General features: G+C 38.7%; 5 protein-coding genes and 1 pseudogene across 18 annotated transcripts in view; 1 reads left to right on the forward strand and 5 right to left on the reverse strand.

The window, feature by feature from the left end:
- Positions 1-25,705: 25,705 nt before the first annotated feature.
- LOC132116484 (m7GpppN-mRNA hydrolase-like) lies at positions 25,706-35,256 on the reverse strand. The gene is made up of 11 exons (XM_059525351.1): positions 34,964-35,256; positions 33,326-33,477; positions 29,357-29,484; positions 29,152-29,250; positions 28,903-29,055; positions 28,699-28,811; positions 28,515-28,610; positions 27,347-27,470; positions 27,064-27,144; positions 26,936-26,987; positions 25,706-26,510 (listed from the first exon to the last, which is right to left on the reverse strand). The coding sequence occupies exons 1-11, from the start codon at positions 35,014-35,016 to the stop codon at positions 26,377-26,379; spliced, it is 1,185 nt and encodes a 394-aa protein (XP_059381334.1). The 5' UTR covers positions 35,017-35,256; the 3' UTR covers positions 25,706-26,376.
- Positions 35,257-35,923: 667 nt separating this feature from the next.
- Positions 35,924-47,229, forward strand: LOC132116487 (receptor expression-enhancing protein 5). Its single transcript, XM_059525356.1, has 5 exons — positions 35,924-36,156; positions 36,247-36,340; positions 45,769-45,907; positions 46,703-46,871; positions 47,094-47,229. The coding sequence occupies exons 1-5, from the start codon at positions 36,039-36,041 to the stop codon at positions 47,141-47,143; spliced, it is 570 nt and encodes a 189-aa protein (XP_059381339.1). The 5' UTR covers positions 35,924-36,038; the 3' UTR covers positions 47,144-47,229.
- Positions 47,230-48,182: 953 nt separating this feature from the next.
- LOC132116485 (chromodomain-helicase-DNA-binding protein 1-like) lies at positions 48,183-71,306 on the reverse strand. The gene is made up of 37 exons (XM_059525353.1): positions 71,039-71,306; positions 69,524-69,649; positions 68,286-68,478; positions 67,943-68,047; positions 67,776-67,828; positions 67,542-67,682; positions 66,318-66,583; positions 65,901-66,126; positions 65,721-65,821; positions 65,456-65,634; positions 65,246-65,370; positions 64,913-65,129; positions 64,738-64,827; positions 64,441-64,631; positions 63,991-64,179; positions 63,599-63,758; positions 63,177-63,329; positions 63,024-63,095; positions 61,239-61,388; positions 60,642-60,790; positions 60,241-60,337; positions 59,665-59,760; positions 59,375-59,551; positions 59,080-59,240; positions 58,775-58,816; positions 58,572-58,705; positions 57,912-58,050; positions 55,707-55,857; positions 55,471-55,593; positions 55,113-55,262; positions 53,590-53,850; positions 53,361-53,480; positions 52,181-52,359; positions 51,989-52,088; positions 51,796-51,847; positions 51,163-51,391; positions 48,183-49,698 (listed from the first exon to the last, which is right to left on the reverse strand). Exons 2-37 carry the CDS (start codon positions 69,574-69,576, stop codon positions 49,374-49,376), a joined length of 5,349 nt encoding a protein of 1,782 aa, XP_059381336.1. The 5' UTR covers positions 69,577-69,649; positions 71,039-71,306; the 3' UTR covers positions 48,183-49,373.
- Positions 71,307-102,680: 31,374 nt separating this feature from the next.
- LOC132115799 (macrophage immunometabolism regulator) lies at positions 102,681-105,671 on the reverse strand. 3 transcript variants are annotated; one of them, XM_059524202.1, is made up of 2 exons: positions 105,538-105,671; positions 102,681-103,449 (listed from the first exon to the last, which is right to left on the reverse strand). In XM_059524202.1, the coding sequence occupies exon 2, from the start codon at positions 103,444-103,446 to the stop codon at positions 102,814-102,816; it is 633 nt and encodes a 210-aa protein (XP_059380185.1). In that variant the 5' UTR covers positions 103,447-103,449; positions 105,538-105,671; the 3' UTR covers positions 102,681-102,813. The 3 variants fall into 3 exon arrangements, with proteins under 3 accessions (XP_059380185.1, XP_059380184.1, XP_059380186.1); XM_059524201.1 differs by having other exon boundaries at positions 105,517-105,671; XM_059524203.1 differs by lacking the exon at positions 105,538-105,671 and adding an exon at positions 105,372-105,475.
- A 3,109-nt stretch (positions 105,672-108,780) lies between these two features.
- On the reverse strand, positions 108,781-111,019 carry LOC132115800 (zinc finger BED domain-containing protein 4-like; annotated as a pseudogene).
- Positions 111,020-113,626: 2,607 nt separating this feature from the next.
- LOC132116488 (inositol hexakisphosphate and diphosphoinositol-pentakisphosphate kinase 2-like) overlaps positions 113,627-144,179 on the reverse strand; it is a 33,875-nt gene continuing 3,322 nt past the window's right edge. The window contains exons 4-31 of one of the 12 annotated variants that reach the window (XM_059525357.1): positions 136,936-137,021; positions 135,277-135,431; positions 134,665-134,766; positions 133,790-133,951; positions 133,554-133,675; positions 133,182-133,283; positions 132,080-132,166; positions 131,863-131,938; positions 131,641-131,750; positions 131,021-131,106; positions 130,782-130,907; positions 130,574-130,695; positions 129,656-129,838; positions 129,300-129,441; positions 128,646-128,869; positions 128,383-128,510; positions 128,030-128,144; positions 127,818-127,925; positions 127,131-127,247; positions 126,475-126,645; positions 125,170-125,211; positions 124,865-125,038; positions 122,387-122,459; positions 120,858-120,977; positions 117,968-118,030; positions 115,663-115,806; positions 115,450-115,563; positions 113,627-114,586 (exon numbers count right to left, since the gene is read on the reverse strand). In XM_059525357.1, the coding sequence (XP_059381340.1) occupies positions 114,330-114,586; positions 115,450-115,563; positions 115,663-115,806; positions 117,968-118,030; positions 120,858-120,977; positions 122,387-122,459; positions 124,865-125,038; positions 125,170-125,211; positions 126,475-126,645; positions 127,131-127,247; positions 127,818-127,925; positions 128,030-128,144; positions 128,383-128,510; positions 128,646-128,869; positions 129,300-129,441; positions 129,656-129,838; positions 130,574-130,695; positions 130,782-130,907; positions 131,021-131,106; positions 131,641-131,750; positions 131,863-131,938; positions 132,080-132,166; positions 133,182-133,283; positions 133,554-133,675; positions 133,790-133,951; positions 134,665-134,766; positions 135,277-135,431; positions 136,936-137,021 (3,511 nt within the window). In that variant the 3' untranslated portion in view covers positions 113,627-114,329. The remainder of the gene's footprint in view (positions 114,587-115,449; positions 115,564-115,662; positions 115,807-117,967; positions 118,031-120,857; positions 120,978-122,386; positions 122,460-124,864; positions 125,039-125,169; positions 125,212-126,474; positions 126,646-127,130; positions 127,248-127,817; positions 127,926-128,029; positions 128,145-128,382; positions 128,511-128,645; positions 128,870-129,299; positions 129,442-129,655; positions 129,839-130,573; positions 130,696-130,781; positions 130,908-131,020; positions 131,107-131,640; positions 131,751-131,862; positions 131,939-132,079; positions 132,167-133,181; positions 133,284-133,553; positions 133,676-133,789; positions 133,952-134,664; positions 134,767-135,276; positions 135,432-136,935; positions 137,022-144,179) is intronic. The other 11 variants (XM_059525358.1, XM_059525361.1, XM_059525360.1 and 8 more) reach the window with 11 other exon arrangements.

A 144,179-nucleotide genomic window follows, 5' to 3' on the forward strand; every position in this document is an offset into this window, starting at 1 on the left:
ATAACTTATTATGGAGCTGGGAACAAGCCCAAATAAGCAACTACACTTTAGAAACAAGCCCAAAAAAACGCGACCCGCGACTACCAATATTTGTAAGCGACTTTACAGAAAAACAAGCCCAAAGTCGCTTATAATAACCGCTTATTTGGCAACACTGCATGGTACTACTATGTTTACTTACCTGGCGGCTAGACTGGCTATCTCATGTTCAGTGTCAAGCTAAAAAGCTTTCAGAGAAACTGTTCAGAACAGGCCACTTGCACTTTAACTCTCCATTGTTAATAGCAAATTGAAATGTTGCACTTTATTTACTTTTCAAAGGCTTGTAAGCTACAGTTTACAGTTTCAATAAATGGAACTAATTTTCTCAACACATCTTTGATTAATTTTGTCCAGCATTTATTTTGCAAGCTGTCTGATGTTTTTTGAGTTTTCATTTAAATAAATTCAATCCAAGTAAATGAAAGTCACCAGATGTTACCAAAATCTCTGTCCCCTTTAAATCTATCAGAAAATGATGCAAGCGTATCAAATTATATAGAATCGTATTGAATTATATCAGATCATATCGTTGGCTGAATATCGTGACATATATCATATCGTGAGCTGAATATCGTGTATCGTATCGTGAGATTAGTGTATCACTACAGCCCTAACCGTGGTGCTGATGGGCTCTTTCACATCTTTTTGTATGTTCAAACTGTGATTTGTATTTGTTCGTTCAGGTGCAGGAGGGACTTCGAGGAGAACTTCGCAGAAGAGAGCTCGGTTCAGTGTCACTATCCGTGATACACGGCTCTCGATCTCTCTCGTACGCACCGAGCACAAGCGCGCCAGTAACCAGCTACTCTGTTAAGCTTTTCCTTGTCTTGTGTTTGGATGCTTTAATGTTTAAATCGACAAGTGGTAATTTAAAAACACATGAAAATGATAAGCTTTCATGACGACACGCAGCAGTGGCCCGTCAACTTTCCTGACCGCAGTAAAGATGGTTTGCGGTTCGATATTCAGATTTAATTTGGCTATAAATACACAGTGCGCTGTCATAGACATGCAAATAATACTGAATATCATTCTCCATGATTTGTGAATTCTGGTGAGGCTGTCATTTGGGCCGAAATCAGTTTTATTTTTTTTTTCCAACTCTTAATTTTATAATGCCTATAGCTCCGAAAGTTGGACACTTAGAGGAGTGAAACTGGTGTCATCTTCACCAGCTTGATCTGTCAATTTTTTCACAGCAAAGCTCTTTGTCCGTAAACCCCTTGGTAAGTACGCCAGTGTAAGGAATGTGAAAGAAAGGCGTTCTTAACATCTATTACCAATAAACACGCAGACTGCTGGAATAAAAGAACATTGTTTTAGATTGAGCTCGATTTGTGAAAACTTTCACAATAGCATTTTATCGCGTGGCAGTGTTTCTCTTTGCTCTGCCCCCTGTTTTTTTTGTCTAATATTGTCATATGGTTGCTGTTCCAATGAATAACGGTTTCCAATTTATAGGTAAATGAACTTACACATATATTTAATATATATATATATACGTGTACACTTTGTTTGATAATAAGGTTTTGGTTGTTGTGCCTTTGCTTGAGTAGCCTACTTGGCTTCAATATTCTGATTTGGCAAAGTTTCTCAGTTTAGCTTTCGTCAGTTTACCTTTTCTTGATCCCTTAACTATTCTGATCTAAAAAAAATTTATCAGTTGACCATCCCCTGATTAATTTACATAACTATTTTGATTCGTAAAAAACATTAACAGTGTGGCTATGGTCAGATAACGATTTCCCTGAGTCAGTAACATCACTATTCTGATCTGTGAAAACTTTCACAGTTGAGTTTTGGTCAGCTGACCCTTCCCTGTGTCACTTACATCACTTTTCGGATCTGTGAAAACTTTCACAGTTCAGTACGGGTCAGCTGACCCATCCCAGGGTCACTAACATCACTTTTCTGATCTGTGAAAACTTTCACAGTTCAGTACGGGTCAGCTGACCCATCCCAGGGTCACTTACATCACTTTTCGGATCTGTGAAAACTTTCACAGTTCAGTACGGGTCAGCTGACCCTTCCCTGGGTCACTAACATCACTTTTCGGATCTGTGAAAACTTTCACAGTTCAGTACGGGTCAGCTGACCCATCCCAGGGTCACTTACATCACTTTTCGGATCTGTGAAAACTTTCACAGTTCAGTACGGGTCAGCTGACCCATCCCAGGGTCACTTACATCACTTTTCGGATCTGTGAAAACTTTCACAGTTCAGTACGGGTCAGCTGACCCATCCCAGGGTCACTTACATCACTTTTCTGATCTGTGAAAACTTTCACAGTTGAGTTTTGGTCAGCTGACCCTTCCCTGTGTCACTTACATCACTTTTCTGATCTGTGAAAACTTTCACAGTTGAGTTTTGGTCAGCTGACCCATCCCAGGGTCACTTACATCACTTTTCTGATCTGTGAAAACTTTCACAGTTGAGTTTTGGTCAGGCGACCCTTCCCTGGGTCACTTACATTGCTATTCTGATCTGTGAAAATGTTCACAGTTAAGTATGTGTCAAGTGAGGTGCTAATATCCTGTTATGGGGGTGTTTCTCGGGACTGGAGCACTTGTCAGGAAGGAAGCGAAATGGATGGGAAAAAATACTGTCAAATTCTTGAGGAAAATCTACTGTCTTCTGCCAGAATGTTGTCTACGGGAAGAAGGTTTACCTTCTAACATGACAATGATACAAACTCACAGCAAAACTGATCACAAAGTGCTTTGAGAACTGAAATCCCATGGTCACCATGAAATTTAACTGAACTCGAGCAATTCTGCAAAGAAGAGTGGACAAATATTAAAGTAAATATAATTAAAGAGAGGAAAAAAATACCCAACAGGAGGATCCTTTTTCCAACTGTGTGATTGTTTTTTTCTGAATGTTGGTTTTATATCTTACACTTAGATGTTATAAGTTGCAGTGAATAAAAATAACAAAAACTGTCCATCTTCATTTCAGGCTGCATAGCAAAAAAAATGTGAATGTATTAAAGGGAGTGATTATTTTCGATACCCACTGTACATACATACATACATAAAAAAGGATTTTGAAGAAAGAAGAAATATAAAATGTAGTTAAGGAAATAAAAGAATATTAAATAAGCAAAAATAATAAAGATATAGGGACTGATTTAGAAACTACATTTTTGTAGATACATTGCAGGATAAAATAGAAATAATCAAGTAAAGAAAAACGGAATAAGAATATATAAAAATAACAACAGAATTTAAATAAACGACAGTATATGCATAGACTTGTATACAGATGTTTTTAAAAAATTATTATACGTATCATTATAAAGATATTGTAAGAATCATGAAATTAAATTATAATTGTTTGTATTATACAAGCTGAAAATTAATACAGGTGCTTCTCAATAAATTAAAATGTCGAGGAAAAGTTATTTTTTTTCAGTAATTTAACTCAAATTGTGAAACTCGTGTATTAAATAAATTCAATGCACACAGACTGAAGTAGTTTATGTCTTTGGTTCTCTTAATTGTTATGATTTTGGCTCACATTTAACAAAAACCCACCAATTAGAATACTTCATAAAAAAAATAAAAAGATTAAAATAACAAAGATTTAGTGAATTGTTGGCCTTCTGGAAAGTATGTTCATTTACTGTACATGAACTCAATACTTGGTAGGGGCTCCTTTTGCTTTATTTACTGCCTCAATTTGGTGTGGCATGGAGGTGATCAGTCTGTGGCACTGCTGAGGTGGTATGGAAGCTCGGGTTTCTTTGACCGTGGCCTTCAGCTCATCTGCATTGTTTGGTCTCTTGTTTCTCATCTTCCTCTTGACAATAGCCCATATATTCTCTCTAGGGTTCAGGTCTGGTGAGTTTGCTGGCCAGTCAAGCACACCAACACCATGGTCATTTAACCAACTTTTGGTGCTTTTGGCAGAGTGGGGAGGTGCCAAATCCTGCTGAAAAATGAAATCAGCATCTTCAAAATGCTGGTCAGCAGAAGGAAGCATGAAGTGCTCCAAAATTTCTTGGTAAATGGGTGCAGTGACTCTAAAATATGAAATATTCATAGTAATAACAATAGTAATAATTACATTTGCAGCAATAAATGCATATATATATATATATATATATATATATATATATACACACACATATATATACACACAGATGTATAAATCATATCATTATATGCATATAAAGGCATTATAAGATGCTTAAAATTCAATGTAATTTAAAAATTAAATTGTATTACAGAAGCTTAGAAAAATATTTACAAAACATAATGACGAATTAAAGCTGGCAAAACTTCACAGGATAGCGAATCTTTATGTCCATGATAAATCAGAAAAATTTAGAAGAAGAAGAAGATCAATTGCCAGTGCATTGAAATAATTTTGCTCAACATTTTGTGCTATGTGCAAATGTACTGCTGTAGACTGATGCACACATAAAAGTTTTAATAGTTGGTGATTTTAATATCCATGTTGATAATGAAAAAGATGCATTGGGATCAGCATTTATAGACATTCTGAACTCTATTGGGGTTAGACAACACGTTTCAGGACCTACTCATTGTCGAAATCATACTCTAGATTTAATACTGTCACATGGAATTGATGTTGATGGTGTTGAAATTATTCAGCCAAGTGATGATATCTCAGATCATTATTTAGCTTTGTGCAAACTTCATATAGCCAAAATTGTAAATTCTACTTCTTGTTACAAGTATGGAAGAACTATCACTTCTACCACAAAAGACTGCTTTTTAAGTTATCTTCCTGATGTATCCAAATTCCTTAGCATATCCAAAACCTCAGAACAACTTGATGATGTAACAGAAACTATGGACTCTCTCTTTTCTAGCACTTTAAATACAGTTGCTCCTTTACGCTTAAGGAAGGTTAAGGAAAACAGTTTGACACAATGGTATAATGAGCATACTCGCACCCTAAAGAGAGCAGCCCGAAAAATGGAGCATAGCTGGAAGAAAACAAAACTAGAGGTATTTCGTATTGCTTGGCGGGAAAGTAACTTATCCTACAGAAAAGCATTAAAAACTGCTAGATCCGATTACTTTTCTTCTCTTTTAGAAGAAAACAAACATAACCCCAGGTATTTATTCAATACAGTGGCTAAATTAACGAAAAATAAAGCCTTAACAAGTGTTGACATTTCCCAACACCACAGCAGTAATGCCTTTTTGAACTACTTTACTTCTAAAATCGATACTATTAGAGATAAAATTGCAACCATTCAGCCATCAGCTACAGTATCGCATCAGACAGTGCACTATAGACCCCCTGAGGAACAGTTCCACTCATTCTCTACCATAGGAGAGGAAGAATTGTATAAACTTGTTAAATCATCTAAACCAACAACAGGTATGTTAGACCCTATACCATCTAAACACCTAAAAGAGGTGCTTCCAGAAGTTATAGATCCTCTTCTGACTATTATTAATTCCTCATTGTCATTAGGATATGACCCCAAAACCTTCAAACTGGCTATGATTAAGCCTCTCATGAAAAAACCAACACTTGACCCCAAAGAACTAGTTAATTATAGACCAATCTCGAATCTCCCTTTTCTGTCCAAGATACTAGAAAAGGTGGTATCCTCATAATTATATTCCTTCTTAGAGAAAAATGGTATATGTGAGGATTTCCAGTCAGGATTTAGACCGTATCATAGTACTGAGACTGCTCTCCTTAGAGTTACAAATGATCTGCTCTTATCATCTGATCATGGGTGTATCTCTCTATTAGTTTTATTGGATCTTAGTACTGCGTTTGACACAATTGACCACAACATTCTTTTGCATAGACTTGAACACTTTGTTGGCATCAATGGAAGTGCATTAGCATGGTTTTAATCGTACTTATATGACCGCCATCAGTTCGTAGCAGTGAATGAAGATGTATCATATCGATCACAAGTGCAGTATGGAGTACCTCAAGGCTCAGTACTAAGGCCGCTACTCTTCACGCTTTATATGTTACCCTTGGGCGATATCATCAGGAAACATGGTGTTAGCTTTCACTGTTATGCTGATGATACTCAGCTCTATATTTCTTCACACAAACACACCAATTTGAAAATCTAATGGAATGCATAGATATAAAAAACTGGATGACGAGTAATTTCTTACTGCTAAATTCTGAAAAAACAGAGGTGTTAATTATAGGACCTAAAAACTCTGCTTGTAATAACCTAGAACACTGTCTAAGACTTGATGGTTGCTCTGTCAATTCTTCGTCATCAGTTAGGAACCTAGGTGTGCTATTTGATTGCAATCATTCCTTAGAAAGCCACGTAGAAAGCCACGTTTCTAGCATTTGTAAAACTGCATTTTTCCATCTGGTTTAGCACCACAGATCGTTTTCCTATTTGGCGCCTAAACTCTGGAATAACCTACCTAACATTGTTCGGGAGGCAGACACACTCTTGCAGTTTAAATCTAAATTAAAGACCCATCTCTTTAACCTGGCTTTCACATAACATACTAATATGCTTTTAATATCCAAATCCGTTAAAGGATTTTTAGGCTGCATTAATTAGGTAAACCGGAACAGGGAACACTTCCCATAACACCCTATGTACTTGCTACATCATTAGAAGAATGGCATCTACTACGCTAATATTTGTCTGTTTATCTCTTATTCCGAGGTCACTGTAGCCACCAGATCCAGTCTGTATCCAGATCAGAGGGTCACTGCAGTCACCCGGATCCAGTACGTATCCAGACCAGATGGTGGATCAGCACCTAGTAAGGACCTCTACATCCCTGAAAGACAGCGGAGACCAGGACAACTAGAGCCCCAGATACAGATCCCCTGTAAAGACCTTATCTCAGATGACCATCAGGACAAGACCACAGAAAACAGATGATACTTCTGCACAATCTGACTTTGTTGCAGCCTGGAATTGAACTACTGGTTTCGTCTGGTCAGAGGAGAACTGGCCCTCCAACTGAGCCTGGTTCCTCCCAAGGTTTTTTTCTCCATTCTGTCACCGATGGAGTTTCGGTTCCTTGCCGCTGTCACCTCTGGCTTGCTTAGTTGGGGTCACTTCATCTACAGCGATATCGTTTACTTGATTGCAAATAAATGCACAGAAACTATTTAACTGAACAGAGATGTCATTACTGAATTCATTGATGAACTGCCTTTAACTATCATTTTGCATTATTGACACTGTTTTCCTAATGAATGTTGTTCAGTTGCTTTGACACAATGTATTTTGTTTAAAGCGCTATATAAATAAAGGTGACTTGACTTGACTTGACATAAATCATGAAAGATTTCACAGATCAGAATAGCGATGTAAGTGACTCAGGGAAGGGTCAGCTGACCCTTACTTAACTGTGAAAGTTTTCACAGATCAGAATAGCGATGTTAGTGACCCAGGGAAGGGTCAGCTGACCCTTACTGAACTGTGAAAGTTTTCACAGATCAGAATAGCGATGTTAGTTACCCAGGGAAGGGTCAGCTGACCGGTACTGAACTGTGAAAGTTTTCACAGATCCGAAAAGCGATGTTAGTGACCCTAGGATGGGTCAGCTGACCCGTACTGAACTTTGAAAGTTTTCACAGATCAAAATAGTGATGTTAGTGACCCTAGGATGGGTCAGCTGACCCGTACTGAACTGTGAAAGTTTTCACAGATCAGAAAAGTGATGTTAGTGACCCAGGGAAGGGTCAGCTGACCTATACTGAACTGTGAAAGTTTTCACAGATCAGAATAGCGATGTAAGTGACCCAGGGAAGGGTCAGATATCCAAAACTCAACTGTGAAAGTTTTCACAGATCAGAATAGTGATGTTAGTGATCCAGGGATGGGTCAGCTGACCCGTACTGAACTGTGAAAGTTTTCACGGATCAAAATAGTGATGTTAGTGACCCTAGGATGGGTCAGCTGACCTGTACTGAACTTTGAAAGTTTTCACAGATCAGAATAATGATGTTAGTGACCCAGGGATGGGACAATTGACATGTAATGAACTGTGAAAGTTTTCACAGATCAGAAAAGTGATGTTAGTGACCCAGGGAAGGGTCAGCTGACCCGTACTGAACTGTGAAAGTTTTCACAGATCAGAATAGCGATGTAAGTGACCCAGGGAAGGGTCAGCTGACCAAGACGCAACTGTGAAAGTTTTCACAGATCAGAATAGTGATGTTAGTGACCCAGGGAAGGGTCAGCTGACCCATACTTAACTGTGAAAGTTTTCACAGATCAGAATAGCGATGTAAGTGACCCAGGGAAGGGTCAGATATCCAAAACTCAACTGTGAAAGTTTTCACAGATCAGAAAAGTGATGTTAGTGATCCAGGGATGGGTCAGCTGACCCGTACTGAACTGTGTAAGTTTTCACGGATCAAAATAGTGATGTTAGTGACCCAAGGATGGGTCAGCTGACCCGTACTGAACTTTGAAAGTTTTCACAGATCAGAAAAGTGATGTTAGTGACCCAGGGATGGGACAGTTGACATGTAATGAACTGTGAAAGTTTTCACAGATCAGAAAAGTGATGTTAGTGACCCAGGGAAGGGTCAGCTGACCTATGCTGAACTGTGAAAGTTTTCACAGATCAGAATAGCGATGTAAGTGACCCAGGGAAGGGTCAGCTGACCAAGACGCAACTGTGAACGTTTTCACAGATCAGAATAGTGATGTTAGTGACCCAGGGAAGGGTCAGCTGACCCTTACTTAACTGTGAAAGTTTTCACAGATCAGAATAGAGATGTAAGTGAACCAGGGAAGGGTCAGCTGACCAAGACGCAACTGTGAAAGTTTTCACAGATCAGAATAGTGATGTTAGTGACCCAGGGAAGGGTCAGCTGACCCTTACCTAACGGTGAAAGTTATCACAGATCAGAAGAGCGATGTAAGTGACCCAGGGAAGGGTCAGATGACCAAAACTCAACTGTGAAAGTTTTCACAGATCAGAATAGTGATGTTAGTGACCATGGGATGGGTTAGCTGACCAGTACTGAATTGTGAAAGTTTTCACAGATCAGAATAGTGATGTTAGTGACCATGGGATGGGTTAGCTGACCAGTACTGAATTGTGAAAGTTTTCACAGATCAGAATAGTGATGTTAGTGACCCAGGCAAGGGACAGTTGACATGTAATGAACTTTGAAAGTTTTCACAGATCAGAATAGTGATGTTAGTGACCCAGGGAATGGTCAGCTGACCCGTACTGAACTGTGAAAGTTTTCACAGATCAGAATAGTGATGTTAGTGACCCAGGGAAGGGACAGTTGACATGTAATGAACTGTGAAAGTTTTCACAGATCAGAAAAGTGATGTTAGTGACCCAGGGAATGGTCAGCTGACCCGTACTGAACTGTGAACGTTTTCACAGATCAGAATAGCGATGTAAGTGACCCAGGGAAGGGTCAGCTGACCAAAACGCAATTGTGAAAGTTTTCACAGATCAGAATAGAGATGTAAGTGAACCAGGGAAGGGTCAGCTGACCAAAACTCAACTGTGAAAGTTTGCACAGATCAGAATAGTGATGTTAGTGACCCTGGGATGGGTCAGCTGACCAGTACTGAATTGTGAAAGTTTTCACAGATCAGAATTGTGTGACCCAGGGAAGGGTCAGCTGACACGTACTGAACTGTGAAAGTTTTCACAGATCAGAATAGCGATGTAAGTGACCCAGGGAAGGGTCAGCTGACCAAAACGCAACTGTGAAAGTTTTCACAGATCAGAAAAGTGATGTTAGTGTCCCAGGGATGTCTCAGCTGAGCCGTACTGAACTGTGAAGGTTTTCACAGATCCGAAAAGTGATGTTAGTGACCCTGGGATGGGCAGCTGACCCTTACTGAACTGTGAAAGTTTTCACAGATCAGAAAAGTGATGTTAGTGACCCTAGGATGGGTCACCTGACCCGTACTGAACTGTGAACGTTTTCACAGATCAGAATAGTGATGTTAGTGACCCTGGGATGGGTCAGCTGACCTGTACTGAACTATGAAAGTTGTCACAGATCAGAATAGCAATGTAAGTAACCCAGGGATGGGTCAGCTGACCAAAACTCAACTGTGAAAGTTTTCACAGATCAGAAAAGCGATGTAATTTTAAAGATCAGCAGAGGTGGAAAGAGTACAAAAATATTCTACTCAAGTAAAAGTACCATTACATTAGTGAAATTTTACTTAAGTACAAGTAAAAGTACCAGTCTAAAAATCAACTCAAGTAAAAGTAAAAAGTAGCTCATTTAAACTTTACTCAGAGTAAAAATTACTTAGTTACATTTTAACAGTGGGAGGGAGTCAAAAATGGGACAGGCCAAGGGTGTCAAACTCAGTTCCTGGAGGGCCACAGTCCTGCACAGTTTAGATCTAACCCTAATTAAACACACCTGATCCAGCTAATCTAATCATTTAGGTTTATTTGAAAACTACATGATATGTGTGCTACGGCTACGGCCCTCCAGGAACTGAGTTTGACACCCCTGGGATAGGTCTATTAATCTCAAATTAGTTGTTTTTAATTAAAGGAATCAGTTATTTAGAATAATAAAACATTTGGGCTGTTACCAGGCAAATCAGTGTCAACAAACTCATCTTTTAATGCAGAGGAAATGCAGAAGATTCATTGGAAGTGGCATTTAGATGTATTAACACTGTTTAGTGCAGGACAAGAATGCATTTAACCTGCAGTTACAAATGCATGAATAATGTTTTGATATACAAGACATAAAATGTTGAATACTCATTTGAAATGATAAGAAATTAATTATTTAAAAAAAAAAATCAAAAGATACTTTAAATGTGAAATTAAAATGGCCAGTATGTGTCAGCATGTCACTGTTAATAAGTGAGTCATTGCGACTGAACCGAATCATTTAAACGGCTGATTCATTCAGGAACGAAACAATGTCACGTTGCTCAGAGACGCAAAACTGTGCTTTGGTGGCTGTGTTTGGAATTATTTTCTGTTGTAGAAATAGAGCTAAAAAAGGCAATATGGTGTCTAAAACACAAGTCTCTTAATTAACTTGTTTACTGAACTGTTATATATATGTATGTATATATTCATGATGATTTTTGGAGGAAAAGACGGCCTTCTTTGTGGGATTTTGATTTAATATATGAAATTATATAAATATGTGAATTTTCTGCCCCTATATCTTACATTTTGTGATCATTCTAAATGCACTTTAGGAGACTGAATCACACACACAGTGAAAGAACGCACTATAAATGCGCGCACATCATTAAAACAAAAAATATGATATTATCGCAGACGATATATATAGCACACTCCTCACCACTGTCTTTTTGGCTAATTTGTGCAAAACCTCTTGCTAAAATGTCAAAGCTTCATTTTAACCACCAATGCAACGATGCAATTATTTAGCTTACCTCTACATTCTTGCGAAGGGTTGATGTCTTGTCGAGATTTTATAAGCTGCTAGTTTGGTCTTCCTAGGCAAGTACAGCTTACACTGCATAATAGAGCATACATATGGCCAGGGTTCACTTCATTTCCTTCGAGTTCAACTTCAGAATATGACGGGGTTTCGTTTTCAGCGGAGTCTGCACCACTAACGCCTGTTTTGACCGTCTGCATCTTTCTTGTGATTTTAGCGCCAGTTTGCCCTCCTGCCCATTATTTACTGACGTAGTTTCCAGGGAGCGATTTATTTTTTATTTTATTTTTTTTACTCAGTAATTAATGTGTTTTAAAATGTAGCGAAGTACAATACTTTAAACAAAATATACTGAAGTAAAAGTAAAATTACAGATTTAAAAAATTACTTTAAAAAGTATTAGTACACAAAAAAGCTACTCAATTACAGTAACGCGAGTAAAAGTAATTCGTTACTTTCCACCTCTGAAGATCAGAATAGTTAAGGGATCAAGAAAGGGTAAACTGACAAAAGCTAAACTGTGAAACTTTGCCAATCAGAATATTGAAGCCAAGTACACAAGCAAAGGCACAACAACCAAAACTTTGTCAAACAAAGTGTACACGTGTGTGTGTGTGTGTGTGTATATATATATATATATATATATATATATATATATATATATATATATATATATATATATATATATATATATATATACGTGTTTATTGCTAATAAAAGTTAAGAATGCCTTTCTTTCACATTCCTTACACTGGCGGACTTACTTAGATCAAGCTGGTGAAGATGACACCGGTTTCATTCCTCTAAGTGTCCAACTTAGACTCGGAGCTATAGGCATTATAAAATTAAGAGTCGCAAAAAAAATAAAACTGATTTCGGCCCAAAGGACAGTTGACACCTTTCACAAGGAGGGTAAGCCACAAACATTAATTGTCAAAGAAGCTGGCTGTTCACAGAGTACTGTATCCAAGCATGTTAACAGAAAGTTGAGTGGAAGGAAAAATTGTGGAAAAATAATATTATGCAAATAATACCGAATACCATTCTCCATGATTTGTGAATTCTGGTGACGCTGTCCTTTGGGCCGAAATCAGTTTTATTTTTTTTGCGACTCTTAATTTTTTAATGCCTATAGCTCCGAAAGTTGGACACTTGTCCGTAAACCCCTTGGTAAAAATAACAACAGAAAATACGATGAAAATAAATATATACAATTCTCAGCCTATCATGAACCTCTTGACCTTGATATTTGCCCCTCAATCATTCAAATAAAAATCTTCCCTTAAATATAATCTCTTGTAAACTGGTTGGAAGATTTTCCAATAACAGGCCCCCACATCTCTTCAAACATGCCACTGTCTCCCCTAACCACTGCAGTTAGTCTCTCCATAGGCAATATTCTGAAGAACTCTCGATTATCTACTCTAATTTCAACAAATTTTTATTGCATATTTAATGATATGAGAACTAAAACAATAACAAATATTACTGTACAGTATATAATATACTGACATACTGTTCTTGTACATTTATGGGACAAACACATTTAGAGCAACCCATGGGAACAGGTTGGGTCATTGTGAGTGAATGAGCTGGATTCAGAAGACAGTATCTTTTCCCTATTCACACACATCAGCACACTCACACAATCCCTCATTCATCCAGCTCCATGAATGTGAGCATTATGTGCATGAGGACAGATGCTTCACTGCTCACTTACATCAGTGCTAATGCTAAAGTCACTCCATAAGCTGGCGAAGCTGCTATACATAGATAATACAAGAATTTAAAGGTCAGACTGCTGCAAGAAAAGGCCACACCAGAGGTGTCAACACTGTAAAAATGTTTTTTCAAAGTTGCAATTAAAACAAACATTATTGGAGTACGTTTTGCAAGAAAACACCATTTCAGTATTTCCAATTAAGAATTTCGTGATTAATTAAATGTGTTGCTGTTTCTTTGTAATTCAATGTCAAATTAATTAGCAATTTCTGAGTGAATATTGTTTCGACTGACACCAATTTATTTATTTTATTTTTTTTTGTTTAGTTGTGTCAATTAATACAATCATTAGTTGTGTCAATAATACAAAATGACAGTTAAAAGCAGTTCATCAATGAATTCAGTGATGTCATCATCCACCTCAGTTCAGTTTAAATAGTATCTGTGCAATCATTTGCAATCAAGTCAACGATTTCGCTGTAAATAAAGTGTCATTAGGTAGCCAGTGCAGAGTTTACAGAACCAGGCTAATATGGTCAATTCAAGTCAAGTCACCTTTATTTATATAGAGCTTAAACTAAAAAGATTGTGTCAAAGCAACTGAACGACATTAATTAGGAAAACAGTGTGTCAATAATGCAAAATGACAGTTAAAGGCAGTTCATCACTGAATTCAGTGATGTCATCATCTAAGTTCAGTTTAAATAATATCGGTGTAATCATTTGCAATCAAGGCAACGATATCGCTGTAAATGAAGTGTCCCCAAATAAGCAAGCCAGAGGTGACAGCGGCAAGAACCAAAATCCTATCGGTGACAGAATGGAGAAAAAACCTTGGGAGAAACCAGACTCAGCCGGGGGGGCAGTTCTCCTCTAATCAGATGAAACCAGCAGTTCAGTTCCAGGCTGCAACAATGTTAGGTAAATTATTCCAGAGTTTAGGCGCCAAATAGGAAAAGGATCTGCCGCCCGCAGTTGATTTTGATATTTAGGTATTATCAAATTGCCTGAGTTTTGAGAACGTAGCGGACGTAGAGGATTATAATGTAAAAGGAGCTCATTCAAATACTGAGGTGCTAAACCATTCAGGGCTTTATAAGTAATAAGCAATATTTTAAAATCTATACGATGTTTGAAAGGGAGCCAGTGCAGTCTTGACAGGACCGGGCTAATATGGTCATACTTCCTGGTTCTAGTAAGAACTCTTGCTGCTGCATTTTGGACTAGCTGTAGTTTGTTTACTAAGCGTGCAGAACAACCACCCAATAAAGCATTACAATAATCTAACCTTGAGGTCATAAATGCATGGATTAACATTTCTGCATTTGACATTGAGAGCATAGGCCGTAATTTAGATATATTTTTGAGATGGAAAAATGCAGTTTTACAAATGCTAGAAACGTGGCTTTCTAAGGGAAGATTTCAATCAAATAGCACACCTAGGTTCCTAACTGATGACGAAGAATTGACAGAGCAACCATCAAGTCTTAGACAGTGTTCTAGGTTATTACATGCAGAGTTTTTAGGTCCTATAATTAGCACCTCTGTTTTTTCAGAATTTAGCAGTAAGAAATTACTCGTCATCCAGTTTTTTATATCAACTATGCATTCCATTAGTTTTTCAAATTGGTGTGTTTCACCGGGCTGCGAAGAAATATAGAGCTGAGTATCATCAGCATAACCGTGAAAGCTAACACCATGTTTCCTGATGATATCTCCCAAGGGTAACATATAAAGCGTGAAGAGTAGCGGCCCTAGTACTGAGCCTTGAGGTACTCCATACTGCACTTGTGATCGATATGATACATCTTTATTCACTGCTACGAACTGATGGAGGTCATATAAGTACGATTTAAACCATGCTAATGCACTTCCATTAATGCCAACAAAGTGTTCAAGTCTATGCAAAAGAATGTTGTGGTCAATTGTGTCAAACGCAGTACTAAGATCCAATAAAACTAATAGAGAGATACACCCATTATCAGATGATAAGAGCAGATCATTTGTAACTCTAAGGAGAGCAGTCTTAGTACTATGATACGGTCTAAATCCTGACTTGAAATCCTCACATATACCATTTTTCTCTAAGAAGGAATATAATTGTGAGGATACCACCTTTTCTAGTATCTTGGACAGAAAAGGGAGAGTCGAGTTTGGTCTACAATTAACTAGTTCTTTGGGGTCAAGTTGTGGTTTTTTGATAAGAGGCTTAATAACAGCCAGTATGACGGTTTTGGGGACATAATGACAATGAGGAATTAAAAATAGTCAGAAGAGGATCTATGACTTTTAGGAGCTTAGATGGTATAGGGTCTAACATACATGTTGTTGGTTTAGATGATTTAACAAGTTTATACAATTCTTCCTCTCCTATAGTAGAGAATGAGTGGAACTGTTCCTCAGGGGTTCTATAGTGCACTGTTTGATGCAATACTGTAGCTGACGGCTGAATGATTAAAATTTTATCTCTAATAGTATCGATCTTAGATGTAAAGTAGTTCATGAAGTCATTACTGCTGTGATGGGAAGTGTCAACACTTGTTGAGGCTTTATTTTTGGTTAATTTAGCCACTGTATTGAATAAATACCTGGGGTTATGTTTGTTTTCTTCTAAAAGAGAAGAAAAGTAATCGGATCTAGCAGTTTTTAATGCTTTTCTGTAGGATAGGTTACTTTCCCGCCAAGCAATACGAAATACCTCTAGTTTTGTTTTCCTCCAGCTGCACTCCATTTTTCGGGCTGCTCTCTTTAGGGTGCGAGTATGCTCATTATACCATGGTGTCATACTAGTTTCCTTTACCTTCCTTAAGCGTAAAGGAGCAACCGTATTTAAAATGCTAGAAAAGAGAGAGTCCATAGTTTCTGTTACATCATCAAGTTGTTCTGAGGTTTTGGATATGCTCAGGAATTTGGATACATCAGGAAGATAACTTAAAAAGCAGTCTTTTATGGTAAAAGTGATGGTTCTTCCATACTTGTAACAAAAAGTAGAATTTACAATTTTGGTTATATGAAGTTTGCACAAAACTAAATAATGATCTGAGATATCATCACTTGGCTGAATAATTTCAACACCATCAACATTAATTCCATGTGACAGTATTAAATCTAGAGTATGACTTCGACAATGAGTAGGTCCTGAAACGTGTTGTCTAACACCAATAGAGTTCAGAATGTCTATAAATGCTGATCCCAATACATCTTTTTCATTATCAACATGTATATTAAAATCACCAACTATTAAAACTTTATCTGCAGCCAGAACTAACGCAGATGTAAAATCACCAAACTCTTTAATAAAGTCTGTGTGGTGCCCTGGTGGCCTGTATACAGTAGCCAGTACAAACATAACAGGGGATTTATCATAAACATTTGTTTCTCTGGATAATGTTATATGAAGCACCATTACTTCAAACAAGTTATACTTGAAGCCTGCCCTCTGAGAAATCCTGAAAACGTTGTTATAAATTGAAGCAACGCCTCACCCTTTTGCCTTTTAGACGGGGCTCATGTTTATAACAGTAATCTTGGGGGGTGGACTCATTTAAAATAATGTAATCATCAGGTTTTAGCCAGGTTTCTGTCAAACAGAGCAGATCTAGATTATGATCAGTGATCATATTATTTACAATTCACAAGCTAGCCCTTACGAAAAATAACCATGGTTTTATTATAGTAAAACTGTAGTAACCCATGGTTTTTTGGCGTGTTGACTACCATTTGTATAACCACAGATTTACTACAAATACCATGGTTAAACTATGGTAAATTTAGCAAAACCATGGTTAATTTGTGGTTACCATGGTTTAACTATAGGAACCATGGTTTTTTGGTTTTATTTGTAGTAAAACCATGGTTAATTTTCTTAAGGGAGGAATATCTAATAATGAAATCTTCTCTGTCAGCCTAACTATTTCCCAGCATTTATCACATGTGAATCCCTTGTCGCAGACAGAGAGAAATAAATTATACATGTAGCAATTAGTGGTGCAAATAACAAAAGCAGGATAGAGAAGAGAGGAGAAAAAAGAAAGAAAACAATGATAGGCATGAATGGAAACGCTAATGACAAGCTAACGAATGCTAACGCACTGCAGTTGAACTGCACACGTGGATTTAGAATAAAAATGAACAATAAAATTAATCAGATTAGATTGATAGATAATATCAGAAATATGATGGGAATTAAGTTATAATTTATCACTTTAAACAACAGAGAGTGATAGATAGATAGATAGATAGATAGATAGATAGATAGATAGATAGATAGATAGATAGATAGATAGATAGATAGATAGATAGATAGATTCTACAGAAAAACAAAGCTACACTTTGCGTAACTTTCTTCAAGGGAGTTCCAGCCTCTGTCAGAACTTGTCCTCTCATCTTTCTATCTGTAAACTGATCAAAACTGCTTCTGAAGGTTCAAAGTCACTCAAGGGCAGGGACTTTAGCACTTCGGAAAAGGGTACCTCTTCACCATCCAGGGGCGCTGTTGAAGCCCAGTCTCAGGATAACGCAGTTATTTGTTTTGTTTTTTGAACAGAATAAAATCTTCTAATATTAAATAGCAGTGACCAGCAATTTGCACTCTTTATTACTGTGCAATGTAAATATTAACTGACTGTCATATATCTGGGAAAGATGGCCACTGACGTCACTGCCATAGGCTGAGTTGCCTCATGTATGTAATCCAAGTAGGTCGTTAAGCTTTTTCCAATGGTAAGTAATACAAACCCTCTCATCTCCCAATAATAATACAACGGCCCTCTAAGAGCAGGATTGGACACCCCTGGTTTAAAGTATACCATAGATTGATCTTGTGGAAAATTAAAAACACCAATAAGTTTGTTGTGGCAATTTTAAGAACTGAAGTGGGTTTAGCTACAATAGTCTACAATAAACATAAAAATAAAGAATGCTGTTTCATGTGCCAAGTAATGCCACGTTCAACTACTTGGTAAACAGAGAGAAGTGACTTTAAAGTGTCCTATCATCAGACACACCCAGTTCAGGTCTTGGAGTCTGATGAGTTGAATCAGGTTTGTTTGATCAGGACTAAGATTGGAAAACACTTAAATCCTTAGGCAAATAAAGGAGTACAAAGTTGTCATGACTACAAACAGTCATGTGTCATGTTGTGTCATGACATCGTATAGATTTGAAAATATTGCTTATTACTTATAAAGCCCTGAATGATTTTGCACCTCAGTATTTGAATAAGCTCCTTTTACATTATAATCCTCTACGTCCGCTACGTTCTCAAAACTCAGGCAATTTGATAATACCTAGAATATCAAAATCAACTGCGGGCGGCAGATCCTTTTCCTATTTGGCGCCTAAACTCTCTCCCATAACACCCTATGTACTTGCTACATCATTAGAAGAATGGCATCTACGCTAATATTTGTCTGTTTCTCTCTTATTCCGAGGTCACCGTAGCCACCAGATCCAGTCTGTGTCCAGATCAGAGGGTCACTGCAGTCACCCGGATCCAGTACGTATCCAGACCAGATGGTGGATCAGCACCTAGAAAGGACCTCTACTGCCCTGAAAGACAGCGGCGACCAGGACAACTAGAGCCCCAGATACAGATCCCCTGTAAAGACCTTGTCTCAGACGACCACCAGGACAAGACCACAGGAAACAGATGATTCTTCTGCACAATCTGACTTTGCTGCATCCTGGTATTGAACTACTGGTTTCGTCTGGTCAGAGGAGAACTGGCCCCCCAACTGAGCCTGGTTTCTCCCAAGGTTTTTTTCTCCATTCTGTCACCGATGGAGTTTCGGTTCCTTGCCGCTGTCGCCTCTGGCTTGCTTAGTTGGGGACACTTCATCTACAGCGATATCGTTTACTTGATTGCAAATAAATGCACAGACACTATTAACTGAACAGAGATGACATCACTGAATTCAGTGATGAACTGCCTTTAACTATAATTTTGCATTATTGACACACTGTTTTCCTAATGAATGTTGTTCAGTTGCTTTGACGCAATGTATTTTGGTTAAAGCGCTATATAAATAAAGGTGACTCCACTTGACTTGACATGACTACACAATTGTAATGGATCAACATCCCTTACTCGGGACTCCTTTTTTTCAGCTCTAATGGTGGTGCCACATAGACTTTCAGAAACCAGCCCAGTTTGGTGACGTGAACTTGAAAGGGAAACAGATACGAAAGTGATTTCAGGGACTTTGGAGTTCACAATGTTAAGTGGATTTAAACTTTTTCCCTTTGTCCAAATACCCACACTTGCGGTCTATGCACTTGATCACTTGACTACTTATATGACGTATTTCCTTTATTTGGCCCAAGTGTTCAAGTGAGGATGAAGACCACAAGTCTGTGTATGACTTTTCATTACCTGATGGGACACACTTTTCTTTCTGGTACTTCTAATTAAATGATAAAAACCAACTGCAAATGATATTTACAAAATAAATATAGGCTACTTACCTTTGCACCAATAAAACTTGTAGTACTTTGTTTTACTACCAAATTATATGTAATATCTAATCGTTATTAATATTTAACTTACATTGGAAAGGTTTCCGTGACCTCTCGCGATCTTGTCAAAAAGATTTATTTCCACAACATTTCCATGCATTTAGTGTGCGTTAATGGCACTGTGCTTTGTCGTTTTTAAGATCTGGACAGGCTTGCACACTTACTTCCTGTCTTGCACACATGCTGTTAAGTGGCCAAGACCACAAGTGTGGGTATTTTGACAAGGCATCTCAGTACTCTTAGGGTGTATTCACACCCGTCTTGGTTGGTTCGACTAAATCGAATCCAAGTTCGGGTAACACTTTATTTCGATAGTCCACTTTAGACCTTCTACTAACAGTAAGTAACTTTGCAACTACATGTCAACTAGCACTTTACTAGCAGAGTATTAGTAGACTGTCTGCTTAATACCTTCTAACACTTTCTATTGATAGGACCTGTCCTAGGTCCTCTGCTATTTTCAATATACATGATGCCCCTTGGTAATATTATTAGAAAATACGGGATTAGTTTCCACTGTTATGTTGATGATACTCAACTATATATCTCAACATTTAACCCATCCAAAGTGCACACACACAGCAGTGAACACACACAAACCGTGAACACACACCTGGAACAGTGAGCAGCCATTTATGCTGCGGCGCCCGGGGAGCAGTTGGGGGTTCGGTGCCTTGCTCAAGGGCACCTCAGTCGTGGCATTGCTGGCCCGAGACTCAAACCCACAACCCTAGGGTTAGGAGTCAAACTCTAACCACTAGGTAACGACTTCCCCAAATGATCTTCTGAATTATCTAAGCTAACAGAGTGTGTTAAAAATGAAAAGATTGGATGACCAATAATTTTCTCCTATTAAATTCGGATAAAAATGGTAAATGGACTGCATTTATATAGCGCTTTCAACAGACCACATGGCCATCCAAAGCGCTTTACAATTTTGCCTCACATTCACCCATTCACACACACATTCACACACCGACTGCGGTGTCTGCCGTTCAAGGCGCCATCCAGCTCGTCGGGAGCAGCTGGGGTTAGGTGTCTTGCTCAAGGACACCTCGACACTTGGTCAGGTGGAGCTGGGGATTGAACCACCAACCTTCCAGTTTGTAGACAACCTACATGAACCACTGAGCCACTGCCGCCCCTAATAAGACAGAGATATTACTTATTGGACCAAAAAACAGTACACAGAATCTCGTAGACTACAGTTTGCAACTAGACGGATGTACTGTTACTTCCTCTACAGTCAAAAATGTGGGTTTATATTAGACAGCAACTTCTCTTTTGAAAACCATATTTCCCATGTTACAAAAACGCCAAGCTATGAAACATGTTACCTGTTTCTGATGCAGAAAAGCTAGTTCATGTATTCATGACCTCTAGAATGTACTATTGTAATGAACTTCTAGGTGGTTGTCCTGCATCTTCAATAAACAAGCTACAGGTAGTCCAAAATGCAGCAGCTAGAGCCCTTACCAGGTCAAGAAAATATGATCATATTACCCCAATTCTACAGTCTCTGCACTGGCTACCTATTAAGTTACGTATCAGTTACAAATTATTTTTACTTACCTATAAGGATCTAAATGGTCTAGCTCCTGCGTACCTAACTAGCCTTCTACCACGCTACAACCCATCACGCACCCTAAGGTCACAAAACGCTGGACTTTTGGTAGTTCCTAGGATAGCAAAGTTCACTAAAGGAGGTAGAGCTTTTTCACATTTGGCTCCCAAACTCTGGAATAGTCTTCCTGATAATGTTCGTGGTTCAGACACACTCTCTCTGTTTAAATCTAGATTAAAACAAATCTCTTTGCCAAGCATTTGAATAATACATCTCTTAAATTGTGACTGCAGTTGTATCTGATCAAATGCGCATTATTGGGTTAAACTAATTCATTTTACTTGGTTGTAACAGCAGCTATGCTAATGATGTCTCTATTTGTTTCTCTGTTTTGCCACAGGATTTATAGTGGCTCCAGTCTGGATCCAGAACACCAGAGAAGAGTTGATGCTGACCCCCTCAAAGGACTCCAGATGATGCTAACACTGAATCAACAAACAGAACTAACAAATATTGCTACAAGTGTGACTGCATCATATAATAATTGTTGTTAATAGTGTTCATCGTTTGGTTGACTACGTCCTGTATTAATTTTTCTGAAAATTTGAATGAATATAAACTGACAGTCACCACTGATAAGCTACTACTAAATATTGTAGAAACTTGATTTTCTGTAAAGTTGCTTTGCAATAATTTGTATCATAAAAAGTGCTATACAAATAAACTTAAATTGAATTAAACTTTCTTTGTTAACTTATTGTCAACTTATACTAACCCTAAATGTACCCCTAACACTAACCCTAAACCTACCCTAACAGTCTACTCCGAGAGTTTGTAGACACGTAGTTGCAAATTAATGAGAATTAGTTGACATGTAGTTGCCATGTAGTTACTTATAGTTAGTGGAATGTCTAAAGAGCACTATCGAAATAAACTGTAACCCAAGATCTTTTGGGCAGGTGTGAATACAGCATTCACACTCGGGTGTTGAACAAACAACTGCGAAATGCATCATGCATCAAACAACTGCACCGAGACCCAGCTGAAGAGGTGGTCTTGGTCCGCTTTCAAACGAACTCTGGTATGCTTGAGAATTTCTGTCCAATGAATGCATGACCTTAGCACAAATGTGGTTTTGTTTTTCAATTTTTGGTTCACTTTCAAAAAGGGCAGTGTGAAAGCGAACCACATCAAAAAAAGAAAAAAAAAGAAAGAAAGAAATCAACACTTTATTTGGTCCAGACCAAAGCAATTGAACTAGTGTACTTACCTGGTGTTAATACACCCTTAGCATTGATGTGACATCAATTCTCCACTACTTTTCATTTTTGAAAATCTTTAATATTATTAGATGTTCAGGATATTTAATGCAAATCTCTCTCCAAATATCAATAGGTGCAGATACAGAGTGCCACAACCAGTCATGTGAAAAGGTTTTTACCAGTGAAAAAGCTGCATTCTATTAATGGCAAGCCTCAATGTACTTCTGCCATATGAAACGCTATTTTTTCACCTGAACATTTTAATTAAACCAGTAAAGGACTCTGATAAAATAAATAAACTTTATACAGACAATGTTCTCAGGTGGTCTGAGTACAGTTAATGTTTTGGTCCTTTAAGGGGGATCTGAGATCATTAGAGGTATTCCACATACACATTAAGCCAGAGAATGCTTGTTCTAAAATGAACTAAGGGTAAAAACTTCCTTAAATGTTTGGACACCCCTGATCTAGCTAAATTGTGAACAAAGTACAAAAGTTTCAAAAGAAACTCAATATGAATACAAAATATGCAGTGGTTGGGATTCCCCAGCACATATTGAGAAATTATGCACTAGAAAATTGAGGTTGATCCAGATCAGGGATGGGTAACTCCGGTCCTGTGAGGCCAAATTGAAAATTACAGCTGTGTTCGAATAGGGGTGGCACTAAACTCTGCAGGACCCAAGCTGAATAGCCCTGATCCAAAATTACATTATTGCAGGGGTGTCTACTCCTTCTCCTGGAGATCCACTGTTCTGCTGAGTTTAGCTCCAAACCCAATTAAACACACCTGAACCAGCTAACCAGCTGGAGCCTTTAAGATCACTTCCAATATGTTTGGGACAGGCAGAGCTAAACTCTCCAGTACATTGACCCTCCAGAAGAAGGAGAACTGTAGACACCCCTGCACTACTGTCAATGCAACTTGATAATAAACATCCAGAAGGCCTTTCTGTGTGGAGTTTGCATGTTCTACGTTGCAGTGCTCCAGTTCCCCATAATCAGACATAACTGATATGAAGGATAGGTGAATTGGAGAGACTTACTTGACTCAGACAGTGAGTATGTCTGTATGAGAGTCCATCCAACCAGGGTGTTTCCTTGCCGTCGGCCCGAGATACTCGGATCGGCTCTATGTACTATCCCTGCAATGGTTTGGAAAATGGATTAATCATTATTTATTGGATGGACATTTCTGAGAACTCAATAACTGGTAGATGCTCAGTTACTGCAGTATTATCAACAGATTATCAAAATACCTATGTTCATCATCAGTAATAGGTGATATAAGTACAGAAAAAAAACTGACTTTAAGTCTTTGGTGTACAGAAAATCATTCAATGTCTTTACAGGATGGCCCATTGTCATTTGCTTGTCATTTGCCAGTAGGTGCAATATATTAAGCAAAATAATATTGTGGATAAGTGGATAAGAAACTATTGCAACGCACTGTCTTGTAATCCTGATTATATAAAATCTCTTCTGAGAGAAATTTTAATGAATTTCAATTAAAATTTAAATTACAAATGGGTTGTGCAAGGATACCAGCTGACAAAATTATCTCCAATGAGCTGGAATGTGGTGTTATAATTCACACAAGCATTAACCCAAAAGATTTGAAACTATCGTTTAATTTTCTTTAAGATGTTTAAGCATCACAGCACTGTGTCAACATTCTGGGATCATGTTCAGCCATAAACGAAACAGGAACTGACTGGAGGATTATTCCACAATCCCAGGAAATACCCATATTTCTTAATATTTATTATCTGCAGCTGCAGTTCTCCAGTAGCATTCAACATCATAAAATAACATTAAAGAGGTGTGTGAACTTGCAAGCACGATGTCAGACACTGTAATATGCTCTGGTCCCCTCCCTGCTTACCGTGGTGATGAGATGCATAGCAGATTGTCATCACTCAATGGCTGGATGTCTAAGTGGTGCCCACAGAATAACATAGGTTTCATAGACAATTGGACGAGCTTTTGGGGCAGACCTGACCTGTTTAAAAGAGATGGTCTTCATCCCTCCTGGGGTGGCGCCACTCTTCTCTCTAGAAATATGGCAAATAGTCTTAGTGTTTATACTTGACTAACTGGGGCCCAGGTCAGGAAGCAGACAGACTGGCTAAACCGACCGTCTGCTAGCTGCCTCCCGTCACAGAGGTCAGTTAATTCTCAGCACATAGAGACTCTTTCACCTAGATATCACACTATAGAGACTGTGTCTGTTTCCCGAACTAGAAAATACAAAAAACGTCCAAACCAAGTTAAGATTAACAATTTAATTGAGGTTCAACAAATAAAAAACAGAAGCAATATGGATAAACAAATGATAAAGCTTGGCTTAATGAATATCAGATCCCTTTCTACGAAAACACTTTTTGTAAATAATATGATCACTGATCATAATATAGATGTACTCTGTTTGACAGAAACCTGGCTAAAACCTGATGATTACATTATTTTAAATGAGTCCACCCCCCAAGATTACTGTTATAAACATGAGCCGCGTCCAAAAGGCAAAGGTAGAGGTGTTGCTTCAATTTATAACAACGTTTTCAGGATTTCTCAGAGGGCAGGCTACAAGTATAACTCGTTTGAAGTAATGGTGCTTCATATAACATTATCCAGAGAAACAAATGTTAATGATAAATCCCGTTATGTATGTGTTGGAGCTGTTTGGAACTAAAATCTGAAAGACATTGGCCCTCCAGGAATAGGTTTGGACACCCACGTACTATGAGATGGTAGGCAAGGTGTTGACTTGGCCTCTTAAATCCCCAGATCTCAATCCAATTATTTGGTATTTCCTTGTTTACTTGACCTCTTTATTAAGGGATTTAATGTTTTGTCAGTTTTTGGCTATATTAGGAAAGATGGCACAAGTTCTATTGCCAAAGTAATCCTTGCTTCACTTCTTGGTGAAAGAGGATGTATTTATTTAATGTGGAAAGGCAAAATAGACCACCACTCTTTAAGAAAGTGTCTTTTATTAACCAAAAAATGATGGAGAAAATAAATGACAATACAAACCCTATTAATGTGGTTAAGCAAATAATATATAATTGTTGCATTATTGTAAATCAACTTACCACAGATTTAAGTGCCGTTTCACAGAGAAAATATTAAGTTTTGTAACCTTGTGGAGGATGAAGAAACCTGGGAAGCAGTTGAAGCATGATGAAAAAATATAAAAGGAAAACAAACTGCTCGACAAAACACCAGAAAATGATTTCAGGGAAACATGGATGAAATGTCATTTATCAAACAGCATAATCCAATATGCATCAAACTGAGAAGACATTTGGTGACTGAGAACTTAAAGTATATAGCAGTTTTACTGCTGTTGGACGAGTATTGTCAAGCCTATCTGTACAGTACCAGTCAAGTGATGTTCTGAAAGCATGCTTTTGAGCAGCTTCTTATATTTGCAAGGATTTATGTTTAACAGCAACAACACAGCACACAATGAACACCAGGATGACTTCAGCCATAGAAATTCAACATACAGCTGGACCGATTATTATTGTAACATCTGAATTCACAATGAAACAAGAGCAGAATACACACTTCAGGGGCTCTGAACCAAACAACACTTATGTGTTTTAGACAAACCAATTAGTTCCTTAACAGATTACTAAGAGCAGGTTTACAAAGAAAAACTTCTCTTTAGTGACAAAACAATGCATTCATTATTCAAGTTTTTAGAATAAATATTAAGTCTAAAAAGAACTCAAGCTAACAGTACTCCAGATGTATAGGAACTGACATTGTCTTTGATTCTTGGTCCAACACACAATGCATCTCGACAAACAGGTTTACAGCGCAGAAGATCCACTTGTAGATATTCAGGAAATTTACTGCATCAGATCTTTTAAAAACCAGAGGCAGTACAGCAGATCTTCAGGACTCAAAGCAGGATTTCATGATGGCCTCTCTGTCAAATCTGAAGCTGAGAAAAGACCGTGAGGAGTGGATGTATTCCTCATAACACGAGTCTGCCTGTCCGTTACAACCGTAGAAGTCACCAGACGCATCTGCAAAAACAATTGTAGAACGACTGAAAAGTGACAACAGTTGTGGACAGCATTATAAATTTGTGCATTAAATTATTTGATGAATAAACATAAGGTGTGACCAAAGAAAAAAAGGTCCACTGTCAATAGTGTAGCAATGCATGACGCACAGCTCACACTATCAAGCAGCTTTCTATTGGTCAACACAGCAAATCCACATGACCAACTTGAACCTGTTGTGAAATCAGCATGAAGAAACCACAAATGTGAGCACATCCTTACTTTCATGCATCACAAAACATTCAAACACTCTAGTCACAAAATTCTAGTTACATAATGGATATTTGTGAGGATTTTGCTTGTGATAAAATACATTTGATTTAGCTTTAAATCACAAAGCCCCATTTCTAATCCCAGATGTATCATTTCTTAAACAGCTTATTTACCCGTGTCAAAATGATCCTGCAGTCTTCTGGGCTGAAGTTTCTTGTCATCTTTCTACAAAGTAAATATAGTGTTACATAACTATAACATCTAATGTAATGTACAGTAAATCGTGTGTGGAGCTACTTACCTGCTGCTGACTCACACCATTAGCTTTTTTTTTCAGGTTTGGAGACTCCTGGTGTTTCTTGCTGTTGCTTTTCACATGATTCTGCAGGAAAATAAACCAAACAGCACTAAACAGAATGCTCACTGTCTGTGCTGCTGGCAGCATGTCAGAGTTACTGAAAGTGAAAAAAAAACTATGAATAAGATCTCGCATACTAACATTGTCGATTTTTGGTCTTACTACTTACACCTAATCGATATAGCAGTTATATGCACACACAATATTTTGTGACGTCAACCCCTACCTTGGGTTTAAGCACATCTACAAACTCGCTCTGGGAGTTTTGTCCGAAGGGTTTCTGTTGTTTTTGCTTGGACCAGCTTTCAGGAGACGCTTCCACCAACATCTGAGACCTTCTGGGCTTAGAGCTGAGAAGAGGAAAAACAAAAAATGGTGCACGTCATCATTTCAACAGTCACCTGTTTGCTCATTCTACGGGATGCAGTAAAATACACACATAACTGTCCAGAAGATGATATACTTGAAATGTTCTAGAAACATTAACACTATGCCGGGGTCCTCCAGACTACATTTTAAAACCAACAGTAGCACTACTGTTTATGCTAATGATCTTTGGGCAATATGAACTCTAATGATTTTATCTAGAGTCAAACGTTGCTTCTCTCCCTCGGTAAATATGTAAAGCAGCTAATTTTATCTGTCTTACAATTATGACGACCGTTCCAATAAACCAGATTTGTGACAATACATTTTTTGATCTACATTTAGCATTAATAATCAGTATGTTAAGAGCATTTATTAAAAAAAAAAATGGTATGACTGAATATTGTTTGCAGATGGCAGATATAATATTGGTCTAGACTTCAAGACGAAAACCCTGAACCCCAAACCCCTTCTTTTCTCAGTCACACGGCCTTCTGCAACACACAGGTATTGAACTGTAAAAAGAATAATAGCTTGATAAAACATCTAATCTTACCTTTTAATACTCCTATCCAACTGGGCTCAACTGATGAAGAAAAAAAATATATACATTTTTTTTGTACCACTGCTTTGGTTCAATATCCTCATCTTTGATGTCTGTTTGGTCTTTTTTTACTTTTAGAAAGTATTACTGCTACTTGTATTAAAAACATTAAATATAAAAAATATAAAGGATGGACATAAAGAAACTTTAATATCTATAGATAATCATCAAAATAAATATGTGAATTAATTATAATTAGTCTGCAAGCTCTTATTTGACAATTGTGTCTCTCTTTAAATGCACAACCACTAAGATACTCAGTTATTGGAGGATTAGTCAATCAGTCCACCATCCAGGTCTATCTGTACTATAGAGCTGAAGCACTATAATCCAACTGCACGATTGGCTTTTTATGCAAAACATAACATCTTTGCACATGTGAACATGAAATGGTGAATGCCTTGTATAGCAAGAATGACCGCACCGGAATGGTTTGCATGGTGTGCTGCCATTGGACGCAAAATCCTCATCGCTGCTCGTTGACTCTCCTTTGTGTTTGGCTATCCACTCTCTGAGCTGCCTGCAGATGAGCACCTTACAGTCACACTCCAAACAATAAACAAAAACATGAACATGAATCACTCAAGAACATCATGAAAGAGATCTACCTCATAAATGGAATAGCCATAAAAAACTTGTTAGGAGCCAGTCCAAGCTTGGATTTGGGGGTCATATCGTTCCTGTGGCAAGGCAGTTTATCCATTGGGAACCATTCAATGTTCTATCAGGAATTAAAAGAGTAGAGAAAAACAATTAGAGCTTTATACAATCAAATACATGTGCTTCTACAGAGCATTGAAATCTATATATACCCTTATCTCTTTTCTGGTCTTGGGGTTGAATTTGGTGTCTTTAGGTACTCCTGGAATAATGTACAATCGAACCAACTGATCTGAAATTCTCTGCTCAATATATGATTTTTGGCAGATACGATCTCGGATGTCAAAGCCTGTCTCCTCCAAAACCTGCACATTAACAATGGGTTTTCATTATACTTACCTATATATATATATATAGATCAGACCAACATCTATATTCTGAAAGCTGAGAATATGGCATACTTCTCTCACAGCGCAGTCATGGAAAGCCTCATCCTCATTGACTTTCCCTTTAGGAAACCCCCAGCCAGACTTGGCCAGATAACCCTGGACCATCAACACCTTCAGGCCAAAACAAATCATGAATGAGAACTTCTAGACATATATGAAGGTTTCTGCAACCCTCTTCTTAATCAGTATATGAAGCTTCTAGCAGCTGTATACATACATTGTCAAGTGTTTCATCAAGAATAATGGCACCAAACGTAGGTACACCCATCTTATACTCTTTCCACTGCTCTAAAACCTTCTGAACATCTTCTCCATGGGGCAACAGGAATGGACAATGATTAAAAAGTGATCATAATGTTAAGGAGATACACAGAGAAGAAAAAAAGGTCAACAGATCATAGTTTTTGTCATTCAAAACTGTTTTTTATTTAGTTAAAGTTTCATTTTTTTGTCTGTGAAAAAATGTTGTTGATGAAAACCAGAACCCTCATGAAATTAACACTTCTGAAAGTAAAGCCGAATGTCAGAAAACCAAAGTTTTATGTTTACATGGAATAAAAATGCATGTCCCTGACTCTGCCTGTGACCAGTCATCCAGATTCATTTCAACTGATAGCTATGTTACTGCAGTATTTATGAGATTAAGAAACTCAGAGTTTCCAGGTATCTAAAAATCCAAATTAATCTCAGGTTCAATCCTGCACATTTCGGAAACATTATACTTTGCACAATCTGACAATAAAGATCATGCACTCATGCAGCAAAGTTCTCCCTTAAAGGTACAGGTTGTAGGACCTGCCACTAGAGGGCGCACTATCAAAACAATAACAATCGCGTGGTTTGATGACGCTAAGAAGGAGCGTGGAATGATGGGATTTGTTGTCTTCTGCCCAACCGCTGACGGCCATCAATCAGACGGAAAGATAAATCATGGATTTAACACGAGTTCAACGATTTGCGCGAGTAGATTACATACAAAGTCAATGCAAAGACGCGATCAGACTATGGATCAGACGCGTCCTCACGCGGGTCTAGAGACGCGATGCCCTGCGTTTGGCATGAATGCCCCATAATACTAATCTTGTTGATCGTTATAATAACATACATTTTCTGTAAAGATACGAATCAAAACAACTCTCCTGTCAAGTAAAACACAAGCGAGATCGGCATCTCTTTCTAGTTGAAGTTTGACGCCATAGACAGTAAAAGAAATGGACACAGCGACCCCATTGGATTCAACGGAGACAAGTGAAGTCAATTAGAAGCACGCACTTCCTGGGGGGTCGAGCGAACTGTGCAGACTCAAACTGAGCTTGATGACGTAGATGTCACGTAGGCAACCTGTCTGACAATTGTAAGTCTCCTAATAGCAGTGCCAAGAGAAATATTAATCACCCACCGAATCTTGCAGACTTTGTTGAACAATTTTGTCCTGTTGCTTTTATGGACTCTCTATGGGCTTCTTCCTTGACTTTATGCCTCCACGTCCCCAGTAAAAGATTGCCTAAGAGCTTCTCTTCCTGTCCATACGGTAATTTCTCTACTGTGCGACAGAGAGTCGCAAGTTATGACGCAATCTTTAGCCTATTTTTTTACAAAAACTGCTTCTACGGGGCCACAACTTAAGATACAAGGTAATGGGGCCTGTTATACATTTTCGTATTTCTTTAGGAATAATGAATGGACAAATAGGAGTCTTTAAACGCCTCAGATGTAAAGTTATTCGCTGTCAAAGTGATGCCAAAATGAATGGGAGTCAATGGAATGCTAACAGCAGGTGGGGGTCCGCTAGCCAATGGCGGCGCCCAGGGCTGCTTCAATAAAAAATGAAACCCTGCCCCCCTGTTTGACGCAAAGCTACTTCCGCATTTGTCCACGACATTGATGTCATGTGGTTTCGGTTATCTGTCACTGTTTAGAACGGGGATTTTCTCATGATTTACAAGTAGTTGAAAACATTAGAGATATTGTTAGTAATCAGCTGGTCAAAATAAATTACACTAGCCAGTGTTGGGGTAGTTACTCAAAAAATATAATTAGTTACTAGTTACTTCTGTAAATTGTAATGAGATTACTTTACTAGTTACTGCATTTGAAAAGTAACTTCACTACTTATTACTTTACTTTATTTTTTTTTTTTAATTGGGAATATTTTCCAAATTCCGTTTTAATTTTTCTGGATTCCATTTTTTTCTCAACTCCTTTTTAATGGTTAAATTTAATTGTATTAATCAAAAAGCATGTCTAATTAATTTAAATCATAACACATATACATTTTCACAGCAATTTATTCAAAGTTTTTTAAAAAATTATGTTTTTCTTCAACATGCTTTATTTTTTTAGCATGTGTAATTATTTAAATGTATAAAAACAACTTCATTTATTCAATTTTTCTTAAAATAGCCTTATGAAATGTTTTTTTTCAGAAATTATGTTGTGTATTTAAATTTTTCTGGTTATCAAATGAAGGCATAAAACATTCATTTAGATTTCTTTTAAATATTGAAAATTAAGCAAACTTTATTTTTTGGTAAACAAATGGGATTTACTATTAAAAATAAAACATGGAAGAAATGTTAAGCAAGAGATGCTTTAAAGCGCGAGAAATAGAGGTTTCCCCAATATCAGCTGGAAACAAAGCAGTGCTGAGCTCACAAACGCTGCTTTATCAGGCATATAACATGCAAGTCTTCCTTCAGAAATACAGTGATATAAAAACACCTGTGTCTCATTTTGATATTTAAACATATAAATGTAAGGAATTATTATTATTATTAAATGTGCAGTACGTGCTCATGTTTATTCAACAAAGCCTTTTGGAAAATCTTTTAGTTTTAAAATCGTGGAGAGTCTCCAAAAATAAATAAATGTATGGGAAACACATCCCACAGCACAACCACCTGAGCCCAACTTCAGTCTACTCATCACCTTGACTTTAACTGCGTTTGTAGACGGCACCGCTATACCAATATAGACAACACAGAGCTGAAGTTAACTTAGGGACAGGCGCGTGCGCCCGATAAAACCGTCTGTAAGATGACATTTCAGAACTTGACAAACGGAGAGCGACTCCTATGTAGCACAGCTATAAGATTGCTTTACATGCAATGTTGGGAAACGCGCGTCAAACAATAACGAACGATCGTAAAATTATTTGTAGAAAACACTCTTAAGCGCTAAGATCAATCGTTATCGGGAAACCTGGGCCAGAACTTAACACACAGGCAAACACGGCATGTGTAACACAGGAAAGCGCGTTCCCATAGTCTAGTAAAGTAGTGTAGTAGTGTAAAGTAGTGTAATGCGTTACTTTACTTTGTTACCCAAAAAAGTAATATAGTTACTGTAATCCATTACTTTGTAACACGTTACCCCCAACACTTACACTAGCCTAGTGGTTTTTGGATATTTTACTGCAAATATCTTACAAATTGTACCTTTAAATCTTTAGTTTGTGAACTGCTTTCGATGACATCACAAACGATAACGGTGTGACGCACATAATTTGACGGCAATTTAAAAGGCACTTTGGTCCACTGTGTCAACTGCAGGTCCTAATGTCCTAATTCCCCGTCTGACACAGTAGTGCTAAAACCACTGTATATATTTGCTTATCTCCTTGAAGACAGTGTCTGATGTCTGTGAACCGTTAGCTGGATGTTTCTGATTCATAAAGAGGAAAGGGTAAAGTTCTATGGAATGTTTATTCAAGAGGCTCCTTCTTGTTTGATTTTCTCTATATTTGCTATACATGCCAATACAACTGTTTCCTCTATTGTTTTTGTTATTTGTTTTCTGAATTGGGCAGCACTTTGGGTAAAATTGTTGCTTTTGAATGAGCTAAACATGTGTGTTGGGGTTTGTGGCTCTCCAACACAATATTCTGCTCAAAGAAAAGAAAAGCGTAATACAGCTCTGTGTTCAGTCATTTGGTACAAGGAACATTTTTCAGTGGTAGCACAGGTGATTAAATAATGAATCAGCTCCAATGATAATGTTATCAGCCCTTTTCAATGTATTCTAATGCCTGATAGATAATGATCTACCTTTATAGATCAAGAAGGCACTGAATCAGTTTAAAGACACTTCAGACTGTGCATTTAGTCTGTGTGTTAGACTCCGTACTCTCTTTGGCCGAAACTATGATTTCATATAAGAATATTATAAAAACATCTCTTTAGGATATCAGCCTTGGCAAAGTCTCTTATCCCACACTGAGGTAGTCCTGGTGAATTCTGCAGGCAGAAGTCCAGGTAAAACCAATGGGCAAGCTCGATCTGGAAGCACACTCTGATGGCATTGTCCCGCTCCTCGCTGGGGATGTGAAGAATGAAGCGACTACAAGACACAGCACAGAAAACACTGAAAACACGAAGCCGGCATCACAAGGCAAAAGCATATTTAAAAATTATTTATGTTCAACCCAATGGGAGTGAATACTTTACAGCAGAAAAAAACATGTTTACAGCCTGGTTCAAAAAGTGGTTTTGGTCTATATAGCAAATTTTGCCTTTCATTACAACTGTGAGGGGGGTGAATGTTTTTATAACTCATCCATTTAAATTATATTAAACTTTAAAGTTCTGCATTATTAAGGGCTTGGCCACTTGAGTGACAGGTGGATTGCCGCTGCTGTCACCACAGTCGAGCTAGGTGGGCGTGGTTTTGGCATCCAGCTCCCGCCTTTTTGCCCATGTTCGATTATCCTGGAGTGACATGCGGTGACAAGCTGCCAAGATGGCGACGGCCGGCTCCGCCCACTTTTGGCTTACGGGTGACGTCACGGACACTACGTCCATGTTTTTATACAGTCTATGGCTCCAACATACAAACCATGTAATTTTCAAATAAACCTGAAGGACTTGATTAGCTGGATCTAACAGATCTAAGAATTATATAACCTTAAATAGTAATAATAATCTGCAACTTCATTATCAGCTAAGGACAAAAAAAGAAAGCCTGATTATACCACAATAATAATAATAATTGCTTTTGAATGAGCTAAACATGTGTGTTAGGGTTTCTGGCTACCCACCCCACAATATTCTGCTCAAAGAAAAGAAAAGCGTAATACAGTTCTGTGTTCAGTCGTTTGGTACAAGGAACATTTTTCAGTGGTACCACAGGTGATTAAATAATGAATCAGCTCCGATGATAATTGTTATCAGCCCTTTTCAAGTTAATCTAATGCCTGGATAATGATCTACCTTTATAGATCAAGAAGACACCGAATTATTATTATTATTATAACGTAAATTAGATTTAAAAAAAAAAAAAACAGTAAATCGCATTCGGATTTGTAGCTGCGTGAATTTTTTGTTGTTGTTGTTTGTTTTTACCGGAAATGCGTGAGGCGTTCCAAATAAAGCACGGAAGTAGTTCTTCTTGTAGCCTAGTCAATTGACAATTTAGGTCAAAATTTTAGAACATATGAACAACAATACCAACTGTCATTATCTCCATCAGACGAATAACTTTAGAAATTGTTATTACTCACTTTTGGAGTCCAAATAGCCTACCTTGCAGGCGTACGAACCCGCCGCTGACTCGACACGCGCACGTGACGCACAAACATTCTCAGAACCCGCCAAAACTGTACAAACCCGCAGCAGACTCGGAAGGTGTCTACGATAACGCACAGGCGGCCTGATAGCAGTTTAGTATGTTTTACAACACAGCCTCGCTGAGTGCGTTATTAAACTGTCGTATAACAAAGACCGCTAACGTAACGAGTTATTCGACCACTCAAAGTGATTAAACGCGCATCACACGAACAGATACGTTTAAATACACGGTCAGGTGTGAACGTGTACTCTCGGTTTACCTGCAAAGGTCATCCAGCACCCCGTTAGGAATCTCCCCTCGTTTTGTCTCCATGTTAAGGGTAAAAACATCCCGAATAAGCTAGACTTGTGCGTTAAAAATGGCGCAAAGCTACTACACTCGCGTGCTTCGCATTTATAATATGTGGCTAAAGTACATGGTTCGGTATTATTCAAATGCTCAACAATAAAAGAGCAAGCAGTGCTGTGAATTTATATCGACGATGCTGATGCTAGCATGCTAACAAGCTAAAAATATAGCGCCGCAAATTCGTGAAGCGATTGTGAGTAGGCGGGACCAGAAGCGTTAGCCAATGACAGAGCGCTCTAAGAGCTCTTGACCAATCACATCGCTCTGCACATAACGGACATCACCAAGAGGCCAATCACATCGCTCTGCACATAACGGACATCACCAAGAGGCCAATCAGTGAAGTTCACAGAGGGATTTAGGCGATTAGCATGTTAGTCTGATTAATTGTTTTATAATGTCTTGCAATACATAAATGTGTTTATAATCACCTGGCTAAACTGTGAAAAATTATAACTCGGATGCATTGGACTTTTCCTACAGTCAAAGCTCAAGCTACTATGATTAGATCGATACCAGGCATATACAGTATAATTATCGATACCTATACTTTCAGCAGCAGCTTTAATCAGCTAACGTTAAATGTAAAAATATATATAATTTACATAAATTTACAATGTAAAAAAAATAAAAGCCTTTCTTGCTGATATGAAGGGTAGACATTGTTTAAACATTATAACAATATAAAAAGAGAACAAGTCAAAATTATAGGTTGTAATTTTATTTTTGTGCTTTTAAAAAGCATTTGTTGTTCTTGGTTTATTTTTTTTATTGTAAAATGTTTTTGTAGATAATGCCATGTCTCATTTCCCTGTTCTTGTGTGTATTGATAACTTCCGCAATAAAAAAAGGGTGTGGTAGAGGAAGTGGTCCCGTGACGTCACACCCTCAGTCACTCACTGAGCTGGTGAGAGTTGCGGACTTCAGCTGCTGTTTATGAACTTTATTTCATATCGTAATAAATCCATCCTCGGAACAGACGAACCATGGCGCAAGGGCTCAAAGAGCGCTTCGAGAAGTTCCTTCACGAGAAGAATCTTCTGACTGACGTGTTGGCGAAGATCGAGGCGCGGACCGGAGTGAACCGATCCTACATCGCATACGGTGAGCTGCTGGAGAGAGAGTTACTCCGTTTAACGATGTCTGCACGAGAACACAGCTGACAGATGGCTGATGTTATCTTTTGTCTTACAGTTGTCCTCGCGCTGCTCGCAGTCTATCTGGTGATCGGATACGGCGCGTCTCTGCTCTGTAATCTCATCGGATTCGTCTATCCTGCCTACATATCGTGAGTTGGAGCACTAATCGATTTTCTGGCTAGAACTAGCTGTTGACTCCAGATGGTCCTAACGGCAGAACACAATATCCAGGGGGCGTGGTTGGATCCAGACCAACTCCTCCCACCTTGCGTATACCTAAATATATCTCCACCCCCTAGATGTGGCTCAAACTACGCCCCCTGGATCTTTTGCAGTGAGGTATAAAGTACCTGAAAGTCATACTCAAGTAAAAGTGCAGATATCTTACCAGAAAATGACTTTGGTAGAAGTTGAAGTCACCGTTTAGAATATTACTTGAGTAAGAATCTTAAAGTATTTGATTATTAATTGTACTTGAGTACGAAAAGTATTTTTTAAATCTTAAATGTACTTAAGTATTGAGAGTAAAAGTACAAGTAAATGCAGATTGGAAAGAAGCAAATATATATATATATATGTATGTATGTTCATACACAGCTTGAGTAGCAAGATTGTGTTCAGTTTTAACTATTTCTTAAATTATTTTTGGATAAGAATAATAATCACTTCATATGGTACTTAATGTCTTTCATCCCAACATAAGAAAACATTTCTGGAATCTGCATCTGAAAGAGCATTTAGGACATGGATTCATTTAAACTGCAGTTACATATGCATAAATAGGCTTGATTTGTTTTTAACCTAAAACGTTGAATACTGTTAAAATAATTTAAAACATGAAAAAATAAAATAAAATACAGTATTTTCCGGACTATAAGTCGCACTTCTTTCCATAGTTTGGCTGGTCCTGCGACTTATAGTCAGGTGCGACTTATTTATCAAAATTAATTTGACATGAACCAAGAGAAAACATTACCGTCTACAACCGTATCTATGCTGCTCAATGCTCCTGTAGTCTACACTGAAAACATAGAGCGGCCTCTCGCGGCTGTAAACAGTAATGTTTTCTCTTGGTTCTAAATAAATGCGACTTATAGTCCAGTGCGACTTATATATGTTTTTTTTCCCTCGTCATGAGCTCCTCCCGGGTGACTGAGCTTCTCACCCTATCTCTAAGGGATCGCCCAGCCACCCTGCGGAGAAAGCACATTTCGGCCGCCTGTATCCGGGATCTTGTCCTTTCGGTCATGACCCAAAGGTGCAACTTATAGTCCGAAAAATACGTTAATCGAAATGTGAAAGTAAAACTGCCAGTAGGTGACAGCAAGTGAATGTTAATGAGTGAGTCATTGAGATTCAACCGATTAATTCAAACGGCCGATTCATTTGACGGTGTTAATGAGTGAATCACTGAATCATTTATTCAGCCAATTCGTTCAAAAAGCTGATTCATTCAATAAGTTAACACTGTCCATTGCTCAGAGACGCAAAACAGTGCTGTGATCTTCATTTGGAACTATTGTTAGCAAAATTGAGCAAAAACAAGCAATACTATGTCTAAAATGTAAGCCACGTATTGCTTTACTGAACTTGTATAAAATTATTTTTAAATGTGTTCATGCATCTGCAGAAAAACGGTACTCTTTGTGTGATATAGATTGTTAACTAGACCTACATTAAATTATATAAATGTAAAAAGCATACAGAAGAATTATTGCCATCTACAATTTAGAATGCCTGGAATATTGAGTTTTAATAGACTAATAAATTAATGTGCATGCACTTTGTGTATGTTTCGGTGATATAGACTACTTGATAACATCAGATTGCACATCATTACAACAACACTTACCATATCGTTGCAGACGATGCTTTATATTGCACACCCTTGACTCGACTTGAGTAGAAAAGTTAAATCATCCGCGGTTGTGCACAGCGTGCATTTGTTTGCAAATGAACAAAACTGTTTTTAGGAGTCTAACTTGCAAATGCCAGACCACTGATTTGTCAAACCTGCTTTCCTACAGTCTGTGTTCTTCTGACTGTTTTGTAACAAGTAACGAATATACTTGGGGGAAATGTATCAGAGTAAAAGTATACATTTTAATTAGGAAATGTAGAGGAAAAATTGCCTGAAATATAAAAACTCAAGTAAAGTACAGATACTCCCAAAAAATAGTATTTTTATTTCGTTACAGTACAACACTGCTCAGTAGGTTATTACGTCAGCTTCGCATGTACACCAAATTGGCGTCATCACAGCAATTAGCGCAGTGGTGCACATTGTAAAATAAATTATTATTTATTATAATATTTTTATTCAAATGGTTATTAATTGTGATTTATTTTGGACATTTTATAATTGTAATATATCATTATGCACATCTGTGCAATTTTATAATACCATCTAACATGAATAGTTTTAGAGCAGCACAACATATTTATTTAATTTGTTTTGTCTCAAACTCAAAAAAAGTTTTAACAATATTTACAAGACAACACAGTGAGCAAAAGGAGTAGCCATTGCTTATTACACCTACACTTCTCACAGTTTCTAAATGTATGTTCATTCAGTCTTTCATTAAATATTCTTTATTGTATTATAAATATTTTACTTGTCCACCCATTAAGCATCTCCTTTCAACAGCACTTAAACAACTAATAAAAAAAAATTAAGATTAATATTAAATCTGATCTGAATACAGTTTACACTGAACAAAATTATAAACACAACACTTTTGTTTTTGCCCCCAACTCAAAGATCTAACACTTGTTCTATGTAGACAAAAGGCATATTTCTCTCAAATATTGTTCACAAATCTCTCTAAATCTGTGATAATGAGCACTTCTTCTTTCTAGAGCCCTGCACGGGCCTCAAATCTAGGCCCGAGCCCGGCCCTGGCCCGAGACGCTCAGCCCTACGACCCGTGTCCGACAGCTCATCAGTATTATCAGCCCGAGTCCGACACGAGCCCGTGTTTTTATTTATTTATTTATTTTATTACACAGCAGAAGCCTGCCCTATTTGCAGCAATTAAAAAAGGGGTCAGTTTTGTGTTATGTTTGTTATGTTATGTTCATTTCTTTATCAAGTTAATTTAGAAAAATGTTTGGAGCATTTTTTTTTAAATGACGATTAACGTTAATCAGCCGAGCCGACAGCGAGTAGCCTAAAACATATTTAATCAATTAAGCCTCTCAAATTAACGCTAATAATTTACTTGGCTACAATAAAATCCATAGATATAAAACACTTCAAGCATATCACACAGACAGTTAGTTTAATATATGTTTATTTATTAAACCACAGTGAGTAAAATAAAAAAAAAATTGAAATACTGAGGCAGACTCGCAACAGCGCTCGCAAACGAAATGAGAAATAGCCTACAATCTAAACAAATTAAATTAATTAAAAACAAACGCAGGTTATCTTACCTCAAAAATGCACCACTTAACATGTCCATTCTTTTTTCCATTAGTTTCCAACAGTTAAACGAAAATAAAGTCCAGTCAAATGAAAAGTTAGAACAGTCTCTTACAGAGCATCGTGGAGAAAAAGAATAGCATCCAGAGTGGAAGGTTTTAAGCCAGTCCTCCTCTCTTCTATCACTCTTCCCGCTGCGCTGAAGACACGTTCGCTGCTGCTGGCGGGACACTAAACACAGAGCGAGCCAGTCTTGACAGTTGCGGTAGCAGGGTCTCGTGCTGTTTCCACCATAGCAGCACATCTCGTCCAGCACCTTCCATGTTGTGATTGAGGCGCATGTATTGCTGTACTTCATCGTCGTCATCCTCGTCCTGCTCCACAATGTTTTCAAACTCGGCCAGCGCTCTCTTCTTTGCTGCGTGGCCCGCAACAACAGGTGCAGACACAGAAATGCTCGCCGCTGCATGAATCATCATTTATAATTATTAGTTGGCCAACTAGGCTATGATTAATACATTAATTTAGAGGCCTATAATAGCTACTACTACAATAAGTGGATATAAGTGAAGTATAATCGTGGGTCGCGCTGACGGAAAAGCGTGCGCGCGTGAGACTGTCATGTCAGTATATCAGTGTAATTATAACAGGTTGAATTATCAGATTATGAAAGTTATGAGGTTATGAAATGTCTTTTTATGTTTATTTTTCTATCGTCGATGTCAACTTCTCATTTTTTTTTTTTATTAATGTCTAAAAATATAAATAGAAGGATAACCCAAAAAAGGCCCGAGGCCCGGCCCGCATGTGAGCTATAACGTGAAAATTGGCCCGAAGCCCGGCCCTAGGGGCATAAATAAGTCGGGGCCCGTCGGGCTCGGGCTGAAATGCAGGGCTTTGCCTCTTTCCCGAGATAATCCATCCACCTCACAGGTGTGGCATATCAAGATACTGATTAGACCGCATGATTAATGCGCTTATAATATTGTTCAGTGTAATAGTATGAATAAATGATAAATAAATTATTATTAAAGAGTAATTATTCAAATAATTATTCCAATTTACTGATCATGAATCATATACCGTATTTTTCGGACTATGTCGCACCTGAGTATAAGTCGCATCAGACCAAAAATACGTCATGATGAGGAAAAAAACATATATAAGTCGCACTGGACTATAAGTCGCATTTGTTTAGAGCCAAGAGAAAACATTACCGTCTACAGTCGCGAGAGGGCGCTCTATGTTTATTAGGGGTGTGCTAAAGGAGCAATAAGCAGCATAGAGCGCCCTCTTGCGGCTGGAGACGGTAATGTTTTCTCTTGATTCATTTCTCTCAGTTCATGTCAAATTAATTTTGATAAATAAGTCGCACCTGACTATAAGTCGCAGGACCAGCCAAACTATGAAAAAAAGTGCGACTTATAGTCCGGAAAATACGGTATATATATTTATATGGAGAAAAAGCACAAAAATCATGTTAAATTATGTTAATCATGTTAAAAATAATCTACAAATCATTTTCTTTTGCAATGTTAATGAGGTTATTTTTAATGTGATGTACAAATACCTCTTTTTATTTTATCATTGGATTAAATAAAACATTTAAAAAGTTTTTTTTTAATTAAGCATCCAATACAAGGTATTTGCATTAAAAATAATTTTTATATATTTTTTTTACCAGCTTGTATTTACAAAACCAATGTTTTCAACATCTATTTGCATGATTACTTCACACATTTGTACTGCAAGTGATTATTCGACAATCAATACTCTTATTCAATAAAACATTAATGATGATCAATTAATCAACAATTAATCATAACATTCATTGAATCTTTTACATCACTGATTAATTTAGAACAAAACCCCACTATCTCCTGGTTTCGTTTGCACCTATTTTCTTTAGCAGAGATGAAATGGACAAAGTAACTGGCAATATTGTTAACCACTTGTGTTAACTTCTGTTATATAAAACCAATACCACACTCACAGTCTCTTGTTCTGATATAATTATGGCCATCCATCTTTTGAAAGTCCAGGCAACCAACATTTTCAAGCTTCAAAAAGTTAACAACAACATTGTACAAGAAAACAATCCATGAATCCAGCAGTTTAATCCAGGTCTGCTGGAAAGACACGATCACTTTATATGATGAACAGACTGATTAAGGCTTTTTTTCACACAGAAGCATTGATCAACACTTGAAAACACGGTCAAAAGGAAGCTGAAATGTGTTTGCGTGACACGCAGGAATTGGTGGTTTGGTGTTGCGTGTCAGGCGTACACAGTTTCACTTTATCTCACGAAAAACAAAAACCTTTTCAGGGGACACTTGGAGCACTTTCAAATTTTGATGGTGTTAAACACTGCTATTAATGTGATTATGAACAGAATTATGAAAATGGGTATAACTTCACACAGTCTTGTACTGTTATCATGTGAAATGCTGATAAATAGTTCAGGGCAGTGCTTAATTTGTAAATTGCGAGGTCCCGGAACAAAGCGGGGTAACGGATCCTGCATGTGATTACAGGAGGGAGAGGTAACGGAGCATTCGCCCAATCACATTGCTGGACCAGTTTAAGTGATTTTAAGAGCGTGCATCAGTTGCATTTAGGGTCTGTAAGGTCATGAAAATGCCATGCAATTTTAAAACAACAGTTTCCAGGCCTAAAAACGTTTTGAAAAAGTAGTGGAATTTTATTTTTCAAATCTCTGTGTAATAGTTATATTTAATCAGGTCCTACATTTCTGTGGTTTTAATAATTCTCGCAGCTTTCAAGTTTATAATGAGGTAAATCCCTGGATTTATTCAACATAGCTTGTAGGTGTGAATAATAAAATAAATCCACACAAACAAGATTCAATCAGTCATTCGAAACCTTAAACTCTCTCGGAGCGCACTTCACATCAGCGCATCTTGTCTGCACTTCAGCGACATGCTGCACCCTGCGATACAAGACTCACTCGCATTTCGATTGGGACAGCTGACAGAACTGTCACTTGACTTGACTAATCGGGTAATTAATGCATTGTCACACAAATGTATAATTAGCAAACCTTTTTAAGTATTTTAAGCCATTTGGTACTCGCGCGCTCCACATGTTGTGCCCTCGCAATCACATCCAAAGCTTGCGCGTATCAAGCCGCCTCGCGAGTATTAGCCTTTATAAGAGTTATTTTTCGTAGTTTGTTGAGTTTAAGCAACCAAATACACACAATATGATGTCTGATGGTTGTTGACAAATAAAACAGTTTCATGTCACACTCTACTAAAATACGGGGGGGGGGGGGGGGTGTCAAATATTAAACAACACTGCGTTGTCAGTGTTTGTGTTGTATCAGACACGTGCAATTAACATTAGTCTATATGAAAAACAAGCTCAAATGGAGTTAACAAGGTCTTTGGCCGGCGAATGAGGAGATCTGTGTTTTGTCTGCATCTGAGGAAAGTGCAGCGCATTATATGCTATCATCACCTTTTACAGGCTATATAACGTTTATTGTTGCTATATGGGCGCTTAGTTTTTCTTGTTGTTTAGTAAACTTGGCCAATGTCTCATGATATAAACGATAAAGCGCTTATGCACAGGATATTCAAAACGTACAAAAGTATATTGGCTAGAAGGGAAAAAACGTACTTCTCCAGTCTTCAAACACACAAAGACATTAGCTTTTACAGACATAGTGTTTGAGAAAAGTAAATGCTGTACAATTCAAACAGTTATTTGTTTACCCTTGTTTTGCGAATAAGCGGAGATCTGTCTCATGCGGCAAGTGCGTCAGGTTTCGCTTAGAGCTTGAGGATCCAATGGCGAAATGAAGTTTTACTGACAAGCTCTTAAATACTTATCATTGGTTAAATATTTGTAAAACCCTCTGATTTAAAATAATAATAACGAATTATAATAGAGATATGAATTTTGGTAAATTTTTCACGGCACATATCTGTCTGCCATACTTAAACGCCACCCCTGGAGGAGGGGGATCCGCCAAAATGAGGTGCCGGATCCGGCTTGTTCCGGCACAAATTAAGCCCTGGTTCAGGGTTCAAGATGGCAAACCACAGAAGCCCGTGTGACTCCTCATACTCACTAGACATCACACGTGAAATTAACCCTATAAAGCCTGCTCTCTCATATTTGATACATGCATTTCTGAGGCCTCTAAATTATCAACATGATCAAAATTTTGCTGAAAAACCTGTGGTACTCAATCTACTGCATGCCTTTCTTACTGATTGTTCATACTTTTTTAGCAAGTAAAAAGCCTTGAAGTTTAGTTGTACAAACCTCCACCTTCAGCTCATGCATCGTGTCTTTTACTCATTTTTATAAAGTTAACGTAAGAATAACTTTCATATTATTTGTTATATTTCAAGATGATCATTCACTAGACTGAAGCAACTTTTTTTTTTTTTACTTACTTGATTTTCCATTCATCAGTTTTTTTTTTAAATCATGTTAAAATGTATTAAATACACCCCCCACCCTCGGCCATACTTTTACATAAAAAACTATCAGAATTTCATCTTAGTTTTTAATCATGTAAATAAAAATATCTGCACTAAACTGAATGTTTTTGCTCATTTTTCTTTCTTGGGTATAAGGTCCATATTCACGTCATATTATATGGTCCATAAAACCCCATATTTGTTGCATCAAATTAGGGGTATGCGATACTACGATTTCTGAAAATGGAAGATTAAAATGTCTGCATGATCTGCTTTTGAAGAAATATTATAGTATCGCACTACAGCACATTCTGTCAGTTGCAGTTCTGGCACCTCTGTCACATCATTCATACATACATTCACATCACATGTTACTCATTAACACTCACAGGACACGGCACTTAATCACAATCATAAAGGTACGTTATTTGCATGGGTTTTAAAGCCTTGTCAGTTAAACATTTCATTCTCGAGCTGTTCTGACATGCTCTTTTTCTGAGCGTGTACACCTGAAGCACATGCATTAAAAATCCTGTCAAACGGCACCTGATAAATGAACTAAGTTATCTTTCGCATCTGATTGCGCTAATACTCTCAAAAACAGTTGGTTATGTCTAAAGTAAAAGTAAACAGTTGAGAGAAGAACAGATGCATGACTGTATATTAGATGCATGAAGGTCTTAAAGTGACAGCAGAATAATACTAAACATGCTGCTGCTAGTCATTAAAGTGATTGTTCACCCAAATATTATATTCCTGTCATTACCCACACACTCACATGTTGCCAAAACAAGTATTAATTTCTCTCTTCTGCTGAACACACACAAAAATATATATTTTGAAGAATGTGTTTAACCAAATAGTTGCAGCTCCCCATTGATTGTGATAGTAGGAAAAAATATGGAAGTCACTGGGGACCAGAAACTTAAGTTCAACAGAAGAAAAAAAACGAATTCAGGTTTAAAACATCTTTAGAGTGATTAAATGATGACAGAAAAAAAAATTGGGGTGAACTATCCTTTAATGTTAATAAAACAAACAGAAAAATACACAAAAAACCATTCACTGCTCTGACTGAAGTACTTTAATAGCGTTTTGTTAATTCAATTCAAATTCTTGAATGCTGCTAAATACACCTATAAAATTAAGCATTGTTTGTTGTATTTGTATTTGTGAATCTTTATAAAAAAGATAAAATAGTGACAAAGAACCTTGTCACTATTGAAGAACCTTGGTCTTCTTTGGCCTAAATGTCTGCCATAGTTTTTTTTATATTTTGTTACAAGGCTTTGTTTTTAAAATAGGGAAATTATTTTGGCTGTACTGCTCAGACAACTTGCAAAATAGTAAAACCAACATGAATTGTGATAAAATTGTTAATGATTTTTCTGATTTTTTTTTTTTATCTAATTGCCCATCCCTATACCAAATATGATGCAAAATACATATGAAATTTTATACACACACACAAACATTATGTCTGTTTTTTATAAAAAATAAATTTAAAAAAAAGGTTCTTCTGACATTTCTTTTGCCAGACTTACAGGTTAAAACATCCTGTTCTTCTCCCACGACAAGAGAAGCAGTTATCTAAAGCTCTAAATGAACAATCTTCTGTCTGTTATCTAAACGGCATGTAGAGAACGCCGACGTCAGCCCATCATATCAGACTGTGTGACTCTTCATGTGTTTGCAGAATCAAAGCCATTGAGAGCGCAACCAAAGAGGACGACACCAAATGGCTGACCTACTGGGTGGTTTACGGCGTGTTCAGTGTCGCCGAGTTCTTTGCTGACATTTTCTTCTCCTGGTTCCCTTTCTACTTCTTGGGAAAGGTATTGTACAGTACAGAACATTGTTAGCTACAGTTAAATGCATTTTATTGTAAGAACATATCAGTCGTGTTGATTTGGACTTTTCAGTGCATTTGTAAAGTAACCGTGGCAACAATATTTCACCTGTAATTGTTATTTATTATAATTATTTAATAAAAAAAATACAATTAATTCAACTTTTTTGGTGCATGACAAGAATGGGTGAAATTTGGCATGAGATAGTTCTAATAAATAATAAAACCATTTTTAAATGCTTGATGAGCATTACAAATATAGCAATTAATAAGAATCACAGAAAATATGAGATTACCCTGAAGATACAAATAAGCGTGATGCTTCTGGACCAAAAGATTCAAAGTTAAAACTAAAAGAAAAGTGAATTTTTGAACAGGTTAGTCGTGCCAGTATCCTGTCAAGTGTGCCAAACCTTATTTTTCCTTTAACATTTTTGATATTTGATGACTTTATTGACCTATTGAAATTAGATAGGAGAGATATACAGTACATTTTGTGAAAACATCACAATGCTATCAGAAGTTATAGCAATTTAAATGTGGCGTCTTCTGATAAATAAGTTCAGGCTAGACGTGCCCACACTTCAACCTGATTTTGATAACCTTTGACTCTAATTCCAGTGATTTGAGGTCCATCAGGGAGGAGTTGCAGCCCAAACACATTTACCTTTGTGCATTTTGTGAATGAACTCCTAAAAGGACAACCGTGTGACTGGACAGTGGACACAGCATTAATATGGAAGTAGACTGTAATGGTTTTGTTTCTCTTTTGTCTCGCTAGTGTGTTTTCTTGGTTTGGTGCATGGCTCCCACTTCATCAAACGGCTCTGTTCTGATCTACACAAGAATCATCCGGCCCTTCTTCTTAAAGAATGAAGCCAGGATCGACAATGTGATGAAAGACATCAAAGATAAAGCATCAGAGGCGGCAGACAAGTTTAAAGATGAAGGTGAAAACCACATGCATTTTTTTTGAGTTTGTTTCTGATTGGAGAAATAGCAATTAAAAACACATTTGAATATAAGGGATCTTCACCGACAGATGTTTCATCGGTGATGTGTCCAAGCTCTGTACGTTTTCTTGAATGAATAGCATTTGCCATTAGTTTCCTTGCGGTCTTAAAAATCTATTATGAACTCTTGATAATCCAGTCTTTTGTTTTGTCTTGCAGCCAAGAAAGCCACTGCCAACATTATATTTGAGGAGAAAAAGACCTACTAAAACCTACAGCCATTTCAGCTTCTTTCTGTCCTACAGGATGACACTCGCCTGAATAAATGTTGCCTTTATATGCTCGTTTTCTTAAATTGACTGGAAATGGGCAGTTATTGTTACTCCTTTTGCCTGTTTTTAAACCTGTGGCAGCTGTATTAGGTTACATCAGGTTTACATCAGATTACACGGTATGATAGCTGTGTGTAAGACAGATCATGTTACAAGATATCCAGTGACGCTCATCCTGCAATGCTTCAGTCTCAGTAAACTCCCTTATCTTTCCTATAGACAGCATGAGCCTTTGCCTTGTATTAGAGAGTCCTAAAATAGTTTATTTTGCATCTTAAGGTCATTTAACATTATGCATTCAAAGATGTATTTATGTTTGTTTGTAGAAATGTCTCTTCTGGGAACATCAATGGAACTGTAAGCATATGAATCATGCATTTGAAGTCAAATATTAAACTATTGGAAGACATGGGCTTGATGGTCTCAGCACTTCTCTGTCTGTTAACAATCGAGAACAAGCTTGTCTTCGTATACTCAACTAGAGAAAGCAAGCATTAGGTTTTTCTCTCGTGAAATGGTGTAAACTGGTGTCATCAGCAATGTTTTCACTTCTGCCCATTTCTGTAACCACACAAGTCAGCTTGTGCAAGAGGACAGAAGAAATGCATTTGTGCTCGAGTCTGAAAGTAAGAGTTCTTCGTCCTTTAGAGCAGAACATCATGCAGATGGCAAAACTCTACTTTTTCTCTGGACTGTCCAGTTGTAGTTTACATGCATCAAACGGCATGCTCATTACTTTTAATGGTAAATGAGGCAATGCATTGCTTGACACAAGTGACAGACTCAAGTTTCCTGGCATCATTTTGAAATAAAGCAACACCATTAGCGGCAGTTTGTCAAGTTTACCCAAAAAGAAGCCAGTTTTGAGAAGTTTGTATTCATTGGTATAGACAAACAGCAACCCACCTCAGCATGAAAAGCTTCTGAATCATCGTAAAATGTACTTGAAAGCACACTAAATTACATTAAAGCCAGATTACAGGTGAAAACAGTGATTTGAGTTTAATGACTTTATAAACAATTATATAAAACAATTACTTTAAAAATCCATGCATTTTCAGTGTAAATTTGGATTTGAAATATAGAAGGAGATCTATATACATCAGTATGTCCTGTAACAGCATTCTGACTTACTCGGGCCAGTCATCAGAAAAACACTCGGGCTGCATAGAAAATATTACATTATTGCCAACATTTATAGAAAACAAGAGGAAAGATTATCATGGAAATGTTCTAAGGAGAGCTCATAAGTGCCTCTAGCTACGATCGAGCCTTTCATGTCCTTTTTTGTTACACAGCTTGTATTTTTTGACATGACGCTGTTATAAAGTGAGGCCAATTCACTTACAAATAGAGAGAAACCAAAAAAAGAGATCAACAAACCAAACGATCCTACAGAACGAATACACCTGGAATAATCACCCCATATCATGATTCAAAACTACTGAGATTAAGAAACGTCAAAAAAATGAAGGAAAAGAGAAAATAGCCTGAGTTGATGGGGAAATAGTTAAAAAAAATACCAGCCTGAGAAAAGCCCATTTGATTTACTCTATACAATAATTTACAGTAGTACAATGTGAAAAAGTGACATTATCTGATGCGCACTAAAAAATAGTCCAGATTATTTTACAGCCAAGACAGATTTAAATAATTCAAGCATGATGGAAAGAAAAATTACAGATAAAAATGGGCAAAATGGTCACAAAACACTGTAAACGAGGTACTTTGGAAGGTGGACCCCAGTCCTTCAGAACAGAGACCCCTCAGGTCCTCAAGCGGATCAAGACCACACACGTTTGTACCATCCTTTCACTCATCACTTCTTAAATAAGCTGCGTCGGCTGTATGTCCGGATCCAGTGTCGCACGGACAGTGAAACATGGATTCATTCATTTTTTGTTTTTAAGTAAAAAAAAAATAAACTGAACAGAAAACCAAAAAGGAAAGTAGTCAATTTATAAAAATAATAATTAAAAAAAATTACTCTGCAGCAGCTACGAAAGAATGCAGCTAACTCTTAAATACAAAAATATGTGATCTGTGTTTCCTGTAAGGTGATAGGAAAGGGTGGCACTCCCAGAGCCCCAGTGCAGCGGCCAGCAGTCCCCTAAGGCATCTCCTGTGTGTTGTGTGTCTATGGCTAATCAGAAGCGAGTGGAGAGTGTTATGTCTTGCGGCCGCTCCAGACCTGTTCGGGTGTGCTTCTGTGGTCAGACGAGTACTCGAAGGGCGAGCGGTGTCCGAGGGGCGAGCGAGAGTCGTATGGGGAGCGCTGGTCTCGGGGCGAGCGTGGCCGGTGCTCCATCTGCCAGTCTGAGTGGTAGCGGTAGTCCCGGGATGATTTGTGATGTGTGTAGTCGGAGGCAGAGCGGTGCTCCGAGTGGAAGCGGTGTTCAGAGTGCGTCCTGTCCTTGGAGTTGCTCTCTGATCGGTGCTCTCTGCTGGAGCGGTGCTCGTCCAGCCTCCGGTGCTTGCTGTCACTGTAGTATCTGCAGAATCAGCCAATCAAACACGTTACAAAAGCAAAAGGTGACGATACACTCAAGAATGACCTTTAACTCACAAAACAAACAACTTGAAATTCAAAAAGAAGGCTTAGAACGCTCTGTATGATCTCAGAGCATGATCTACGAACTTTAGTTGTTGTGTATTTAAATTGAAGAATGGTTTAGTTTGATATCAATTCATTATTTTGTTTATGATTATATTACAAATTCTCTTTTAGTGCTCAAGAAATTCAACTAGGAACTGCAGGAAAATCACTATAACATCACAGATGTAATGGTAGCCAATGATTTCCACAGTATGGAAAAAAAATACTATGGAAGTCGGTGGCTACCAGCAACTGAGTTGGTCACTAACACTCTCCAAATTATCTTCTTTCGTGTTCAACAGAGGAAAGAAATTAAGAAAGTTTGGAGCATGTGGAATGCGAGTAAATGAGGACAGAATTCACTTTTTTGGGTGTGAACTATCCCTTTAAGGAAAGACCAATAATAAAAAATATGAAACGTATAATTATCAGAAAAAACATGTTATTAGCTGGGTTTCCATCACCCTGCTTTTATGCACATTTTTAAGTATCGTATCAGAATCCAGTGATGGAAACACTGAATTTCACATAAAAATGCCTTAATCTGCAAAAGTTTTTACGCTCGCTTGAGATGGTTTTTGTCGCTAATGCATTTTGTGAATAAATTCCTCCTAACGCATCAAACAAAGTCATGTGACTTTGCGCTATGGGACGGTAGATCCTGACTAACCAGCGGACCGATCTTGTTCCACAGCATCTAAAATGTTATGGTCATTTGGAAATGTCCCAGCAAAGTCTGTCAAAGTATTTCTGTATAATTGCCCTCCAGATCTGTTAAACGACTGCGTTCCCAAACAGCAGCATCCACCTCCGAAAGCAAAAACCTCATTCATTGTGTTTCGTCTGCTTGTTCTGATGTGCAAGTAATTTATTATACATGAAAATTAATATACTTAGTAGCTTCTCCTACTTTTCTTAGTGATATATATATATCAACAAGTTAAATTCACAAATTTAGATGGAAAGCCGGCTACTGTCCAATGCCCATTTTATTTGTAAATTTAATTTTAAGCATTTATTGGCCAATGATATTGTGCATCTCTAAATGGTTCTCAACATCATTTATATACATGGTTCAAATTTTTGCTCATACAGCAGCAAACTTTTTGCAATCTAACTTTGTCCACATGCACCTTCATTTTAGGTACATTGCAAGTAAAAAAAAATCATAAATCATAGCAACGATTTAACTAAAATGAGGGAACAAATTCATTAGTAGCAATGATCTCTGGTTTTTCCCTGCATGTCATGTGCTTCATACAAATCACCCATTCACAAACTGAAACCAGCTGCATTTTTAGCAATGACTAGCCACTGCTAAGGTTAAGCACATTTTTAGAGTAAAGGTGTGTGTGATGACCTGCTGTCCTGTCGCTCTCCTCTCTCTCTGTGCTGCTCTCGCTCTCGGTGGTCTTTGCCGTTGCTGAAGGAGGAGTAGGGTCTCTTCCTGGGGTCGGAGCTCTTTCTGTACGGGTCTCCAGCGTGCCTATCTTTGCTGTGCTCATGGTAGCGAGATGAGTGATGTCTGTCCGAGCAGTAGCTGTCTCTGCTGCTGTCGTCTTGCTGCGACTCCTTTATCCGCTCAACATCTGCACAAACAACAGCATTCAGTGTTACACAGATGAGCAGAAGTGTGGCAGGATCCATACACCATTAAAGCTGCAGCAGCAACAGATCCAAGAGAAAAACATTTGGGGAAAAAAAATAGGAAAGAGACTTGGTTCATCCATCGGTTGTTGACTAGACAGAAGCAGATCTGAATGAGAGCTCAGTCTGTATGAAAAAAGCGGTTTAAGAAGATTTCATACATAAATGATTACAGCATAAGTCACCAGAGAGATGCTGTTACATCAGATCATCAAGAACACTCACAATAAAAAGAGATTAAAAAATAGGGTGATTTTTATAACTTATGAGACTTTAAGATCAAATGTGCAATACGCATGGATGTTAATCACCAATTAAATGGACACAAAACAGAGAGCAGACATACCTGCATGTTTAAAGCTTTGTGTATTTACAGAGCTAGTGTTCTGCTCCACCACCTGAAATGAAACAAACATCACACACTTATATTCCAAAGATTAAGACATAAATAACATTACTACAGCAATGGACACTAATTCAGCAAAAAAAAAAAAAAAACTAACATAACAGAGAATCTTTAAAAAACAATGTGTCCATACCTGAGCATTTTCTTGTCTTTTTTTGATGGCGTGTTTATAGAGTTTATGCAGCTTCCTTGCATCAAATTCGGTGAATTTCGAAACAAATATCCACAGATTTCTGGAATTTGGAAATAAACAAGGTATTGATAAACACAGTATTAACCTTCATTTATATCTAGTGGTTCTAAGCTTGTGATAAGATGGCCGTACTTCCTCCACTGTTTGATCAGCTCGGGGTTGGTGTACTCTCTCAGACACTCGGTGATGTGATCTCCTATCTTGATCAGGCATTGGCGTGTGTGCTCCAGCTGCTCGCGCTCAGACAGACCCTTCTCCGGACGATCCAGCTGCTTGAGTGCTGCCTTCACCGGCCGCATGCGCTCCTTACACTGACAAACACACGAAACAGACGCAATCAGCTCACACCTGGGTCAATTATAAAATGAGTAGGGATGTAACAATTATCTGCGAGCCGGATGAAAATCTATATGACTATATGTCTGAGAGGAACCTACTGTCTTTAGAAGAGCTTAGATGGTATTTTTTTCTCTTCATCTTGCCTCTGTCTAATGCATTTTAAATTGTTCGCTGTTTCTGTTTCATGCAGATATATTTTTTATATAGTTTCACAAAACTGAAGTCAAATTATTTTTTTTTGCTTCAAATTCCTAAATTAAACAGTCTGATTTAGATTAAAATCTGCTCATGTTGCATGTATGCAGCATCTGTGTTTGGATCATGGTTAAAATCCAGCGGTTGCCTCTGATTTTAAATGGAAAGAGCAGACAAAGCCTAATTTTGTTAATATGAAGAGATTTACTTTGTGTAACTTATTTGATTTGGGGCTTGTTTTAACATTTCCATTTAGTTTTGTTATATTCATTTACATTATATTTAAATTTAGTCATTAAGCAGACACTTTTATCCAGAGCGACTTACAAATGAGGACAACAGAAGCAATCAAAAACAACAAAAGAGCAATGATATGCAGGTGCTATATTAGTATATTATAGTGTTATATTTCAATTCCACAAAGAAACGTGAAGCATCTTGTCCAAGCAACAGTAGGAGGACACATTTAATTCCTAATTTGTCTGAAATCTAATTTTATTAAAAAAATTAAAAAGATTTGTGAATCGAATCATGAGTTGAGTGAATCGTTACATCCCTAGAAATGAGACATCAGCTCTGTATGAAACCAAGTTATCTGCATACTTTTCTGAGGAAAGGTTTGGATTAGAAGCAAATATGACCAAATGCTTCAGAATCCAACCCTTTAGTTTCCAGTGATATTCAGCAAAGAGGAAGTCAACAGGGTTATCATCTCACCAGAGCCACTCACAACTGATCATCTACAATCCAAACATTCAGGGAGATGCCACAAACTCACCACGCTGAAGGTCTTCTGGTCCAGTTCTTCAGACTCGTCACACAGGGGAAGTGCATCTCCTCCGGTGGGCGTGTGCACCGGGGTATCGGCTTTCTTCACCTCTGCTTTCACCTCTACAGCCTGAGAACACAGTCAACGGCTTTTGAATAACAACTCATGCAAATGTTGTATATTTGGATACAAAGACGACACTAGGATGTGAGAGCTGTGTGAATATGATCATTGTGACCTTCTCTGCAGGAGTCTCTTCTTCAGGATCTGACTTCATCTCCTCTTTTGGTTCCCTCTCTTTGCTGTCCCAACCCTCCTCTTTCTTCTCCTTCTTAATCTCTTTTTTGACCACTTTCTCCATGTCCTTCTCATCAGGCTCTTTATCCTCAGGCTCGTCCTCATCAGACTCTTCATCCTCGTCCTCGTCCTCCTCCTCCTCCTTTACCGGCCGCTCTGTCACACGTGCTCTCCTGTTGGGAAGCTTAACTGGAGGAATTTCCTGGAAAAACACAAAAATCACTTTAGCACAGGTCACCAAGGATGTCAAATTGTAAATATCAACACATGTATTTTTTAAATCTAACCGAGGAGGAATGGAGCTGGAGAAAAGGCAAGCATCATTTGAGATCTAAGCATCATTTACAACGTCCTACCACTGTTTCAAGTCAAGTTAAATTGTATAGTGCTTTGTACAGTACTGATTGTGTCAAACCAATTCTGTTCCTATAACTTCATGAAATGGCTTATGGTCAGGATGGTATCAGACCTCGATTACACCTGGTATTAAGATCAGTCTCAAGCGATGCGGTCAAATGCATCCACTCAAGCCAAAGTGCACATCTTACAGCAAAAGTCAGCGGCAGATTTACATTTAGTGTCTTGTCTTTGGTAAACCGCAGTGTAAAGGCTTTATTGCCTCTCGACACTATACCTTGTGTAAATTGGGTTCTCAGCATTTACTAGCATGAAGAACAAATAGAGACAGACTGACAAAATCTAAGTGGGAGAGGAGCGCACAAAGAAGGATGTTAAAGGCCTTGCATAAGAGGCTTTATGCCACTGTACAATACGTGAGAACCACTGAACTAAGGCATGGTTTTCACATGACAGCCTAACAAAAAGATTTCAATACCCTTCGGATAGAAAGGTTTGAACAGTGTTAAGTTTGATGACAATACAATGAATGCTCGAAGACAGCGGTTCAACCTTTTTACTCGAAGGCATTCACTCTGAACCATTGTCCAAATTCCAAAACAGTATTTCGTTAAAAAAACCTATTAAATTCTGTAGTTTCAGATTCAAGAACTGAATGTTTTTCTTCCAAGGTTCAGTAATGCATTTGTATAACTTTTCTACTTCATGGGATAAGGTTTTCAAAAGTATTTCACTCACAAATTGTATATTCATTGAGTTTTTTTAAAGATCTGACTAATGTCCATGGTCCATTTTTTTAAATTCTTAATATATCTAGACAAAGTTGTCGAGGGAGTGAATCAAACAACATTGTCCATTTTTATCTTAATAGCTGAAATAGCTTGTAAGCTGGTTTTAGCTTTAAAAAAAGCTTGTTTTGACATATAATAAATCTTAAGCCATCTCATGGCCCACTTATAAATGTGCTGAAGCCTCCGAGGTTGAGAATCACTGCTCAAGGAGTTTGACATAATAGGCTTTTCAAAAAGTTGTTAGCATAAAGCTAACAGCAGTGGCCTCAGCCTCTCCCCTGTCATGGTACACCTGCACTATTACAGCAACACAAACCTGTTCCTCTTCCTCTTTCTCATCCTCATCCTCTTCTTCAGAGCTCTTATCTGACGGCGGCGCAGAGGAAAGACTGTTCGTCACCTCATCCATCTTCGGCTTTACAGCTTTATTCTGCTTGCCCCGTGGTCTTCTCTTGCGTGAATTTGCCTGATTTTGAGCCGAAGGAACATCAGTGAATGTATTGCATGATCAATATGTTGTGTGATCACAGAACAGCAACTGAAATTGTATGAGCAGTTCACAAGACAACGTTATTGTTATAAGTTACACCGTTTGTTGCTTACGTGTGCTTTAAGTGAACCGAGTGCTGTTTTGTAATAATTAGTGATGATAGTGTTTAATCTGCGTGACTCACTGTGCCGGCCTGCTTCTGTGCTTCCTTCTTGGCGAGGTCTTTGCTCAGTAATTTGATGAGGTAGTCAGCTCGTGTCTGCAACTGTTTGGCCTGTGGCTTCTTGTCAGGATCATCAGGAAGTAGCTGCAACAAGTTTTGTAACAATTTATAATTTAAATGCCATACATAATCAGAAGAACAGATGAGTGTGATGGCATAGTAATCAAACACCACTGTTTCTCCAAGTGTTTCTGCACCTTATGTGTGAGGTTAAGGTCTGGGTCCATCTTTATCATCTCCCAGCTGCCATAACCGTACTCATAAATCCCAATAAGCAGGCTGGAGTCGTCCTCTTTACCCCACTCAATGTCAAAATGAGCTGCCTTTGAGTGGCATGGGATTATATACCTATAAATATAAAAAAAATATATAAAAAGCTTGAATTAAGTCATTTTTCTGGCCTCACAAAGTATAAAATCTGACCCTGGACCACAAACCAGTCTTAAGTGATAATTTTTCGAAATTGAGATTTATACGTCATCTGAAAGCTGATAAATAATCTTTCCATCGATGTATGGTTTGTTATGATAGGACAACATTTGGCTCAGATACAACTATTTGACAATCTGGAATCTAAGGGAGCGAAAAAATCTAAATACTGAGAAAATCACTTTTAAAAGTTGTCCAAATGAATTCTTAGCAATGCATATTACTGATCAAAAAGTTTTTATATATTTATGGTAGGAAATTTACAAAATATCTTCATGGAACATAATCTTTACTCAATATCCTAATGATTTTTGGCATAAAAGAAAAATTAATAATTTTGAGCCATACAATGTATTTTTGGCTATGGCTAAAAATATACCCCAGCGACTTAAAGACCATGTTGCAGGTTAACCACCACTGTCGATTAATGGGTACATAAATCACTCAAGATATGTACATAATTTTTAAAATGTCTCAAAAATGGTCTTAAAGACCAGTTTTCTAAGTTTTTGGTTTTAACAGGTTTTTTTTACGCAATTCGGTGATGACGTCACGTTGGAAAGAAGTGGAGGAAAGGTAGCCTCAGTCTAGTATGATGCCGTATTCCAGGCAACCCGTAACCAGTATTTTTCCAACCTTAAACCCGTGAAAGTGCACTGGAACGGCAGTCAAACCCGTGACTTCCCACCCGTGAACTCGTACTAGATCGATGTACTCCGAGTTCTGACGTCACACAGCACGCAAAACAACAATGACAGCCCCTACAGATAATAATACAGAGTGAAAAATCAAAGTTTTCTTTATATCTAGTGGCAGTGATCATGATGTTAGTTCAGATAAGTACCGGTAACCTTTGTCATAGTGTCGTAGTACTGGTAAACTTTGTCTTTGTCATCTAGAAATAGAAGGCATCATGCTAGCTATATGGGCGTTTCTAAGTGTTTATCTCTTCCTCCGGTGAAAATGTTGTTGCAAACATAGTCATGTGTCTGTCGCTGTGTTTGGCAGGTGCTTGTGTGGGCGGTGCTGTCCCATGGAAACAGCGTTGGAAAGCTTGTGCTGTAGGGAAGTGAGTGCGTTTTGGTCACTGTTGTTCGATATCTATCTATCTATCTACCGTATTTTCCGGACTATAAGTCGCACTTTTTTTCATAGTTTGGCTGGTCCTGCGACTTATAGTCAGGTGCGACTTATTTATCAAAATTAATTTGACATGAACTGAGAGAAATGAACCAAGAGAAAACATTACCGTCTACAGCCGCGAGAGGGCGCTCTATGCTGCTCACTGCTCCTGTAGTCTACACTGAAAACATAAAGCGCCCTCTCGCGGCTGGAGACGGTAATGTTTTCTCTTGGTTCTTGGTTCTAAATAAATGTGACTTATAGTCCAGTGCGACTTATATATGTTTTTTCCTCGTCATGACGTATTTTTGGACTGATGTGACTTATACTCAGGTGCGACTTATAGTCCGAAAAATATGGTATATATTTAGTCTATCTATATATATCTATGTATTTATATATTTATCTATAATCTGTGCTATCTGAATACTCTCGTCTACTACATGTCGCTCTCAAGGCGGGCTTTGCTTTGCTAAATTCTCTCCCTAAGGTGACGTAATGCAATGCATTGTGGGGGAAAGGAGACCGCTGTAAGATAGTACCTACTTTTTCGTATTATATTCCGTTTTGTGATACCCAACAACATAAAAAACAATGAATAACAGTTTAAATGTTTATTACCAACAAGCAAATTGCACAAATTCGTTGAAAAATTAACCCTGCAACACGCCCTTTAAGTCTGCTTTTGTGCTCCAGGGTCCCTAATGACAAAATGCAGGTTAAACACTTAATGCTGCTGCAGCAAAGTCAAGCAAAAGACATCAGAGACAAACACTAACAAAAGCAAAACACTGTTGAAATCAGACTAGGGTTGCATGGATTGCTCTGAACTCATGTGAATGTGAATATACCTCTTCCTCTCCTCAGGGTCAGCGGGAATAGCCTTGTGTAATGGTGCCAGCTCCTCCTCATGAGAGATCACCAGCTTAGCATTGACCTGGACCCCTGAGATCCTGAAGGTGGGTCCTTTCACCTTCCCTCGCCTGCCTCCTGATATGATCCAGCACAGAACAAAATAAATCAATTAAAATTTAAATAAATGTATGCATTTATTAGACGCTTTTATCCATAGCGACTTACATTGCATTCAGGCTAACAATTTTTTCCTATCATGTGTTTCCTGGGATCAAGTCAGGCCTCAAAATGTATTTCTTAAAAAGGGGGATTTCCAATCCCAAATGCTTTTTATTAGGACAAATTTATTCATTTTGATCGGAGTGCAAACATTTTACTATTGTCTAGCTCACACAGTTTAATGACGTCCAAAATGTTACAACTGCACCCATGCAATTAAATGTGCTTTTCATTTAGGTCAGGAACATCACAGGTGGAAAAAAAGATGACATATATAAGCTAGAGGAATGAATTGTTAGATCATGACTCCAGGATTATTGTGGAATTAGTTAAATGCACAAAACACACAATAATCCAGCCACAAATTCCTGCCCTGCAGGCCCTAGTTTACCCAGACTCCTCAGAAATGAGTCAGTGTGGTCTTGTGCTGCTCTTGCCTGAGGTTCGCTCGGGTCCACAGGGGTTCTCTCTTAGCGTCTTCAAACAGCCGTTATGTACGGTCTCAGCCAGCCGCCGCAGATCATGCTCTGATTTATCCACCAGCTCAGCGTCACGAGCGATGGCGTCAAGCCTGTAATACACAGACACTCACATCAACCAGAGGCCAAGGGCAGCCGTTACCAAATATAAAGATACCTACCGTTCTAAAGGGCCACCAAACTTCTTATAACTTTTGATAAACCTGTGTGGAAAAATAAAAAAGTTTTATATTAAACAGAATTCATTAAAAAAATTTCACATTGAAGTATCTTGAATTATTGGATTAACACATTAGAATATCTATACCTATATATATCTATATATATATATATATATATATATATAAAAATGGTGTGAAGGAAAATCAGTGAATACATTTCACAGTGAATTCTCACCAGATTATCCAATAATTAAATACATAATGCCTTTATCACTGATTTTCACTCCGTTTTGAATGTGCTTTACCTGCGTATCTCAGCATCAGTGAAACCCTTGATGTTCTCTCTTGGAATAGTTCGAGGTCTTCCTCGTTTCTTGGGCCTCTTCCTGTCGGAGCCAGAATCACTGTCTGAAGCAGAGTATCGTCTATTCCTGCTGCGTCTGCCCTCGTTTCCATTAAAGTTGGACTGTCATCACAAATTAAAAAAGGACATGAAAACAGTACAAAGAACTAGGGAGAACATTATATTGTATAAAATTAATATAGATGTAACCCAAGCATTTGACATAAGCGCTGTTAAACGCTGTATGAGTGGCTGACCTGTTTAGCACACTTCCTCATGCGGGGCAGTAAATAGATCTCTTCTAGCTCTTTTTGTCGCTCCTCTTCCTCGAGTCTCCTCCGCTGCTCCGCTGGGATAATGTCATCCCAGTTCTTATCGTCCCTCTCGGTGTCCATGTCAATCTCCTCCTCCTCCATCATGGAGAAATTGGCTACCTGCAGGACGGAGCAAGCATTGTGTAAATGATGTGACTGACCTCCTCTAGACTCTTGAGAAGGTCCAGCACACCGGTGGAAGGGGATGACTGACGTAAGGTTTAACTGAATACCTTAAACTGAGAGAGGAGCTCTTCTCCTACAGTCGATGGTCCAGGGTCGTTCTCTCTGGTCTCTGCTCTCTTCAGGATTTCATCAATGTCCATCTCCTACCAAACCAACCAAGTCAAGCAGAAGTTGCTTCATTCATTTAAATATCACACAATACAGTTGTTTTTGCTTTAAGTAAGGATTATGTTATAAGAACAAAGAAACTATAGGACAAAAAATACAATAGAACAAAGAATCAAATTAAATGAACCTACATCACGGATTGCATCAACAGGGACACTCGCAAAGAAGACATTGACACACAAGTGTGTGTTTGACCATTTAAGGCAAATAAGGTGCCAGTTGAGAGCTCAGTTCATTATACATTATACGCTGTGTGAGAAGTGGCTTTAAGTGCACACTCAAACTGTCTCCCAGACAGTCTCTGCTTATTGCACTCAAATCGTTTAAATTCACTTGCTTTTAAACCGCAGTGCTTAAAAACACATTCAAATGACAAGCTTTCATGATGCCACAAGACAGAACCGTCACATGATAGATGCAGTATATGGCCCACCCCAGTGTTAAATCCCACAGACCTGAGGTTCCTGTTCCTCTCCTTCGGGCTCTTTGAAAAGTTCTTCAGCACCAAACTTCAGGATGGCCGACAGTTCCTCCTTGTTGAATGGAGTAGAACTGCAGACGAATCAAACAATAACACATCATGCATATATCAAAAATATACACATACCAGAATTTCCAAAAAAAAAAAAAAAAAAAATTATATATATATATATATATATATATATATATATATATATATATATATATATATATATATATATATATATATATATATATATATATATATACATACATATATACACAGATAGATATATATATATACATATTTATTAAATTAACCAACCACAAATAATTTTCAACAACTGAATGTTCTTCAATAAAAACCTGTATTTGTGAGTTATATTGTCAGCTGTACCTGGAGGGAGCAGCACCCGTGTCAAGGACCGTCTTCCCCGTGGTGTCCATCCTCTGAATCACGAGGTGGTCCAACACCATTTTCTTTTTAGCTCTCTCGATAATCTCCTCCTCAACTGAGCTCTTTGTCACCAGACGGTATATATTCACCTGAATGACAAAAAATTACATAACAAACATCAAAAGTAGTGGCCTAGACTAAATTTCCAAATAATAAATGTTTAGATTAATTTGAGCAAATGAAGTCGTGATGTACTGAATAATTTTGACGTTTATGAGCACTATTCATTTATATTCACCTTTAAAATTGCCATATACAATAGTCTCCAGGCTCATGGCGTTCCAGAAAACATTTAAAAACTGATATTGCTGCTGTCCAAAACCACATTTGAGTCGTGTTGAATGAACACCAAAGGCCCTGCTTACCTACAGCGATTACAGCACAGCCTCTCTCATATCCCCTTTCCATTTTATGTGCAATCTCAATCAATATTAATGAAATGAAGCCAGCATACATAACTCCTATATATCAGCTAAATATTTGTAGAAAGTTTTGTTTTCAGTGCATGTAATGTGTGGAGTTAATGTGGAGGCGGACCTGTTTCTTCTGCCCAATCCTGTGCGCTCTGGCCTGGGCCTGCAGGTCGTTCTGAGGGTTCCAGTCAGAGTCAAAAATGACCACTGTATCTGCAGAGGCCAGGTTAATGCCCAGACCACCTGCTCGCGTGGACAACAGGAAGCAGAAATCCTGCAAGACACAATGGCAAGCCTCTTTTTAACACTTATATACATGATAATATACATGATTGTCAGTTGTTTAAACTACATTATTAAATCACAAATACATACCAGCATATTTGTTTGTTACTTTACCAAAATCATATTCATTATTAGGTCTGAAACGATTCCTCGAGTAACTCGATTACAAAAGATGATCGGGGGCAAATTCCTCTGCCTCGAAGGCTCTTAATTTATTTTAAATCTCACATCAGGTTCTTTCGCAATGATTTTTTTAATGTGACACAACGCGTTTACGTCACCCACAAAGCGGAAGGAGACACAAGCACTGCGTCCGAAATCGCATACTGCAAGGAGTCAGCAGTGTTTTGATTTGAGGCGCGTGCAAACGTAAAGAGAACGTCGTGGCGTGTGTCCACTGCAAGATAGAGCTGGCATACTACAACTAGGGCCGTTGATTTCCGTGATGCAGAAAACGAGGAGGGAATCGCGGAATCCAGTCATAAAAATTAAGAAAAGTTTAACGCAGAATGGCACGGAAATTGCAAAATTTTGAATGAATTAATCAAAAATAGGTCATTGCACTTACATCAAATCACGATATGGACTAATATCTGTAAATGTTAAGCTGGAACAGTCTATTTAAATATGAATCCAGCATGTTCTGCGTGTCTCTGTTAATGAATGGAGCAGAAGCGCTTCTTCCTTTATTAAACACACTGAAGCGCGCGTGACGCTCCGGTGATTTCAGCGTCTGCTGTCTCACTAAATAAGACGTGAACACATGAACAACATCTCCAGAACTGCTCTGAGAGTCACTTCATGAGCATTTGACCGTTTGATTTGAGTAAAACTAGCATCACATCACATACACAGAACTGTAAAGGTACGTATGTATTACTATTGTTCAGCAGAATGTACATAGCCTACTACTAAAAAACAAATAAAAATCAAACATTTTTTTTTTTAAGGTTTAATCACACAACATTTCTTCCAAGTTTTATTTTTAATAGTAAATGCCCTTTGTTTACAAAAAAGTTAAGTTAATTTTCAATAATTAAAAGATAAATTAAATTAATGTTTTATGTGTTTAATGTTTAATGTGCATCTCAGAAAATGCTTTAAAAACCCAACTGAATGGCACTTAAAAGCACTTAATTCATCTGTCAACTTTATTGTCATTGTTCACAGTACAAGTACAGACAGAGAAACAATGGGTAATAATTAAATGTTTATTTTTGATGTATGCTTTGCATTCTATGCATTTAATAAAATAAAAAAAATTAGTTGTTAATTTTAAGAGACCCAGGAGTTTTATTTTCTCTTGCATAATTAATATTGCACTTTAATTCAGCAAAAACACATTTTATCCGATTACTCGATTAATCGATGGAATTTTTGGTAGAATACTCGATTACTAAAATATTCAATAGCTACAGCCCTATTCATTATATTTTAATTTGACAGACTGTGAACCTAAAGCCTAATGTATTATTTTAATAAATTTGAATTGTGAATTTTTAAAAGAATTTAATCAGAACAAATTGTGACCCATTTTAGACTTCACAATGCATCAATGATAATGTAATCAGTACTACAATAAATATTCACAATAATAGTTAATATTCAGTGATTTCACACATACCTCAGAGCCCTCTGCATTGAAATGATCTAAAGCCTGCTTCCTCATCTCACCCTTGATGGACCCGTCCAGTCTCTGTGAACACAAACACCTCTGTAAGTCATGCCTGAGACACAAACAGTGCCTGTAACTCCAGCGAGTGAGTCCGGTCATCACCTGGAATAAGAACTGCCTGTACTTCAGGTACTCAGCCAGGATGTCCAGCATCCGAACCATCTGGGAGAAGATGAGCACACGGTGCCCTCGCTCCTTCAGCCGAACCAGCAGTTTATCCAGAAGAATCAGCTTCCCACTGCTGCGAATAAGGTGCTGCAGACAATATATCAGTTCAATCCATATGTAGTCAATGCTGACACACTGGTTTGGGTTAGCTGTGGTTATATGAAGCACAAGATTTTCCTCCAGCAAGAGCTTTTGAAAAGATCACCTTTAACTATGAAGCCCCTTAAGCAGAAGTCCAGCCTTTTTGCATCACAAAGTTCAATATTCTGTCACATAGGTGTCTTCTGCTTTGTCAGGGAATTCTAATTTAGTGTCTTCTGTAATTTAGTGCTTTCTATCTGGAGATGAGAGCCCACCTGTAGTCCTTCTTGTCTGTTGTAGAACTCCTCCTCTGGTGATTTAATGAGGTAGCAGTGGTTACAGCATTTCTTCAACTCCATCATGATGTTGAGGAAGCTTGACCGGCTTCCTTTAGTGCCTTTTCTCAGCGCTTTATAGTTTCTCGTCAATATCCACCTAAACAACAACAGAAAAATTATCTATGGGGATTTAATTGTCAGATTGGATTTACGTGGGAATTATATAGCTGGATTTTTATTCAGGAAAAATAATTTGTTAGAGTATAGAATGACAAGACTAATCGGTAATCACATGACTAAAGCAAAAAGAGATCCATTTAGATTTCATGCGGATGTCTGTGCAGTCTCTCTCTACTGTACTCATCACTTTACTCTAAATGCAGTCTTACTTGTAGTACTGTTTCTGAACCGCGCTCATCTCCACCCTGAGGATCTGCTCCACCTTGGCAGGAAGAGATTTCTCCACATCCTTCTTCACTCTGCGCAGCAGGAAGGGCTCCAGCTCCTTGTGAAGACTGGTGTAGCCAGAGTCTCTGCCTTTGCCATGTTCCTCTTCAAACAGCTCCCACGAGTGAAATCTACCAACATGCCATCTTATATCAACCCTTCATTCAGTCTCATCATTGTTTTACACCAATACAAGAATGTGGTTAACTCTTCTCTCAAAAGTACTTGGCCTTGATGGTTTAAATAAACCACAAAGCTTAACAAAAGCTACCAAAATACCACATGAAAAGATCACTTGCATATAGCAGCACTGCACTGAAAAACTATGTGGCTATACATTGAACTGAAGAAAAGAAAAACAAAAGTGGACTGATTCAACAAGAGACACCTACTTTATAGGCATAATAAAATGCAGCAGAGACCAGAGCTCTTTGAGTGAGTTCTGGAGGGGTGTGCCTGTGATCAGGAGCCTATGGTTGGACTTGAACTCAATCATAGTCTTGTAGAGGAGCGAGTCGTCGTTCTTCAGCCGATGGGCCTCGTCTACACCAATGAACGCCCAGCTCACATTTCCTAAAAATGACTGCAAGAGAAAATAAAACAATGCACTGTCTGCTCTGCTCAAACACACATTCCAGATATTAATATATATTGTTTGCCTTTAACTCCGCTTGCGACTCAAGCTGTACCTTATCTTTCAGCAGAATTTCATATGTAGTAAGCAGAACGTTGAACTTCAGTCGTTTGGTCTGTGGATGCATCCATTCATGTGTCCGGATCTGAACATCAAACAGACTGGCGTTACACTTCTTGTGTGCAAGACATCTAGGAAATGCACACTCTTAGATTTTTTTTAAATTGTACCATGTTTCTGCTGCTGATGTCTCCCAGGTACACCACAAAATTGATCTGAGGAGCCCAGAGCTGGATCTCCCTCTGCCAGGATGTGAGGGTAGACAGAGGCACCACCAGAAGGAACGGCCCGTAAAGCTGGTGCTCATTGAACAAGTAATTGAGGAAGCTGATAGTCTGGATGGTTTTGCCCAAACCCATCTCATCAGCCAGGATACAACTGTTTCCTCTGGGAAAGCAGAAGAGTATGAGTGATGAAGAAACTGATGAAATCACTCACGACTGTGGGAGAAATGATATGAATGATGTGTCATGACACTGTGCTGATGAACCAAGCGGACATACTTGCACCAAGAATGGGCCATCCAGTTCAGACCCTCCAGCTGATAGTCCCGCAGCTCCAATCCATCTGCACCAATGTAGTGAGGCTGCTTCTTCATGGGTACAAACCGTGGCCTCTGTTTTAAAACCTACAGGAAATCAAACATTTAACTGGTTGTACAGTGATTGGGGTTTGAGTCACTGGCTCAGATGACCGGCGTTGACTCCAGTTACCTTGCAGTCTCTGGAGGGAATGGTTTTGCACTGATTCCGACTCATGTACTCATCAATGCACTTTTGAAACTTTTTGGCAATGAGAGCACCATCTTCCCAGCTGCACTCAGAGTATGACAGCCCCTGCCATTTACACAGGTAATCTGGATAACCTGCGGCAGACTTCTGATTTGAATGTACTGCAAGATTAAGACAACAGTAAAGGTCAATAAACGCTCCCAACAACTGACTAAAACAAAGACAATGGGAAGCAGCGTCCTCTTACCGATGATCCTCTCCACAAGCTGATATTGTGAATGCAAGTCATCCATGAGCTCCTGCTGACAGTTTAAGTATTCAACATCCTCAGGCGAGGCAGATTTGAGCCTACGGTGACAGTGTAAAATCAAATTAGCATCTAAGCCACATTAACTATAGGAAATTAAGCTTCTATAATGATTCATACCATTTCTTTTTCTCCTGCTCTTTTTTCTTGAAGTTGTCCAGTTTCTTCATGCCCCTCGCGTTCTGTTGTTTGAGCGTCTCCTCGGTCTCCCAGGTGTTATGAATGTGGGACCAGTTCTTCCATTTCATCAAGTATTGTACCTCTCCTGGCTGTCTGTTGGGGTCAAAGTTGGCGTTTGGGTCCCCATCTGCCTCTACTGCATACACTGTGGTTACAGCCCCCGTTGCTGAACAAGAACAAGACAACACTTTATCATATAATAGGTCTTCTAAACCTTTCTCCCAAGCTGACGGTGTTGTCACATTTCACTCTGCCTCAATTTAAGCAGACCTGCCCCATGATTTATTCAAGTCACACAGACTGAACAGTCGACGAACAGTTGCCACTTATAAAAACGTTTCATTTTTTTGTTCTCACCTCCTTTCCGGCCTATCCTCATTTCCATAACTCTCTCCAGTGTCTCAAACTCGTCCTCCTCTGGCAGTGGGACGTCCTCTCCGCACACCTCCACCAGGTCATCTGAATCAGTCTTCAGTTCCTCATCTTCTTTGTAGCTCACATTGACTGTGGCCTGCCGCCGAGGTCCCGCTAAAGCTTTTTTATAATCATCCTCGTCATCTGAGGAGGTGCGGGAGGGCTTCTTCTTAGGAGCTTTGATATTTCTCCCATTCCTGGCATTGGCCCTGAGAGATTAGCAGAGATTCATTCAGTGACGGAAGACTAAATGAAATAGTCACAAGCACCAATCATTAGTGTTGAGGCACATGTGAAAAAAAAACAAGACCAAAACAACCACATTTGGAAGCATTGATCCAGTGGGAGCGGAGGATACATGTGTTTTGATGGCAGCTTGTTTGGATGCAGTGGCACAGCTTTGAGGATTTTCTTCCAGTAAAGTTCCCTCTCGGATTGACAAAGATTTGGTGTGCGTCTATAAATAATTCCACTGCCCAAGTATACTATGCTTTGTCAAAATGTGTGCAGAAAATTTGCAGATAAAAGAAAAAAAAAAGTACAGAAGACAATATTTAAGTTGGAAAAGAGAGTTTAGTGGATATTAAAATCAATTACTCATCATAGGCCAACAGCAACAACTTAATTGAGTTATACCTTTACTAAAAATTGACAAATCAAAATTATTTTGAAAACTTCATTCAGAAGCTTCATAGGTTATACACACCAAGTTTTGTTACTAACGAATTATAAGGAATGAGTATTTTTCAGATATTTCAAAAATGGAACTGCATGATGGGGATTTTTTTTTTAATTCTAAATAAAAATAAAAACCATTCTGACTAAATAAAAACATAATTGTTCACAACTGGTTTGAGAGAACACTGTATTTATCCATCAAAAAAGGACACCAGCAGCCAATCAAAATTCAGCAGTGTGTACCTAAATATCTGAATGGCCAGTCATTATGAGTTTCATTATACATGCAGGTTGTCCAAATGAGGCTATGTGCCAAATTTTGTGAGAATCAGCAAAAACGTTTTTTTGAAGAAGAAGAAAGTATTAAGAGGAAAGGTGAATTTTGATTTCATGTTGACTTTGAAAAAGCACTAAACAATGGAGAACTTCTGTGAAAAATATCTTGCATAAAATGTCAGTAGTAAACCCAGATTGATATGAAAACCATACTTGTTTGAAGGTTTTCTGCTCTTGACTTTGTGACTGGGTTCATAGTCTGACACGGACTCGTCGCTGTTCTCTTGCTCCTCTGCTGAAGAGTCAGACGAGCCACTTCCTGAACCAGAGGCCGAGTCAGAATCAGAACCAGACCTACACACAGAACACCAGAGTCAATGTTAACCAGAAGCAGAGCGAGGGTGTAATCTCACGTGATGTTTCCACACCAAACAGATGCACACTCACCCTTTACTCCTGCTCTTCGACTCATCATCCGACTCATCACTACTGGAAGAGTCCTGCAGGCAAGAGCACAACACAGACTTATAACCAGAGGGACTCGCAAATCTATGATAATTTTTCTGGAGTTAATTTTCACTTAGTGACTGTGCTGCAGTCAGAGCATGAAGTACCTCGTCTGAACCGGTGTTTGAGGAGCTCTGCTGCTGTTGAAGCTGTTGTTTCCGGAGCATGGCTGTCCTTTGCACTGTCAGGATACTGGGATTGGACTTCCAAAACTACAGCAAGGAGTTATACCAACATGGACATTTTCAAACACTTACAAACAAAGGTTCTGTTCCAAAAACCCTGTGAAGTGCCTACTTAGTGTTACCCATGAATTAGCTAGACTCTGGTGACCGCCACAGTTTCAAAAGAACCTCTTTTCAATTTGTGGCTTTGTTGTTCTTGATCATCATCATCATCAGCATGCCCCATGCATCTGACACTTTTACACAGAAGCTCTATGAAACTTACCGCTGCTCCATCGGTTTTGTTTTCTTGATCGTTCTTTTCCTTGGATTTCTCAGAGTCCGAGTCTGATTGGCTTCCAGAATCCGAGTTGCTTCCTGAGCCACTGCTCCCTGATTGGCTACTGCTAGAACTGCTGCTGCTTGAACTCGAGCCGGAGCCAGAACCCGATCCTGACCCAGACTCATCATCTGAATTACTGAGACACACACAAACATTATACATATATATATATATATAAAACATTACAAGGAATCTTTCATCATTTATTGTTTTGTGTTTTTGAACATTCAAACATGGTGACACATCAGTAATACGCAAAATTAGTAACCACCATTAATTGTTTTTTTTATGACAATGCATGCTTGCCCAGCAAAATAACGTACGTTAGGCTTTCATTTAGTTTACTGATGAATTAGGACTAGGGATGTGCAACTAGTCAACTAATCGGTTAAATATTGTTTGACACTCTTCAACTTAACATTTTGCTATAGATTTATAAAAAAAGACTATGCATAACTGTTATGTTAATGTTACTTTAAAACAATTACATTACAGCAGTTATCCATATGATTTCACGTCTTTCATGCGTCTTCCAGCTTTCACACGCTTTGCACATAAAACGAAAAGCAAAGCATGTTGTTATTCATGCTTCGTCATTCAGTTATAATTTAAGTCTCTTTCACTTTCCAGTCGTAGTACATGTTTAGCACTACAATGACCTGGAATAGCCAAAACATTGATCGCAGGTTAAAAAAAGAAACTGAAAACATGGATGTCTGACAAATTCAAGCCTTGAGAAACAGCCTGAGTTTAAGAATGTACGAGTTGCATTGTGTTACTGACAACTAAAGTTACCATTAGTCTGGCATGCAAATCAACTCCTCTCATCCCAAAAAGTACATGTATTTGGACAGTATGTGCGAACAAACAGCTTGAGCAAGTATGAAGTTAGAACGCTCTGATGTAAAAAGCCTGTTGTCAAACACTCAACACCAGATGCAAGCGGCACGTCAAACGTAAATGGATATGATTATGATCTATGAAACGGTTTTCACTGGACCTCTTTTCTGAAGCTGGACAGTTTTAATAAACATTCAGCTTTACAGCATGGAAAATAGAGCAAAGATATTCTACCTTGAAATCTTTTATCTCACAGAAGAAAATAAAATGGGTTACAACAAGATGACTATTTCTGATTTGCTAACCTTTTTTTTCATCAAAATGATAAGTATTCTGATTACCTGGACTCTCCGCTGCTGTTGCTGACACTTTCATCCTCACTGCGTCCATCCATCGCAAACAAATATTAAAGTTAAGTCGCTGATGAGATCCTTGCAGTCTGTGTGCGCCACTTCAGAGCGGCTCACCTAAAGACATGTCAAATTATTAGAACAGAAGCTCAGAGAAACTGAATGTTTAAATCAAAGTGACTTATCTTATGTTTGACAGTAAACATATAATTTCCAAGAGACTACAGTATAAAGAAGAAACAGATGAACACAAGCAAAACTGCTGAACCAATTTAATATCTGGTTTTCAGAAATGTTCCACTAAAACTATTTAAATAGAAACTTCTCTGCATTTTCTTAGCTATAGAAACCACAGTTGCAGGAATGCATTTTAGAAAATCATTTCTTTGCATATATACTTTATATTATTCGTTTATTCTTCAATATTGTAGTCCTGATATTGCTGGAGTAAACTTCTTAGAGAGGATTACTTTGCTACTTCCCCTCTGCAAAACACTACACCAATGAAAGATAAAGTCACAACACTTAAAATCACGTTGTCTCTACGTAAAATCGTTTAGAAATATTTTATGTAAAGCTAAATATTTAGCCCTGTTTAATTAATGGTGGAGATCTGTGTGATGTTGACCGCAGAGGCCTCTATCGTTTAGGCCTAAAAAGCCACGGACTTTCCTGAGCTGTGTGGCCACCTGAAGCAGCACTATGCTCGGGCACAGGCGCGCAAAACTGTCGGGTCACCATTATATCCAGGAGTGTTTACAAATTCCTGTTGTCATTAAGTTTATCGGGTCTTGAAATTATGTTTTACACCATGAAACCACATTTTGAGACTATGTTTTGATCGTTCGCCCCACTAGCAGTGCTGGATTGGCGCTACATTTAAAATCTTTCATCAGTCTCTTTCTGTTGTAGCAGAACAGGCTAACCTAGCCTAGCATGCTACAGCTAAGAGAAGCGCGTGTTAGCTGTTTGGCTACCGGTCGCTAACACAGTCACGCTATTGGAGTAAACGAAGACATAATCTACTATAGAATAATACTATAGTAATAATTTAACCATAATTTGAAAGAATATTACCAATTTAATATATTATTTGCTTGTTTTGCTAGTTATCTCGCATGCTAGGCTAAATGAGCAGCTTCAATTTGAGTTTGATTTTTATGGGACATTCTGATTTGAATTTAGCTGGCTAGTCTTAAACACTTAAAACAAACAGTAATAATGATGAACCCGTGAGTTTGGTCTTATTATCGGAGGTTCCGACTGTATTTCGGGTGTTTTAGTGTAATATTGTCTGCTCATCGCGCTGTTGTTGATCCCCGCACTGCGCTTCTGTTGATCCGCCGCTCAGTTTGTTTTCATTAGCCTTTAAAGCTGCCAAACACAGTATCGCGAACCGTATACAGACATATACCAGTGAATACCCAGCCAGGGTTGGTTTCTTAGCGAGGTCCATCTCGTTGTACACATGAGTGCAGTCGTATTGAAGGTGTTTTTATCTGTTACCTGTCTGCCCGTGCGCTCTCGGGCTCTTCTGACGATAGCCGCTGTTGCTCAAGAACTCCACAAGAACAGTCTTACACTTTAATCTGAGAAAATGGGTTTCTGAGTTTCCCCCTCCACGGTCAAGAGTGCCTTGGGTTTAAACACTAAGCAGTTTTCCGTATTCCATGAGCCGGGAAAACAGATGGGATAGCAGGCATACTTCAGCTGTAAATCCAACAGCAGCCGGTCTCCGCCATGACGCTCTCGAGCACACAGAGAGAGAAACCCCGGGCCGTGACGTCACCCGCTAAACAGCACAATCAATATTTTGATTCAGAGTGACCCATCAGTAGTGAACTGTTTTTCTCAACAAATTTATTATTTAAAGTAAACAGCGCTTTCAAGAACTGATTCCAACTAACAAACAAAGCAGAAAGATGTGTTCTGCACTTAATTTCTTCACTAGATGTTTACTGTACTCTGTCTGTATTTATTTCTTTGTATGTTTGTTTGTTTATTTAGTAATTGTACCCAGCCATATGACCGACCTTCAACGTCGAAAAACGTATTATTTATTTGCAATCAAGTCAACGATATCGCTGTAGATGAAGTGACCCCAACTAAGCAAGCCAGAGGCGACAGCGGCAAGGAACCGAAACTCCATCGGTGACAGAATGGAGAAAAAAACCTTGGGAGAAACCAGGCTCAGTTGGGGGGCCAGTTCTCCTCTGACCAGACGAAACAAGCAGTTCAATTCCAGGCTGCAGCAAAGTCAGATTGTGCAGAAGAATCATCTGTTTCCTGTGGTCTTGTCCTGGTGGTCCTCTGAGACAAGGTCTTTACAGGGGATCTGTATCCGGGTTAGGTTAGTTGTCCTGGTCTCCGCTGTCTTTCAGGGCTGTAGAGGTCCTTTCTAGGTGATGATCCACCATCTGGTCTGGATACGTACTGGTTCCGGGTGACTGCAGTAACCCTCTGATCTGGATACAGACTGGATCTGGTGGCTACGGTGACCTTGGATAAGAGAGAAACAGACTAATATTAGCGTAGATGCCATTCTTCTAATGATGTAGCATAGGGCTGCTCCGATCACGATCGGCCGATCGTTATGCGCATCTCGTCAGTAAAGCCGGTTCTCTAATCAGCGGTAAATTCTCCCAGGTGCGTGATTTCACATAGAGCAGCTGTTACTACACAGAGCCATTGTTAACTGAGAAGATGCGCAAATAATAAATGCTGAAAATGAAAATGATTTGACCCCGGCGGCGCATATCAAGGAGCTTACGAACCCTGTAAACCAGAGCTCCCTCGACACGAACGGAAGAAAGAGTAGGGCGAGGAGAACCAGACCACCTAAAACAGGACTTGACCGAAGTGAGAGCTGTCAACAGCGCAGCCACTTGGCTAAAGTTTCGTATGAAACGCCGATAAAAATGAGCAAAACCAAGGAAACGCTGAAGCGCGACGCGAGTGTCAGGGACTGGCCAATAGGTGACCGCCTGAACCTTAGTAGAGTCCATGATAATCCCCTCTGCCGAGATAACAGACCCGAGAAAAGTAACTGAGTGCGCGTGAAAGTAACACTTCTCAGCCTTAACAAAGAGTCGGTTCTCAAGAAGGTGCTGGAGGACTCAGCGTACGTGTTGTACGTGAACTTGAAGAGAGGGAGAAAATATCAGAATGTCGTCGAGATACACATAAACAAAAATATTAAGCATATCTCTAAGGACGTCGTTAATCAATACTTGAAAAACGGCCGGAGCGTTTACAAGACCGAAGGGGAGAACGCGATTTTCAAAGTGTCCTAAATCGCGTTCTCCCTTTCGGTCTTGTAAACGCTCCGGTCGTTTTCAAGCTATGGCTGTCTTCCATTCGTCTCCCTCCTTAATGCGAACTAAATGGTAAGCATTGCGGAGATCCAACTTTGTGAAGACCTTTGCTCCCTGCAAGACCTCAAAGGCCGATGACATAAGCGGCAAAGGATAGCGATTCTTAACGGTTATGTCATTCAGCCCTCGATTATCTATACAGGGATGCAAAGAACCGTCTTTCTTCTTCACAAAGAAGAATCCCGCACCGGCGGGAAAGGAGGAAGGAACAATCGTGCCGGCGTCAAGGGAGTCAGAAAGATACTTCTCTAATGCTTCACACTCAGGAAAGGACAGAGAGTATAGCCTTTCACGGGGCGGGGTTGTACCAGGAAGGAGCTCTATACTGCATCTGTAGGGACCGTGGGGAGGGAGAGAAGTGGCCCGGGAACGACTGAAAAGTCAAGTCAAGTCACCTTTATTTATATAGCGCTTTAAACAAAATACATTGCGTCAAAGCAACTGAACAACATTCATTAGGAAAACAGTGTGTCAATTATGCAAAATGATAGTTAAATCATCATTGATAGTCATTGAATTCAGTGATGTCATCTCTGTTCAGTTAAATAGTGTCTGTGCATTTATTTGCAATCAAGTCAACGATATCGCTGTAGATGAAGTGACCCCAACTAAGCAAGCCAGAGGCAACAGCGGCAAGGAACCAAAACTCCATCGGTGACAGAATGGAGAAAAAAACCTTGGGAGAAACCAGGCTCAGTTGGAGGGCCAGTTCTCCTCTGACCAGACGAAACCAGCAGTTCAATTCCAGGCTGCAGCAAAGTCAGATTGTGCAGAAGAATCATCTGTTTCCTGTGGTCTTGTCCTGGTGGTCCTCTGAGACAAGGTCTTTACAGGGGATCTGTACCCGGGGCTCTAGTTTTCCTGGTCTCCGCTGTCTTTCAGGGCAGTAGAGGTCCTTTCTAGGTGCTGATCCACCATCTGGTCTGGATACGTACTGGATCCGGGTGACTGCAGTGACCCTCTGATCTGGATACAGACTGGATCTGGTGGCTACGGTGACCTCGGAATAAGAGAGAAACAGACAAATATTAGCATAGATGCCATTCTTCTAATGATGTAGCAAGTACATAGGGTGTTATGGGAAGTGTTTCCGGTTCCGGTTTACCTAATTAATGCAGCCTAAAAATCCTTTAACGGATTTGGATATTAAAAGCATATTAGTATGTTATGTGTAAGCCAGGTTAAAGAGATGGGTCTTTAATCTAGATTTAAACTGCAAGAGTGTGTCTGCATCCCGAACAATGTTAGCTAGGTTATTCCAGAGTTTAGGCGCCAAATAGGAAAAGGATCTGCCGCCCGCAGTTGATTTTGATATTCTAGGTATTATCAAATTGCCGAGAACGTTTTGAGAACGTATCGGACGTAGAGGATTATAATGTAAAAGGAGCTCATTCAAATACTGAGGTGCTAAACCATTCAGGGCTTTATAAGTAATAAGCAATATTTTAAAATCTATACGATGTTTGATAGGGAGCCAGTGCAGTGTTGACAGGACCGGGCTAATATGGTCATACTTCCTGGTTCTAGTAAGAACTCTTGCTGCAGCATTTTGGACTAGCTGTAGTTTGTTTACTAAGCTGTCACGTACAGTGATACAGGAAACGTGGAGAGATCCAAATGCAGGTATGAGATTTTATTAAAGGGCAAATCCAAAGGGGTAAACAGTCCAGGCAGGGTCAAAACCAGAGTATCCAAACAACGAGAAACAGACAGAACACAAGGGAAGATCGAGACTACGGATAACATAAGACATTAGACAAGGACTCCGTGACACAGACTCAGACAGACCGGGTATAAATACACAGAAGGATGATGAGGGAACTGGAGACAGGTGGGGAACAATCAATTAACTCAAACAAGGAGGAAGGTGACCAAATAAGGGAACAGGAAGTGATAAGGTGAGAGACACCGTGGAAAAGGAGGACACCTAGTGGAAACACTGTGACACTAAGCGTGCAGAACAACCACCCAATAAAGCATTACAATAATCTAAACTTGAGGTCATAAATGCATTGATTAACATTTCTGCATTTGACATTGAGAGCATAGGCCGTAATTTAGATATATTTTTGAGATGGAAAAATGCAGTTTTACAAATGATAGAAACGTGGCTTTCTAAGGAAAGATTGCGATCAAATAGCACACCTAGGTTCCTAACTGATGACGAAGAATTGACAGAGCAACCATCAAGTCTTAGACAGTGTTCTAGGTTATTACAAGTGGAGTTTTTAGGTCCTATAATTAACACCTCTGTTTTTTCAGAATTTAGCAGTAAGAAATTACTCGTCATCCAGTTTTTTATATCGACAATGCATTCCATTAGTTTTTCAAATTGGTGTGTTTCACCGGCCCGCAAAGAAATATAGAGCTGAGTATCATCAGCATAACAGTGAAAGCTAACACCATGTTTCCTGATGATATCTCCCAAGGGTAACATATAAAGCGTGAAGAGTAGCGGCCCTAGTACTGAGCCTTGAGGTACTCCATACTGCACTTGTGATCGCTATGATACACATTCATTCACTGCTACGAACTGATGTCGGTCATGTAAGTACGATTTAAACCATGCTAATGCACTTCTACTGATGCCAACAAAGTGTTCAAGTCTATGCAAAAGAATGTTGTGGTCAATTGTGTCAAACGCAGCACTAAGATCCAATAAAACTAATAGAGAGATACACCCACGATCAGATGATAAGAGCAGATAATTTGTAACTCTAAGAAGAGCAGTCTCAGTACTATGATACGGTCTAAATCCTGACTGGAAATCCTCACATATACCATTTTTCTCTAAGAAGGAATATAATTGTGAGGATACCACCTTTTCTAGTATCTTGGACAGAAAAGGGAGATTCGAGATTTGTTTATAATTAACTACAACCCGAATTCCGGAAAAGTTGGGACGTTTTTTAATTTTTAATAAAATGAAAACTAAAGGAATTTCAAATCACATGAGCCAATATTTTATTCACAATAGAACATAAAAAACGTAGCAAATGTTTAAACTGAGAAATTTTACACTTTTATACACTTAATTAGCTCATTTAAAATGTAATGCCTGCTACAGGTCTCAAAAAAGTTGGCACGGGGGCAACAAATGGCTAAAAAAGCAAGCAGTTTTGAAAAGATTCAGCTGGGAGAACATCTAGTGATTAATTAAGTTAATTGATATCAGGTCTGTAACATGATTAGCTATAAAAGCTTTGTCTTAGAGAATCAGAGTCTCTCAGAAGTAAAGATGGGCAGAGGCTCTCCAATCTGTGAAAGACTGCGTAAAAAAATTGTGGAAAACCTTAAAAACAAATGTTCCTCAACGTCAAATTGCAAAGGGCTTTGCAAATCTCATCATCTACAGTGCATAACATCATCAAAAGATTGAGAGAAACTGGAGAAATCTCTGTGCGTAAGGGACAAGGCCGGAGACCTTTATTGGATGCCCGTGGTCTTCGGGGCTCTCAGACGACACTGCATCACTCATCGGCATGATTGTTTCAATGACATTACTAAATGGGCCCAGGAATACTTTCAGAAACCACTGTCGGTAAACACAATCCGCCGTGCCATCAGCAGATGCCAACTAAAGCTCTATCATGCAAAAAGGAAGCCATATGTGAACATGGTCCAGAAGCGCCGTCGTGTCCTGTGGGCCAAGACTCATTTAAAATGGACTATTTCAAAGTGGAATAGTGTTTTATGGTCAGACGAGTCCAAATTTGACATTCTTGTTGGAAATCACGGACGCCATGTCCTCCGGGCTAAAGAGGAGGGAGACCTTCCAGCATGTTATCAGCATTCAGTTCAAAAGCCAGCATCTCTGATGGTATGGGGGTGCATAAGTGCATACGGTATGGGCAGCTTGCATGTTTTGGAAGGCTCTGTGAATGCTGAAAGGTATATAAAGGTTTTAGAGCAACATATGCTTCCCTCCAAACAACGTCTATTTCAGGGAAGGCCTTGTTTATTTCAGCAGGACAATGCAAAACCACATACTGCAGCTATAACAACAGTATGGCTTCGTCGTAGAAGAGTCCGGGTGCTAACCTGGCCTGCCTGCAGTCCAGATCTTTCACCTATAGAGAACATTTGGCGCATCATTAAACGAAAAATACGTCAAAGACGACCACGAACTCTTCAGCAGCTGGAAATCTATATAAGGCAAGAATGGGACCAAATTCCAACAGCAAAACTCCAGCAACTCATAGCCTCAATGCCCAGACGTCTTCAAACTGTTTTAAAAAGAAAAGGAGATGCTACACCATGGTAAACATGCCCCGTCCCAACTATTTTGAGACCTGTAGCAGAAATCAAAATTGAAATGAGCTCATTTTGTGCATAAAATTGTAAACTTTCTCAGTTTAAACATTTGCTATGTTATCTATGTTCTATTGTGAATAAAATATTGGCTCATGTGATTTGAAAGTCTTTTAGTTTTCATTTTATTAAAATTTAAAAAACGTCCCAACTTTTCCGGAATTCGGGTTGTAGTTATTTGGGGTCAAGTTGTGGTTTTTTGATGAGAGGTTTAATAACAGCCAGTTTGAAGGTTTTGGGGACATATCCTAATGACAATGAGGAATTAATAATAGTCAGAAGAGGATCTATGACTTCTGGAAGCACCTCTTTTAGGAGCTTAGATGGTATAGGGTCTAACATACATGTTGTTGGTTTAGATGATTTAACAAGTTTATACAATTCTTCCTCTCCTATAGTAGAGAATGAGTGGAACTGTTCCTCAGGGGGTCTATAGTGCACTGTCTGATGTGATACTGTAGCTGACGGCTGAATGGTTGCAATTTTATCTCTAGTAGTATCAATTTTAGAAGTAAAGTAGTTCATAAAGTCATTACTGCTGTGGTGTTGGGAAAAGTCAACACTTGTTGAGGCTTTATTTTTCGTTAATTTAGCCACTGTATTGAATAAATACCTGGGGTTATGTTTGTTTTCTTCTAAAAAAGAAAAGTAAACGGTTCTAGCAGTCTTTAATGCTTTTCTGTAGGATAGGTTACTTTCCCGCCAAGCAATACGAAATACCTCTAGTTTGGTTTTCCTCCAGCTGCGCTCCATTTTTCGGGCTGCTCTCTTCAGGGTGCGAGTATGCTCATTATACCATGGTGTCAAACTGTTTTCCTTAACCTTCCTTAAAGGTAAAGGAGCAACTTTTTTTAAAGTGCTAAAAAAGAGAGAGTTCATAGTTTCTGTTACATCATCAATTTGTTCTGAGGTTTTGGATATGCTATGGAATTTGGATACATCAGGAAGATAACTTAAAAAGCAGTCTTTTGTGGTAGAAGTGATGGTTCTTCCATACTTGTAACAAGAAGTAAAATTTATAATTTTGGCTATATGAAGTTTGCACAGAACTACATAATGATCTGAGATATCATCACTTGGTTGAATAATTTCAACACTATCAACATCAATTCCATGTGACAGTATTAAATCTAGAGTATGATTTCGACAATGAGTAGGTCCTGAAACGTGTTGTCTAACACCAATAGAGTTCAGAATGTCTATAAATGCTGATCCCAATGCATCTTTTTCATTATCAACATGGATATTAAAATCACCAACTATTAAAACTTTATCTGCAGCCAGAACTAACTTGGATGTAAAATCACCAAACTCTTTAATAAAGTCTGTATGGTGCCCTGGTGGCCTGTATACAGTAGCCAGTACAAACATAACAGATTTATCATTAACATTTGTTTCTCTGGATAATGTTATATGAAGCACCATTACTTATACTTGAAGCCTGCCCTCTGAGAAATCCTGAAAACGTTGTTATAAATTGAAGCAACCCCTCCCTCTTTGCCTTTTAGACGCGGCTCATGTTTATAACAGTAATCTTGGGGGGGTGGACTCATTTAAAATAATGTAATCATCAGGTTTTAGCCAGGTTTCTGTCAAACAGAGTACATCTATATTATGATCAGTGATCATATTATTTACAAAAAGTGTTTTCGTAGAAAGGGATCTGATATTCAATAAGCCAAGCTTTATAATTTGTTTATTCATATTGCTTCTGTTTTTTATTTGTTGAACCTCAATTAAATTGTTAATCTTAACTTGGTTTGGACGTTTTTTGTATTTTCTAGTTCGGGGAACAGACACAGTCTCTATAGTGTGATATCTAGGTGAAAAAGTCTCTATGTGCTGAGAATTAACTGACCTCTGTGACGGGAGGCAGCTAGCAGACGGTCGGTTTAGCCAGTCTGTCTGCTTCCTGACCTGGGCCCCAGTTAGTCAAGTATAAACTCTAAGACTATTTGCCATATTTCTAGAGAGAAGAGAGGCGCCACCCCAGGAGGGATGAAGACCATCTCTTTTCAACAGGTCAGGTCTGCCCCAAAAGCTCGTCCAATTGTCTATGAAACCTATGTTATTCTGTGGGCACCACTTAGACATCCAGCCATTGAGTGATGACAATCTGCTATGCATCTCATCACCACGGTAAGCAGGGAGGGGACCAGAGCATATTACAGTGTCTGACATCATGCTTGCAAGTTCACACACCTCTTTAATGTTATTTTTAGTGATCTCCGACTGGCGAAGTCGAACATCATTAGCGCCAGCGTGAATAACAATCTTATTGTATTTACGTTTAGCATTAGCCAGCACTTTTAAATTTGCCAAGATGTCAGGCACTCTGGCTCCCGGTAATCATTTGACTATGGTGGCTGGTGTCTCTATATTCACTTTCCGTACAATAGAATCACCAATAACTAGAGCACTTTCATCAGGTTTCTCAGTGGGTGCATCACTGAGTGGGGAGAACCTGTTTAATGTTTTGATCGGAACAGAAGAGCGGTGTTTTGACCCACGACTACGCTGCCTCACCGTCACCCAGTTGCCCTGCTGCTGGGGCTCTGTTTCCGGAACCGAACAATGTACAGGAATCCCTGAGCTAGACGCATCCAAAGCCGTATCTAGAGCCCTAACATTCTTACTGTCCTCAATTAAAGTTTGGATGCGTGTCTCTAATTTTGAAATCTTCTCTGTCAGCCTAACTATTTCCCTGCATTTATCACATGTGAATCCCTCATCAGCGACAGAGATAGATAAACTGTACATGTGGCAAGAGGTGCAAATAACAATAGCAGGAGAAGCCATTACTCACCGTGCTTGATGAAATATTCTTTCTGCGGTTGTTTGATGAACTTGTGAAAAACACTTTAAAAAACAGAGAGTGATAGTAAGATAGAGATTCAAAACCGCCCACAGGTCGAGATACTCCTCCGGGACCCCAGTCAAATCAACCAGTTCCTCCTGAAAAACAGAGACAGAGGAAATAGGAGGGAATGCTGACGTTAAACAGTCGACATGACAGGACAAATTCCAAGAAAGAATAGTGCCCTTAGACCAGTTAATGTGAGGATTATGTTTTACTAGCCAAGGGTGCCCTAAAACTACAGGGGAAAAAGGAGAGTGAAAAATTAAAAAAGAAAGAATCTCGTGGTGGTTACCAGAAACAGTGAGAGATAAGGGAGCGGATTCACAGTGTACCCGAGGGAGGGCGCTACCATCCAAGGCGAAAAGGGGGGTGGCCTCCTCACATTCCTTCAAAGGAATACCTTGTTCCAGAGCCCATGCTTTATCGATGAAATTCCCCTCTGCCACCGAGTCAACCAAGGCGTTACAGGAGACAGAGAAACCGGGCCAGTGAAGCGTGATAGGAATGGTAGTGCAGGACTTGGGAGGAGAGACCAGAGAAGTTGCGCTCGCCAGTAACCCCTCCTCTACTGGCGAGTGTTGGCTTTATCGGGTATGTAGGAATGATGTGACTGGCCGAGCCACAATACATGCATAAGCGGTTGAAAATTCTGTGTTCACGTTCCTTAGCTGAGATGCGAAGACCCCCCAGCTGCATTGGTTCAGACTCAGAGCTGGCGGAGGCGGGTGCTGATGTGGCGGAAGAGACGTGAAGTAGGGCGGTCTCCATGCCTCGGGAGCGGCGGCGGAGATCAAAATGCTTCTCAATACGAATGGCTAGGTCAATATGAGGGTCAAGAAGTTTGGGTACCTCACGGGCGATAACCTCATCCTTAATGTCAGCGTTAAGTCCCTCCAGAAAGCGAGCGACCAGAGCAGGCCCGTTCCAACCGCATGCGGTGGCTAGGGTGTGAAACTCAATAGAAAAGTCCGCGGCGGCACGTCTTCCCTGACGGAGGGTAGAAAGGATGTGGGATGCTTCGTCCCCGTGAGCAGAGCGATCAAATACGCGTATCATCTCCTCCTTAAACAGATCAAACTGATTAATGCACTCTGCCTCAGCCTCCCAGGTAGCGGTACCCCACTCAAGTGCCCGTCCGGTAAGGAGCGAAATGACGTAAACAATCCGGACTTGATCCCTTGAGTAAGTGGCTGGCTGAAGAGAGAAAACCACCTTGCATTGAGTCAAAAAGGAATGACACTCTGTTGGCTCACCAGCGTAACAGGGCAGGTTGTTTATTGTTGGGCTCAGGAGTCTCCGGTGTTCTGGAATGAGTAGGTGGATCTCGACGAAGCTGAAACACTTGCATGGAAAAAACTGACATCTGGGCAGCTAGGGTCTCAACGGCATGTCTGGCTGCGGTCAGTTCGTCATCATGCTTACCAAGCATAGCTCCCTGGAGTTCGACGGCCATCTGAAGAGGGTTCTCCTTCACTGGGTCCATAGTGGCCAGATTATTCTGTTATGGATTGTGAGAAAGGACCCAAGAGCGAAATGCAAGATAATGTCTTTAATAAAGATAAAGCAACAGTCCAGTTAAACAGAAATCCTCTTCTGAGAAAAATTCCAGCAACAGCCGTCAATACGATAAGGCAAATAACAAAAATATCCTCATGAAAACAAAGAAAAAGCACAGCAGAGGGAACAGGTCTGGCGGCGTCAAGTCTCAGTCTCTCAGAAGAGGTACGGCACACAGCTGGCGTATAGGAAGCTCAGGCCGGCAGACATCAGCAGGTAAACTGGACAGAGTGCAGAGCAACCCGATAATCAGCAAACACAGAGTAGTAAATTGTACAGACCAGATCCAGACAGGACTCGGACTAGACAGGAACATGGGAAGGTGAGAAAGCCTCTGCATAGATAACTCAAGGAATAATCTGGCAATGAAGCAGGGAATTGGGAAGCTAGAAGTAGCAAACACAGTCAGAGGGAAAGGAGTACAGGTGTGAGAGAATTAACACAAATGCTGATAGCAAACTAGAAACAGCTGAGGTGAGTGAAGGTGCGTGTGGAAGAGAGTGTGTGTAATGGAGAGTGTGAGTTAGTGAGTAACCAGTAGAGGTAGACAGAGACGGCTACCAGGCCTATAACACATAAATTCATTACTGCTGTGATGTTGGGAAATTTCAACACTTGTTGAGGCTTTATTTTTCGTTAATTTAGCCACTGTATTGAATAAATACCTGGGGTTATGTTTGTTTTCTTCTAAAAGAGAAGAAAAGTAATCGGATCTAGCAGTTTTAATGCTTTTCTGTAGGATAGGTTACTTTCCCGCCAAGCAATACGAAATACCTCTAGTTTTGTTTTCCTCCAGCTGTGCTCCATTTTTCGGGCTGATCTCTTTAGGGTGCAAGTATGCTCATTATAACATGGTGTCATACTGGTTTCCTTAACCTTCCTTAAGCGTAAGGAGCAACTGTATTTAAAATGCTAGAAAAGAGAGAGCCCTGTTACATCATCAAGTTGTTCTGAGGTTTTGGATATGCTAAGGAATTTGGATACATCAGGAAGATAACTTAAAAAGTTATCATAAGTGAGTCTTTTGTGGTAGAAGTGATGGTTCTTCCATACTTGTAACAAAAAGTAGAATTTACAATTTTGGCTATATGAAGTTTGCACAAAACTAAATAATGATCTGAGATATCATCACTTGGCTGAATAATTTCAACACTATCAACATCAATTCCATGTGACAGTATTAAATCTAGAGTATGATTTCGACAATGAGTACCCTTATGAAACAAAAATATATTGCAGTATTTTGGAAAATATCATGTTATATATTAGGCATATATTCTTATATGGGATGGCATCTACGCTAATATTTGTCTGTTTCTCTCTTGTTCCGAGGTCACCGTGGCCACCAGATCCAGTCTGTGTCCAGATCAGAGGGTCACTGCAGTCACCCGGATCCAGTACGTATCCAGACCAGATGGTGGATCAGCACCTAGAAAGGACCTCTACATCCCTGAAAGACAGCGGAGACCAGGACAACTAGAGCCCCAGATACAGATCCCCTGTAAAGACCTTGTCTCAGAGGAGCACCAGGACAAGACCACAGGAAACAGATGATACTTCTGCACAATCTGACTTTGCTGCAGCCTGGTATTGAACTACTGGTTTCGTCTGGTCAGAGGAAAACTGGCCCCCCAACTGAGCCTGGTTTCTCCCAAGGTTTTTTTCTCCATTCTGTCACCGATGGAGTTTCGGTTCCTTGCCGCTGTCGCCTCTGGCTTGCTTAGTTGGGGACACTTCATCTACAGCAATATCGTTGACTTGATTGCAAATAAATGCACAGACACTATTTAACTGAACAGAGATGACATAACTGAATCCAATGATGAACTGCCTTTAACTCTCATTTTTGCATTATTGACACTGTTTTCCTAATGAATGTTGTTCAGTTGCTTTGACGCAATGTATTTTGTTTAAAGCGCTATATAAATAAAGGTGACATTGACATTGACATTGACATATATATATTTATTTTTTTCCAATATATTGCAATATATTGAAAGCGGCAATCATTTGTATATTTTGCAATATATTAAGTAATATATGTATCATCAATATATTATTAAATGTATTCAAATATATAATATATTAGAAAATAAAAAGGGAAAATAATATATTACAATATATCACAATATATTTTAAGAAATATATTGGTAAATATATTTTCCTTTCGTAAGGGTAGGACCTGAAACGTGTTGTCTAACCCCAATAGAGTTCAGAATGTCTATAAATGCTGATCCCAATTCATCTTTTTCATTATCAACATAGATATTAAAATCCCCAACTATTAAAACTTTATCTGCAGCCAGAACTAACTCGGATGTAAAATCACCAAACTCTTTAATAAAGTCTGTATGGTGCCCTGGTGGCCTGTATACAGTAGCCAGTACAAACATAACAGGGGATTTATCATTAACATTTGTTTCTCTGGATAATGTTATATGAATCACCATTACTTATACTTGAAGCCTGCCCTCTGAGAAATCCTTAAAACGTTGTTATAAATTGAAGCAACACCTCCCTGTTTGCCTTTTAGACGCGGCTTATGTTTATAACAGTACTCAACTATCTTATTTCGAGGTTGATACAACATTTAATGCTGAATGATTGAAAGTGTTAACATATTTTAACATTCTAAATGTGTGTTGTTTAAGTTACATTTTCCTGTTTAGCAATTAAAAGGAAAACAAAGGACGTGATGTGTACTTGAAATTTGTTCTCTGCATTTCACTTATCCAAGTGAACACAAACAGCAGTGAGATCAACAAACACGTGCGCTGTGAAGACACACCCGCAGCAGTGGGCAGACAATGATCTGTGCTGCATTCGACCCGATAGATCATGACATACTCAAAGATAGATCATGACATACTCAAAGATAGATCATGACATACTTAAAGATAGATAAAAAAACTATACGGGTATTCAAGGGCCAGCTTTAAGATAGTTTAGATCCTACCTGTCCAAACGTTACCACTTTGTTTATTTAAACAGAGAATAATTTCACCAGAAAAGAATGAAGTGCCACAAGGATCTGTCTTAAGCCCTATCTATTCTGCTATTTTCAATATACATGTTTGCCCCTTGGTAATATTAATAGAAAATATGGAAATAGTTTCCATTCTTAAACTGATGATACTCAATTATTTATTTCAACAAGACCAGGTGAAACTTCTAAATTATCTAAGCTAAGTTTTAAAATTTAAAAATTTTTAAAGATTGGATGTCCAATACGTTTTTCCTATTAAATTCGGATAAGACAGAGATATTACTCATTGGACCAAAAAAAAAAAAAAAACAGTACACATTATCTCTTAGATTACAATTTGCATCTAGAAGGATGTGCAGTTACTTCCCCAACGGTCCAAAAACAGTGTTATATTATAATAATCATAATTCCTTACATTTATATAGCACTTTTCTGGGCCCTCAAAGCGCCTTACATAGAAGGGGGTAATCTCCTCAACCACCACCAGCATGCAGCATCCACCTGGATGCATCTTGTCTTTTGAAAATCCTATTTCACATGTTACAAAAAAAGCAATAAGCCCCAAGAAGCCATGGTTTACAGTGAATTTAGAACAGCTAAGGGGCATTTTTATAATAGCGGAGGGGCTGTTATAAATTCACTGTAAACCACTGTTTCTTGGGAATTATTGCTATTATAAAACAATTATTCCATATGTGTAGTAAGGTAAAAACTCCTGTTTACTATGGTACTAAAGCCTGATTTGTTCAAGTTCGTGTAGCTGCACTAACCAATGGCACTTCAACCTGCCAAAAGGGGAGGAGCAGACCTATAATTCTATTCTATTTTAAATATACATGTTGCCCCTTGGTAATATTATTAGAAAATATGGGATTAGTTTCCACTGTTATGCTGATGATACTCAACTATATATCTCAATGAGACAGGATAATACTTCTAAATTATCTAAGCTAACAGAGTGTGTTAAAAATTAAATTAATTTTCCGTAAAGTTGCTTTGCAATGATTTGTATCGTAAAAAGCACTATACAAATAAACTTGAATTGAAATATAAGTTGGCTCTGAGCGCCATTTCTTCAGAATCTTTTGACTGAATCGACAGTCAACAATTCATGTGCAGTCTCATAGCACAGCAGCTTACGCAATGCTCGGTCCCTTATCTCAGGGAACCGAGGTTAAGTCAGTAACAAGAGTGTTTCACTTTCAAACAGTCTCTCCTGATGTATAAACCAAGGCTATAGCTAAAGCATCCATTATCCAGTGAATCTCTGCTTCGTAACCGGCAGCCCTTTAGAGCGGACTCCGAAGCACACAAAGTGCTGCTCTGAGTGTATAAACAGTCCAGAGTGCTCAAAATACACTCTAAGAGCCCAAACCGGGCAGAGTGAATTAGGACCATGCTCATCATTTAAACTGGGGAGTGCCAGAAGGGTGAAGACTTGTGCTCTAAACAGAGTGGAGAGCACTTTCAGCACATAGCCATGTCTCGGTTTGAGAATGATTCTACAGTTGTTAGTCCCAAACCTAAGTCAGGAATCACTGACTAACAGTGGCTGCAGGTTACCCACTTGCTTGACTGATGCTAGAGGAGGGCCCTGAGGACTATAGACAAGTCCCAAATCGGCACAGTATGAGAATGAGGTAGATTCAATATCTGAACACCTCTCAGAAATGTAACAACTATTTCGTTTCAGCCGACTGCTTGTCCAGCCACAAAATAATGATTCGATATGATGGCTGCCACATACACTTTGAACATGGAAGTGGTGCGCCCCTTATCCAGCAGTTCTTGTAGAAAGAATAACATGTGGGACACGTCACAAGAGGACGGGTCCTCTTTCCGTGGTCTACACCAGTCAGAGAAGACTGACCATTTGAAGGAATAAAGATGTCTTGTAGACAGCGCTCTAGCCTCCAAAATGGTATTAGTTATACTAAGGGGTAGCTGCAAAGACTCCCGTCGAGGGGCCAAACATGAATGTTCCACAGCTCTGGCCAATCATCCACCAAGAGTTCCACCTCTGCCCTCCCGAAGACAGACCAAATCATTTTAAGAAAGATCTTCCCCTTTGGGGATGTAGTCTCCATTATCCTGGATCTACCTTGTCCCTGGACAACATGTTTGCCCCCTGGTTCAGTCTTCCCAGCACATGAAATGCTCTCAGTGAGAGGACTTTGCCTTGTGTCCATAGAAAAAGCGTTGTCCATAGAAAAAGCCAACCTGTTTAGGGAGTGTGATCTGAGACATACTTGGTGATTGATAAAGGCTACCACAGTCATGTTTTACATTTATGCATTTAGCAGAGGCTTTTATCCAAAGCAACTTACAGTACATACAGGCTATAAAAAATTTTTACCAGTATGTGTGTTCCCTGGGAATTGAACACATGACTTTTTGTGCTGCTAACACAATGCTCTATCATTGAGCCTTAGGAGCATTTTTCCGAGCAGACCAGGACATGGTGCCCCTTTTAAGGCAGACAGGAATAATGCAGTGGTGGGTTACCTTGAGATAAAAACATCCCAGGCACCAAGTCTAGGATGGAACATGGGCTTTGAGCCAGTACTGAATGTTGTGAAGGCCCAGAAGAATTATAAAGGGAGCAGCCGAGCATTCTCTGGAAAGCCCTGAGGGGACGTGAAGCCCCTAATTTGAAAGACGCACTTGTCGCTGAATAGTCAGGGAACGTTCTGGCGTAATCTATTCCCACATTCAAGCAGAATCAATAACTGTCCCCAAACACCACTTGCTCGCTGTGAGACAAAGATCTTTTAGCTAAACTTATTCTCAAACCAAGATGCTCCAGGTGGCTAAGCAGGAGCCACCTGTGAGTGATGAGTTTCTGTTTTGACCTGGCTAAAACCAGCAAATCATCAAGCTAGTTCAAAATGTGTAGTTTCACACCTGGATATGAAAGTAAGCGTCTTTCAGATCCACTGACAGAAACCATTCCTCGGGACATACTTGCATGAGGATCTGTCTCAAAGATAACAGCTTGAACAGCCAACAGAGTGGTTCAGTTGTCTAAGATCGAGAATGTGTCTGAGCCCACAATCTGTCTTGGTAATGGGGAAGTAGCGGCTGTAAAACGCTGACTCGCTGTTTGCTAGAGGAACCGTTTCCACGTCTCCTTTTGCAAGCTGTGTTTGTAGTTTGGACTGAAGAACATCAGCATCATTGTCCTGTTCAGAAGTATGAATAACACCTGGCTGCTAGTGAACTGAAGCGAGTAACCTTGTTCTGTTTTTAGAACCCAACTTGGCACATCCAGGATAGCTTTCCAAGCCTGAAGCCAGATGGCAAGTGATTCTAGTTTTTTGAATGGAAGTTAACTGCACTGGGGCAGGGAACTGACATTTGTGGTAATGAGGTGAGAAGAAATGCTTGGTATGTGGGTCCGTTATCACAGTGGTAGCTTAGGCATGCAAAGTGAAAAGGATGGGCCCAGCTTGAGTGGAGTTTCCATCACTCAGTAATAAGTGAAGGGATGGATAGCCTCAGCAAGAACTGACCCTCTCCTCTTCCTCTCTGCGTACGGATCAGGATGGCCTCTGAGGCTCAGGGTCTAGTGTCACTCTGAGGCAGGGACCTTGGCGCTTCAGAAACGGTCAGCGTTCCAACATCCAGGGACGCTGCTGAAACCCAGGTTTAGACTGGGGCTGAAGCAGCACCAGCTTTGGCAGACTGCTCAGAGGATGGAGCCTTCTGGCAACTTGAGTCAGGTGCTGTACTGGAGCATTTCTACAGGAAGTGAAACATTGCCTACGATGACTTCTGTGCCACTGTAAACTACTAGGTAAACCCATTCACAGCAGGGGCCAAACAGTCCCTTAGGAGAGACTGGCTAGTCTTGGAAGGCGACCATTGTCAGCATCCCTGATTTCCATCAAATTCAGCCAAAGGTGGCGCTCCAGTCCTCCAAACTGGCCATGGCCTTAGTAGCGCTCAGATCCAGGTCAGTTGCTGTGAACAGCTTTTTAAAGGCATCAGAACTCTGGCCGGACTCATCCATGTTGCAGAGAAATTTGATATAGAGGTCAGCTCCTCCACCTTTTGGTGGATTGAAGCATTGTTGGTTCATGCAGCTGCATGAACATGAACAAATCAGGCTTCAGTACCAGAGTTAACAGGTGTTTCCCCCATAAGTGTGTCAACGCAACGTTTCAAAAGGGAACTCTGGACTTTTGGTAGTACCTAGGATAGCAAAGTCTACTAAAGGCTTTTTCAAATTTGGCTCCCAAACTCTGGAATAGCCTTTCTGATTATGTTTGGGGTTCAGACACTCACTCTCTGTTTAAATCTTGATTAAAGACATCTCTTTATCCAAGTATTCACATAATGTATCACATAACTCAGTTACATCTGATCAATAGAACTTTATCATTCTTTGCTTGGTTTGAACAGCAGCTATGCAAATATTTCTGTATTTGCTTTTCTGTTTCTGCCACGGGATGGGACTACCAAGGTAACTAGAAATGACACAATCTTCAGTTTGGATCCAGCTCTTATGAAGCCAACCCCTCCAAGGACCTCAAATGATGACAACTCTGAACCAACAAGCAAAACAACTTAATTTTCCTGTTTCCTTAATTTAAGTTTGATCGTAACAATCATTGCTATTAAAAGTGTTCACAGTTTGTTTGAATACATGTCATTAACTAACAGGATGATTTATTTTTAAGTGAGTGAAGTGAGTGAGTGAAGTGACATTCAGCCAAGTATGGTGACCCATACTCAGAATTTGTGCTCTGCATTTAACCCATCCGAAATGCACACACACAGAGCAGTGAACACACACACACACACTGTGAGCACACACCCGGAGCAGTGGGCAGCCATTTATGCTGCGGCGCCCGGGGAGCAGTTGGGGGTTCGATGCCTTGCTCAAGGGCACCTAAGTCATGGTATTGAAGGTGGAGAGAGAACTGTACATGCACTCCCCCCACCCACAATTCCTGCCGGCCCGGGACTCGAACTCACAACCTTTCGATTGGGAGTCCGACTCTCTAACCATTAGGCCACGACTTCCCTTTTTTTGTATATATGTGCCATATGGACATCACCTAGTCACCACTGATATACTGCTCCTAAATGTAATGTACAAACTTTCATTTTCTGTGAAGCTGCTTTGCAAAGATTTGTACTGTGAAAGCGCTATACAATTAAACGTGAATTGAATTGAATTGATTTTTGCAAATAAAAAGTATGATTATAATTTAAATCTACATAATGCTCAACACAAGAATACATACACTTATTATAACTATACAGTTATTGTATAGTTATAGTTTTTTTTATAGTTTTTTTCTATCAGTTTTGAAAACAAGGGTGTTTGTGTATATTTTGTGTTATTCACTTACTCTTTATTGCATTATTTTAGAGACGTGTGTTACCCTGATAGTGTTTTGTCTTTGTATCTATGAATTGTCTGAATATGATTGCTGATTGTTTTAATTCACTTATGATGAACTGTGATTTATCATGTGTCTTTCTAATTTACCGCATATTCTTATGGTTTATTAGTACACGTAGTACAAGTATAAAGATTTTGGTAGTTCAAGTAGAATTGATATGTTAACATTGTGTCACTTGATGAAATATGCTTTTAAAAGTTGTACATCATAAATTTGGCAGGATAAAATTAACAATAACATTTTATATCATGATGATGATGAAGCACAATGAGCAAAAATTGTCTTGTCCTGGCTTAACCACATCAACTCTGGGGACCCACCGGTGGGTCCAATATTGCATATGCCTAATTCTCAAAAAATCAAAATAACAGCTGAAGTGGTTAAAGACTACTGCAGTACAGTTAATCATCAAACCTAAAATAAAGAGAAACTTTATTAATAATAATTACCTAATAATTTTTGAGCATAATTTTGACCATTGAGATCAAAACTGACCAGATTACATTTTATTATATTGTATTAGGTTCAAATAATTCTCTATACACAGCCAGCTTTACACCTTTAAGGTCTACAGATTAATCACTTGATCTTGATTAAAAATCAAGGTTTGTATAATAAGAAAAATGCTCAAGGTTTTTCTTTTGTCTGTTTAACTGTAAAGTTTGCAGTAAAATTGCTTATTATAGTCGTAAGCCATAAGCTTACTGTCATGCTTGTGAAACTTAATTTGCTTCTTTGTTACAGGTCCCGGGCAGTCGGGAAGACTGTAAGCAGTAATCAACTTGACATTAAATGAGAGAGAGAGAGACAAGAATTAGTTGTTTCCTTAACGGTCCTCTTGGTTGTCTTTTAATACACATACACATTTGTATTTCAGAGTCAGTAAGATACTTTGAATCACAAAATGATTCATAAACATGTTGGTAAAAAATAATACACAGTGTATAGATCAAATAAACAATAAATAAATGATAGCAATCTTAACTGAATGTACAAAAATGCCCTAATTCATACAACAGGCCTGAATTCAGGTAAGTTAAGTATCTTAAGAAAACAACTCAAGTAAGTATTTCAGGTAACATTAAGTGATACTTGAGTAAACTTTTCTATGACATACTGTAAGTGTCTTAAAATTATTAATAAAATAAATAATAACAAATTGTTTGAACATTAAAACATGTAAATTACAGTTTGGTATGACAATTAATTAATTTAACTAACCTTGACATTAAATGAGAGCAAGAGACAAGAATTAGTTGTTTCCTTAACGGTCCTCTTTGTTGTCTGAGGATGCGCTGCAATCGTCATAGTAACTCTACTCTCTCAACTGTCACCCAGAGTTCAGAAAATGCAGCTGAACTACACAGTGCAATTTAAGTAATCAAAAATAAAACTTATATATATACATACATGTAAATAGAAAGTAATGTGTAAAAATAAAAATGAAATATATATATAAATAATTTAATTTGTGACCCAAACTATATGTAGGGTGGTCACATCTTGAATAACAAAATAATGAAGAAAAAAAAAACAAGGAGACAAAGACAGAAGTGACCACAGGGTTACATTACGTGCAAGGCCTCTGCACACTATTGTCATTCATGTGAGACGTGATTTGACCTACATTTCATTTGGTTTTCCTATTGTTCCTTTATATTGTGTTATAGTGCAACTACTGCTGCACATCATTCAAAATTATGAGTAAACAATCAATTTATGTGTGCTTTATTTATAAAAAAAAAAAATTGTTGACACATTACTTACAACATGACTAACATTAGCAGTGAAAGATCATGCAATCAGTGATATAAAAATTTAATTTCTCTTAAATTAAATTAATTATATTCCTTCTTAGAGAAAAATGGCATCTGTGAGGATTTCCAGTCAGGATTTAGACCGTATAGTACTGTGACTGCTGTCCTTAGAGTTACAAATGATCTGCTCTTATCATCTGATTGTGGTTATATCTCTTATTAGAGCTATTGGATCTTAGTGCTGCGTTTGACACTATTGACCACAACATTCTCTTGAATAGACTAGAAAACCATTAATGGCAGTGCATTAGCATGGTTCAAATCGTACTTATCTGACCGCCATCAGTTCGTAGCAGTGAATGAAGAGGTATTATATCAATCACAAGTGCAGTATGGAGTACCTCAAGGCTCAGTAATAGGGCCGTTACTTTTCACGCTTTACATGTTGGGAGATATCATCAGGAAGCACAGTGTTAGCTTTCACTGCTATGCTGATGATACTCAGCTCTATAATTCTTTGCAGCCCGGAGAAACATACCAATTTGAAAAACTAATGGAATGCATAGTAGATATAAAAACCTGGATGAGGAGTAATTTCTTACTGCTAAAAAAGGTGTTAATTATAGGATCTTAAAGCTCTGCATGTAATAACCTAGAACACTGTCTAAGACTTGATGGCTGCTCTGTCAATTCTTCGTCATCAGTTAGGAACCTAGATGTGCTATTTGATAGCAATCTTTCCTTAGAAAGCCACATTTCTAGCATTTGTAAAACTGCATTTTTCCATCTCAAAAATATATCTAAATTACGACCTATGCTCTCAATGTCAAATGCAGAAACAATAATCTATGCGTTTATGACCTCAAGTTTAGATTATTGTAATGCTTTATTGGGTGATTGTTCTGCACAACAAACTACAGCTAGTCCAAAATGCAGCAGCAAGAGTTCTTACTAGAACCAGGAAGTACGACCATATTAGCCCGGATCTGTCAACAATGCACTGGTTCCCTATCAAACATTGTATAGATTATAAAATCTTGCTTACTACTTATAAAGCCCTGAATGGTTTAGGAAGTCAGTATTTGAGCGAGCTCTTATTGCACTATAGTCCTCCACGTTCGCTGCATTCTAAAAACTCTGTTCAGATCCTTTTTTTTTCAATTTAGGAAATAACCTACTCTGGAATAACCTACCTAACATTGAATGAATTCTATTAAATATTCAGATTAAATCTAGATTAAAGACCCATCTCTTTAACCTGATTTACACATAACACACTAACACATTTCTAATATTCAAATCCGTTAAAGGATTTTTTGGCTGCATTAATTAGGTAAACCAGAACCGGGAACACTTCCCATAACACCCTATGTACTTGCTACATCATTAGAAGAATGGCATCTACGCTAATATTTGTCTGTTTCTCTCTTATTCCGAGGTCACCGTAGCCACCAGATCCAGTCTGTGTCCAGATCAGAGGGTCACTGCAGTCACCCGGATCCAGTACGTATCCAGACCAGATGGTGGATCAGCACCTAGAAAGGACATCTACTGTCGACTTGATTGCACAGATACTATTTAAACTGAACTGAGTTGGATGATGACATCACTGAATTCAATGATGAACTGCCTTTTTGCTTTATTGACACTATTTTCCTATTTAATGCTGTTCAGTTGCTTTGTCACAATCTGTATGGTTAAAAGCGATATATAAATAAAGATGACTTGACTGACTTAAAGTAATGTACTTAAAAGTAATTAGTAAATTTTTCTAGTAGTAACAACATCCTAAATACAATTTTAGAGGAGTAATTAATAATCTGTATTTAACTGCTGCTTTTTGAGTAACATCCCCAACACTGCTCATCTCAGATGAGTGACTGACAAAAAGGTAGGTGAATTCAGTACACCGTGTTTATTAGTGATTTAAGTGCTCGGTGAATACTTCTTATTTTCAAGTGCGGGCAGTACGATGGACACAGGGGACTGGATCGTAGACAGGTGAGTACGTTTGATTCAGGAGTGTCACAGCCACAGTCACAGATCGCTCATATTTGTTCTCTTCCTTTACAGAGGCCGAAGTTAATACCAGCTCGTATTAATAATACTACCCCCCCCCCTCCTCCAGGGTCCGCGCCAGCAAACCTAGCTCTCCAACATCGTGGGGGCCTGCCTCAGGGTCGCGGTGCGGGTGTTGGGCATGGAACTCTGTGAGCAGATTGGGGTCGAGGATATCTTGAAGAGGTACCCAACATCTTTCTTCTGGTCCATAATCCTACCAGTCCACTAAGTATTCTAGTCGCCCACCAAGATGTCGTGAGTCTAGAATCTCTCTCAATGTGTAGATGGGCTCATTGTCAGGGCCCGGGTCTGCAGAGGGAACAGAGACAGGTAAGTGATGGGGTTTTAAGAGAGAAATGTGAAAGGTGGGGTGTATCCGGTATGGAGCGGGTAAACAGAGTCGGTAAGTAACAGGGTTTATCTGTCGCATCACTGGAAAAGGTCCTATATACTTAGGGCTTAGTTTTCTGCAGGGTTGTCTTAACCGGATGTCCCGTGTTGAGAGCCAAACCAGCTGTCCAGGTTGATATGTGGGATTGTGCCTTCGGTGAGTATCGGCAAAGCGTTGATGACAATTTACGACCTGCTGGGGATGGTGATGTGCATGGTTCCATACCCTCTCACTGTTCTGGAACCAAAGTGTTAACTGCAAGGACCTCAGATGGCTCACCGGCCCAGGGAAACAAAGGAGGTTGGTAGCCTAAAACACATTGGAAAGGGGTCAGGTTGGTGGATGACTGTCGGAGTGAATTTTGTGCAAATTCTGCCCAGACGAAATAAAGGTTCCAGAGGTTTTGATGACAAAAGGTTCGAAGGAAGCATCTTGAATTTTGCGTTCTGTCTGCCCATTTGTTTGGGGGTGATAGCCGGAAGTGAGACCCTTGAGATAAACTGGGGTCCTCGATCCAACACGATGTCCTCCGGAATTCCAAAGTTACGAAACACAAGCTCAAATAGGAGCTCTGCGGTCTCGAAGGTTGTGCGTAAAGCTCTCAAGGGAATTAATTTGCATGCTTTAGAAAATCTGTCTATGGCTACTAGTATACGTACATGTTTTACCATCTGAAACAGGGAGGTCAGTGACGGAATCCACCCCCATGTGGGACCAAGGGCGATGTGGAACCAGCAAGGGGATTAATTTCCCAGTGGGTAGTTGTCGCAGGACTTTTGTCATGGCACAAAGGGCACATCCCCGGATGAATTTCTGGACTTCATCTTGCATTCCTGGCCACCAGTATTTGCGTTGTAATGAAGCGAGAGTTTTATTTACCCCAGGGTGACCTGTTCCTACAGAAGAGTGTGCATGGAAATGGAACCTGGTAAAGAATAAGGCCCACCTGGCCTGGCGAGGATTGAGTCTTTTGGCCTCCTTCAGATATTGGAGATTCTTGTGATCTGTTAGCACGAGAAATGGTTGTCTGGCCCCCTCCAACCAGTGTCTCCACTCTTCAAGGGCAAGTTTTACCGCAAGGAGCTTTCGGTTGCCAATATCGTAGTTTCTCTCTGTTGGGGACAATTTCTTGGAGAAAAAGGCGTATGGCATAGGTTTGGCTGCATTATCGGAATACTGGGATAGGATGGCGCCGACACCACTTGTGGAGGCGTCCACTTCCACAATGAACTTTTTCTCTGGGTCTGGGTGTTGAAGTAATGGAGCTTTCGTGAAGGCGGTCTTTAAGGTTTGGAAGGCCTGCTCAGCTTCAGGGTTCCACTGAAGGGTCTTTGGGTTCCATTTTAGGAGAGACGTGAGTGGTGCAGTCATTATACTATATTGGTTAATAAAGCGGCGATAAAAGTTTGCGAAGCCCAGGAACCTCTGAAGCTCCTTGATAGACTTGGGAGTTGGCCATGAAGTGATCGCCTGTGTTTTCCAGTCATCCATCTTCACCCCTTTGTCGGTGATGATATACCCCAGGAATTCGATGGATGGTTGGTGAAAGACACATTTTTCCTCCTTTACAAATAAGGAAAACACTCTGAGATGTTGAAGCACTTGGGAGAACTTGGGTAAACGAGAGCAAAACAGTTCAGGTACCCACGGAGGACTTCATCCATGAAGCTTTGGAATACTGAGGGGGCATTTACTAGACCATATGGCATTACCAAGTATTCGTAGTGCCCAGCAGGGGTGATAAAAGCCGTTTTCCACTCGTCTCCCTTCCGAATTCTGACCAGGTTGTATGCGCTCCGTAAGTCTAGTTTGGTGAAGATGTCTCTCCAGGGACTAAGTCGATCGGACTTTGAATTAACGGACCCTTAATTTATCATCTCGCCTGTCACTGCATAGATGGAGTATGGCTTTGGCGTTCGGGTCCTTTGAAGGCGATGGGTTTTAACGAATTTCCCTGAAATGAAATTGCCAGCCGATCTGGAGTCAACAATGGCGGTAGCTTCAACATCGAGACCCCTACACCTCAGATTCACACATATGGTTAGTGGGATTGATACAGGAGGTTGAGGAAGAACCGAACTCACCACTAACCGTGGAGGACAAGATGGACAGGTGCGTATAAAGTGTTCATCACTTCTGAAGTATAGACACAGTTTGAGCTCCTGCCGACAATTTTGCTTCTCTGGGGATAAACGGTGGGAATCTACTTGCATCTTTTCCGGCTGTGGCTCAGGGGTTTTCTCAGGTACGTTTTGGCGAGGAGCAGTATCTGTGGTGTGTGCATCCCGATAGCAGGACTGGGATCTCAGGTGAACTCGGAGAGCTTGTTGCATGAATTTCTCTAACCCCAGATTGTCATCATATATGGCGAGTTGGAGTCGGAGTGCAGGGTTTAGTCCTCGTCGATACACTGTCAGAAGAGCTTTTTCATTCAATACACTCGCTGCGGCCAAAGTACGAAATTCAAGGGAATACTCTGAGACGGTCCTTTTACCTTGTCGCAGGTTTAAGAGTTGATCGCTGACCGAAGAATCTCCCACAGGGCGTCCAAACATTTCCTTGAAATGGCCGATGAAATTCTGTAAGAAGGAGGTGATTGTGGATTCCTGAAACCACAGAGCTTCGGCCCATCTAAGTGCTGGTCCAGACAGTTGTATTATAAATGAGATTTTCGATCTCTCCGTAGGGTATTGGTGTGCGTGTTGCTCAAGTGCGAGTGAACAGTGAACGAGTGAACCCATTGCAATCTTCCTCCCGATCGGAAAAGGGCGCTGGTCTTGAGACTGAATTTGCCATATACACCAACATGGAAGCGGGATTAGCGGAAGCGCTGTCCTCGGGCTGTGCTGAATTCATTTTTTCGGTGTTGGTCAAGCCTTCTGTCAGAATATTCACGGGAGACAAAGGTAGGTGAATTCAGTACAAAGTGTTTATTAGTGATTTAAGTGTTCTACACTTCGTGTTTTCAAGTGCGGGCAGTACGATGAACACAGGGGACTGGATCGTAGACAGGTAAGTGCGTTTGATTCAGGAGTGTCACAGCCACAGTCACAGATCGCTCATATTTGTTCTCTTCCTTTACAGAGGCTGAAGTTAATACCAGCTCGGGATATACACAGGAGACAACAGAGACCGTTGGATCACAGGTAACGATAGGGTGTTCCGGGGTCCTGAGGGCAGCAGAACAAGGACACAGGTTAGTGTTACAAAAGGGTGAGTATACGTTACGTCTGGTTGGCAGTGAAGTGTCAGGAGCTCAGGAGACAACTGCGTAGGGTCTGTTCCTGTTGGAGACTTGATGGAGAACTGAAGTTGGGGTGAGTGTCTTATAGTGCTCTGATTGGATCATTGATGCGGGTCAGGTGTGGCTGGTTAGTACTCAGGGGAATGTGGGTGTTGTGGATTGGCTGAAACCGGGCTTGCCTGATCCCTGACACAAATACATCAAGATTCCTGAATTTTTAACCCCTAACATGGGTTCAGCGAGGCTATAGGCACACCTATAAATGTATACAAATAATTTCAGTAATGCCATAGAGTAGAATTGCAGAAATGAAGTAACACATGATGGGAAAATAAATAATAAAAGTGGTTTATTTTGTTAAACAATATTATTTGAGGTGATATTCAGAGTAAAAGGCTCACCAGCATGAGAGAAAAGACACTCAGCGTGGATGATATAAATACTTCTATATATATTTATATATATATATATATATATATATGTAATAATATCTTATTACTTGTTCAAAACAATCACTTTAGCAAAGATTGTACTCGATTTGTTTTGATAAATAAAACAATAAATAATATACTGTCATTAAAATATTCATTTTACATTTTTTTAACAAATAATTTAAAAAACGTAAAGATTTTGAAAGCTTTGAAGGAGATCTCTTAATAATTGTATATATAGCTTTACATTATTACAATAAATGTGCTATGATAAATTATCATCTGAATCTTTCCATGTCATGTCAACAAACGGGAAATTAATATTATTTATTATCATGTTAATTATTGTGCCTTTAGCCCCAAAATCCTATACTTTAATATATTCTTCCACTACTGAAAAACTGTTAATTTAATAGAATAACAGTGAAAATCATCAACAAGACCTTTTATTCAATGATTTTTCTCCAGCTAATTAAACCTATAGTTTCTGGCTAAATGTTTATTGCTAAAAAGCAATAAATAAATCTTGATCATATATTAATTTTACACTTCTATCGTCCTGCAGACCCCTAAGAAGTTTGCTGAGGCCCTCTAGTGGACCCCGGGCATCCTGACCTATATGAGTCCGGTCTCTTAATGCATCTTGGAGGACTAAGTGAAGCAAATTAGGCCATATTTCAGATCCATAACACTGTCTCACTGATGAAGATCATCTCTCTTATAATTATGTATTTGACAGAAGCTTTTATCTTAAGTGACTTAGATTGCATTTAAGATCTATACATGTTTCATGCAACATTCATTCTCCTGAAAACACAATGCAAGAAATACACAATGCAAAGATCAGTGTTTTATTAATATCAAATGAAACTCAAACTTTGACAAAAACAAGAGTTTAACTTGTAGAGGGTAAAAGAACATTAAGCATTAAAAGAATGTTCAGAATAGAAGATAACAGAACATTACGTGTGTATTCAAGTATTCTAACGCAAACTAAGACATGCCTTCTGAATAAACCACATACTGTCTTACTGAAGGCACTGCAGCCAGTAGTGGTTTCTAATGCTTTTTTATTCATTAAGAGATTCAAATCTACATGTATTCAAATCAATTACATTGTATCCTTCTAGACAGGAACAGTTTTTAAATGATTAATATTATTACTATGACATTTTTGATAAAAGAGAACACAACAGTTAAACATTTTCAGTGCATGACAGGTCTTCAAGCTTAAGATTTTTAGCCTTGTTGGCTCTGAAATATCACAGAGCTGTATGAATATATTCCTTGGTGAGCATTTCACTATTTCATGAAGAAAAAAAAAAAATTAATAATAATAATAATCAAATCTATACCTAAAAACCAGTTAGTAGCATACCCCAGAACATGAAGAGAAGTATAACGCAACTCCTCACAGCTTTTTTTCAAACACTTGTTAAATCACTTATCAATCTTCAGTGAGGAGAGGCTCATGTTTCCATACTTTAAACACCACTGGGTCACACACAAACTGACAGTCGGCTGACTGCTGCCCAAAAGAAATGTACACGACTGGGAATCAGAATCAGTGCTGTTTTTAATAGTACACTAGTAAGCCCATTCCTTGATACCTGTGAACTGATCATTTACCTTATGAGTAGTACATTTAGTTAATAGACTAAAACAGCCTTGATCTCTTTCACTCAGTGTTAAGCATTGTATATTCATTGCTGTGAAGATAAATAATGAATTACACCGTTCCAGTAATGTCACTAATTCAATTTAAACAGTAGTCCAATAGATTTATAGCACATAAACATGAACACTATGTAGTCAGGAAATCAAACGACAACAAAACTATTAATTAAACCCATTATGTAAAACTTTGGAAATACTGTAATAAAACATCACCAACACATCACAATTAATAAATATATAAAATGACTGAATCTAAGGTGCTTTTCAGAGCATATTCCACCTATGGTTAGATGAATGAAACATTAAAATAATATGGCAGATCAAAAAGATTAGACAGGTAGGTGTCAAACAAAACAACCCATAGAAAGTGTGAAATCTAGCAATTCAGTTCAAAGCATTATCAAAGTTACAGGTGGAAGATATAGAAGAAAAAAGATGCACGAGGCGTTCAACTAAACGAGTTGAAAAAAGTTTTGAAAAGCATGAAATAATTTGTTAAGAGAAACAACCGCAATAATAACAAAGATCCTAAAGAAACATGATGCCAACAGTAATATTCAAAGGTTTAGATCTAGCATCTTCCATGAGGATAAAGATATCAACATTTCAGAAAGCAAATGGATACATCAACACTGTTGTCAAAATAAAGAGAAATAAGATCCCATGAACTGTTACTAGCACTTACTGTGTAAAACGATGAAAGATTGTCTGCTGTTCAAAAATGAATCCAGTTCCCCTGGACTTTGGTTTTTATAGCAGTGTTGTCTACTGCGTGAAATGTGAAGGGGAAAAGAGACATATTAATGGAGAAAGTAAATCTCACAACAACCTTGATTAGCATACAGACTACAACACAGCATTCAGTGTCATTTCAAAAGATCTGGCGAGTCTCCTGTTAAATACTGATTAAAGAATGAAAAGGCCATCAATGGTTTCTCTATGCTAATGTTAGTTTGGGTGCTCCAGAGATACGCCTCTCTTGCACAAAGCCTATCAGAGTCTGTTTTAAACAACGTCCAGATTGCGTAACAGTCGAGAAGCTCACCTGACACCAGTTACTAAAGTTATATAGCAGAATAACACAAGTGTATGATCAGAGGTAAAGGGACAATATAAGACTAAATGGAGCAACAACATTTCCAAAGGTCTAAGTGTTTTGCACACACTCACACTCAGAAGGAATTACGCAAATAAGCCACACCATTTATTGCTAATCTTGAGAAACGTCACTATGAATGTAACATACCCTTCTACGATGATGTGTTGAGTGGAGGAAGGAACAGTAATCATGTCAGTATTTACTCACTCTCATGTTTTTCCAAACTGAAAAGAAGGGATTCTTTTTTTTAATGTATCTTAATACAGTTCTTTTTCATACAAAGTCAGTTCATAAGCTGTTCTTGTTTGTAGGGCTGCACAATTTAGCCGTAAAGTTATATTGTTAGAATGATTATACATTATATTATTCTTCAAAAGATTATATTAAACAAATATTACCCCAAAAATATTTATTTTAATAACTGAAAAATGACAACATTAATATTCATGTCTTCACTCTCACATGACGATGCATAAAGCTGATTTTGGCAGAAGACTGGAGTTGATGGATGAAAACACTGGACCGCGAGCTGCTTGTGTGTAAACTGAAACATGCGGTGCACACGTTTATTTAATTCAAGTCTCTTGATAGTTTTGTGTGAAAGACTGAATTCAAAGTCTTTATTCAGGGAACACAAATTAAATTTCAGATCATCAGTAATAATTTTCAGCCTGTTCCCTACACAAAGCTATAGCTTTAGCAGACTTTGGGACAGATTTACTAACAGTTTGCACCAATGCAAACTCTCTTCTGGCACTAAAAAAAAGACTAAACCCAGGAAAGGTGTGGACGAGTTATTTTAATGGCTGAAATTACAGCATAAACATTTATAGGAGGAGAGTATTTAAATAAACAGGATAAGTAGACAGTTCACTGGTATTTATGTCATTATTTAATGCCCAAAAAAAGCATGTCTTGAGCCATTTTGTGCTTGACATGGCTGCAATGCTTGCTAATTAGAGCTGCTCTTGATAGATTGTGTGGCTCATTATGGAAATGAGCTGTGTCTGTGTCCTGTAATGTGCACATCGTCAGTAGATCAGCCGCAGAACTACTCCTTCATGGGATAACAGCGCTCTCACACCAATTCAACCTGTTTAATAAATCTTGAATACCGCAAACGAGACACATGTGCTCACCATTTCCTGCCGTTGTATAAAAAGTTTCTAAAAATAATTCTCCTGGTGTTTTCAGTCAGGAACAACATGAGAGTTAAGTAGAGAATGACTTGTATGTTTGAATGAACTACTCCTTTAGTTTCCCCTAACTGGACCCGACGGTGCTTCATCACACCTCTGGGTAACAAACCAGATTAGGGATGCCTTGAGCCCAAAGTATACTTCATTTTAATATGTGTACGCTAGTTGATGTGTACAGTCGAACGCAGTATACTCCATTTGATAGACGTGCGCTCTAGAAAGTTTAATCTTCGTCCAGTGCCTGCTCTGTTTTTCTCCAGAAGCTGATGAAAAATGTCTTTGTGTTCTTCTAAACTAAAGTTGTGGCTCTCTCATAACCCCCTCACACGAGCGTTTGGGAATGTGGCCGTCTGTTGTTGTTGTTGCAGTCCCTGCTGTTGGTTCTGACTCTTTCGTTTTGTGTGTTACTGTGAAACATGGCCCGGGCCAGTGCTGACAGTTTGTCAGTGTGCATGTGCGGTTATGAAAATCTGGTTGTGCGTGTACAGTATGCAGTGAGTGAATTTACCGTATTTCCCGCACTATAAGGCGCATTTAAAAGCCTTTAATTTTCTCATAAAACGACAGTTCAAATTGTTGACATTCCCTTTAGCACAGCTCTATCTAGTGGATGCATAACGCAAACCCCGTCAAACGTCTGACTGCAGTATCTTCTATTCTATGCGCCTTATAATCTGGTGCGCCCTATATATGAAAAAAAAAATAGGCCATTAAGTGAAGTTGCGCCTTGTAATCCGGTGCGCCTTATAGTGCGGAAAATACGGTACACCCCACGCACTGTACGTGGACCCTCACGTATGTGTAAAAACTGAAGTATACTTCGGGCTTTAGTAGTGAAGTGCCTATAATCAGAGTGGTAGAAATCAAGGCCCTATATGAACTGCAGGCAGGTGGACGCTGAATGGTGTGTATCTGAGAACTCATGTCTTGTTTCGGGTAAACACGCGTTCTCCCCTCAAATTGAGATGCTGTAGCTGGTACTGCAGCACTTCAGTGTCCGCCGGCTCCCTGAGGCTCATCTTGTCCAGGTTGAGGTAGTCCAGGGACTTGGAGTACACCCGCTTGCCCTTCAGCAGGCAGAGGGGCAGGGGCCCGTGTAAAGCCTTGCTGGGCTCCCCGCTCACCATCGACTTCAAGCAGCCGTCGCCCGAGCTGGGCATGCGCCGCCTCCGGCGTCCGTTGATGGCTGGGATGTCATACGGTTGGTAGTAGCGGCTTTTGGCTTTGTAAATCCGCGAGGCTCGGTGCAGGCTTAAATCCACAGGCTTTTTGATGGGGCTGGGCAAGGCCTCTGTGTTGCTGTTGTCAGGGCTAGACCACTTCTGGGCTAATTTGAGAAGCTCCTCACCGGTGGTGAAGCCCACTAGATAGTTGGAGTTCATGTGGAGGATCTGGTATCCTGAGACAGTACTTTTAATGGGGGAGCAGGGAGTGCTGGAGCACCGGGGTTTATCGGCTTCTGGCTTCAGGCTGGCTTTGACCTCAGCAGCAGGCAGAACAGAGATGGGTGCCCTGGACACCCCACTGGCATCCATTTCCATCTTTAATGACATGACCTGGATGAAACACACAGGGAGTTATGTGGGGAATAAACTGCATTTATTACGTTACAAATAAAACCTAAAATTTTAAGTCATCATTGATTTTCGTAATGGACATTCTTTGTTGAATTTACTTCTCACAATACACACCGTTTAAAAGCAGTTTTTACTGTAATTTACACTGTTATGTCTATAATGCCTTTGTGGTTTATCATAGAGCAAGGCCCGTGGCTGGACCAGTTAAAAATCACAATACAAATGATCCTCCAGATTTTAGATTTAGCTATATTGTATTCGTAGCATCGTCTAGCACAGACATCAGTGCTGTGGCGACTCGGCACTCAATGAAAATATGATCAGACGTCACAGCTGATAAGTCTGATACCTGAGCACATGCTTAAGACTGTAAAACGCGTACATTTGAGGATGGAAAAACAGGAATCCCCGAATATCTTTGCTAGGAATCTGTCTAATATGATTATTAAACATCAGTGGATATGAGCACTACAAGTAAATACATGTTGCTTTTGTGCCAGTGGATACCACACATTTATTACATGCAACAGCTTATAATCTACTGTTTATGAATTATGACAATGTTTACCTTATGGTGTTAATATTGCAATATGTTGTGTATTTTATCTCCTTCCATGTCTCTGAATGAGAAGCTGGCGATAGTAAAGCATAGGTATTCCAAAATAAGAGTCCCAGTGTATTTCAGGCTTAAAAGTCACATTATGCATAAAGTTTATATTTTATTGGTTATTATTGATATTTTGGTTACACAGTATCTGGCATTTTAATTCAGTGTAAACTCTTGTATCTTCCGCCTGGGCTGCCTGTTACAGGAAGCTTATAAATAATGAATTTCTAATGAAATACATTAAATAATTTTGCTTGTAAATCTCTCCTTGCATCCCTTTAAGGAAAAATTATGTCCCTAATTTTTTTTTATTTTATGTGCTCCTATTGATGCTGTGCAACAAACTGCACAAAACCCTACAGATTACAAATCATATGGAGCTGGAAAGTTGGCAAATAATGTTTTAGATATGCAGTTAAGGCAGATATTATTTCTGAGGTCAGATACTCTACTCAGAAGAGCATGAATCAACATTCGGCCGAGAGAGGCCCAGGACAGTCAGCTGGACTTCATGCAGAATGGATCTTAATGTTAAAACACAGAAGGAGAATTTCAAATGCTGACTCTCATTCTGACTAATAAAATAACAGGAAAGAAAACCATTTAGAAGGCATGAAACGATGCATATTGCTCCTGATATACACCACTGAGCTACACGAGTGATTATGAGAAATCATTCATCTTTGGGTGGGCTTAATAATGTAATGTCCTATTTTTATTTGGTTTGAATGAACAAACAAACAAGCCAAATTTAAGATCATGTTTTACACACGTATTAATAATCAGTACCGGTACATTAACATATGAATCACACAATCATTTGCACGTTTAAAATGAAAACTGAATAGTAGTCAAGTGCTGTAATCAAGATCAAACCATTAGAATAAAACAAAAACCTTCTGCAAGACTGTTTGGAGCGCCAGTTTGTACAAATCTGTGTGTAATTTTGGACAGTATAGTGCTGGATGTAATCAGTGTCCATACAGAGATGCGTTTCATGCCAGACATTATGAAGGATAAACCCCGAGAAACCAGGCCAGTGCTTTACTGTAAATCAAACAAGATCCCTAGCATTTCAGCAGAAATCAAATGCGCAGTTTAACACACCGGACATTGTGACTGAGCATGAATAATAATGATAATAGAGCATCATTGTGAGGATTCAGCCAGTTTGATCCCGTTTCTTCTCCAGCTGATGCTCGACATCAGTCTGTCTGTCCCACACACACGCGTTTATCAGCAGCTGCGTCGTCAAAGACGAGTCACAGGACACACATACACTAAAACACACAACCTGGGCTTATTCTGGGCTGTGCCACTGCCACCATTTCGTGATTTCCCCCAGCGGCACGGGATTTAACCTCACAACCGCGGCGTGCACACTGCTGAGAGACCGAGCGGCGGAGAGATGCGATGAAGACAAGAGAGTAAAACCAAACCTGTTCAGAGAGACTGCACACCTGGGCTTGAGAGAAGCACAGACGAGATCCCTGTCAGAGGAGAAGAGCAGAGCAGCTCCCAGCGTCTGCTGTCGATACCAGTCACGTGACGCGAGCCGCTGAGGCTTCAGGATTCAGTCACGTGACGTCACAAGGCTCAAATGCTCTTATATAAAGCAGTGCTTCTCCTATAAGCACGAGGTTATCAAAGCAATTGATTCTATCACAAAATTCTCCGAAGTCTCGGGTTTAAGAATGAATCTAAATAAATCTGCCTTGTTGTCACTAAAGGAATGTGACTTATCAGTCATAAGTGGTATTCCTGTTAAAAATACAATAACATACTTGGGAGTTATCATTGATAAAAATGAAAAAAGGCGTTGTAATCTCAATTTTGACCCCATAGTAGAGAAAATAAGGAAAAGATTTAATATATGGTTGATGAGGGACTTGTCACTGAATGGTAGAGTTCTATTGTCTAAGGCAGAAGGGATATCACGTGCCGTCTATCTATCTTTATCCATGGGAATGCCAGCTAGTGTATATAAAAAAACTTGATAAGATCTTATTTAATTTCATTTGGAGGAATAGATCCCATTATTTACGTAAAGATATTTTATGTAATTTAAGGAAAGATGGTGGTCTTGAAGTGTTGACTTTTGAAACCTTAAGTAATTCCTTTTTGGTGAGATGGTTAAGTAATTTAATTAAGGAAGCAAAGAGCATTTGGAACACCTTTCCCAAACAGATTTTTGATTCACTGGGAGGATTAAACTTCTTGTTGAAATGTGACTTTAAAATTGAGAAGTTACCTGTGAAGTTGGCCAACTTTCACAAGCATGCCCTGTTAGCCTGGAAAATGGTCTACAAACACAATTTTTCTCCCACGAACTGTTATATTTGGAACAACAGGAATATTCAATATAAAAATAAATCTATATATTACCAAAGATGGGTAGATAACAACATTCTTTTAGTTGAACAACTCATGAACACAGAAGGACAATTACTAACATATGACGAGTTTCTTTCAAAAGCAAAATTTCCTGTCTCCCCTAAGGAGTATGCTATCGTTTTTGATGCTGTGCCAAGAAATATCATTCAGATCTTAAAATATAACTCAACTGTTGTAAGTGGCAGTTATTTGACTACACAAGAAATTTTCCTTGGCGACATTGACATCACTACCAAAAAATGCCCAAACAAATACATTAGGAATCTAATGCACACTAAAACACTTCCTGCAGCAAGATCCTTTTGGGCTTCTCAGTTTGAAGAAATCAAATGGGAAAGAATGTGGTTAATTGGGGACAAATTCCTCTTAAATAATAAAATAAAGGAGGTGTCTTATAAAATTGTACATAGAATATACCCAGCAAAGAAAACTTTAGAGAGATTAAAAATTGACATTGAATATTCCTGTACCTTTTGTGGTAATTTTGATGAAACAATTTGTCATCTGTTTTATGACTGTATATATAGTAAGATATTTTGGAGAGATGTTGAAAACTATATAAGACGTAAAACTGGACAAACTTTAACATTGAGGGGGAAAGATGTGTTTATTTACTTTGAAGATGGTGGAACAGATAAGGATTTTTCTTTTTTTGTCCAATTGTTTTTAGTCTTAGGAAAATTCCATATTCATAAGAAGAAATGGGCAGAGTCCAAACCAAATTTTGAACACCTTTTAGCAGAGCTAAAACAATATCACACCACTGTAAGAGGTCTTAAAAATAGAAAGGCTATTAAGACCGATCTTGTACTTTCTAAATATGTTTAATTTGATCCTTTTATGTAATTTGGTCTCGTTTTTTGTTTATTTTATTTTGTGTTTATTGTTTGTTTTGTATGACTGTTTTAGTAGTGTATTTGTGTATCAACCTTGGCATAAACAGATGTTGTTGTATTGTATTGTTAATACTGAATAAAAAAAAAAAATAAAAAAAAACAGTGCTTCTCCAACAGTGCCAGGGGCCCACTGGGGGACTCAGCAACTTTCCAAAGCGCGCTACAAGAAGACTTAAAACGGTTTAAAATAAAATGAAACAAGCTTAAAAAGAATAGTTCCAAAAAAAAATAAATATAGCTATAGCTCGTGACCAGAAGAGAAGATGAGTATTCTTAGGGGGAGGGGAGGTTAAAGGTTTTTGATTAAAGATTATGAGGACACATTAATAAATTTATTTTTTTTTTGTAAACACTACAGTATTCCATTAAAGAATAAGAATTTTCAATTTTGATTTCATGTTGACTTTAATAACGCTGTGTAACTGCACAACCATTGGATCGAGAAGTGAGATAAAAACAAACCAATGGCGAGTCAGCGGAGCTGCACGAGCCTTATGGCCTCGAAGCTCGCCAGAGCTGGCCAATATGGGTGGGGCCATCTGGCTGTATCAGCAGGCATTGTGGCATAGGATCCTCAGGTTACTTCGACTGAAGCAATGACACTGAGTCGTGTTACGCCGTGCACCGAGGAACAACTGATATATGTACTTTCCTTAAGCACCCAAGGGACAAAATGAACTAGATGACGTCATGTGCTAATTAGCACGTCACAGCCGAATGCAACTCGAAGCTAGTCACTCAGAGCTAGTCCCACCCTCTGGCAGGTGCATGCAAATTAGAGCCCGACCGATATGGATTTTTGGGGACCGATGCCGATATTAACTCGAAAAGAGCCGATTTATAAGCCGATATTTTGATTTTGAAAATAAACTGGATATTAGACCCATTTCCTATAAACTACACTTACACAACATTCAATAGCAAAATATCTGCCTGTTCTATGTATGTGGGCTGTATAAACCATTTTCCAGAAGGGATTATGTTAAAAAAAAACCTTAGATTACAGTCTCAATGACTAAACAATTGCACATCAAAAGTATATATTTTTTAATGATCAAAAAACAGTTTTAAACATTTAACAGTTTTACTTACTTCCAGTTGAAGCTGGTTTTAACAGTCTGTGTGTTTACTTTAAATAAATTATAATACTAAAGTTAAAGTAAAAGAGCTATACCAAATTCAATATTCCACAAAACCATGTCAATGAATTGAAAAAAATAAAATTAAAATAAGTTAAATGTATAGCTACATATAAAATAAATAAATATAAAATAAATAAATAATACCAAAATATAATTTAAACAATGTAGAATGTTCTCAATATATACAACACACAGGCAAGAGGTTTTCCTCCTTCAGAACTTTTTACAAATTATACTTCAGAATTTTACTTTGTCTTGCTCTGAACTTTAATATTTGAACGGTGTTTTGAAAAATGTCTTGAACAGGGTGCTCAGTCCTTAGTACTGCCAGTTGAGAAGTGGTAGGTTGTAGTACAGGAAGCACAACATCTCTGCCTTGGAACCTGTTAGAGAGCTCCTCCTATCTTGATAGATGGCCCCCACAGTGCTGAATACCCTCTCACTAGGGACAGATGAAGGTGGAGGAGTGAGAAACCTCCTGGCCAATGGAGCCAGAGTCTGGAAGCGGCCAGCGTTTTGCCTCCACCACTGCAGGGGGTCACCTGATGATGATGATGACAAATACAAATGTTATATTCTTAATATACAAAAGCATAACTTAATTTGATATCACTGAAAAATAAATAGTGAAACCTGTTTTGCGATCAAGAACGGGCTCTTGAAGATACCGATCCAGCTCCTCGTTCAGACTCTCAGACACCCCTGTCACTGTTTGCTGGCTCTGCAACATGTCCTCGTAGAGATGGTCAAGCACACTCTGCTTCTGGTCTAGGGACTTCTCCGTCCTAGGTTTCTTTGAATATCCCTCGGCATCCTAATGAGTGGCTGCTGAGCTTGCTTGATGTTGTTTGTCCGCCTCTTCTTCAAGCCAGGTTTTGGCCTTCTTGGTTGTGCTGTCAGAGAGGGGACGCTGTTTGTAACGAGGATCCAGCACACAGGCCAGCACTGCTTCTTTGGACTCTGCAATCTTGGAAAACCTTCTGGTTAAGCTGTCGAGCATGACCTTCCTCAAAGTCTGAATTCCTTTAGTTTCAGGACCCTGAGTCTCCAGATATCTTTTCAAAACCTCAATGGTGGGGATGATGCATGATGCAGATGCATCAGACTTACTCACTTCTAGAGTAATTTCCTCAATTGGTTTCAGTGTGTTGATCAGCTTTTCGACCAGGTCCCACTCCTCCACACTTGGACATGTAAAATGTCCAAAGTTCCCAGAGTAGACTGTCAGTGCTCTCTTTTGCTCCTGCATCCTTTGGAGCATATGCAATGTAGAATTCCATCTGGTTGGGCATGCCTGGAGAATGCGGTGTTCAGGTAGACCAACATCCTTCTGAATTTGTTCAAGCCTCTGCTTGGCAGGGACTGAATGACCAAAATGGGTTGCACACCTCTTCAGTTTGGCCAGGATGTCACCTACAGCTCTCTGGGCCTGGAGGCCATCATTCACAACAAGCTGGAGGGTGTGAGCACTGCAGCTGAGGTCAGGCATATCCACCAACCTCATCCCCTTAACAACATTGGCTCCACTGTCCCTGAGCACCAGCAGCACACGTTCACTGTCTATATCCCACTCGGTAAGCATGTCTAAAAACAACTGTCCAATGTTCTCACCGGTGTGAGATCCACTCATGGCTTTCACATTTAGGACAACTTGCACCCTGTTCCATTCTTCATCGATGAAGTGAGCAGTCAAGCTCATTAGCGACTCAGTGGACCCTGACCAACAATCTGTTGTAAATGCAATATGCTTTGCATTTTCAACAGCCAAAAGCACCTTTATCTTGATCACCACTTTTGCATGCACATGATGCAATTTTTCTGTGCGATAAAACTTTTCTGTCTTCAGGGTGTACCTAGGCTCTGCAGCAGCCAGCAGCCTTCTAAACCCCACACCTTCCACCACAGAAAAAGCTTGGATGTCTGTCGCTATCATCTCCATTACTTTTTTGTCCAGGTTTTTTGCCCTTGGATCTGATGGACCCCATTTGAGTACCTTATCAAATGCTTGTGGCAGGGTAGGCTGCTGTGTTCTAACAGAAAGAGTTTTTTGTACCTCACTCTGCTGCTGTGCCTCTTTATATTGCTCACTGTGTTTGGTTTTCAGATGAGTCCACAAATTGGAAGTGTTTTTCTGCTTCGCTTTGCTAGACCCCTGGCTTACATTAGCTGCACATATATTGCAGAACACTGCATTAGAGGAATCTTTGGAGAAGTAGTCCCACACTTTGCTGCTAAAGCGTTCACCTTTTTCAGCCATCTGTAGGCAGAAAGAGAGACAGAGAAAGAATAAGCATGTGTATTAATAATATCACCATGTATCATTACTCATGTCATCATTAGAATTATAATAATAATAAACAGGGATCTCCTACATAGGCAAAAATGAGAAATATATATATATATATATATTTTTGTCAAGCAATAGGTATTACCTACTTATATTTAACTATATTATTACAATATTTTCCTGTTATGTCTGTTAAGCTGTTTTGAAACAATCTGTAAAAAAGAAGAAAAAAAAAAGCGCTTGTTCAGCTCACATTTATTTACATGTCATCTCTGGTTTAATCATTTCTGCCACACCTACTGTAGTTACTGTAACTACACTATATTTGCTCTCACAGACACATTCACAACGGACCCGTATATCTTCTCCTCTTCTCTTTGTGCAGTCTGAATCAAAACATTGTAATGCGCTGGCGAACGTAAAGTTAGCCTACTGTTACCGGAAGATTACGGAATCAATTCGAAGTTGAATTGTTAGTGTCATGAACACACCGCCGTTAATTTTGAGAAGAACCACCTTCAAACAAGTTAATAGCAAGCATTTAAGGGGCCTGCTAAAAAAGGAAGCTATATTAGCATTAGAATAGCATAACAGTTGTTGTTTTTTCGAGGCACGCTGTACATAACTTCTAGTCATTGACTACACGCGCCCCCCTGCCGCAGTTACGCGGTCATTATGTGGGAAATAGAATAAGGTAGAATAAGTTAAACGCTAACGTTATAGTTTGACCTCTTATTAACGTTCGCGTTCTTCCACTGATAAACATGGCATTAGCTTTGTGGCTAATCTAATATAGCAATGCATTAGCGGCTGTAAGTGATAATGTTACAGAATATTTAGAAGTTATAATGATAGGACCGTTAGCTAGAACCACCACACCGTTTTTATATACAGTGCATGAACTAAATCTACAATCATTTCACATGACGAACGACAGACTCACCGTCAAAAGAGTAAACCTCCTGTGGCTCGGCTGATAGCGGTTTTTCTTCTGTAGTGGATTTCTGGCGCTGTTGTCAACTGGGGAGTTGCAGAGCTCCCTCTGGTGGGCAAACTATGCAACACTCATAACACGAGTGAAGCAAGAGACTCTGTTTCTCATGTTTCATCGGCCGTTATAAACGCCGATGCCGATTTAAATGCAATTAGCTCATATCGGCCGATAATATCGGCCGGCCGATATATCGGTCGGGCTCTAATGCAAATATGCTGAAAGGACCCTAGCCTATAAGGCAGGGATGTCCAGGTTGTAAAACCTGGCAAATGTGGATGGCGAGGCCCAGCCGGCTACAGCACAGACTTCTGCGATAGACACACCACTAGACCAAGCCCACGAAGTGGCCACACCTCTGGTGGAGTGGGCTCGTACTCTAATGGTGCATTGTTGGCCCAAGAAAGAGTATGCCAGCCTAATAGCGTCAACTATCCACTCTAAGTCTGCTTCATAACTGGATGACCTTTGGTGCAGCCACCGAAGCAAATAAAGAACTGTTCTGGCTGCCTGAATGGGGCGGAGTGCTCAATTTAAACTCTCAGTGTAGATACAACTCCTGGTCTTTCTCCAAGGGAGGAAGCAAAGACAGTTTAATGACCTGTGCTCTGAATGAAATGGAGAGCACTTTAAGTATTTAACCATGCCTTCGCTCCAGGACGATGCTTGACTGATGCTAAAGCCAGTAGCAGAGCAGTTTTCAGTGACAGGAGCCGAAGGTCGGTTGATTGTAGAGGCTCAAAAGGGAGGGCTCTTAAGAGCTCCAAGAAAAGTAGGCAGATCCCATTTAGGGACGTTAAAGGGGCAAGGCGAGTTCAGCCTCCTGGACCCCTTAAGAAAGCGGACAGCTAAGTCGTTTCATTCTTATTCTGAGGTCACCGTAGTCTTACGGATCCAGTCTGTATCCAGCCCAGATGGAGGATCAGCTCCTAGAGATGACCTCTACAGTCATGAATGTCAGCGGAGACCATACCAACTAGATGAGCCCCAGAGACAGTCAGTCAGTAGAGAGAACAAATCAAATATACAGTCGCTCCCATAAACGCTGTATTATAAACACCCTCACATTAGCTTTAACTAGCTTTTTGTAATTTGATGCACAGGAAATCTATTACAAAGTACAGTATAGTGTTAGAAATGTACATGCATTAAAAACTATTTAAACAAACATTTTATGGAGGATTTACAAAGCTGATGACGCATCATCACAGTCTTGTGAAAAGGGTACATTGAACTCATTCCATAATTGATGAACTTCCACAATTATTAAACTGAACTTAATCAACAATGAACTGACTTTAACTGGAAAATCGACTGTTAACTATTGTCCTCTTTTTTATTTTTTTTTTGAGCAGAATTTAATTTATTTACTTTATTGAAACATTATTTTCCTGTTTAACACAGTAAAGATGATTTGACACAATCAGTATTGTATAAAGCACTATATAAATAAAGTTGACTTGACTCTGCTTTTAAAAGAAGATGTAAGCTGGTTGGAATTGGGCATCAAGATCGGCAATGTAAATGCGGCCCTAAACACTAGTGATGTCTGATCCAATGCTTCCCAAACCTGTTCCTGCAGGACAATATTCCTTGCAGAGTTTAGCTTTAACCCTGATCAAATTCATCTAATCAAGGTCTTCAGGAAGATCACTACAAAGTTACAGGCCGGTGTGTTGGAGAAGTTTGGGGCTAAACTCTGCAGAAAAGTGGACCTCCAGAACCAAAATTTGACAGGATTGGGTACTATACAATTATGCAACTAGATTAGAACACAAAATACCTTGGGGCCAGAGATTTGAAGAAGTGGCTACTGAAGAACTATTCAACCATTTCCAGTTTTCTAATGCACCATATAGTTTGGACTAAATTGTTTATTTTTCAAGAACTTATAAATACCAAAGTTCATTCCCAATTTACACATAATTTGTATCTAATTTCAGTTTGATGAAAAAGTAATTATTAACATAAAGCAGATGTCAGTTGCAGTGGAGGGAAAGAAGTGCCTAATCTGATTGTAATCAATTATATGAATCAAAAATGTTTCTAAACAAAAAATATCACTTTGGACCTTGTTTGATGAGGCCCCAGAAAGTGCTGCATTCATTAAATATTCCAAAAGAATTAAAACCAGCTGCAGCAATATGTCATACTATGACAAGTAAATTCTATGTGAGCTTTTACATTTCAACATTCAAATGTACAAGATAAATGTAACACATTCTTCTGAACCATTCAAGGTGAACGGAAAAGCTAAATAAGCCTATGATATGGTTGTAATTACAATAACGTGATATATTTTGGTGGACTGTGTTTTGGTATCAAACATTCAGTGAGATGTTCCTTTAAATGCAAAGAAAGGTACAGCGAACTATGACAAATTCTTGTCACTAAAAGTAATGAGGTGAGGCCTGTAACATGCTCTCTGAGTTTTGGTTATTGGGTCCAGTTGACATATGCATCATTTGTCCATGAGCTTGGCATGTGTGCTTTGATAGCCGTGTTTTTGGTTGTGCCCTGGTTGGGAGTTTGCAGATGGATGTCATGTGTAAAAGGCGGACACAGTTTTTGAAGCGCTCTTGTTTTCTAGAGCAGGGGTTTCATGTGTTGCTGTGCCACTGGATTGTTGTTGGGTTTTAACAGCAGGGTCATGAGATTGAGGTGGCAGAAGGATGGAAGTGTTGGAAGCAGGATTGGGCTGCTTGGTCTCTGAGCTTGGTTGTGAGGTTTTGCTTTCACCATGCTCTGAAACATCTGCCGAAACTGCTCTGGGTTTTCTGGCTGGAAAATCATCATGATCTAAAGGGGGAAAAATACACTGAGTAAACAAACAGAAAAGCACAGACTGGATTGTGACAAGTATATCATGTGCTTCCCACACCTTTTGAACAATGATTTTGCACGACTTCTTACTATGGACTTTCTTGTTGTTTGTGATTACTGGATAATATTCATTCAGCCAACTGACATAGGAAAAATCGAACATCATTTGATTTGGTATGCTGCTCCAAATCTAACGAGACTAAACTGTTGGTCAAACTGTTTAGAAGTTTGTAAAATAAATCTCAGTTTTTAAGATGACATTAAGGTGGCGCTGTGTTGAAACTATTCACATGCCCTCAGGTCATGCTTGGTATAACACATACCAAATTTGGTCAGAATCCGCTAAAGCGTTTTGAAAAAATAACCTCGTCCATTTTTGTGAGAAATTCATGAACATGATTTACAAGAAGGGTTTGTTCAATTGAAAAGCTTTTGAAAACACTTTTTTCCAGCACTGAATATGAATTTGACTTGATCACCAATTTTGGTGAAAATAAGATAGACCATCTAGGACGAGTGAGGAAAAGTAAATAATTCAGAAAATGCAATACTGCGGAAAATCTTGGCATCTGGTACATAAATAAAAAAGGTACACAAAAAAATAATTTTGTTTCTAGCCCTTACAGTTCAAAAGTAGCATAAACATGAGTACATATTTAACCTTTTCATGACACTAAAAAGTTTGGCTAAGAGACTCAAAACTAGCTGTGAATAATAAAGAGACTGTCCTCTATCTGTGCGCCAAATTTCATAAATTTCCCACAAGCAGTTCTATGGGCTGCAAGAAGAAGAAAAAGAAGAATATTTCACCATCAATATATGCATTTAATGCAACATGCCTGATGCACTCTTCTCTGATGAGCACGTCTTCTTGCCAAGAGACTTGGTGAATGGACAAGGCAAAACTTTTGCTGGAGTATAAGTGTTCAAAGGAGCCTTCTTGTTGGGCACAGCTGAGAGAACAAATGAAACAAATAGAAAACAGCTAAGACAAGTGTACAGTAAACCACATATTATACAATGGCAGTCAGAACATGATGTCTAGACAGTACCTGGGGAGGAAGCTGATATTTCCAGTACTGGATCCTGGGATATGGCTATGGAGGCGAGGAAATCATCCACTTGTTTGAGAGACAGGGAATTATGGAGGGTCTCCAAGGGACAGATTGAAGGAACCATGGAGTACAACTCAAAACCTTCAATGAAATATAGCAGAATATCAGAATCTGAAAAAAAAAGCCTATACAACATCTTCAGCCAGGATAATCATATAGCTTGAGCTATAACTAGAGATCTTGGACACATGACAGAAACATGTCGTTCCATTTCCTCTTAAAGTGACAAGCAACAACATGGTCAAATGTGAGTTTGAGGTGGGCAGGATGGAGGCAGACGGGTCACACAAAGAACAGCTCACAATACCTTCAGTCTACCAAAAACATTGGCCAAGATGAAATTATGAAGCAGAAATGATAATCAACCTACCTTGTACAATTTTATTTTTGTACATTTCTCAGATGAAACTAGTGAAACAACATGATTATGATTTGGTTTATTCACATCATGAAATTCGGCAGAAAATGTCTGAATATAATCTTCAGGAGTCTTTCTAATAAAAGCAATAAGCAATGAAAGGCCATGCATTACAGTGATTATTCCACTGTAACACACAGTGTCTTTTTGGTTTATTGTATTAATACACACCAGCAACAGTTATATAATATAAAAGACACCAACAGTCATTAATGGTTACATTTATCGGTAACACTTTATAATAAGTATACACTAATCAAGTACTTACAAATCATTAAGAAACTATTAGTTTATAGTTAATGCATAGTTTATAAACATTAATAGACAATGCAAGTGAATTCTTCATTCATTATCATTGCTTATTAAACAATAATAATTGTGTTAATTACAGAGACAATGAATGGAGAACTCACTATTCGTGTGGAGTCTGTTAATGTATTAGCTACAGTTTATAAACTTCATATCAAAATTAAAAATCAAAAGAACCAATTCTTCTGAATTCTTCAGTTCATTAGTCTCTAACCCTGTCAACGGTTGCTAAGCAACAGTCCATGCAGAATATGCAATGATAAGTGTGGATTTATTGTGAACTCATTATTGTGAAATGTTGTTAAAAACACATTACCTATTAACAAGAAAAGAAGAGGCATCTTAAGAAGTGAATAAGTGAAGGAGCTAATAGCACAACAATGTAAGGCAACAAATATTAGGCAATATTCAGATTATTAGATTTGGTGATCTACTTAGAATCTTAGGTCTAAAATGTGAAGATAAGATTGTCCCAGTAATTATTTAAAAAATAAAATACTGTTCATTAAAAATACAAACAAGCATGTGTTACTTTTCCTTCTGCAAATGTAAGGAATAAACCAAAAATGTACAATTAACATATAAGATAATTTTCTTGTGGATAGATAAAGTTAAAAATGAATTAGAATTAGTTTTTTTTTTGGTAAGGGTCGAAAATAGGGTATAAAGACTTGATCTAAATACTTACTACAAAACATAAACACTAATTAGACAGGATAGAAGGAGTATATTAAGTATGATTAACACTTACCACTGAACATACTGGAAAACACTGACCCATTTAGAAAAGCAGATTAAAAGAAAAACAAACAAACAAACAAACAAACAATAAAAATGGTATGCTAAAAATGGGCAATTTTCTAAACTTCCAAAAACATAATGTTAGATGTTATCAACTTATTAAACACTACAACGCATGTATTAAATATTCAGGCATACAACGGTTTTAAAGAATGTTTCACTTCTCAGCTGCTCATTGATTTCCTCTTTAATTTCTGTAACTGTCATAAAGTTGTGTGTATACTATAGAATTTGGAACTGAAAAAAACAAAAAACAAAATCACACAGAAAACATGTGAAGTGTTAGCAAAGTTAAAATATGCAGATAAATGTAAACAGGCTAAAATAAAGTCTTATGTTAAATATTGATCCTTTAAATAGGCATAAAAGCAGCAAATTCTGTTCACCTCAAATCTCAACATGTTTAATCAGTTTCTAAGAGCTAGCTCATTCAGCCACGAATAAACAAGCAAATATTACGTACCAACCAAATAGGTCAAATACTTCCCATTTTAATCATATTGTGCTTTCAAACAGATGAAGGTACAGAACTGACAGCAATCTTTGAAATGCATGAAATGAAACATAAACGGTTGGGTATTTTTAGTCCTCTATAATTAATATTTCTGTTCCCTATCCTGTGGTTGATGGAGGAAATCTATATCAAAAAGAACAAATAAATAAAAAACTCAAAGGGGAAGACTTGCAACTAGGAATTAACAAAAGCAAACATACCATTGGTTGGGTGTCGCGCAAATGAGATAGAAAATCTTTTTACAGCAAAACCACGCGTAGCCTCTGAGAAAGAGAAAAACAGGTACCTGAAATGTATAACAGCTAACAGGAAGAGGGTTAAAGAAGGGCTAAAGAAGGCAAGAGTCATGCCGGAAAGACGCAGAGGAGAAGCAGAGGGGTGCTTGTGTTAAGTGTTCGACAGCCATAGTAGGTATGGTGATTAAAAACAAAACAAACAAAACATTCCTCTTTTCAAAATGAAAGCTTTCCCTTCTGTTCAAGAAAACACCCCATATAAACCCTCGAATGCATAATGGGGGTTAATTTAATACGATAGAGCAGTAGCCTTCAATCCTGTTCCTGGGGACTGACAGCAAATGCTGCGTATTTCTCACCTGATTCAGTCACCAGAAGATAACAGTATATTGATTTGAATTCTGACTACTTACTACTATGAGTTGATTTACACTCTGTGGATTACTTAAAAGTTTGGTTTTAAAATTTCATATTTCATATCATTCCAAAGTTACATCTGAGTGAAAGTTAAAAACTTCAAGGAACAGGCATGTTCAAACTTTTGACTGGTACTTAAATAGAGTAACCTGTCCAAAAGGCAAAAGGGAGGAAATCTTTGTGCAAGATGTTAAATCAAGCAGCATTACATTAAGCCCTGGATATTATGGCAGGGCCCCTCTCTGGCCGCCACAGTGAAGTGTTTGTTACACTACCACTGGATCATGGATCAACACACAAACACCCAGTGGCATCCCATAAACACCCTCTAGGTTCAGCATGGACTGGCCATGCAGCAGAAGTGGCTGCAACAAAACCTCCACATACTTTCTGATACAAAATGGATATAAATAATGCATAAAGGATTCAGGGGTCGGCCAAAATTGGTACACACAGTAATCACTGTATACACATGTAGACTGATCAACACTGATTTATGCATTGGAAATGTGTTTTATTGAGGTTCTGCTAGCATCATTTTTGTAAAGATAGATGCATTATGATGTGTGGAGACGGCTGGTGACAGAGCCCCGAGGATTTTTCACCAAAGTTTTTGTCTTGTGTGAAGATCACTATAACGTGCTGGACGCATCTGCAAGGACCCGTTTGATAATCTGCTAAAGTTGCTCGTAAATTAATCTCTCATATTAATACGTTTGCTACAAGTAATTCTACTGAATTGTATTTTTGTTGTGGTATATAGGAAATGAACAACTGAACATTATCACTAAATATTTATGCTTTTGTGTATAATCACATTCTTAAATTACTTTATTACACTAAAAGATAAAAACAGGATTCTAAGAAGAAAAAAAACAAACAAAAACAGCTCATTTTGCCCCAATTATGCATTCATGTAGGTTTTTTAAATCATGCATTCTAAGGTTAAAGTGATATCATTGTCGCTCTGCTTTCTTTTCTGATCTACACTAAATCATTGTGGAGTTGAATTTCTCCTCAGATAACAGACTTAGAGTTAGAATGATTTTAAGTCACTCGTTGCATTATTATAGCTGCACTAAAAAGCTTCCCACTCAACGGTTTCTATCACTGACACTGCAGCTAGTGACTAAAACGAGGTTCTTGGCTTTTCAGAGGAAGATGAAACGTCGGACTGGACATGTTAACAGACAGAACAGAAACTAGCCTCTTGGATAGGAAGATACTGTCTGCCTCTTTCACTGTGATATTTATTACTATATTTATACTGTGCACAATGCAGACCTGTCTGCACCATTCAGGCAGGTTTATTATTAAAAGAATTGCATTAGAGAAATCAATTTCAATGTTAACAAAATATCCATACACAAATATGTTCAAACTTTTAATTCAGAGCTGTGGGGATCGACTTGCCGGGAGATTTCTGGCTTCCATGATTTATCATAGGATGTTTATGTCAAGTCTGTATTCAAAGATGGGGCAGGTGTGGAGAAGGGAAACACAGTAAACCCAGAACACTACCATAGTCTTCTTGAATAATAATAATAACAGTAATAATAGATCTTTAGTTTCAGCCAATCATTTTCAACAACAGGCAGATCAACGAATTACATAAAACTGCCTTGTACGCACTATAATGAACTAAAACAAAACCATTTCAATTGACTAGTTAATGTCACCAAATTATGACTGAAAGTTAGAGTCTAAATTAAATCTGTTTATCATATAAAGTGTAAGACTTTCATTTCGTTCTGATTCCATTTACCATGTTTTTCACATTTCAGAGTCAACGTAAATCAAAGATTTGGTTTCATGGCCTTCGATGCGGTTTCAGAAATTTCTCAGGATTCATTTAAAAAAAATTGTTTTTGCGAAGACAAAACATGAGTTGGCGTGAAATGAGGATGAGTAAAATAATTTTCATTCATTCATTTCTAATTTAAGTGGTCGAGCTTCATTTAGTTACATTTTTGTAACTACACAGTGTATCTGAATAGAGCTTATAGTTATTTATATTAAGATATAAAACTTTTTGAGTGAACTCAAATGAAATGTTTCTTATTCAGCTACTCTTAAATAACTGAAGTTACATGAAAATACTAAAGTACATAGCTATGAAAACTAAAGCTAAGTTTCTTGGTATCCATACGTGACGTTTTATAGACTGACTACCAAAACATGCTGCTTGGAGTGTAGAAAACAGGGTACAGCAGATGTGTTTACAGTGGTACTGTGGTAAAAGCATATGAGGTGCAGGGATGAGGTTTGTGTAACACAGATCTCTGCGGGCAGACAGCCAGTGTGTGCCACGACGCAACAACAAATGATAAATTACATCAATGCAACCAGTGGAGAAACACAGATGGGACTCCAGGACTCCTTAAAAACAGGGATGGGGATTCACCATTAGAAGGTGTGCGTGCGTGTTTGCACATACCATCTAAGAAGCCAGAGGAGGTCAGCTTTTTACGGTGTGCGTGAGCGTAATCTTGTAGGTTAGGTGCACTGGAGGAGCCACCCAGCACCATGGTGCTAAACAAGCCAGCGCAATGAGACCCTGATGAGAGTTAGAGAAGATACATACAGCAATCGGGTGTTCACAGAGACACACCTCGCAATGCATGCAGCATGCTTTCTACAAGATTCTTGCCACAGAATGAGTAGTGCAGCCTCACTGAAAGCATCCCATAATGACAGTAATGCCTTCTGTCATGGCAACCTAGTAAAGCAAACTGATCTTCAGAGGTCCTCACTTCTAGAGGAAAAAATGACTATCACTCATCGACCTATAAACTAAGGCTTTAGGGTCACATGATATCGAGCAATTACTGACACAATGAATGTGTAATACACTACACACTCCTAAAATCATATTTACTGCTGTACTGCATTACCCAACGTAGACAACAATTATGATTATACTGTGATCTATTTCATCATTCTGCTCCATAGAGTTGAATTTGAACAATTAATATTAATCTGTATTGAATCTAATTAACCTGTATTGACAGAAATTTCACGTGCTGTGAAAGACCAGGATGTATTTAGCTCTCATGCACCACTTTTTTTTTTTAACAGCTGCCAATTTTTTTTTTTTATATATAAAAAACCTTTCTCAGGTGGCAATGTTTATAGTATTTATGCAAATGTTCACCACTTTGAAGTGTCACTCGTGCCGTGAATAGTAAAACATGAATAATCCTTTGGTATGTCACATCACAAAGTAAAAACTAAATCACACAAGCTCTTGGTTGTTTGAAAGATTTTCACTAACTTTGTGAGGACTGACACACAAAAGACATTCTTGGCTACTTTCCCTCCCCAAACAACCACATTTCTGTTTTAACTGTTTATGAATATATAAAGAAAATTGAATATATAAAGCAAAGCATCTTAGATCCAGTAAATGGTCACATTTTGTCTACTTCACCGCTTTTAAACTGTCCTGCAGAATGACAATAGTTTTTTGTGAATGCTAAAATAATTTAATTAATTGCTATTATGACCCATAAAAGAATACAATTACACAGAGTACAGCATGTCACACTGCAGGACATCCAATTGTATTTCATGTCACCTATCCTTCTACAAATATGTATAATACACAGTAAGGAGTGCTTCAAACCATGAGCGGATGCGTACAAACACACGAAGGACATTACAAGCATATATGAGAGTCAGCGCTGTATTAGTCAGCTGTGTGGCAAAAATCTTACAACAGTGTGTTTCAGAATAAAGCTCACAGATAGTTTTACACAAACAGGTCCAAATTAACTGGTCATTAAGTTTGAAAGAATCAAGAGAGAGCAGCCACACCAACATCACACACAACACAGATTAGAAATGGAACGGCAAAACATTATTTGGACACAGGTACGACTAGGACGTTACGTCAGAGCTCCTCCATAGTGAACATCCAACAGCTTCAGGATATTATAAGGTGACATCTGTGAGTGTACATCTTACCTATTCCAGGTGTGAGCTTGTGATCCGGGTGAAGTCTGCTGGGCCTGCTGTGACTGTTGTTCTCCGACACAACCTGAAAGAGCACAGGCACACAACAATAACTACTCAACAAAACGCCAACATTTATTCATCTTTGCCAAGTAGGTGTTTTCCAGATAGACAGATGTTAATAAGGAGCACTGTAAATGTGTGAGTTCACAGGTCTATACACCCAAAAAAAAAACGCATGAAGAAACAGAAATGGACCATGCGTTAAGCATTGCCACACAGACTCCATATCAGAAACAGGAAATGAGATCAGGGATGCAGAAGGGTATGAGGATAAACATGGCAACAGTTTATAGAGTTTAACTGAACAAATCATAGTCCATTCGCATTCATGTAAAACCCAGCAGAGCAGGGAACAGCCCGGTTACTTTTCTCTGTTCGTTTCAGTTTCATGCAAAACTAGGAAATCTACTTTAGGGGGAAAAAGAGGTTATCCTTGGCACAGTAAGAGGGTTACTGGACAATAAACGGCTCAGAGGTCTCAATGCCATCCTTCATGTCTGAACAGGTTTTACCTGAGGTCTACATCAGTCTTGGTTTTCCATAAACCCTGGCAGATCAAGACACAGATTCAGCCCAGTTCTCAACTAAAAGGATTGTCAGTGGAAACAGTGGCAACAAAAATACACTCAAGGCACTCATAAAATCTGTCTTAATGTCATAAATCAAAGCAATTTCAATCTATCTGAAAGATTAGTTTACAACATAACACACTTCATAAAAAGTATTTGAAATAAAGACCAAGTATATCTTTTTTTTCTGGTTGGAAAGTGCTGAACTATCTACAGTTACTCTCATAAGACTCTTGAAGGGAACTGATTGTATATCTACAAAAACAAAATCAAGTGACTGAAATGTGCTTTGATTTTATTTATTTTTCTTAAATGACAATGACATTTTTAAATGTGGCTAAAGTGTCTGAATTGTTTTTGGGGCCACTATATTTAGTTGAAAACTTGAGTTCATCTGTGCCACATCTTCAACTGTGTAAGTACTTGACCGAGGTTTCCACTTTGTTATAATGTTGTGTAACGATGACAGGAAAACTGACATGGATCAACCTGACCAAGCAATAATATCTTGCAAAACAAAGACACAAGCATAATTATAACGTGGGTTATAATTATTAAAAACAAAGAGTGATGCTCACTAAATGGTTAACCACCATAGATAAAATAAATAAAATAAAAGTATTTGATTTATACTCTTGTTAAGAGCTTCCTAATGAACTGTGAAAACAAGAAATGAAGATCTGGCCGCATGGACAGGGACCAATGAATGTTACAGGGTGCCAAAGCAGAAGCAAACTCGTGTCCTGAAAGAGATGAGTCACAAGCAAAATCCACCCGAAACAAACATGATATCAATGACACATATCCCACCGCAGCCCAGAGGTCAAAGCTAGTTTTGTGGAGCAGGATGCAAAGGACAGCTAATGGCACAGCAGATGAATGAAAAGAGCTGAGAGTTAGCAGCTAGACATGGATAAAGACAGTAGATCGGTGAACAGAGAACAAGAAAATACTGAAAACTTAGCATGAGATTTTTAGTTTATGGTCTGAAGGAGCAGCAAACACAAAGAGTATTTTTTTTCATAGCAAAAAAAACTAATTATAATACATAAAAAACTATATTTTCTTTTCTACATGGTATGATATTCAGGTTAGATTCAATCAGTCTCATAAATAATAATAGGAACATTATTATACATAACTCACAAAATTTGTAAAAATGTATTTAAAACAGAATATAACGTCAATATGAAATGGCATTTGCAATATATTTTACTTTCTTAAAATTATGTATTTCTGAGGACCTTCAACGAGAACAAAAAAGTGTGGGGTAAGACTTGAGTTCATCCATCATGATGCACTAATACTAAATATTCTTTAACAATTAATTATTGTCAAGAATGCCAATACAAAGACTGAACCGCCTATAATGATATCTAAAAATATACATTATATATATATATATTTATTTATTTTTTTTTCTGCAAATTTCATGTCGACTTTAAAGCTAAACTGAGAAACCATTGGTCTGTAAAAACAAAGCCTGGGTGTTCAGTGTTGTGATATTAATAGATATTTTTGTTTAAATAAGGAACTACCATATTTAGTAATAATCACAGTAAATGGAGATATTTTAAACAAGTTAGTTTTCAAATGTTTAGAACAAAAACATGATTTATGTGAAACATGAAGATGATTGTAACTAGACCAAAACTGGTAAAACAAACTGAAACGCTGACTTTCCAGAACACAAACCAGTGCATTAAATATCAACAAAACACATGATGAATGAGGTAATAATGCGCTCTTTTAATTCATCTGCTGATTAGGTGTCCTTGCTGACCGCCGCCAAGATCTTGAGTGTGAACGAACAATACGTTAGTGGTTGGTGTGAAGAATGAATTAAATTGTTAAAAACCTGTTGCCATGAGCCAAAAATACTGGATGTGAAAGCCAGTGATTTGGGGGAGACTGGGGAGGAAGTGATTTGGTCCCCTGATCTGCGTCTTCGACGCCCAGTACCAACACCACAGGTGTAATGAATCCAGGTACCTAAAGAGTCAGGGCTAGACACACTCAGGGGGCTCTCTTCCTGGAAGTGAGACAGGGGGCAGAAACAGCACAGTCATGCAGCGTTAACAACAGTCCGGCTACGACTCCACAGCATTCACTACAGAGCCCTTCGGCTCAACAGAACACAAACACAGCTAAGTGTGCTCATACTTTGCCAGCAGGCGTCTTGAGAAAGTCTTTCTGCAATGGGGACTAAAACAAGGAAACAAATCAGACACGGTGGCAGTTTTTCAAATAATACACATTTGTGGGTGAGAAAAGCTTTGAACTGAAATATGAAAGAGCAAGGTATTACATACACAATACAAGGCTGCCAGCCGAGCTGAATGAAAACTGAATGCTTGAAACAATATCGTGTGACATTAATACAGCAGGATGTTGACTTTCATGTCACACTGTAAAATAATTCCAACATTCCAATAGAATGAGAACAAGATGTGTTTCCATTTCTTGGGCAAACTATTACTTTTAATGTTTTATTTGTGTTGTTGTTATGTTATTTATAGAATATCTTTTGTGTTCGAAAGGTTTGGAATGGCATGAGACAGAATAATGAAGGAACTTTCAATTTCTGGTAAAATAGTCCTTCAATTAAATTTTGAAGCTCACAAGTTATTAAGCTCTGATCATCCACTACCTTGTGTATTCTAGACTCAACTCTCAGCTTAAAAAAACTTTTCATTTAAAAGCTTATGCTGAAATGCTTGAAATCAGTTTTGTATACAAACAAATCTGATCATATGAATTTGTTTATTTACAATAAGGTCTTAGTTGTTAACAACTTTCAATACTTTTACTGAATTTATATTAATTTCAATACATATTTTAAATTAAAAGTTGTGTCTGTTAACATTAGTTGCTGCTCTATAAACTAACATCTGTATTTTTTTTTTACTACTACAACAAATATATGGCTCATTGTGAGTTAATGTTAATTAATGTATTAACCAATGTTAACTACTGAAACATCACTGCAAAGTGTTACTTAATTTCTTTAAAGTTATATTTTAATTAGTATTATTTAAAAGAGTCTGGCATATTTGGTAACGGTGTCTGTGCAGCATGTCTAATAAAGCTACAAGTTCATTCTTCATTCAAAAAAAAAGATACATACATACATATACATATATACACACACACACACACACACACACACACATACATATATATATATATTACACTACATAGCGAGCTTTCATTCATATAAATTTGCTGTAAAAATATGAAGTCTATGTAAATATGTCTATGTCTAAGTCTATGTAAACTCCTGAACTAATGGCTGTCCATGTCAGCTCAGATTTTATTTCTTTTTTACATATGCAGCATCTATATCTGTACATATATGTAAAAGTATGTGCAACACTATTATCGGAGAAGAATAGTTATTAACTGTGAATTACTTAATTTGATTCATTTAACAAAGGTGTTTAGAGACAGTTTTTATGACAATCTTACTTCCACAGAGCCGATCTTTTTGGAGCGGGGAAGAGGGGACTTCCTGTGGATGTAGATGGGATCGGACACCATGGGGCGGAACATCATAAGAGCTCGATCCGGCTCGTCACGTCTAGCACCACCGGCCTCTTCATCATTGTCATTATGGGATTTCTTCTTGGAGCCCTCATTCTGAGACACATTCAACATTTAGAGGGACTTTAGTCATTAATTACTCACTCTCAAGTCTTTCCAAACCTATCTTCAGAACACAAATAAAGATATTTTTGATAAAATCCGAGAGCTCTCTGTCCCTACATAGACAGCAACACAACGGAGACATTCAAGGCCCAGAAAGGTAGCAAGGACATAGTTAAATAGTCCATGTGACAGCAGTGCTTCAACCGTTGTTATAAAGTTATTTTTGCTTTCTTTGCCCACAAAAAGTATTCTCATAGCTTCATAACTTTACATTTGAAGCACTGCTGTCACATGGACTATTTTAACTATGTCCTTTCTACCTTTCTGGGCCTTGAATGTCTCCGTTGTGTTGCTGTCTATGTAGGGACAGAGAGCTCTCGGATTTCATCTGTGTTCTGAAGACGAACTAAGATATTACTGGTTTGGAAAGACTTTCAGAGTAATTAATGGCAACATTAAAATTTTTGGGTGCAAACCTCTCTGGATGCTGGTCTATATCCAAATCCAGACGGCAGGTTCTTATCTTCTTCACAGCCTTTAGCTCCTGGACTGAAATGAAGCTCCACATGGAAACGGTCCTCTGATGAAGGGTCCTGCAAATCCAAACCCCTCATCAACCTAGCTATTAACAGGGTCTCAATATACAGTATATTTGATAAAATATAAAGTTATATTTCTTTTTCCACAATTAATTGTGGTCTCTTGTATAGATTAAGCAGTTACCGAGTGGTTTCAAACTAATTTGATTTCTTCTAATACATAAAATAAAGTACTTCTAAGGAAAAAGAGTTTACTGAAGATGGTGTGACAGGAATGCATGCCTCAAGACAAATGTGATTTATTTCCATTCTGTTAGTTTTCTTGAAATATTATTATATTAAGCTATAATTAAGTTTTAGGTACACTTTCATAAATATACTAAGACTATGTGTCTTAGTATATTTATTTATGAAAGTCTACCTTAAACGTCCTTAACGTCCTAAAATTACAACACAAGCACACTCATTTTAAAAGTTAACGTACGTTTTGCATGCTCAAAATATGATCTTGCATGTGCAGATTTATAGCAGCAATACCTTTTCATAAATTTCTTGGATATCAAGTCAAAAGTGGTTTCTAAGCATTTCACCCCTGATTTGTGCATGTGTGCCGACACCTGGTACCTTGTTTGGGTCTTCATAGAGCATGATGACTATCTGTGTCATGTAGTTCAGCTCGCTGACTATTTTGAGGTAGTCCATGGCTCTCTTCCACTGATCATCTCTGGCCTCCTGAGGATACAGCCACACAAAACCCACAAAGTAGATCTCAGAACAGCAAAACAACAGCCAGGATATTTCTATGTACTTTAAAGATGATATTAATCAGGGCATACATCACAGAGGGCTCCATAGCGCAAGACAGACAGCAGCGAGTGAACGTGACTCTCACTGGTGAAGTAAAGTCTGGTCCGCACGTGACGTTCTGGAGACATGACTCCTCTGGAATATCTGTGGACAGAACAATCAACCCAGAGAGCCTTTTGATTTCACCCAAAACCTGAAATATTAATGCATTTAAGGGGTCGTCATGACCTACAGTTTTCAACTTATGATACAAGTACTAGGCCCCAAAAATAAAAATCATTTGGTTATATCTGACCTGCTCTTTCTTTTTTAAGATTTCAATGTAAACTGCCAAGACTGCTAACATCGACTACCATGAGGAGTGAAAAAGATGATGTCTTACAACGGATGCAGTTTGTTAACAGTGTCATCGTCTTGTGTCCTCTGTAGGTCAGAGCGGATCTTGCGGACAAGAGGTGTGCAGTAACCTTTAGCTATGTCCAGTTTCTCAGCTTGAGAAATACCATATTCCTGACAGGAGCAAATAATGACAATTACCAGAAAATATTTTATGAATACAATAATCAAACTGTGACATTTATACAAGCTCTCATAATGGATTTAATTGATCTTTTACTAAAAGCAATAAATACAAAAAAAGGTCACCTGTGGGATGACGATGTCTGCCAGGGCTTTGGACAGCCGGTAAATTTCCATGGTGTTGTCCAGCTTTAACAAGCTGTTGTGCTGCACGTCATATTTGATGCAGTCGTAGATATCAGGGATCTTGCTGATGTTGTATCGTCCGTTCTTCATCTTGAAATCCTTCTCGAGTTTAGACCACCGACGCAGCATCAGCTCAAGAGTCTCACTGTGGTACAACTGAATATCTGTTAAAAAGGAGAAAAGAGAAAAAAGTGGCACTGAATTAAATGCCAGCCCAGATCTCAAAATATATATATCAGCCAAACTGATGTTAGCACAAGACTAACATAACACTGAATAATGTATATTTGATTTACATCTTCAGCAAATTGCAACAAAATAGCTGCTGTTTTTAAGAGGGTCAGTAACATGCGAGGATGAAGTGATTTGTCTCCAGAAATCTTGTATTTATGTTGGATTTACACATTTAAAAGAAAAATAAATAAACGTTTTATGCAATAAAAAAGGTCAATCAGCGTAATAATGTTTTGTTAAACACATTAATATATTTGTATTGACCCAGTAAGATTTCATTCATGGAATTGTGTTTATATGCAGATTCTGAATGTATTTGTTTAATGCTTTAATAATGCGCATGCACAACATCATGTCTACCTGCTGATTTGGGGTCTTCCATCCTCTGGCGGATCTGCAGCGTCAGGTTCTGGATGAGGGAGTACACCTTATCACACGTCTTCACGGGGTTTTTAATCATCTGCATGGACTTCACCAGAGAAGTGCTGGAGGTGGGCGCCAGCTAGTCCAAAAAAACACACACACAAAAAAAAACAGATCATCACTCAAAACGACAAAAAAAACACAGATAAAACAGGTGGACATTTCTGAAATAGCTCAGTTTTTAATTGAATGGAGTAATGAAAAGTTCCCAAAAGCAGAGATGAATAACATAGTGACCAATTCTTTTAACAAGGTTCAACAAAAAGTATCTTCTTTCTTAAATCTGATTGTACCTTCTCGTAGTCTTCTGGCGTGAAGTCTCTGTCCTTCTGCAGAATGTCATGAAGGCGAGCTTTGACTTTCTGTTGGCAGCTGCTCAAGGAGTCGCTGTCACTGTCCAGCAGCCCATTCATATTGGCACTCTTTACCATCTGCACCAGGATGGGCGTCAGCTCGCCCTCTAATGCCAGCAGGCCCTGAGACACCAGACATACCCTTACTGAGAAATTATATTATGAATATGTTTTAAAGGTAAAATTTGTAAGATATTTGCAGTAAAATATCCATAGTCTGATCGCCTCTTTGCATTGACTTTGTATGTAATCTACTCGCGCAAATTGCTGAACTCGCGTTAAATCCATGATTTATGTTTCCTTCTGATTGATGGCCATCAGCGGTTGGGTTGAAGACATCAAATCCCATCATTCCACGCTCCTTCTTAGCATCATTAAACCACACGATTGTTATTGTTTTGATAGTGCGCCCTCTAGTGGCAGGTCCCACAACCTGTACCTTTAAATAGGGCTGTCTAAATAAACCTTAAAGCATGCGACTAAAAATAAAATAAAGGGATAAAAATATTTGAAAATGTTCATACTTAACATCAACACATTCAATTTGACATTATAAGTTTAATTCTGCTTTTTTTAACCACACACCCTCTGCTCCCCCCTTCATCAGGAGCACATTAACCAATAACTTAGATCAGTCACAATTAAACTATCTGAAGAACTGAGCTGGATGATGACACTTTTTTCTTCTGTGATTTTTCATCACTGATTCTGACTATTACTGAGAAGCTGCTTTGAAACAATGCGTACTGTATGAAGCACTCTAACACATGACTCAATACACTGACAACCACAGTTGAATAAAGTACTTTGATAACACTTATTCTTTTAGATTTCGGAAAATAAAGGTGGTGGTGATACTTTAGCAAACGCTGCAGCGGTCATCTGAACGCGTCCTTCATCAGAGGCGTATATCTTCAGGTCATGCCTGTACGTGCTGTGCAGACGGAGAAGGCCACAGCCGGGAAAGCCAGCATAATCGCCTGAAACATAGGAGAAAAACAATACATACAACAATACACAGAGCAGACATGCTAAGACAATACCGAGCACAGTGAGAGTGAAGTACCTTGTCCTCCAGGGTACATACACCTGAAGGCCCGGCCAAGCTCTTCAGCCTGAACCCTGCCTGCGGGAGTCAGCTCTCCACCCCACTTCAAAACCAGCAGGAGCGACGGGTCGTCCCTCCGCACATCTGGACAAAAACACACACATCCATATCAAATACATCAGCCTTGTGTGCAACATTCATGCACACACTTCATTAACTCATCTGATATGTCACCTATAATGGAAGACCATCCTTACCTTCCTCTTCACTAGACGTTTTAGGGCAGCCATGTGGCAGATATGTTAACTGAACCTTGCGATTAATGCCAGAGAAATGACCGTACCTGAACAAACAAAATGAGATATTAGAAATCAGACTGAAATACAGCTGTATGTGCTTTGTCAAGGCAATGTGCCAATGACACAAAATGCCTGTAAATACGTCAAGATACATCAGCAAGACACAACCTCAGTTCTGTTTTAGAATCCTTGCTATTTAATTAATGATGCATTACACACACACACAAAAAAACAAGTTTCATTTTCTATAACTTTTCACTAGTATGGTATGAAGATGATTTAAAGTTGATACTACATTTGGTGAGCATCTGAAGAAGCTTTTTCAATAAAAGTGTTAGAGAGAGAGTACTGCTGTCTAAAAGGCCATGTAACTCTAAAGGCCATGCTGAAATGACATTTAACGAGATTCACCCCAAAATATAAATTCTGTCATCATATACCCACTCTTTTGTCATGTCAAACCAGTGTGCCTTTCATTCTCTCGTGGAAGAGACTACAAACCAGAAGCAAGGGCAGAAAAAGAAGAAATCTGAAAACTAACATGCTTCGAACCCTGTTAATAAACTGGAGCCACTTACATTTCAAGAACGGTTTTCAGCTGTTCAAGCTTTGCTTTACTCTCCTCAATTTCTGAATCGTTATTTTGGCCGAGTTCTAGCAACAGCTGCCTGGCAATGTCCAGCACTTCCTGTCCAATCAAAACAAACACAACAAACAGAGCTGAGCAAACCAGACAATGAATGCTTTAGATATGTTTGATGAATAACACGTTATTCGTTACAAAAACTACATTGATTTACTTGGAGCTGCTTTGGTTTTTTTAATTTCAGTTTTCCACTTTTGTAACCTTCACATTTTTCAAAAAGGTCAAAAAACCTGAAAGACACAACAAGAGAAATGAAAAAGCAACAGTGCACTTCAGCTGAGCAGAGCGTTTTCCACAAGAATTAAATGTTTTTTTGGAGCGAGTGACAATTTCTGATGTTCAATGAGAGTGTAGAGCTGAAATGTCTGTACCGCTGATGTCTAACTTCCATTTTCATCTTCTGTTTAGGAGTTCTGTCACCGTGTCGAATCACAGCAATCACACACCTCAACTCCATCCTGAAAGTCATATGACAGCACTTGAAAAGAGCTGAATCAATACATCACTATTAATATATAACATTAAATGTGTTCAAAAGGATTTCACAATTTCCTAAAAAGGAAAATTCTGTCATCATTTACTCACTATCATTCCCATTTGACTGACTTTCTTCTGCTCGACACAAAAAGTGATAATTTGTTGAAACAGTCGGGTGAAATCAATTCAGTGGCAGCACATTGTGACTTGACAATGTACCAAAAATAAGATTAATTTACTCATTCCAAATAAGTCCTTTGTTCCTCTTCAAAACACAGTTGAAGTCAACTTCAATGAAACATGAGGGATTTCTGCCCCTCCGTTGAAATTCCATGACACCAGCATTTAATGCTTCAGAAAGTTCATAAAAACATTGTAAACATCAACTGTTTTAATTCAAGTCTCCTGAAATGACACATTTGCCTGATTCAAGCAATTAAGGCTGTTATTCACACACAAACCCTGATCAACGCCCACTGGAGCACATCAAATATTACAAATGCAAGCTCAGATGTGACACGCAAGAACCAATGAGGCCTCAAGCAAGTACGACTGAGCTTCCTGTAGCATATTAGATGTGCTGCATGTGTCAATCAAGGTTTATATGTGAATAAAAGCCGACATGCAAGCATTGAAGCGGATATGTCGACTGATTACATTTACAATATTTTAGAATCGGCAAAGTTTCGGTGGAAAGGACTTTCAATGGAGGGACAGAAATCTCTCAGGATTCATTACAAAGATCTTAATTTGAGTTTAAAAGATGAACAAAGCTCTTATGGGTTTGGAACGACATGAGGGTGAGTGACTGATGACAGAATTTTCCTTTTTGTGGGAACTCTTCCTTAAATAAAGTACATAAGAGTTTCAGCAAAGGGTTAAGACAATTTTCCTTTAATATTTTCCTAGAAACTAAAAAGATAGCTAACTAGCTGAGAGACTAATAGCATTGTTGAAAGTTTAAAACGACGCTTGTCTTTGCTTGTTAGGACGTACATGGTCCCAGAGGTTGTGGGAACTATGGGAATGTCCTCTGCTTCTAAAGGAATAGACCACGGGATCTGAAACTGTGGAGCCAGCTCTCTCATGATGATATTCCTGTGGGGAGAACGAAAAACAGTATCAATTGACTTTAAACAAATAACACATTCATATGCATACATAAATGTGTGTTCTACATCAAATGCATCAAGTGTTTCTAATCAGAAATGACCACAGTGTAATCTTCTTCTTATAATTAAAATGGAAAAAATAAAATACAAAAACCTTTATAGCATCTGACAATAAGATTATATCATTATATTAAAGAATATTAGAAACTAGAATTGATTTAGTAAATCGCTGGATATTTAGGATTTGTATACTAACCCCAGGATCTTTGCACAGTCATCGTAGTATTTCATGGAGTTCTTGACGAAGCTGAAGCCATTGACGTCACAGACGTATGACTGGCCATTAGCACGGAGCAGATCGAACCCACACACGGTTTGCTATAAATGAGAAATCACTTACACTTCATGACCAACTTTCAGAATAAGGCTCAAACTATTAAAACAAGTAGCATCATGATTGAGTTTTGCATTTTGCAAGACATCTTCGTTTACCTTGAAAGCCGAACAGACTTTCCATGCGATGAGTTTCTCTCTGGCATTGAGGATGACTGGGTAACGGACCTCTTTTCCCTCACTGTCTCGTTCCACCTTCCCATCCAGAGCAGGAGATTTACGGGCCTCTGCGTGGGCATAGTCAGGACCTACAGTATACACCTGATGGTGCACAGACACAGAGAAAAGCACATGAAATAACGTTTTGTTAATAATGAGTCTATAAACAACTATAAAAAGTGGAAGTCCTATCTGAATGACTGATCTCGAATATGTGCACCGCTGACTAGATGAGCCTGTGTGATGAATACTGCAAGTCTGGCACAAGGTGGTACTATGATGAGCTAATTCACATTTTTGTTACCAACTTTGGACACTTACTGTAAACCCAAGTCATTATAGAATATTAGAGTGACTCAGTGCAGAATTCATCAAGTCAATCATAGAGTGATGTAAAAGTCACATGAATTGACTGAAGTGGCACTGCAACACATATGAACTCAATCAGAATCAGCACCACATGTGAAATTGGCCCAAATCAGAATCTGAGAATGCTTTTCACACGGTCAAACGATCTGAGTCACATATACTAGTACAAAAAAAATCAGATTTTCCAGCAGTGTGAACATAGAATAAATTGTGTAAATTAAAGCCTGAACTGAACAGCCTGACACAAGTCAAGGGTTTTCACATACAACATATCTCACACTTTGTGAAGAACAGAATAAAGAGAAAGAGAAAAAAAAAACTTTCCTCCTAAGAAAATCTAAATATTATTTTCACTCGGATGAATCAAAATACCAGCACTGATATGAAAAAGCATGACCACGGAGTGTGAGGTTCTTTGCTCTGCTGAAGATAAACGATTGCGGTACCTTCACATCCGTTCCATCTGTCGGCATGAACTCCTCATAAATGTAGGATCCAGTCTTTCTGACGTTACTCTCGGGAGAATACACACTACTTCTGCTGCCAATCTGAAACAAACGTAAAGGGATCAGAAACAGAGTCTGATAAACCGAAACGCAACAATAGTGTTCCAAAAATCTCATTTTTTATGCTTTATTTTTTTTTGGTGATAACATAAACCTTTCAATACTAATGTAGGATTTCATGTCATTATGGTTCTATCATTTTGAATACTTATTTATTTATTAATTAAAGGCTGCAACTACTGAAAATTACACAGAAAACCATGCTATTCCAGTGTTGTCCTCAAAATAAACATACAAATATAGTGTATATATCCAGGTTTTTAGGCTTTAAACACTGCACTTTGTGTCCTATTTCTACTAAAAAAAATTGACCTGATTAATCAACAAATTAATTGTTGAATTGAACAAATTAATGTGATTTAAGTCTTAAAATATATATGAAGTATTTTTTTAAATAGTTGCTTAAAATACTTTTTTTTTTAAAATCAATTGATGTAATGTGGTGTGTATTGTGGAGCTGAAGGGATTGTATTAGACTCATTATGGTCACACCTTGCGGAAGAGCCGCTGACTGCCTCCTCCTGCAGATGTGGGGTAGTAGATGTAGACATTGTGGTCCTCAGCACTCACAGGCTTCTCCACAAAAGGCTTCTGGAAGATCTCCCCATTCACCTCCACATGGTCCTCTCCCTCCACCAGATTACATTCTACAAAAACATCACAACCTCATGAAACCCCATAAAATCGTTCACATTAGAAACAGGATATTTGGGTAAAACATATTTTGAGAGACCAAATAAACATGGTCAGGTTCAAAGAGAAGCTCAAGCAAATACTGCTTTATAAAAAGACAAGGTAAACAAACAGGGAGCAAGAAAATGAAATCACATGGCCTTGATTTGATTGAACTCAATTGAAAAGTACATACATAAATTCTCTCAACAAATCCTGTAAACTACAAAGGTAATCTGCAAACTTTTTACTAATTTTTTATTCATATTCATGAACACACATGTATAAGTAGTGAAAGCAACTCCCAATAATTATCAGGGAAACAAAACCAAATAAAACTGATAATTAGTTTTTTTTTACTTAACATTTTTTATAATTGCTATTATTGTACAAGTGCATCTCAATAAATTAGAATGTTGTGGAAAAGTTAATTTCAGTAATTTAACTCAAATTGTAAACTCGTGTATTAAATAAATTCAATGCACACTGACTGAAGTAGTTTAAGTCTTTGGTTCTTTTAATTGTGATGATTTTGGCTCACATTTAACAAAAACCCACCAAATCACAACAAATTAGATTATGGTGACATGCCAATCAGCAAATCAACTCGAAACACCCGCAAAGGTTTCCTGTGCCTTCAAAATGGTCTCTCAGTTTGGTTCACTAGGCTACACAATCATGGGGAAGACTGCTGATCTGGCAGTTGTCCAGAAGACAATCATTGACACCCTTCACAAGGAGAGTAAGCCACAAACACTCATTGCCAAAGAAGCTGGCTGTTCACAGAGTGCTGTATCCAAGCATGTTAACAGAAAGTTGAGTGGAAGGAAAAAGTGTGGAAGAAAAGAACCAACCGAGAGAACCATAGCCTTATGAGGATTGTCAAGCAAAATCAATTCAAGAATTTGAGTGAACTTCACAAGGAATGGACTGAGGCTGGGGTCAAGGCATCAACATTTGGTTTTTTGAAAACCAAAGTCACTGCACCCGTTTACCAAGAAATTTCGGAGCACTTCATGCTTTTTTCTGCTGACCAGCTTTTTGAAGATGCTGATTTCATTTTCCAGCAGGACTGGTACCTGCCCACACTGCCAAAATCACCAAAAGTTGTTTAAATGACCATGGTGTTGGTGTGCTTGACTGGCCAGCAAACTCACCAGACCTGAACCCCAGAGAGAATATATGGGCTATTGTCAAGAAGAAAATGAGAAACAATCATCACAATTAAAAGGGTTTCACAATTTGAGTTGAATTACTGAAATAAATGAACTTTTCCATGACATTAGATGCACCCATAGGCTCATGTTTTTTCAGTCTCATTTGTAAGTATCAGCTCAATGGCACTTATGTCCTATAAACTACCTGAGAGCAAGCCACTGTGATGCAGATGCTCTAAACACATTATTTGTCCGCTGGTGCCACAGGCTTATTTCATGATGTCCAAACTAGGACAGTGTGAGATTTGTGGAGTTAACAAACCTTCTGGTCTGGCAGGATCTCTGTTCAGAACCGCAAAGCGGGGGAGCTGTATTCCCTCGGCCTTCAGTATCTGATACACCTCCCTCCTAAACACAAAAATATCACACATGAATTTGGATTTTGTGTGTGTAACAAACAAACAATCATTTAGCTTACATTCATATTGTTTTTCATATAGCACCCATGCACAGTTTTCTTTAAAGTAATTTAAATGGTGCTTCAAACCAGTTTAAACCCTTTTTAACCTAAATGTCCCTCATCATTTACTCAGCCATATGTCCTTAAGTTTAAAAGGGTTTTAGTAATCTTCAAAACATAAATGAAGCAAAGAGTGTCCATTATTTGATGTGCTCTGTTCGATAAAGTGAACATCATAAAACAAATTCATTTGTGTTTTAAAGAGGATTGCAAGTTGCGTGAGTTTGGAACGAAATTAGGATGAGTAAATGTTAACTTAAATGACAATAATCACACAAGAGAGCCATTGTTCAAAATATCTGAAATATGCTGCTGTTGGACACAAGGCTGCAGTGAGAAGTATTTTTTGTGTAGTATAACCAGTGCTTTAAGAGGCCCAAAAGAGGTGCCGGTACTCTATTATAGACTAATATATATATAGTTTTTTTTTTCGATGACTCCCCTCATCCCCTGAGGTAATAACAACTATATTGAAGGTGTTTTATATACAGCAGTTCAAAGACGACTTTATAAAAAATAATAAATCCTTCTATTAGTTTGTGGATTTGCTCGAGCTAGAAAGAGCTACTGAACATAAATAAAATGTGCAAAAGGATTTTTAAAAAATACCCTTAATTTCGGGACGGGGGGGCTGGGGGGTAAGGGGGGTGTCTGCGGTCTTGGGTGACGGGATGGGGGGCTTATGATATTAGACTACGTAGCCTATAATAAAAGATAATGAATTTCAAACCTTAACTAAACACATTTTTATTCAAAGATCAACCGTCTGTCATTACTCTTTAGTCTGCCACAAGAAACAACAACATTAAAATCATGAACTCAAATGTCATTGTAAAATGAAAAAAAAAAAAAAAACAATGACTGTTGTAACAGTGCGTAAATCAAACCTTTCTGTAACGCTAACGCTAATGAGCTTAAACTTATTGATGTTCACTCTACTTGTATTTATGCCGAGCCGAGTGTGTGCATTCATACACTCTCTCCGGCCACGTTGAGTTGTTACTGACAGCAGCAAAAGCGACGCATGCGCTTTTCACTTGTAAAACTCAAGGGTGTATGGGTAATGTAGTCTCTGCTCTCGGTGGGACGAATTAGGAAGCTTGCATTGTGAAGGGCGCTCTGAAAAGCGGAAGCGCAGGCAAAAGATTAAAACCTCTATTAAAACAGATATCCAATTGAGTGTACCAGTACGCTAAAAGCACGTTCTGGGCGCACGGAGAGGTGGCGGTCCGCTCAAGAGCTATATTTGGAAGTGGCTGTACTGATTACCGGTGCGTACCGGCCCACTTAAACCACTTAAAGCGTACCGGCCTTCTATTCGGGAAGTCGTGACCTAATGGTTAGAGAGTCGGACTCCCAATCGAAAGGTTGTGAGTTCGAGTCCCGGGCCGGCAGGAATTGTGGGTGGGGGGAGTGCATGTACAGTTCTCTCTCCACCTTCAATACCACGACTTAGGTGCCCTTGAGCAAGGCATCGAACCCCCAACTGCTCCCCGGGCGCCGCAGCATAAATGGCTGCCCACTGCTCTGGGTGTGTGTTCACAGTGTGTGTGTGTGTGTTCACTGCTCTGTGTGTGTGCATTTCGGATGGGTTAAATGCAGAGCACAAATTCTGAGTATGGGTCACCATACTTGGCTGAATGTCACTTCACTTCACTTAAAGCACATAACTTGTGTATTGAAGACAATAAGTTGATATCAGGAACATTTTAGACACAGTACTGCCAGTGCCAGATAGAACTATTTTCACTGGCAGAACAAAAACAGTCTGGACTACATTTCAGGACTCTTGAAATGCCACTAGGCCAACCACATTCAATAAATCAGTGTCTGAGTGATTCACTGTGCACTGCATCAGCTTCTCTTGATTTCTCTTATCGTTCAGAACTAAAAAGAACCAGCTGTTTCTCTTGTCAGTTGTGTGAGGAAGAATTACTGTGAGAGATAGTTAGTCATGGATGCATGAAGTTTCTAAACCAAATCAAATGAATATATTTATCTCTTTAAATGATCACTTCTGTTGCAGTGATGACCGCTCCATGGGCAAACGCTTGCATGCATGCTGCAGGTTGCTGTTGACCCCAGTTAAAATGCAAACATTCAAACAAGTTTTTCAGGACCTTTAAGATTTTCTCTCATTTACCATGTACTTTACAGGACTGGACAATTTGTCATCAACAAGCAAGAGGTCTGCTGTTTTGGATATAAACACAGCTGTGATGCAGCCATAGGCACCAGGCATAGACAGACATAGTCCACTTGCCATTGATATTTAGACTAACAGCACAAATGTGATATTGCTTTTATTAACAGGCCAAATTAAGAAGTGGTTAATATCGTCTTGTAAGTTGATGTATTCTCTGTGAGTAGAGACCATGACAATCAACCATGCTAGAGGAATGCTATATACTTTAGAAGACATACAGGTGCTGGTCATATAATTAGAATATCATCAAAAAGTTAATTTATTTCACTAATTCCATTCAAAAGTGAAACTTGTATGTTATATTCATTCATTACCAGTGTAGGGGAAAGTTACTTTTAAAAGTAATGCCTTACAATATTGCGTTACTCCCTAAAAAAGTAACTAAATACGTTACTTAGTTACTTTTTATGGAATGTAATGTGTTCCATACTTTTGCGTTACTTTCACGTTACTTTTTAAATATGAGCAGGGCTTGATTGTTTTTAATATAAGAAGTTCTATTTATAGCAAATGTAAAAGCCCTTTCACACCAAAAAGTGTAATGAATAAACCTCAGGCTGAAGGAAAAGTAAATTCACGTCTGTACAGTAGAACACAGGAGAAGAAGGTTCAACACTCTTCAGCAATAAAAAAAAAACAATGAAGCACAATTGTTAGTTTATCTAAAGTCATTTTTTAATTATTAGTATGGTTGAACTGGATCATTAAAGGTCAGCAGCAAAGACATTGTTAATAAAATGGGAATAGATACATTTGTATTATTTAATATATTTAGTTATTGCAGGTTTGCGTCATATTCTGAGTTTGCATTTCACTGTTTTGATTAATTTTGATGAATATCTGTTTTGTTTTTTGTTTTTTTGTGAGTGGGATGAATTAATGCACATTCACATTTATTCTAGAACTACAGTAACATCATGTTCACACAGCGCACACAACACCTCCATACTTCCGATTTCTCCCAATATGGGAACAGGAGGCTTGTCAGTCAAAAAATGAGAATACAAAGTAACTGGCGTTACTTTTTTGAAAAAGTAACTCAGATATTTTCTTGTAAATTAAAAAGTAATGCGTTACTTTACTAGTTACTTGAAAAAAGTAATCCGATTACGTAACTCGCATTACTTGTAATGCATTACCCCCAACACTGTTCATTACACACAGACAGATATATGTCAAATGTTTATTTCTTTTAATTTTTATGATTATAACTGACAACTAAGGAAAATCCCAAATTCAGTATCTCAGAAAATTAGAATATTGTGTTTCGATATTGAAGACACCTGGTGCCACACTCTAATCAGCTAAAGCCTTTAAATGGTCTCTCAGTCTAGTTCTGTAGGCTACACAATCATGGGGAAGACTGCTGACTTGACAGTTGTCCAAAAGACGACCATTGACACCTTGCACAAGGGGGGCAAGACACAAAAGGTCATTGCAAAAGAGGCTGGCTGTTCACAGAGCTCTGTGTCCAAGCACATTAATAGAGAGGGGAAGTGAAGGAAAAGATGTGGTAGAAAAAAGTGTAAAAGCAATAGGGATAACCACACCCTGGAGAGGATTGTGAAACTAAACCCATTAAAAATGTGGGGGAGATTCACAGAGTCAGTCTATTGTTCGTTAACTGGCTCGGCTCGGTGTTCATCTTCAGTTCTCTCTTCACAGAAGTTCAGTCAGTGTACTGTTTTGAGTACATGAATTACTCCAGGATATTTGTTTGTTTTAACTCAGAGGGAGTGTCAGCCACATTAAACAAGTTAACAGCTTAAGTCATTTGTGGATTAATGCGTATTAGAGATGCGAACCGTTGCAAACGATTCAGTTCGATTTGGTGAACTGGTTCAAGAAGATCCGGTTACATCGAATGATTCGTTCTTGAACCGGATATGACAAACTGCTTTGTTTTGAACTCTCTCTCACAACAGACCCGGAAGAGAAGACAATGCTGAATAAAGTTTTTTTTTTTTTTTTTTTTTTTATATTTGGATCTAAATGTATTTTTGATGCTTCAATATATTCTAACTGACCCTCTGATGTCACATGGACTACTTTGAAGATGTTTTTATTACCCCTCTAACCATGGACAGTATACCGTACACACAGCTTCAATGGAGGGACAGAAAGCTCTCGGACTAAATCTAAAATATCTTAAACTGTGTTCTGAAGATAAACGGAGGTCTTACGGGTTTGGAACGACATGAGGGTAAGTTATTAATGACAGAATTTTCATTTTTCGGTGAACTAACCTTTGAAAGTTTTTTTTTTTAATACATCATAAAACAAGCATCACTTAAAAGCACATTTTCCACAAGTTGATATGATTATTTAGGGTCCTAATGAAAAGTCTGTAAAATAGTTTGTTTAAAATTTCAATTGTAGTGTAAAATACAAATTTTTTTACCCAGTCAAAAACAGCTCGTTTCAAAACACACTGGTTTGTGTATGATGTTCTGCATACGTCATACGGCTCGATTTGAGGAAGGGGAAACATTTAACGAGATTACAGAAAAAACACTTGGTGGATTTTTATCATAATAGGGTGGTTGTGTACACAAACTGCCAAAACATATTTCAGTTTTAAAAACTTGTAAAAGTGCATGTAGCATTATATGACCCCTTTAAGAAAAACAATACATTTATTTTGTGATTTTTATTATTATAATTTTTTTTTGTTTTGATTTTTCATTTTATTTAGCTCTTAAATTACTCCATTTTGACTTACAGTGCATTCAAGCTATCAATTTTTCAGTGCATTCAAGCTATCATGTGTTCCCGGGGATTCAAACCCCCAACCTTGCGCTTGCTTGACGGCTAACGCAATGCTCTATCACTTGAGCTACAGGAACACTACTATATATATATATAGTATATATACTATATATGTGTGCATTTATGTTTGGACCACACTGGGATTGTTGTAAAGGTTCACCACTTTATTTATGTGTATGTATGATCTCCATTGTGTTATATTTATAGATTTTTATTGGACAAAAAATGTTTTTTAAATTATAGTCTTAACCATTAACAAAAAGTCCCATAATCAAAAAAGTTACGATATATGTAATAGTTTCTTTGCTCAGTATAGACTGTTCATGTGAGATTATGTGAGCGTGCAGAACTGAAATCATTGACACACGCTTAAGGGATCTGAAACGTACTTTGCTTACTCTCAGTTTGAATAACCGCTTTGTTCCCTTTCAATACTACACTCGTACTTTTGGTTCGTGCAGTGTATTAAAAACATTGAATTATGCCCTCGCAGCTGGAATCGAGACAGGCTTCGCCGCCGCTTCAGCAACACAGCCGTTTCAGTCCATTTCCCCTGCCTAAAAGATACTACAAGAGCTTACTAAAAGAGCTTGGTGTTGTTGCAAATGTGACACCATTACTGCGGCTCATGTGGATCTCTCCTGCACCTCGATGACTGCCACTCGGAGTGCATTACCTGCTTGGGGAAATCCCATGCAGAAGCAGCACTCAAAGCAAATGACTGTTCTCACTGCGAGAGCTTCAGTCTCGCCTCTCTCCACTCATGGATCGCTTTCTTTTTAGAGAGAGGCTCTGTCCCTTGCGCCCTCCCGTTTTCTTCCTCTGAGGGATCTATGAGGAAAAAACAGCGGGGCAGAGAACGAGCGACCGGCTGAGACCAAGCTCATGTCGGCCCAGACTGCGCGTGCCTCACCCTCGCCACAAAGAGAGTGCTCTCCCCTCCTCTTCTCTCATTCTGATCAGCGTCCCTCTGCTGGTGCGAGTGATCTGATCTCATTTGGGGGAAGTGAGGATGAGCTGCTTTATGACAGCATGTCATTAACAGAGTCGGATGTAGAGGAGCTGTTGGGCTCTGTAATTGACCCCACACCGTCGACATCATCCGCATCCGCACCCAATGTCGCCAATGACGAGATGGATGCCGAGCTTCTCCGTATCCTCTCAAAAGCGTTTTAAGAGCTGGGCTTAGAATGGTCTCCATTATAGGAGCCCCCTCACAGCCATCTGATTGAGTGGTTACTGCCGGGGATCGCCAAGCCCCTCGTCAACATCCCTCTCTGTTCTTCCCGGAGGTCCACGACAAGTTCACCAGATCATGGAGTGCTCCCTACTCTGCCGGCCGTTGTGTCTCTGCTTCATCCGTCCTCACTTCCATTGACGCCGCTGAAGAGAAGGACTATGATAGGCTGCCTCCCCAGGATGAGTCAGTGGCGACGCACCTGCTCACCCATCTAAACCATGTAAGACCCCTTCAGCTCTGGCCTACACCTCAGCTGGACAGGTGGCTTTGCTCTTTACTCAGTGGCGGTCCTTGAGGTCTTCCAGGCCAAAATCTTTGCTTCCTCTGATGAAACTGGCCTGGACCCTGCGATCGGGAGATCGTTGGCCAGCCTCATGGTGCTCAAGCGCCATTTGTGGCTAAATTAACTGAGATCAAGGACTCGGATAAAGTCCCCTTCCTTGATGCTCCAGTCTCTACCAAAGGGCTCTACAGTCCCGCAGCCAAAGGATTCGCCGAGCACTTCACGGAGGCACAGAAAATCCTCCCGGGATATGCAAAATTTCCGGACCGCCCCACAAGCAGCCTCTCTTGGACTTCTTGACATCCCATTAAATTCTGGGTGCAGAGGGAAATGTGTTTTGTGCAAAAAACAGGTCCATCTAGACACCTCTACGTCTCGAAGTGGTCTTTTTTCTCCACTTGGTGTATAAACCGTGGCAAAGACCCTCTAATTGACTAAGGTGCCGTCATTGCTGCAAGAGCTGCTGGATAAGAGATGCTCCCTATCCACGTTCAAAGTCTATGTGGCGACTATAAGCGGTCTCTCATGCCCCTATTGCAGGCCAGTCA

This window comes from Carassius carassius, chromosome 35, assembly GCF_963082965.1.
Source record: "Carassius carassius chromosome 35, fCarCar2.1, whole genome shotgun sequence".
In the NCBI taxonomy this organism is placed as follows: domain Eukaryota; kingdom Metazoa; phylum Chordata; class Actinopteri; order Cypriniformes; family Cyprinidae; genus Carassius; species Carassius carassius.

Coding starts and splice junctions, on each gene's coding strand:
- LOC132116487 (XM_059525356.1), top strand. CDS start 36,039: ATGGCGCAAGGGCTCAAAGAGCGCTTCGAGAAGTTCCTTCACGAGAAG. Junction 36,157..36,246: donor CCGATCCTACATCGCATACG/GTGAGCTGCTGG, acceptor TTTGTCTTACAG/TTGTCCTCGCGCTGCTCGCA. Junction 36,341..45,768: donor GTCTATCCTGCCTACATATC/GTGAGTTGGAGC, acceptor ATGTGTTTGCAG/AATCAAAGCCATTGAGAGCG.
- LOC132116485 (XM_059525353.1), bottom strand. CDS start 69,576: ATGGATGGACGCAGTGAGGATGAAAGTGTCAGCAACAGCAGCGGAGAG. Junction 68,048..68,285: donor ACAAAACCGATGGAGCAGCG/GTAAGTTTCATA, acceptor TCCTTGCTGTAG/TTTTGGAAGTCCAATCCCAG. Junction 52,089..52,180: donor CTGATCAAACAGTGGAGGAA/GTACGGCCATCT, acceptor TCCAAATTCCAG/AAATCTGTGGATATTTGTTT.
- LOC132115799 (XM_059524202.1), bottom strand. CDS start 103,446: ATGTCATTAAAGATGGAAATGGATGCCAGTGGGGTGTCCAGGGCACCC.
- LOC132116484 (XM_059525351.1), bottom strand. CDS start 35,016: ATGGAGACAAAACGAGGGGAGATTCCTAACGGGGTGCTGGATGACCTT. Junction 27,145..27,346: donor TAGATGTGCTTAAACCCAAG/GTAGGGGTTGAC, acceptor ATTTTCCTGCAG/AATCATGTGAAAAGCAACAG. Junction 26,511..26,935: donor GCAGGATCATTTTGACACGG/GTAAATAAGCTG, acceptor TTGTTTTTGCAG/ATGCGTCTGGTGACTTCTAC.